The following is a 144179-nucleotide window of genomic DNA, read 5'->3' as shown; positions in this document are numbered from 1 at the left end:
CTCCCCTTTAGGCTTTAGATAGAATATACTCCCTGAAGTTGAACTGAACTCCTGTCTTGAACTTACTTGGGGTTGCAGCTGCTGTTGGGTGTTCAGTACCCCCAGGCTGAGTGGGAGGGTCTGGGTACCAGAAGCCATTCCTGCAGCAGGATTTAGCTGTAGGACAACGGAGGAGATTGTCATTGTGTTGTGTCATGTGTTGCGCATTCAAGAAACTAAAATGTATTTACCAAATGCAAAATATGCTTGAAGGGAGGATTTGCAAGGCACATGTATACACTTACTATTCACACATAAAAACTAGTATGTGATATACTATTGCATTGGGAATTAGATGTAGAGACTTCGGGGACTTACTTAGTCTACTGGTACAACCCTAATGTGCAGGACTAACTTTTCCCATATGAACGCATTTTCTCGAGGATTACTTGGATGATTTTATCCTCACTTTCCCCTTTTGACTATAATAACTATGGTTCATATGATTTTTTGCTAACTTTCTTATAAAGAAATTAATTCCTTCTTAGGTAGTCCCATAAAAATGGTGAGGGTCACAATGAAATATCTAGTCTGAATATGGCCTAAATACTGTATTTAAATTTGACCACCTTAATCAGGAGAGGAATTTATTATGTTTCCTCTCCCAGACAGAGTCAACTATACAGATAGTCCTTGAGAAGGATGAAGATCTTTCTACCCCTTCTGGTTTCCTCTTGTTGGGATGATGATAGTAGTTATAGCGTTTGTGTAGGTGTGTGGACATTGTGAGGCCAGTGAGGAAAATATGTCAGAGGAATGTGCAGAGGACCTTGAAGAAGACATAAGAAGAACTAAAGCAGTAAAGATATGAGAATTTGATTAATTCCCCTAAAAGCCCATTTACTAGGAGGAATTTTTAATGTTATACTGAATAGCATCCCATGCTCTGACTTTTCTGTGTACTTTTTCAACTTATCCACAAAGAATGTGTGTGTGTGTGTGTGTGTGTGTGTGTGTGTGTTTGTGGATATACTCAACATTAGGTATTATATTTAACAGTGGATATTAAAATGATTTAAGGGTACTTACCAGCTGCAGATCTGATGCCAGTGTGAACATCTGTGTCAGTGGTATTAGACTTAAAGAGGGGAAGACCTGTAGGGCATTGAAATTGAGGTAAGAACAGAGCTTGTCTGTTTCCAGCGCGCTGCCAGTGGTGGATATCCTCAAGTACCTATACTCCTGTCACAGATGGATTTAGGATGAAGGTAAATGGAGGTTAAGCTTTGGGACCTCTTATCAGTGTTGGTCTTTTCCGTGGCCCTCAGAGGCATCGTAGCAGTGTGTCGAGATTAAAAATGTGTAATTGGCTCTTATTTCTTATCTCATACACTTTCATATGTAATTTTACATATCTAATTTTGTGTTCTTTTTTTTGTGTGTGTGTGTTCATTTTCTTAAACAGGATCCCTAAATTGTATAAGCTTCAGGTTCCTTAAGGAATGAGATGCTGTCCTGTCTTGAGTGTTTTCTAGTGTCCATAAATTAAAAAAAGCTTCAGACTTTGGTGTTATTGTATTATTTCACAAAGTTTAGGGTAGGTAAGAAGGGATCCTTTAGAGCAGAACAAGGGTTGGAGTGGGAAGAAGGGGGTAGCCAAGAGACAATGTAGATTTCAAAAGTCTTTCAATATGCTTTGAAGAAACAGATTTTATGGTAACATCAGCTCATCAGTAACAAAAGAACTTAAAAAGGTTATAAGGAAATCTGCAGTTATTTATGTAGAAGTATCTTAATCCCTGCTGGCTCTGGCAGCTACCACATATGATTATGTCACAGTATTTCAAGAGCATTGATGACCAAGCTTTGTCTATAGGTGTAGCTATTGCTTTTCAGAGTTTACTATTGGTTGCTAAACCAAATTATTACTGAGACAAAAAGAAAAAGAATGAAGATGTTTTGCTTTTCCTGCTCAAAATTTTCAAAAGGCATGTTGATTCTTTTTTTTCTTCCCAAGAGAAAGTCATCCTCTCTTGTTCAGCCATAAGACTTGGTGTATATCTTGATTTTAAATTTACTAGTCTTGACATGCTCCCTTTGTTGGTCTGCAGATGTTCTCCACTGTAGACGCTTACCTGATTTGGCTGTTGCTGGTTTAGCAGTGTTGCCTGGTGTGGAGTCAGTTTCGTTGGAGGAAGTCCCAAAGCAGGGTTGAGCTGTGCCTGTGATGACAAATATTAGATGAGGCAGGGATGGGTCTGGGGTTTTGTATACATTTATTTCCAGGACCTAAAAAGTTGTCACAAATGCAGAAATGTCTGCTTTTAGGCTTTGTGTGTTTCTGGAGTAGTTTTAATTCCCTGGAAAGTTTCATGTATGACAGGAGACGGGATTGTAGAGTGGAAAAATGCCACAGCAGAGGGGTGTGGTGGGGAGGGGTCTAAGGTGGGGTTGAGCACATGGTGGTAATTCCTAGGCTTCCTTCTCTTTTCTGGAATTGCCTTTCTCCTTTTCTAGGACATGAAAAACATCGTCGGCACATTAGCTCTGTAAGTATTTGCTTTTCCCCCATGCTTGAAGGTAAACTGCCATAACTTCTACTGCATTGTCATGAAGCTTCCTGCTTCTGCCTTCTGCCTGACAAGTCATTTCCTGTAATGGAAATTCAATTTCGTCCCTGGCCTGGGTATTTTCCTAGTGTATTAAAAATAACCTAATTGCAGGTATGAAAATGTCATTGACATCCGTATTATCTAGTTGTACCATTTTGTTTTATAGATGAGGAAACTGAGGTTCACAGAAGCAAAGTGACCTGCCCAAGGTGATATGGTGAGTAGCAGAGCCTGTACCAGAATCCCTGCAGGTTCTCTTAGTCCTCGAATAAATAAATCCTTTTTCATCAGCTTCTCTGCATTCAGGTAGAAGCCTCCTGGCCTGGTCAACTCCAGTTTGCCCTTGCATCCCAGAGGGCAGAGTGGTATGGCCCTCCAGCACTATATCAGCCCTTGAGTGACTTGGCTGTATCGTGAAGCTGCCACTGACTGGTTTCACTATGGACTTTTCCCTTCTGTTGTAAGAGGTAAGATTGGTATTATCTACCCTTAGCGGTCCCTTTAAGGTTTAAGATTATGTATGTATGCTTTTCATTCCCCACAATCTATTGTCAGCATGGCAACCAGAGTGCTCCTTTGAAAACAATAGTCTTGGGATGCCTGGGTGGTTCCGTGGTTTAGTGCCTGCCTTCAGCCCAGGGTGTGATCCTGGAGTCCTGGGATTGAGTCCCACATCAGGTTCCCTGTGTGGAGCCTGCTTCTCCCTCTGCCTGTGTCTCTGCCTCAATCTCTCTCTCTCTCTCTCTCTCTGTGTGTGTGTGTCTCCCACGAATAAATAAATAAAATCTTAAAAAAAAAAAAAAAAAAAAGAAAACAATAGTCTGGTTCTTTCTCTTCTCTGCTCAACCCCTCCATTGACTTCCATTTTCACTTGGAGTAACAGCCAGAGACTCTATGATGGCCTACACAGTCCTCATGCCCTGGACCTCTATTATCTCTCTGACCTTCCATCCCATCCCACTTCCTCTTGCTCACTTTGTCGCTGCCATCAAAGATACTTGCTATCTCTGGGCAGATGGGCTCACTCTTGCCTCAAAACCTCACCTCTGTCTGTTTCCTCTGTCTGGAATATTCTTACCCTAGACATTGGCTCACTCTCTGACCTGCTTCAAGTCTTTGCTTGAGTTTACTTTCTTATTGATCAAAGTCACTTACCCCAGCCACTCTCCTGAATATGCATTCTACTCCATCACCAATGTGTACCCTATTTCCAAGCTTTGGGTCTGCTAAAAATAATCACTAGGCTCTTTTATGTGTCCACATTTAAAATTTGGTTCATTTTTTTATATAAATATGATATATTCAATAAACTCATTTACAAATAATAAAAAATATCTTGTCCATGTGTCCTATTTTTCATTTGATAAATACCACTGCTGTACTTTAAAGGCATGTCAGTATCACACCCTGCATCCCCTGCACCACTAACTTGCCAGCTGCTGTCATATCATTGGTGATTAGCAATCTGCATTAACCTTCACACAACTCCTCAGTCAACCTTGAATGATAGTGGCTGTATGCCTGGAAAGTTTTATTTATCTTGAGTTTTCACAAATTATATGGTAATTTGAATACACTAAAGATACCCTATTTTGAAGAACTTTTTGGTAAATTTGTTTGAAGTGAAAAATCTGTATTTTACAAAAGAATTGCTAATTTAGCTTGTTTCAAAAATAATTTTTTGCAGACAACTTCTTTAAAGAAGGACATTGGTATATTTGGAGTGAAATAAAAGGAGATTGGTTCTATCCCCTCCGCATAAGATACCCTAGTCACCTTCATAGAACTAGTCATAGTTATAATTTATAACATTTATTTAAAAAAATCTTTATTAGTATCTACAGTCGTTGCAAACACCATGAAGGATCATGTCTTTTTTTTTTTTTCTTTTACCCCTCACCATTGTATTTTCAGCAGCTAGTGCAATATTTGGTACATAGAGATTTCAATAAGTATTTGTTGATTGTGTGGATGACTATAGACATGTCAAGAGAGTTCAATTAAGAATGGTCTCTTTGAAAAAAAAAAAAAAAATGGATCCCTGGGTGGCGCAGCAGTTTGGCGCCTGCCTTTGGCCCAGGGCGCGATCCTGGAGACCTAGGATCGAGTCCCATATCGGGCTCCTGGTGCATGGAGCCTGCTTCTCTCTCTCCCTATGTCTCCACCTCTCTCTCTCTCTCTCTCTCTGTGACTATCATAAATTAAAAAAAAAAAAAAATGGTCTCTTTGTGTTCTCCTATTTCATAGAAAATTGCATCTAATTTTTTCTCTATGTCCACACTCAAGCATCTCAAATGGTCAAAGGGAAGTCCATTTAGAGATCCAAACCACCCACATCTGTGTCTATAAAATATTGGAGGACAATTGGAGTATGTATTCGGACACTAGTTCTCCTTTCTTTTAAACACTTATTATATGTGAATATATTTTTTAATGTTCTAAGTAAAAAAAGTTGGCCACTTTGTAATATTCCCCTGGTGTTGTGCACTTTGATCCCCTTTTTCAGAGTTTATATAGTCACACAATTTGGTAATCTTTTTAGAGTTTCTATAGTCTATATGTTTCATGCTTCCAATTAGTAAAATCAAAAAATGTAGTTTACCTCTTTAGTTATGAGAATATAATGGGTTACCAAGAAAGTCTTAAATTCTTTTTGGAAAGTAAAATAATTAGCCACTTTGAGTAGATAAAATTTAAGGCATTCCTTCCCCCTGCCCCTAGTTTCTACCCCACTGTTCTGCCAACATAATTGAAATTCTATCATGTTAGAGTGGATGTTTTTAAAAAATCTAAGTATGTTGAAATATGCACTGCCACCTTATTAGTTTATCATTTTCACCTTGGAAAACAAAAACAGAAAACTAAGGGAATGGGTCACAGGACAGAGCAGTGTTGATGGAGTGCAGGAAGAAAGATAGGTCTACAAGCAGTGGGTGCGGCTGAGGCCAACTGATAATAAAATAGATGGATAGCACTTACCGGTAATGACTGAGTTGATCCTAGAAGATAAAGTAGTAGAATCATAGTCTTCATGTTTCAAAATGCTACCTACAGTAACAAAATAGTGTCAATCTTTCACTCTATTTTTTCCCTTTTCAGAGGAGACATTTTTTAAAAAGTTCTATTTGAAATATGATCAGTTAACATTACCTTTCTCTCCACTTGGCAAAATGTACAGGTGAAATGATATTCAAAGTCCAGTTGATTTCTCCAGTTTCTTGGTGAATAATTTTACCCTTTGATGAGTTGTAAGTTTGTAGAAGGAATTTAAACTCAATTCCAGGAGGCTGGCAACTGAGAGGCCAATCAGGACTTAGCTGTCTGTGAAATCATTTGGTTTCTTTCATTTCCCAACACTTCATTAGGTGAGTTATTAGCTGCAGACATCATATTACCCAATGTCTACCATTTGAATAGAGGGTATTTCAAGAATACATACCTTGTGCAATTAAAAAAAGTGCAGACAATAAAAAATTACAATCCTCTTTCACTTCATCTCCTTCCCAAATGACTTCCCAGATGTATCTGTTTTGTCATGTTTGTATGAACACATAAATCAAACATCAAGATGTGTAGCTTTGTGCATAGTTAAAAATTAGGCCTATTATGCATTGCTTTGCAACTCTATTTACTTGACAAATAATGGACAACTTCATATGTCAGTACATATAGATTTATTTCATTTATTTAATGGTTATGTTATGACACATAACATTTCTTTTTGATGGACATTTAATCCATTCCATTGTATTTTATAATTATAAAAGTGGAATAATGAACATCCTTATAAAACCTGTCTCACAGATGTGCGAGTATTTCTGTAGATTTTATTCCTAGAAGTGCTGAATTAAAGGATATTTATGTTTTTAATTTCAATAGATAAGGTCGATTGCCATCCAGAAATGTTGAATGGTATGCTTTATTTTCAACAAGGAAAAAGATACTGAAACTTGAACAAAACACAAATGCCTCCTGAGGTTTGTGTCATAAAAAAAAAAGAACAACTAAGTGCTCACCATAGGTTTTCAGGGCCCCAGGCTGCACGGGGAGATTTTGAGATATGACATTTCTTTAATGATGTTTCTATGGAGGTTGGTTGGGTCTCTTCAACAACTTCTAAGTACACGTCAATGATGTATTGTGTCATGCCAGGATTTTGCATGGAAGGCCATCTTAAGTTTGGCTTGTTTGGGGGTCTAGAAAGACTATCAATGGAAAATTGTCTGAGACAATGAGACATTCCAGAAAGCTTTTCTGTAACTATTCAGTTCATTTTTGTTATTGTCAGATAGGAAAGGGAATACTGTCTAGGAGGGGAAACACCAAGGTTAGCTAGTATATACTTGGTAAGTGAAGTAATAGGATCATTTACAGGTATGAAGGAGAGTGTGGTTAATTTTGTTGGAGGCAGGAAGGCAGAAAAAGCTTAGCAAGGAGGTGACCCTAAGCTGGAGTTTTGAAGGATTAAAAAAATTCATTAAGAAGGTAAGCAGAGCATCTAGGCAATCCAAGGGTCTAGGTATGGAGGGATGATGTTATTGTTTCAAATCATTGGAACAAAATGGAGTGAAGGTGGAAGTGGAAGGTGGGGTTGGAGAGATACCTAATTCTTTAACTTTCTGTACCATTTTGTTTGTTTTAGTACTCATTTTGGCACTTAATTAGACATTATCTTATAAGACTCCCTTATTATTTCCTGACTGTATGTTTCTTTTGAATTGGATGGAGAGTCCTTAGTGCCTTGTTTTATATTCGTTTGGTGTCTTCTATGTTAATAACATTACAAAGAACCAGATGGTCACCACATGTTCATGAATAAAGGGTAGAGATATATGCCACAGGGAGTTGGAGCAAGGTTGAGGTGAAAGAAAACTTCAGAGAAGAGATGGGGTTTTAAATGGATTTGAAGAAAAAATATAATTGATGAGACAGAGAATAGCCTGGAAAAGGGATGAGATTGGGAGGAGCAGTGGAGCATAAGTGCTAAAGGATGTGAAAGGGAAGCAACTTTATGTTCTCAGAGGCTTTCAATACATTCATTCATTCACTTATTCATTTATCCAATCAACTTGTTCTTCCAACCCATAATTCAGCATAAATTCAGCCTATGTTCTGCTAGCAACGTTTCAGTCCCTGGAAATAAAAGTGAATGGGAGGGGTAAAAATCCATGTCCTCATGAGCTTACATTTTGGTGGAGGTGGTAAAACATTAAATACTCAAGTAGCCTCACTGTGTGGAAAAATTAAATATTCAAGAAGCCCATGACACTAGGGAATCCACTTTCCCTGGACACTATTCTCAATGAATGTGTGGAAAGTGGGGCTTCCTTAAGTTTTTTTTTCTCTTTAGTGGAGGCAGAGTTGACTTTTATGGCACTATTATTTCTGGACTTAGGTGAGGAGACTTGTGCTCTATCTCCAGCCTAAAGTACAGTGCTAGGGAACAGCTCATTGGAACTGAATCACTGAGACTGTCTGGGCTTCAGGTGATTCAAGGAATTGACAGCTCCTATTGCAGACATGCCTCCAGCCCCAAGTGAGAATGGGACACGCCCTAGCTCGAAAACTGAGCTGTGAGACTTGACCAAAATAAACAAGGGAAATTCAGAAGGCTGAGTAATTTTTTAGACAAGAAATTTTAAGTCTGGAATCAGATAACTTACAATAATATAATTATGGAGTTGAGTGTCAAGAAATATGTAGTACAAAAGGGAAAAAATTCCTAAATCATTATAAAACAGAGACATCAGCAAAAACAGTGAGTAATTTATTTTTCTAAAATGACTAAAGATACCAGGATTCATGAAAGTGTTTTATGAACTGCAGATGACATCTTTTAGACCTATAGGTCTAGACATTTCTTGATCTTTCTAATTGGTTTTAGTTTTATTTCTTTAGGTTATGGACTTCTTTGAGAATCTGATTGAATCTGATTGAATCATTATCTTCTCAGAAAAGCGCATATGCTCATGTATCAGAATACTTTAGGGGTTTCATGGGTCTCCTGATAGGTCAGGATAGAGTCTTTGGTTTATTTTATTATTATGATTTTTGAGAGAGAGAGAGAGAATACGGGCAGCATGGGAGGGGCAGTGGGAGAGGGAGAGAGGAAATCTTAAGCAAGCTCCATGCCCAGCCCCACACAGCGTTCGATCTCAAGACCCTGAGATCATGACCTGGGCTGAAATCAAGAGTCAGATGCTTAACTGACTGAGCCACCAAAATGCCCTAAAAATCTCTGGTTTAGAAGAATCTCTGTGGAAATGTCTAGTGATTTGTCATCCTTGAGCTTTTTAGGCTTCCTCAAGACAAGTAATGTACTATCTTCCCAACTCCATCACACCCAATGGTTGTGGGAAGATCTGGAATTACCCTTAACCAAGGTTGTCTCTGTGAATCCCAGCCTAAGACCCTGTTTGACAATGAAAGAGTAAGGCAGACCGGAAACCTTCTCTTTCTCCTTCCATCACTCAATCATTCAACCACAGTGTTAACAGGATTCAAGATGGCTATTAACTGCATCCAGAGCTTGGTGGAATAAATAAAATAAAATTGATTTATTTGATAAATGGAATAAGTGGAAACTGCAGTCAGCATTCCCTGATGCATGGTCATTCCAATGATATTTCTTCAACACAAACCTAAATTGTGCTGGACCAAGCATTGTACTAGGAGCTAGGGCACAAAACTGAGTAAGTCAAAATTCCTGCTTGAATTCTTGTGGGAAATATAGCAAGTGTCTGATCACTGTTCAGTGCGCAGGTGAAATGGAAATATGCACTAAGGGTCAGAAGACATCCCTAGTGTATTTTCATCTTGTTTCTCTCCATTTCTTCCTGCTATTCCCTCTGCTTGGGGTCTCACTTTTAATCTCTGCTGTCAATGTTCTCTTCGGCCTTAAAGATCCTTCCATATGCTACAATTTCCATGAAGTCTTTCTACCTTCCCCTAATTAGGCGTCAGCCTTTACCTTTTCTGAAAACTTCTGGGAATTTGTGACTTTCTTATTTATTTTATTCTACTTTGGCTGATGCTATTGCTATTTGTGCTCATGTTGGGATATTTGATTTCAAAGAAGATTTTGTGTCTTGCTTATTGCAGCACCCAGCAAAGTATCCTGCATGCGGTAGAAAAATTAATCTCCGCTGAATTGAATCAACACTTGCTTGACTTTTAAATTTACAATATTCTTTATAATTGTTGACTAGTTTATACTCTTTCAGAGGAAATTAGGGCATGTGCTTGGAAATATGCAGCAAAGCCACTTTTTTATGGAGTATTTTTGTGAATGTCAGAAGGACAGCTGCTCAATTAAGTTACCTAAAATTCTACTAAATAGAATGTAACTATGTTTTTACTAATCTTTTAAAGTTTTGTTCAGATTAGGCATCAGAAAAATATGTCCAAACTATTTGACAAAGTGGATTCCCCCTTTTCAGAGGTAATAAAGTTCAGTATGTAATATCATTAGAAATGCTGAATATGTTATATCAAATTTCTATATCCTATAAGGTTGAGGTCAATAGATTGTGGTAACATTGTACTCTGTTTATGTAGAAAAATTTCAACTCAACATTAAGAGCACATACTTATGGATTTAAAAAAATAAGCTTGATTATAGATGATTTTCTGAAATGGAAAAGAATGTCCTGCAAATGGCAACAAATGAAGATGCTGAAGGGAGGGATAAGAGATGCAGTACCCATGTCATGGATTAATTCATAATTTCGGTGTTCAGATGATGGTGTGATGATTTAGTTAAGGTTCTGGAAGGGTGTTGGGAATTTATGTAGTTTCAGAATCCATACAATATTGCCAACTGGGTAGTTGCTTTAAGTTTTGTCAAAATAATTAGGAAAATACATAGTTTCAAAGTCAAATGGGAGATTAGTATATGATTTTGTGGTGCCACATGGAGATTCTGTTTTAAAGTTAGATGCAATCACAGGGAGATGTTTTGTTTCAAAGTAATTGTCATAGATGCCAGCTTCTGGGCTGTTGTAGGATGGAGTGGTTTGGTTTATGGTTATAACAGATGTTAGTGTGGGAATGATAGCTGGAGCTCAATTGCACATGTGGTGGTGATGGGAGAAGTTGCTTCCGAAGTAGTGGTAGGAGGAGCAATGAAAGTTTTAGTAGTAGTTTGTGTTTGAGGGTGAGAGCTTGAAAATGAATACATTAGATCTGGGTGTGGGCTTGAATAGAGAATCACAAGGAGGGAAAATTTCATTTTGATAAGGTTGAGTTCGTCCAAGGCCACTGTTGATTTGCAGATTTGGATGGAGTTTGGTGAAATCAGATATATATTTTTTTGAGGTAGCTTTGGACAAGATTGAGATTCATGAGTTTTTAAATGAATAACAGATTTTAGAAAATATTTTGATAGATGAGATTTTGATTGACTACAGGGTTTCATATGAGTGTTTGTAGAACAGTGGCTAACTAAATAGCTGGCATAAGAAGAACTTTGAACAAGACAATTCTCTGCTTAATAGATGTTCTTGGATGACAATAAGGAAGGCTGCACCTGATGAAACAACTGCTTTTGGATGCATTTTAGATGGGTTGGCTCTTTGCTTATTAGGTCTTCTTCACTGGTTTTGTGTACATCCAGGTCTTAACTAAACAGCTGTTTTTGGAGCTGCTATGGACAAGGTAACATTTTTCTAATAAGTTAGTTTTAGATGAATTTGAGAGGCAGCTGTTCTTTGGACGAGTTCTGAATGATACAGCTCTTTATATATTAATTTGTTTCAGATGAGTTGGTTTAAGATAGCTCCTTGCTGAATAACTTCTTTGGGCAAGAAAATCCTTTGCGGGTCAGCTTGTCTAAGATGAATTTGTGTTGTTCCAGGTCTAAACAGCTGCCTTTGGATGAGCTTTGGACAGGAAACTCTTTTCTGACAAGTTGATTTCAGATGAATTTGTGTAGAACTAGATTTTGAATGGCCAACTGTTTGGGGATGAATTTTTGGATGGGGTGGACCTCTGATGATTAGCTGGCCTCGAACAAGTTTGTATAGAGCCAAGTCTTGGCTGACCAACTATTTCTGAATGAGTTTAGGATGGAGCTATTTTATTCTCCTCAGTTGGTTGGGGGGAAAAAAAACACCGAAATTTGATCAGACTTGCATTGAAATGAATTTGGACTGAATGCAGGTGAATTGGATTACGCTCTATGTTTGGTTCTAGCTTTCCTTTGCTGATTGTCGTAGGATTGATTGGAGAGAAGGGTAAACATAAAAAACTGTCACTAAATCTTAGAGGAGAAAAAAGTAAAAAACTGATGGCAGTGTGTTTTATTTGACCCACATTTTACTAGGAGGTCTAAGCTGGCTCTCATCTGTCTATGTAATTTAGTGGTAGGATTTTCTTGATTAAAAACTCCAAATAACTTTTTAAAAGAGATTTTATTTATTTATTCATGAGAGGCACAGAGAGAGGCAGAGACACAGGCAGAGGGAGAAGCAGGCTCCCTGTGGGGACTCGATGTGGGACTCGATCCCAGGACCCCGGGATCATGACCTGAATCGAAGGCAGACGCTCAACCACTGAGCCACCCAGGTGCCCCCTCCAAATAACTGTAATTGTTTTTTTAAATCATCACATGTTGAGGAAGTGCTGAAATGTCAATTGTTCACTTCCTGATCAATTGTTCAGCCTAGATGGTTTATGTTAATTGATTATCGATACGGGATGGGGAGGAATCCCTGGCCATGGGGCTTGCTTTAGTGACAGTTTCACTGTGTGTCCCTATCCCCTTACCTTAAGCCCAAATGTGTTCTGGTCTTATAACTGATTATTTAAAAATCTCTATTAGGTATTTCCTATTTTTCAGACACTGTGCTAGACAGGAATTTTTTTTTTTTTTTGTATATTTTTTTACTGGAGTTCCATTTGCCAACATGCAGCATAACAGCCAGTGCTCATCCTATCAAGTGCCCTCTCAGTGCCTGTCACCTGGTCCCCCTGACCCCCCGCCCGCCTCCCCTTCCGACAGTGAGGATTGAGCTGGTAGATTGTCAGTTTGGTACCTGTCATGTAAAGTGAGACAGATGAGGCCAAAGATTAGGTCGTGCCCCAGGCATCAAGTGTGGACAGAGGTAGAGTACAAGAGATTGGGAGGGAGCAGCTTCTTAGGAGAAAAACTTGGAGAGGATGGTTTTATACAAGGCAAAGTAGGAGAGTTTTGCAAGTGACAAAGTGATCAAAGTGTGGAGAGTGGCTAAGAGGGCATGCACAGCAGTGACGGCAATATGTCCTTTGAAGGCAGCAACAAGTAGGTCAATGGTGAACTGAGGAATTGGAATCATGGGGTGAAAGCTGAGCTGGAGTATGCTGAGAAGAGAGTGGGAGATAACGAGGAGGACACAGGGTGGTGTGATGTTTGTAGACAACTCTGCCTTTTGCGAACTTCCACTGCCAACTGGTGAAGGACGAGGAATAAAGGCTCTGGGAAGGCAGGGTATTTTTGTCTTTAGAGCACGCTTGGAGGAATTGGTTTCTGACTAGGTCATCGGACCAGAAATAAAGGAGAAGATGGGAACAGATATGGGTAGATTTGTAGACAAGGTGGCAGTAAATTGAGGGAATCCATTTGATGGGTCCTGTTTTGCTCTGTGAAATGTAGGCAAGGTCATTTACTAAGAGTTGGGGGAGAAGGGAAAGAGACAGATGTTAGGCTGGAGAGTGCGTACCATGATCGTCCGGAGTGTTAGTGAGCATGCTGACAAGAGACTGGTGGTCCGGGCCATCGGGGCATCGTTCCGCTGTGTGATCCTCTCCAGTGCCCGTCGGCATCTTGGCTCTGGTGGTGTGGTTCACGCGGTGGTGCCTGGCGGGGAGCTGGCATTACTGCAGACGCAGGCCTGTTGCTGAGCAGTCACAGCTTTAGGGCGAGCGGGCGGGAGACTAGCTGGGATCCTCACTTGGGATTCTCCTGCTTCTGATCTCTTCCTCTTCCCTACTCCTTCCAGCTGACAACCTCACCTTCCCGGACTGAAACAACATGGAGAAAATAAAAGCCATTTTGGGGGAACTCTCTTATCTTCTTAACACAGCTGCACCTGGACTCATTTGATTCTTGTTACAATACCCCAGCTAATGGACAACTCCTCTACTTTTGGTTTGGTTTTGTTGCTGTTGTTGTTAGGTTTTTTTTTTTTTTTTTTTTTTTTACTTTCTTAAGGACTTTCCTTTTCCAGCTACCTCTCCATCTCTCTTTCTTGGATCATTTCTATCAGCATACTAACATGGTCCACATTAAGAAATAGCACAATTCTCTTGACTCTACATCTCCATTCAGCTGCTGCCTTATTTCTTGACTGTTTCTCACAGAAATTGTTTACATTGTCTCTGTTACTTCACTTTCCATTTACTCATTTCACAATGGCTTCCATTCCCACACTCCACTGAAACTTCTCTCTCTTCCCAGTGACCCTTATTCTTCTAGTGCTAAGGGGCAGTATTTGGTCTTCATCTTATTCAGCCTTTTGGTGGCATTTGTATCATCAACCATTGCCTCTTTCTTGAAATACTTTCCTTTCCTCTCTTGGCTTTCATGATACCATTCTTCTGGTTTTTCTGCTGTCTCCCTGATTGTTCCTTGTAATTTTCTTTGTTGTCTTTAGAAAAGTTAGAGTGCCTCAAGGCTCAGTGTTAAGCATTCTTCCCTTGCCTTCTCTTTCACTGTCTTCCCTTCACTTCTCTTTTCATCTCTTCCCACCTCCCTCCTCCTGTATTCTCACTCAATTCTATTTCTTTGAATACAATTCAAATGCTGATAACTCTCAATTTTATATTTTTGCTTAGAGTTTTCCTATGAGCACAAACCCTTATACCTAATGGTCTAGATAAGATCTTTACCTGGATATCTATAGTTATCTTGAACATAATGTTTCAAACTGACTACTTGACTGCCCTCTGTTTTCCTCCCAAACTGTTTTTTCCAAATCATTGTCATCTTGGTAAATGCCACCATTACCTACCCAGTTTTCCAGGTCAAATAGCTAGGATTTGTACTTTATTTTACCTACTTTGTTGTGTACCAACAGTACTACTTCAAAAATATATCCCAAATCTCTCGATTTTCCTGTAGTCCTCTTCTTCCCCCTCAGGTCTCATCTAGTTCTATGTTTTACAACCTTGACACCATTGGCGTCATGGATTAGATAATTCTTTTTTGAAGGGACACAATGTTGTCCATTGTAGGATGTTCAGCAGCATCTTTGGCCTCTACCCACTAGATGTCAGTAGCATCCCCTCAGTTGTGAAACAAAAATGTGTCTAGATGTTGCTAAGTGTCTCCTGATGGGGGCATTATTTATTGTACCCAGTTAAGAACTACTGATTTACTCTAAGACACCGTTATCTTTAACATGAATTGATATGGTAACCCCCAAACTAATTTCTTGGTTCTTACCTCTGCCTCCTGGTCTCAGATACCAATATCTGTGCATAGACTACTGCAATAGCTTTTTCACTAACCACTGCTTCCACTTTGATCCCCCTGTTCTTTCTACATGCAGCTACTAGAGAACATGTTGATATTGTCTTGCCCTACTTAAAATCCTTAGCAGACTTTCATTGAATTTTGAGTGAAGTATAAACTTGTTACTATGGTCTATAAAATCTTTTTAAATGTTTAAAATTTTTTAAATTAGAAAAAGTCTTAAAATAATTTAGTTAATTTCATCTATTACTAGTCTTCTTATGGTTCATTATGTCCTTGCCACTTTGAATTCCTTTTTGTTTTCCACAAACATGTCAGAACTTTTGCCTTTGCTTTTCCATCTTCCCGAATCCTTAATCTCTAGATGTTTTCTCGGCTGGTTCCTTTTCAATCTTTACCATTTGGCTTATATTTCTTTTTTTCAGAGAGGCCTTTTTTAGAACACTAATGCCTAAGGAAGCGCTTTCCATCACCTTGCATCACACCACTTTGCTTATTTCCTTCACAGCACTAACCTCCACTTCTAATGACCTTGTACTACTTATTAATGACCTACTACTTACTTGCATATTCCTCTGACTAGAATAGGGTATCAGGATTGGACACATTTGTGTTCAAATCCTGATTTTGGGACTTGCTGGCTGGATTGCCTCGGGCAAATTAAGGAATATTGCTAATCCTTAAATACTTTTTCTATAAAACAAGCATTTTTGTTTTCACCTTATAGAATTGAAAATTTTTATGGCTCTGAATATTTACCATTATTCTTGGTCATAGTAGATATTTAGTATTTATCTTCTGTTTAGGGTCTGAGACCCAAGGCTAAGCAGACAGTGGATTGGCATCTGTGGGAAGGGCATGTTCACTGGGTCCCCTTGCTGCTGTTTTTTTTTTTTTTTTCTTCTTGCTGCTGGTTTTAAGCAATAATAGGTCACTTCTTTATAAGAGTGAAGAGCTCTCTCCCTCCATCCCCTACCACTGCTGCCTCTTCAATTTTTGTTTGCAGATGTCTGTGTTCTAAGCATGTGTGGGTTACAAACTGTCAGCATTACCAGTCAGTTATACTGGGGACTCCTGTATTGCCTGGGGCTCAAAAACTCACTAGAGAACATGCACAGATTAGATGGTAGTTAGATGATACTGGGAGTAGTTTAGCTAACTCCTCTCCAGGTTCCCAACCTTTCTCTCTTGCTGACTAGTAGCAGAAAATTTTGATGTTTCTAATATATTAATATGTAATTTTTCCCTCTCTTTGCTCACATCCCAGTACACAGATTAGCTCTCAATTCTATCTTTGCAAAATCAAGAGTGTTAAAAGAAGCAGCAGTTCCTTCTCTAAAAGGAATGCTACTTCCTCTAAGGATCACACTGTAGCCAGTTGAAAGTAGCATATCTTTCCCCTTCTACATTTGTAATTCAATGAAGAAATAAAATTTATCAATCCGTAATGAATACTGTTCCTGATACATGCCCAACACTAGAGTAAAGTGGAGAAAACGAGAAGAAAAACAGTAAAAAATCCATGTGTTCTCTAGGACTGGTTTGAAAGCTACCTGACAAAGTTGTGGCATTTGTTCAGGATGTTTCTTATTGTCCTTGGTAAAGCTAAAGGACTATTTACCCTCCAATGGTTCCTAGAATTGATCTGTTTGTCTTGGAAGATTATCTGTGACCTTCTGCTTTCACTCTGGAAAAGAGAACCTTGCTCCTAACACAGTTGATCTTCAGAAATCATGTCCGGATAATGTCTTTTTATTTTGTTTAAGCCTCTGCTGATGATATCCACACTCTTTTTCAAAACCACACGCTTCTATGTCTTTGTAGGTGCAACTGTACATTAGTCATACAATTAGCAAATTAAAGAATGAAACGAAAATACATCCTGTGCCACAAGGACTTAAAATATGATGCGGCATGCTGTTTGTTATCACTTCTAAACTGCAGGTTTCTAGTGTTTGTTTGTTTGTTTTTAGATTGCACAGTTTAAAGAGAGACAGCGACTCCTCAAATAAAATAGCAAATAAAGTAAAAGCGAATGAGCCAATAAGCAAACCACCCACCCAAGACCGGAATCTGCACTTCAGAAAGCCTGCCAGCAGAGGATGCCTCTGTCAAGGCTCTGCTTGGTGAGAAGCTGGTGTGCTCTTTTTCTCAAGCCCTGAACACCTCCTGTTCCCTTCTTGTCAATGGTCAGAAATAAAATTCTCTACAAAAAGTGAAATGAAAAGAATAGTGATCAGCCTATTTGTACATAAAAACGATGCTGAAAAGAGTTAACTTTTTAAGGAAAATGTAGTCATCTTTTTACCAATATTCTGTAATGGTTTCTGACCCCGAATCAGGTTTTCTGGAACTTCTTGATTAGAAATGTACTGTATTATTTTTAACCTATCTATTATTTTTTTAAAAAAAGATTTTATCCATTTATTCATGAGAGGCAAAGAGAGAGAGAGAGAGAAAGAGAGAGAGAGGCAGAGACATAGGCAGAGGGAGAAACAGGCTCCACACAGGGAGCCGGATGTGGGTCTCCATCCCGGGACTCCAGGATCACACCCTGGGCTGAAGGCAGATGCTCAGCCACTGAGCCACCCAGGTGTCCCTCTCTATTTTTTAAATCTTAGTAGTTAACAAACTTGATTCTAAAAGCCCAAACCAGATAATTTACCAAAATATCAAGGATAGATTACTCAAACATATTTTAGAATTATTAATTTGTTCAGAGACTTTCTACTGCAAATTACTCTTTGGTTTTAAAGCTCAAAAGCCACAAGAGCAGCCTCTTTAAATTTATTTTTCAGTATCTCGAAACAGGCAAATTTCCTTGTGGGCAGAGCACATAACTTTACATGCCCACTGCAATGTTAGTCTCATGGGAAGTGTGCAATGAACGGATTGTAATATTTTTCATTTTTCAGTCAATAGTTACTCTTCCCACAGGATGCTCAGTAAAGAAGGGATCCATGGTTAGGGTAAGCTCAGGAGTGGCTGCATACTACAAAGCTTCCGGAGGTTCACAGCACTGTGGAGTGTGTCCGAGGCTCCCAGAAGTCCTGTAATAAATGAATATGTCTCCTCTAACATACTTCAAATTTATCTGATTGGAAAATTTATTTTCATGTGACACTTTTCTATGGGGTACTTTTTGAGAAGTACAAAGCACATGATCACTTGAAATTTAGTTTTTTTGTAATCCTGAGTGATTTATTTTTAGCTTAGATTGGCTTTAAAATTTTTTTTTTAATAAATGTGAATCTTATTTTATTTTTTCTTTAAATTCAAGCCAGCATATAGTACATTAGTTTCAAATGTAGTGTTCAATAATTTATCAGTTTATATTGCTTTTTTAAAAAAATATTTTTAAAATTTATTCATGAGAGACACACAGAGAGAGGCAGAGACATAGGCAGAGGGAGAAGCAGGCTCCCTGCAAGGAACCTGATGCAGGACTTGATCTCAGGATCTCAGGATCATGACCTGAGCCAAAGGCAGATGTTCAACCACTGAGCCACCCAGTGGTCCTATGTTGGCTTTTTAGCTTTTTAGGAGGTTTTAGAAATGACTGAAACATGAATTTCACATTTTTAATAAATCACAGTTTTAAGTGTGAGCAAAATCATAGCTCTTTTGTATGTATTATATAAAATATATAGATTGATTTAAACATACTGGATTTTTCCTGAATGTTACTTTTCCTGCATTACATTTTTCTGAAAATAAAACCAACAAATGTCATGAGATACGGATAGAAGGACCCAACAGACACATTGTGTAGTTCAAGCAGTGTTTCTTATAGGAGGAAGTCAGCACAGTCAGGATTGTAAGCAGAGAGGGCAGCAGCTTTCTCTAAGAGAGATATGAACTTGGTTGTCGAGGAAAGATTGCACTGGGAAGAGTTAAACAGGCAGGGAATATTTTATTCAAAAGTATTGCAAGAGGAGGACAGATTGAACTCAACTCCACTGAGACAATGAGTGGGAGGGTTTTTAAGACCTGGGGTGAGCCAGTGGAAAAGTATTGGAGGACATTGAAGCAGGGGAGGATTGGTCAATGTGATTAACCATCTGTATTTGTTCATTGGCATTAGGTAGTTAGACTTGTTAGGTACTTAGGAGGTTGGCTCCTACTTTCCCATAGAGAATTAGGAGATAAGGATACTCTAATTCTGGATAATTACCTTTCAAAGAGATGCTTCCTAGGTCCTAGAGAAAGACATTCCCTGGGTTGTAAAACTGGCAAAAGACCATGAGATAATTTGTCTAGTTTTCAAAGTGGCAGGAAAAGAATTGGCAATTTTAAGTGTAGTAGAGTAAATGCTCCAGGTAGAGGGAGGCCAAAGGCCTGTAGACAGAAAAATCTGTCAAAAGTCTAGTCAAGCTGAGTGGAATGTTAAGGCCATCTTCATCCCCACAGACTTTCACAGCAGGGGCAGAATGTACAGATGATAATATGCTGGTGAGTGGGAATTGTATCCACCTTCTGGGAACTTGTTCATATTTTTCTAAGTCTAGATGTATACACAGATACAAAATGTCGAATTAGTCCTTTATATAGTTAGCATGGATAAATGTGGAGACTGCCTTACCTGGACCAGCATCATCTAAATTAAATGTTCCTTAATGTCACTCTAAAATATAATGCAAAGACCTTCAGTAATAAGTAAACTTTTCATTCATCCACCTCATCCTTCTCAGACTACCGCAGCCTCATCCAAGTTCAATTTAAAAGGTACTTGCTATTGAACTAAACAAGGGTTAATTTTCCAGATGTACCCAGAAGTCATGGATAACAAACTCACTGAGCATCTGAGGATAGGTTCCTCCAACAAAAGGTGAAATAGTAAAGATAATAATATTTACAGGTTTTCTGATATTTTAGTCATCATCATTATTATCATCATAATAATTTTCCTTATCACCATCAAAATATTTATTGACTTATAGTACATAGAACTTCAGGACATGCACAGGATAGACAAAAAAAAAGTGTAAGAATCTAGAGCCTCTAAGGGTGTAGTTTGAGCATAGAATTATCTATATTTCCTGTTCTCTGAGGATGGCTTAGCTAGGTGATTTCTTAATTTCTTTTAAAGAAGTGATCTTTGACAAAGATAGGATAAATGCAGTTTCTTGAACTTCAACTATGAATTTATGATAGCTTCAGAAATTTCTTGGGAGGGATAAAATTAAAACTAGAAGGTTGAATAGATTTTCTGGAAAAATTGAAGCTTAACTTGAGACTTGGTTTTTGTGAATCTACATACAGTTTCTTTTGGTCATAGATGGATGAGCAAAAAATGAATCTCTTTAAAATGCTTTTATTTTAAAATATGTTTTTATTATTAATTTCTCTAACACAAAAATAGTAACTCATAGTAACTACTTTTAAAACAATCTGGATATTAGGGAAGTATATAATGTTGTAGAAAGTTGAAGTCCTCCATAAACACCTCCACTTCTCAGGATATGTTTTTTTAAGTAAGCTTTATGCCCAGCATGGAGCCCAGAGCGGGGCTTGAACTCATAACCCTGAAATCAAGACCTGAGCTGAGATCAAGAGTCAGACAACTGACTGAGCCACCCAGGTGCCTCAGGATATTTTTTAAGAATTTGATATATATTTGTACATATTTTACAATTCTTTGACAATATTAACATTGATATTTTAACAAAATATAAGATTATGGTACACATATTATTTTTAAACTTGCCTTTTTAAATTTTACCATGTCTTGGAAAACTTATTTGAAATAGCTAAAGCCTGACTCTTTCTTTCAGATTATTTTAAATGTATGGCTTTGCATTGATTTCATATTAAAGTCTATAGATAACAGCATTAACACTTTACTTATATATAGCTGAAGGGATCTAAAATTAAATGAACACCTACTGTGTGTCAGTATATTCTAGGATATTTAAGTACTATTATCCTCTTTTTCTGATTTCTGAATCAGAGGAATCAATTTGTCCAAAGTAATTAAATAACTAGTGGGTAATTCCAACCTATTTGACCAGAAAGACTTTAATTTTTCTGCTGCATATTTCAAAGTGGGTTGAATGGGTTGGCTAAACGTAAAGGTAAATATTATTAGAAAAAAGTAACGATGCAAAAGTACAAATAACTATTTTAAGTACAATTTGCTGAAATAGGTAATTCAAATGGTAGGTCATGATCTACTCAAAGTTTTTAAAGTTCTATTTGCTAGATACGCTATCATTTTGCAAAATCCCATATGTTTCTCCTCATGATTTGCCCAGACTCGGTGGGGAAAACACAGTTGATGATAGGGTCTACTATACATATTGCTAATGGCTTTTATTACTAATACTTCTTTCACCCAGTTGAAACTTTGGGGGTTGAGAGAAAATTTTCCTTGCTAAAAATAAGAAATCCTTGACTTAATAACTCTTTTAACAATTTTAGACATTTCCTATTTAAGTACATATTATGAATAGCTTAATTAAGAAGTTCAAGATGATGTGCTGATAATCCCTGTGTAGGTAAGATTTATGGTTACTAATTTGATATAACACAGTAATCTGTTGTCTCCTTAGAGTATCTTTTTTTAGATTTTATTTTTATTTTTTTTTCCTTAGAGTATCTTAACTGTGGGATAGAGGTGTCCCAAATTATAATGGAAATTGAAAACTAAAAAGATGTGCGCAAATACTGATTTTCCTTAACATATAAAGGAAGATCAATCCTTATCTTTGACAAAACAGGTCTAAAGGACTGACAATAAAGAATGTTGGCATTTCAATTATCTTCAGTGAGTATGTTAATACAAAGGTTAGATAAACACCCATGCTTTATAGTAAATGGCTCATTTAGAATTTTCAGTCTTTTCAGTCTATTAACCTTTCAACTGACATTAGTCTTCTTTTGTGTCAGGAAGGAGATCTGAGTTTTATTTGCCCATTTAGTTTCTTTGGGATAGGGCGGAGAAGGTCAAAGACAAAGTGTTCTTGATTTAAATCTTTAAATGTGCCATTTTCTTCTTGCTTTTACAACAGTGACTTAATTTCAAAGTGCACTCACGTGTGACATGTGCTCTTGAACTAGTATGGGTTCTCATCCTTGGGAGCTTTCTGGGTGAAATCTGAGACTGGCCCCCATACATGGAGGGCAAAGAAAAACCAAAGAAAGTCAGGCCACTTCCAGACTGCTGGTGGCAGTGTTCATAAGGGAACTTACATATGGGACTTATCTTGGGTGGCTGAAAGACAAGGATATCACCATGCCAACCTACCTGGATCTTAAAAACTTCTATAGAGATCTTAACTGGGTTTAGCTATGTACACTGTCAAGGTGTTTGCAGCAAGCCATCAGTATCTCAAGGCTGTGTCCTTGAATCAGCTTCAAGTTGGAAAAGTCAAGCAGAAAACACATTTCAAGGACAGGGGAGAGGGTGAAGCGTCTCTAATTGGCCCACGTCCATCTCGTGGGTCAACGAGTTGTCATATCCCCTTGGTAACCTCTTCCAACAAGTAAATTCAACAGTAAATTTGAGTAATCCTAAATATGTATTTTAATGTTCTTTCATCATGGAATTCTGTGATTCTGTGAAATGTATGGATCACATAAAGAGTCCAACATCAACATGAGGCTTTGGCTTTTTGTCTTGCTTATTTGAGGTAGACCTGTTCCTTTGGCCCTGGGTCTGAACCACAGAAGGTGCTGGGTATCTTGATTGAGAACTGAGATAGAGAGAAGGAGACAGTCTTGGCTTCTGGCAGGAAAACGTAATGAAGAAGATGGTGATTCAGAGGGTGTAGAAGGAGTAACAGTGCACATCTTGTTTTCCTAATTTCCTAGTTGTTTCAATATTTTCTCTTGGAGAGTTTATGTACCATTCTATCCCAGGAAGACTGAGAAGAAGGGATGATCAGGTTAGGTATGTATTCATTTGAAAGCTGATTTTTCATTGCCTTAAATAATTTTTGGAGGGGTTTCCCACAAAGCTCATGTTGTTTCTTCATGGATCCATCTATCTACATTCTATCTACCCACAAAAATTTCTTGAGATTCAGCTCTGCTCCACTGGGGATGTAGTAGAGAAGAAAATAACATGTTCTTTGTCCTTGTGGAGGTTATAGACAGGTGAAGGAGACAGACAAAGCAAGTAAACATACCAAAAAATCTACAACTATATTTTTATTATATTAAGAATATATATAATTCTGGTAAGTGCTAGTGAGAAAATAACAGTTACTATGAGAGTAACAATCCCTGTTTTGTTCTGCAAATAATGCTCAAGGAGCTAATCTGTTCTCATGGTTTTATGTACTTTACACAGATTGAATCTCCATTTTCTTTCCTAAAACTTTATCTCTCTTTCCAACTTCAGCTCTTTAGCTTCCCGTGAACATCTCCATTTGGATATACCATCAATACTAAAAATAATTTTGTAAACTCTCCCACAAGTGAGCACTTGTATCCATCAGGGAACTACCATGCATTTGTCGGGTTTACTGAAAGGTGTAGGGTTTTTTTTTTTTTTTTTTTTTTTTTTGTCCTTCTTTCTTCATCTTCAGCTTTGACCTCAGTCTTGCTAATTTCCTCTGACATTTTCCTTGTTCTAGACTTTGTTTTGTGCTTTGGTGCTCTTTCTGCTCTTTTAATCTTACTTTACTTTTCATCTTGTTTGGTTAATACTTTTACTATCATCCCATACTATAGCTTAAAATGCACTCAGGTGGTAGAATTATTAACCCCAAGCCTTATTTTCTCCACATTATTTTCCTGTTTAAAACTATACTTGTTTTTTGACTGATATCCATGGGTCAGCAACATTTGTGGACATATTACCTTTAGTGAAATTAAGCAATAAGCCTGGTACAACCACCAGGTTCAAGTTACAGACACAAGAGAATATCTTGATAGATTTTATTTTTTTAGGTCCTTTATTCTAATGTTTCATCACACTCTGGTTATAATGTATATATGCCTGGAATTTTGTGAATTAGAAAAGGGCATATGCAGTGATGTTGAAGTTTACCTTATGCTTGTGCAGAGTGAGAGTTTTATGTAAAAATACATATACGTAAAAGAAGGTGTTCAGCATGTATAAATAAAAATATAATATTAATGGGCTACAGTTATGTAAGAAGAGAAAAAGGGACAGAAGGGAGGTGATGGACCTTGCTTGGCCCAGCTGGGGAGGTGAATTGATTAAAGGCCAGATATACCAAAGATTATTGAGATTGGTAGTACTGGAGCTGGAAAGATAGAAGATGGTGATTACAGAATAGAAAGCTTGGAATTGGGAATTTGGCAGAGGTCCAGTAATTGATTCCCAGGGTTTAACCATGGGAAAGGGTGGAGGGAAGAATCATTGGATGTGAAGTGAAAGAAGTGAGGCCAGGTTTTAAGCAAATCTCCTATGCGATCGTTGGAGTCCCCAAGCATGAAAAAGCAATGGTGGGGAAAAAGTTAGTGATCTGGGAAGTAAAATGTTCAGTGACTGGAAGAGTGATTGAAGGCAGAACAGGTAACTACAAAAAGGGAGAGTAGTATTTGTAAACTCTGATGACACACACTTTAAGGGAATTATGGGTTTTTGAGGGAAAGAGAATGGAAATAATCTAGGAATGGCTATGAGGTACCCATATATCCTATCTCCAGGTCCTGTGCTTCATGGAGGTATGAGAAAAAAGTAGTCAAGGCTGGGAAGTCTACTTCGAGGAACCTAGTCCCAGTTAGGGAAATAGGATGACAGGAACTTTCTGAATAGAGACTGAAAACCCATGGTATTGTGCTCACAACTGACTTTCACTTGAGTTTAGAGAGCACAGTGGAAAGGTAGAGGCCAACAGGAGGGTGAGAGATCTGGTTTTAATAGGACATATATAGATCCATATGGGGATAAAAGCCCAGATGGTGATCAATAATTTGGGAGTCCTAGACATCTTTCATTGATTGACATAAAAAAGAGAAATACTTCAATCTCTAGAAGGGAAGCAAAATAATTTGCCACTTTAAATGAGCACTATCCAAGAAGAGAACATTTTAAATACAGATAACCCAGAGGAGAGAGACATGTTTTCAAAAATAAAAATGTCTCTCTAATTAGAGGAGAATTTACATGTATTTTTTGAAGAAACTAGGTAAAGATGTCAACAGTGATTTTTTTCAGTGCCTGGTGGTACTTTTGATGTATGTACTGACATTTTAGTCACCTATTTTCAGAAATAAATTCTGTAAAAATTTAGAAAAATTTCTTTTGCTGTACTGTATTTCATCCAGTTTACACAGCATGTGACATAACATGACACAAATCTTTTCCAAAATATTTCACTTTATTGACCTTCCTCAAAAGCAGAATCAACCTAGAGGGCAAATTTGATAGAGTAGAAGTCTCAAAAGTGAAGCTTAAATTCATATAATCTGTATTCTCTAAGTGATATTTTGCTTTAATATCCAATTTTGCATTGAATCTCTGAAAGACACACTAAAGAAAATGATAAAAATCAAGAGCTAATAAGGACTGAAGAGCCTATCTACCTAATCGAACTACCTGACTTTTTGTATGGAGCAAGGTAGCCTGGTTTTCCAAGGTGTGACAGATCAGAATGAATGGGTTCTAAAGAAGCCAACATCAACATTGTCCCACTGCGGGAATAATGCCTGCCAAGTGCTCAGCTAATGTGCAATGAAAAAAGCAGAGAAAGTTCCAATTCATGTCTAGGTGTAAAGAATAACTTCACATGATCTGACAATAACAACCATTTAGTGGTTACTCTAAATGGTTACTCTAAAGTGGTGCCAGGTACCTATGTCAGGTTCATCATTTCTTTTGAATTTCTCAACTATTTTATAAGATAAGGCATTATTATCATTTTAATAGATGAAGAATTTGAAGAGGAATAAGACTCAATACTAATCTGACTGCCACTATACCTTTAAGCAGTTCACAATATTTCCTTTATCCTTTTCTACTAGAGCAAATTAAATTACAATTTTCAAAGAAATCCCTGAAAGTCTACTAATTTCTTTCCCCTCTTCAACCCAATGCTAAGCTTTCAGTCTTAAAGATGATTCTAGAAGTGTTTTTATTTGTACTTTAAATTATCTAATTCTCTGAGGACTTGGTGGACTCAGAGCACTCAGTGGCGGAGGTGGAAAAGGAGGGTAATACTTTAGAATGACTACCTAGGGTGTTCTTTTCTAATGAAATCACAAAATACTTCATAATTTCACTTGCTTCATTTTTATTGTCTTTTTAAATACTATGGAAAATTATTTTAAAGAAAAAGATATAATCATGAAGTTAACAGCAATATACTTTAGAAAACTGGTATTTAGTTGGTGGTAGAGGCAGGTTTTGGAGTGGTATAGGTGGATGCTGTAATTTCAGAATTAGAGACATCAAATTCATCATAGTAATAAGATTCTGTAGTTTCATATATGTAGTTATTATCAGGGTTAGTGCTGCTGTAGGGAAGTTCTGTTGTTTCATATCCTGACTCAGTGGTCATCTTGAGTATGGTATGTATGGTAAAAGGAGTTGTTTGCATGGTGGCAGGAAGAGTAGTGGCAGTAACAAGGGGAGGTGAAATCTCGGTAGTTGGAGCATTAGACGTGGTTGCAGCAGTGAGTGGAATGGTAACTGGAACTTGGGTTTTAGGACTGGAAACTGTGATATCAGAAGGAGTTGTACTTTTGTTTTTTTTTTTTTTTTTTTTTGGAGTTGTACTTTTGAAGATGAGATCAGATGATATTTTGTTTGTGGTTGTAGCTGAGGTTGTGTTGGAGCTGATAGTGTAGTGGGGAGTTGTGGTGGCAATGGCAGCAAACGGAGTTGTGTTTAAGACTTGGGTTCTGGTGCTTACCACTTTGCTAGTTGGTTGCACCTGAGGTTTCAGGCTGGGAATGAAGGGAGATGGATATGGGTTGTCTGGAGAAAGATGTACATGTGGATGATAGTGGTGTGATTCAGGTTTGTTTTGAATGTGTGGCCTAATACAAGGCTTAATTTGTCTGGGTACTTTAATTAGTGGATTTGGTATCTTTTGACCAAGCGGATGTGGGTGTTGTCTTCGATTAGATGACTGTGGACGTCTTCCTTGACTAGATGGTTGCAGACATTTTCTTGGATTGAGCGGCTGTATACGTTTTCTTCCACCAGGTGCTTCTAGATGAGTTTTGGTGTGGCTTGGTATATTTTGGACAAGTGCTTTTGAATTAGGCTTTCTTTGTCTGGTTCTTCTTTTAACAAATTTATTAGGTTGTGGCTTGTTTAGGCTAGCTTTTTGTAGAGTGTGTGAATTAGGATTATGCTTCGTTAGTTGAGGTTTTTGCTGAAGGGCTGTATTTGAAAGAGATTTGAATGGCTTTATCACTTTTTTAACAGATGGATTTGGAGGAGATTGGGATTTTTGAGGCTGTTTCTTAGAGTACCGTAATTGACCAGGATGTAATGAATGGGGTCTATTGTGAATAGTTGACTTGAAATGAGGCCTTTTTTGAATAGAGTTATTTTGGTAAACTTGTGACTGCCTAGACCTACTTTGAGTTTTTGAACTGTTCTCAGTTGGACCTAGTTTTGGTTGGCTAGCTTTATTTGAATGAGTTTGTAGTTTTGCTAGTTTTTTTGGGATAGATGACTTTAAAGGAAGTTGCTTTTTAGGAGGAAGTAACTTTGAATTGGTTGATCTGCTTAGTGACTGGCTAGCTAAGTTTTGGTGATACTGAGGCAAGATGGATCTTGGTGGATTTGAATTTGGAAGAGGCTTGGCTTTAGCAGATTGTGATCGAGCTAGATCTCGACCAGATGAATGCAACTGTCGTCTTTGATTGAATCCATTATTCTTTTCTTGACTCTGACTGGCCTGAAGAAAGACATAGGCAAAATCAATTATACTTAATATCTCTATTGTAAAATATTAAATTCAAAGAATTAATAACATTTGTTCCTAATAGTTATGGTTCTGGCTCATAAAGAGACAAGGCATGCATTTAAAGTGAGAATCTCCTTTATTTTTTTATCTATTTGTGAGACAGACAAGATCTTGTTACTGGTACAAATGAAGATGAAACCTCTGGCCATTCATGCACATTATGTACTCAATGTTGTTTTTCCAGACAATCTTAAAAGATTCCCTCAATTTGAATTAATTTCTCTCTCTTCCATAGAATTTGGTTTCTGTTTCTATAATAGTAATCAGGACCTCATGTTAAAAAATTAAATATTTATCTAAATTATAAACTTCTAAATATTCTACAATAAATTTAAACTTCCTGGAAGAAATAATCATCTTTTTATTTCTCATGTCATCTTAAGTCTATAATTTTTGATACATATCAGACTCTGAATAACTTAGTCTTGAATAAGCTATTCTTTCTTTACTGAAAAAGAAGTTTAATTTAGGATAAATTAATCATATTGCTTAAAAGCAGTACAATAGTCAATAAACTCTTATTTATTATAAGTTTCAGTTAAAGAAGTTGCTGTTGATATATTTGGACCTTGAAAACCGAACTCATATATTATTATAGTCATCTACAATTCTCTATTACAAAGCTTTTTTAAAATTTCATACAATCTTAGTCCAACACATTTGTTAAATAAAATATAATATGAGAAAATTTTTGATTGATTTGAGGATGAAGAGCAAGAATAGTAGATTTTTGTATTAAGGGTTAGTGTTTACATCCCTTTGGATATTGGGTTGAGGATGAAAAGTAAGAATAGAAAATTTTTAAATTAAAGATTCGTGTTTATATTCCTTTGCAAACTCATTAAAAAAATCACCTCAGAGTGACACTAAGCCAAATAGAATTAAATTAAGTTTAGAAAAGAAAGTCATAAGCATCTTTGACTATTTTTAATATCTTTAAAATTTTTCATTAGTTAAGAAAAACTAATGCAAAATTTTAATGTAGTGTCATTCCTATCATGGGTAATTAAGAAATAAATATACTTGGAGGATAAATGAAGAGAAAGGAGGAAGGAAAAGGAAATTTGGGTGAGTCAATCTCATTTTACATGCTTTCTTTGAGTGATCTTTATCAATCATTTGTCAAATATTTAATAAATATCTACTATTACATAGTTGCTAGTGCTAATGATGTATTATTAATGAACAAAAATAAAATAAATTCCTGGCCTATTAGAGTTTATATTTTAGTGGTAGAGACGATAAACAAAATAATTATTTTTTTGTATAATATAAATATAAATGATAATAATAATTATCAATTCTAAGAAATGATAAATGCCATGGTGAAAAATAAAGATGGTAAGGGTGTCCTGAGATGGGGTCATTTCCAATTAAAATTGGGTAGTTGGAAAGGATACATCATTAGTCCTTTGAGCAAAGACTTAAGGGTGGCAAGAGAGCAAGCTATGTAAATTCTTGGCAGAAAGTATTCCAGGGAAAGGGAATAGCAAGTGCAAAAGTAAGAGATGAGGTTAGAGAGGTAATGGGAGATGGGGAAGCTATCATATAGATCTTTGCAGGACACTGTAAATACCTTGGTTTATTCTCATAATGTGGTAGGGAAGTTTGATCAGACCAGTGACATAATGTAACTTGGCTATATTGACCAGAGACTGTGGAGCAAGGATGAAAGCAAGGACACCAGTCAGAAAATGCCTGAAATAGGCCAGGTGTGAGTTTATAGTGGTACAGATCAGGGTGGAGTAGTAGAGGTGGTGAGATGTTGATTCTGGATAACTCCCACAAGATTTTCTGAAAAAGATGAAGGGCACAAAAGAAAAAAAGAGGAATCAAAGATAATTCCATTATTTTTGTTTTCTTTTTAAAAGATTTTATTTATTTAAATAAATAAAATTAAGACACAGAGAGGCAGAGACATAGGCAGAAGAAGAAGCAGGATCCATGCAGGATCCAAGCCCGATGCGGGACTCGATCCCAGGACTCCAGGATCACTCCCTGAGCCAAAGGCAGACGTTCAACCACTGAGCCACCCAGGCATCCCAATTCCATAAATTTTGACCTGTGCAACTGGAAGATGTAGTTAAACATAAATAAACATAGGAAAGATTATAGGAGGGTCTAGATAAAATGGGGAATAGTGAGAAGCTCAGTTTTGGATATAAGTTAAAGAAGCTTATTGGACATCCAAGTATAGGTGCTGAATAGGAGTTTAAATATATAACTTCTGAAATTCATGAAAGAGGTCAGGCTGGGAATTTAAATTTTGGTGTTATCAGCATGTAGATATTATTTAAGACAATGAAAATGGATTTAAATCACTTAGAGGATAATGTAGATAGAAAAGAGGAGAGGTCTAAGGACTGAACTTTAAGGCATTGCAACATTTAAAGGTCAGGCAGATAAGGAGGAACAGGCAAAGGAGAAGGAATGGCCATGAGTAGGAGTAAAGCATGGATACTGGTTTTGTGGAAATGAAGAAAGGGATTCAAGTAGGAGAAAGTGATTAACTTTGCCAAATGCAGCAGTTGGGGTGGTAGAGATAAAGACTGGTTGGAATGAGGGTAAGAGAAAGTTGGAGGAGAAAGAATACCCAGGTGCAGACAATTTTTCACAAGTGGGACAGTAGCTGGGAGAGACATGAGGGGAGTTGGTAGAAGTTTTCTTTGTTTTGTTTTCTTTGTTAAAGTAGAAGAACAAACTTTCATGTTGTTGAGAATAATCTAGTTAAGAGTGAGAAAAGGGAGGAGAGAAGGGGGGTTTTAGAGGTGATGCCCTTCAGTAGACAAAAAGGCATGAGATCTGGTGCATAAGGGAAAGTTTGGCCTTAGCAAGAGTTTGGGCTGCTCAAAATATATAGGTATGGATGAGAGTATATGGTATATCTACATATCTAATGGTGATAGGAACTTGTGAAGGTTCATTTTAAATTGTTTTTATTTTCTTGGTGAAACAGGAATTAACTCATCAGCTGAGAAAGAGGATGGAGGAAGAGGTGTTGGAAGTGTAGAGGAGAGGGAAAGGTGCTAGTTATCTAGAATAGTGAAAAAGTATATGGATAGAAGAAGAAGCAAGGAGGGGTTAATACTGGTAGATCATGAACTCTAATTTGGCTATGGAGAAAAGTGAGGACAAAAGGAAAGTTAGACAACAAAATAGGCTTAGAGGATTTAGTGCACAAAACAGGAGAGGCCTGGAAAGAATGAAGGGTTGGTTGGGTGGATAATAAGATCTTTCTAGATTGTAGGATCAGCAACGGAGGATAGATGTTTGGAAGGATTTTCTATGGGGATATTGAAATTACCAATAATTGAGACAGGAATAACATCAGAGAATGATAATGAGCCAAGAGCTAAAACCCTTGAGGAATGAGGATCAGCAACCTGGGTCAATTGATGACTAAGGCTGGACAGGCTCATGGGTCCTATAATAGGTGATGGGAAATTCAAAGCTAGTAATTTTCAAGAATGTGGGAGGGAAGAGACACCTGGGTGGCTCAGTGGTTGAGCTTCTGTCTTTGGATCAGGTCAGTCATGATCTGGGGCCTTGGGAATGGGTCCTGAGTCGGGATCCCACAGGGAGCTTGCTTCTCCCTCTGCTTATGTCTCTGCTTCTCTGTGTCTCTCATGAATAAATGGATAAAATCTTCAAAGAAAAAGAATGTGGGAGGGAAGAACAGGCTGGAAGCAGTGATCAAAGGCAAGGAGGTCAGCCATCACAACAGGTCTAGTGAAGTGAGGCAGAGGGAAGAAAGCAGTCCCTACTTGAGGAAGCTGCAGGGGAAACCAGGCTCTAAAGGAAGAGCCTGATTGCAGTTAGCATGAAGAAGGATTGGGAACATTTAGGGAAGACATTTGGGATGTAGGGTCTATCAAATTCATAGCTTCTACTATGATTTCTAGCCCATGTGCTACATACAGACTTTCAAACCTGAACCCCCTCAGCAGCTTTCTTCCTGAATTCTGAACTACTGTCAATGTGATGAAATGAGGACAAGTGGAAAAAGAAAAGAAAAACACTTAGATGCTTTTCCCTTAAATAATTCTACTAGAGCATATATATCTAAATGAAATTCTGCTTTAGTCACTTGATACTTTAGATTCTTATTTCAACAGTGCTATTGTTCCAAAGTAATTTTTGTAACCCCCCATTTTTTTTTGCTATTTGTCTTCATAGCTGATTAATTAAGCCCATGCAAAAATCAGTATTTTTTAATCACATATTGATTATGCATCACTTTACCACAGTGTTTAGAGTCAAAGACAAACTATAGTGAAAATTTTAAAAACATAATTGCAAGTCATTGTCCACTACTACAATTGGATAAGGCTGAGGAATCATTGTGATGAACAGGACTTACCGAGAAGCAAATGCTCAGAACCCATAGAATCTGGAATATGATTTTCATGTTTAATTGCTATCCTCTGAAAAAGCCAAAATAATTATTCTGTTACGCACACTGATTCAAGATTGGAGCAAAATTTTTATTTGCTCAACAGGCATAGCTTGGAAAAGTCAATATTTATGATAGGAATGAAACTTTTGATGATGAAGATGAAGAATATTTATAATAAATGCAGAGATCAACTTTTTATTTTCTTTTTTAAAGACTCATGAAATAAGACCTCAAATAATTCAAACATTGATATATTTGGAAAGAGCATTTCTCCTCCTGCAATTAAAGCTTGTCTATAAACTAAAACTCCTTTTATCTTATGAGGATTCCTGACATTTCCAGGCAGATCATAGCTATATATTACACAAACAAGGAAATGCATCATAATTTTCTTATTTGGGTTGAAAATGAAAAATCATACCTAAGGACTGATACTGGATTAAGAATTTTATGCAATTCTTCCTGTGTTCTCTCAGATTAGTTTAGATGTATCATGTACAATTTAGTCTAGCTAACTTTAGATAGAAGAAAGTAGAAATTGAAATGCTCACTCACTATTAAAATTTATTAAAAAAAATAAATAAAATTTATTTATTTATTTATCTATTTATTTAAAATAATTGCTAAGCCCAATGTGGGTCTCAAACTCACAACTTGGAGATCAAGAGTTGCAAGCTCTTTTGACTGAGCCAGCCAGGTGTCCCTGCTTGCGCCTTTTTAAAAGTTAAACACAATGAGGGTGGCTGGATGACTCAGTTTAGTGTTGGATTTTTGATCTCAGTTCAGGTTTGGATCTCACAGTCATGAGTTCAAGCCCTGTGGTGGACTCCATGCTGGACATGGAACCTACTTAAAAGTTAAACACAAGGCACATAAGGTTCTTATATATTTAAGAAATCATTAAAACAAAAGTAAGTTCCTCATAATGGGATACTATGTAAGAAGTACAGAGAGATGGAAGCTGTGAGAAGAGGATAGAGAAGTGTAGGGGAAAATAGAGCAGGGCAGCTGGGTGGCTCAGTAGATTAGGCAGATTAATTAAGGACCTGTCTTTAATTAATTTGTCTTAAGTATGTTTTCAGCTCAGGTCATGATCCCAGGGTCCTGGGATCCAGCCCCACATTGGATTTCCTGCTCAGTGGGAGTCTGCTAATGCTTATCACTCTGCCTGCCTCTCCCCCTGCTTGTGCTCTCTCTCTCTCTCTGTCAAATAAATAAATAAAATCTTTTAAAAAAGGAAAGAAAGCACAGCAGCAGAGGAAGGGGAAAAAATAAAGAGAATTGAAAGAGAAAGCGGTGCATTCAGGAAGGTCTTTTGTTCCTATTGTATGTGTCTCCCTGAGCAATCTCATCCAAGTGGGGGCTTCAGCAGCTCTAGGCCATGGCCTCCCAAATCTCTATCTATGCAACACATCTCTCTCTGAGCTCCAAAACTGTATGTCCTACTTCCACTGGATTTTCCCTTCGCATTTCCAACAGGGACTATCTGCAAAACTAAACTAGTAACGTGTCTCTCTCACCCCGCCTCATGTCCTTCTATAGCCGTTTCTGAATAACATTACCATTCACATACTAATATAAGGAAAAATATGAAAGTCATTTTTGACTCTTCACTTAGCAAAACTCCTCTTCATTTCACATTCCCCTCACACATTTCAGCAGGATTCACCAGTCATAATAGTGACCAAATCTTTTCTATTCAGTTCATTAAGGTTTCCTGATCCTGTCTTTTTGCCTTATTCTATGTCCCCATCTGTAGTTCAGTTTTTCACCATTTCTAAATGTATTATATAATACTTTCCAAACTGAAACTCAACTCTACTTTCCATCCTTCCTTCAACTCCTTTCCCTTTGTAACCAGAATGTCCTTCCAAAAATATGAATGCCTTCATGTTGCTCCTCTGCTTAAAATCCTTTGTTTATTTTCCACAGCTTCAGGACTAAATCCAAACTCTTAAAGTGTGCAAGGTTTTCTGCATTCTGTCTAATGTATTTTTTTAAGCCAGCTATGCCAGCATAAAGGACTGGCAGTTTTCTAAATACACCACGCTCTTGCTGTGTTTGTTGCTCTTACCTGGAACCTGCAATGGCTTCTCTGCCTCCTGTTGCTCCCATGAGTAGATAATTTCTACTCATCTTTTAAAACTTTGCCAGGGCCCCTAAGCCTTCCCATGCCCTCACATTATGCTCAATACAGTCCTATAAACTATACTGTATTATCTACTCTTTTTCCTACACCACCCCTACCTACATCCAGATTATAAGTTTCTTCTTAAGATTGGAACTTAAAACCCCCAAATCTCTGTATTTTTAGTGCCTGGCAAAGTACCTCCCACACTAATAGATGTCTCTCCATGGAGTGTAGGTTGAGAGTGAGAAGGATTGGTAGGTTAGGAAGCAAATATTTTAAATGCTCTTATATTTTTAATTTGAGTAATGTGCACTACTCTTTGAGATAAGGCTCTACTATAGACTAAACCTTAGTTTTTTTGTTTTTATTTTTACACTGTAAGATGGTCATTATTTCATTTTAAAGCTGAGTTTTTTAAAATGAAGTTTTTTTTTTTTTTAAATTGAATCCTAAAGATTTTGCACACAGAAATGACTGAGGTCCTATACATGACTTTCTAACTTCAGATATTTCAATTAGTTCAGTTAGTTAGCTTGAAATAATATTTATTTTTTGAGAGATAATGGCTGCCTGATTATATTTACATAGATGTTTAATTATTGCAAGTGTTTGGTTAAATAATTTAATTTTTTATTTTGTAGGGATAATAAATCATGGAAATAAAAAAATCACAGTAAAAAAACATCTAAAGGAAGAAAGTGTTTTGTTCCTGTTCACTTCATATTTGGCACAGATAAAAAATGCCACAGGATGTATTGGAGGTCTTTCAGTATGACATTTATTTTGACAAACCTAACTTAGTTTGCTTTCTATTACCTGTTCTAGTGAGTACTACAGAAAATTAAGCTATTCTAGGAAGAAAATTTTATTTAAGGGAAAATTGGATGGAAATTTACTGCAAGTCTATTACATGGCAGGATTATGTGGTGCATGAAGAATCCAATAGTGAGCAAAGCAGAATTCTTATATATCTAAGAGAACAAATTAGGGAGCCAAGCAGCAATTAAATAAAGACACAAATAAATACCCAATTAGAAATGGTGATAAGTGCAGTAAAGAATAAGTACAGGTGCTATGAGAAGATATGTAATGGGACAATTCTAATTGAAGAGGGTAAGGAATACAAAGGGAAGACATTTGTAGCGTGAGTAAAGTTAGCTAGATATGGAGTATGGGAAGATGGTTTGAAGCAGACAGACAGCTAAATTTCAAGAAGTCCAGTGTGGCAGGAGGATAGTGGTCAATAGGAGGACTGGTTGAGATAAAGCTAAAGAAATGCCAGCAGTGAGATATAATGCAGGACTTCTTGAACCACAGTAAGGTCTTGGATTTGCATTTCATCTTTGTTTCAAGAGTTGTTCCAAAAGAACTGTTTGACAAAACAACAAAAGCTCTTTTCTCAGCCACATTCAGTTGCTGAAATTTTATATATATTAAAAAAATACTTATATATTTAAGTAATCTCTAGACCTAGCATGGTGCTTGAACTCATGACCCTAAGAGCAAGAGTCACATGAGCCAGCCAGGTGCCCCCAAAACTTTAAATCTTAAAAAAAAAAAATGTCCCACCACCTCTTTTTCTTAGGGCACATTTCAGTTTTTGGATCATTTGCAATTACAATCTTCTGGCATTTCTTATATATACCTTTGATTAAGAATTCTATTATAAACTGAGGAATTTTAGGTACCTTCCAAATAGAATGGATATTTCCAAATATCCACATACTTACCCTGTTAGGAGCTCCTTCTTGTTAGGTTGATTCTTACCAGCTACCGTATATGAGTGTCCTCTTGATGGTAATTAGAAATTAAAAAGAAGATTAAGAAGGAGAATTTGTAGGAAAATATGGGTGATTATACACAATCCCTTTGCTGGATTTCTCTTGGTGATACAAAAAAATTTGATGAACTTATTTCAAGTCTGGTGATCTTTTCTGAAACAATGGGTAGTTGTGAGTAGATATTGGCAGGCATCCTTTTACGTGTATTTTTTTCTTAGGCAAATAGAGATTCATATTCTTCCGGTGAACAGATTGTACATTCAGAGTTCATTTTGAAAAGTCTCTTAACTCTCTTGACTCCCTGGGGTGTGTCTATGGGAGGACCTGTAGGTGATGGAAACTTAGTGTCCTTGCTGTCCTTAAATATTTTATATAGTCTCCACCATGTTTTCTGGAGCAACTAAAATATCAGGAGAATTTAAGATTGTCTATTTTCGGGAAATGACATCTGGGGTTAGAGTTCATTTATATTTAATATTAGCAAGGTAAGCAAACTTAAAAGGAATAATAAATACAAACAGGAGCTACTTACCCAACCTAGATTTCCACCATTGCTCCATGCTAAATTCCAGGGACAGTATAATGTCTTATGCAGTGTGATGCAGTCTTCACTCTCTAATCAAATGTTTGAACACCCAATACTTGTGAAAAATTAAAGTGAAATGAACTGAATGAAATAGGTGGATTGTTTATAATATTATGACATTAAATGACCAAATTTGTGGAGACAGTTATGTGGGAGAGTTAAACTCAGAGAGATGTTACATTAATACAAGTTATTCTGTTTTTTAAAAAAGGTTTTATTTATTTATTTATTTGAGAGAGAGAGAGAGAGAGAGAGAGGGCACTAATGGGGTGGCAGAGGATGGCAGAGGGGCAGAGGGAGAAGGACAAGCAGGATTCCCACTGACCAGGGAGCCTGATGTGGGGCTCCAACCCAGGACCCTGGGATCATGATCCAAGCCAAAGTTGCCACTTAACCAACTGTGGCACTCCCACAAGTTATTTCTTCTAGTTAAAAAAAGTGTGATTCCTAAGTATAACTTTTAGTATATTTTTAAGTTCTTTTTATGTGTTCATTTGGGACTTTAAGGTTTTCTTATTTAGATAAGCATCTTAAATATTGATTAATGCTAAGGCTATGTCAAACGACTGTTGAACTTGGAGGGTGTTAACAAAACTACAGGTTTTGTGCTAAATATAACCTTTATATTGGAATTTCCTTTTTCTTTTCTGTACTACTCCAAACTGTCCTTCATGTTGGAAGTTGCTTTAATACTTGTGTTCAATATTTCATTATTTGTTTCATTCATCTGTGCGCTCAGGGAAGAGAGAAGTTTCTTAAATTAAGCTGAAGGACCTTGGAGAAGTCATGACACTAACTGCATCTCCCAAAAATCTCCAGGGTGGAGTGAGCCCACCTGGCGATATGTGTAAGATGATCAATTAAATGTGGAAAGAAAATTCTAGAACTTTGTCTTTAATTAAAAATTAAAATAAGCATTACTGGTATCTAATATAGGTATTAATTAGGTTCAAATGTCAAACATTCGTATGTCATGTTTCTACTGAGGAACATTGGCTTTTTGTTGGTAGACTACTGAGTTAGTATAATAAGGTGCATGTCACAATGTTTTGCTTAATTTGGTATTATGCTTGGGAAGATATATGTTGAGAAAAGAAGAGAAAAGAAAGGAAATAGAGGGAGAAGTAGGCTCCCTGTGGGGAGCCTGATGCAGGACTCAGTCCCAGGACCCTGGGATCACGACCTGGGCTGAAGGCAGATGCTCAACCACTGAGCCACCCATGTATCCTGTAAAATATGTTTTAGAAATATACCTATAAGTTTTGTTGTCAAAAATTATTTGTGTCTCCTAAATAAGCTCTCATGCTTAAAAAACTTGGAAAATAATACTCTAAACTATTTGAAAACCTTCCAAATGGAGAGTTTCAGTGGGTTAAAAATACAAGACCATCTGATTAGTTTATGAGAAAAACTGATTGATATTAGGAAAAGAGATATGATGAAACACTTATAAGACTTGGTGAATTGAATGGAAAACAGGTGTCATGATTCAACAGTTATAGCCAATCCAAGATGGGCATGATAATTTGATATGTATGGCCCAAATGTTCTGTTTGGATCTACATTTACTTGTGAGGTCATGTTTGCAGCTATGATTGCCTACAAAGCCTATTTTTATTTTTATTTATTTATTTTTAAAGATTTTGTTTAATTATTCATGAGAGGCACAGAGAGAGAGAGGCAGAGACATAGACAGAGGGAGAAGACAAGAGACACATGCAGAGAGAGAAGCTGACTCCCTGCAGAGAGCCTGATGCGGGACTCAATCCCTGAACCAGAATCATGCTCTGAGCCAAAAGAGATGCTCAACCACTGGGCCATCCAGGCATCCCAAAGCCTATTTTTATTTTTATTTTTTTTTCCAAAGCCTATTTTTAAAATAAACTGAACACAAGAAAAATTTTGAATTTCTGTATAGTATTAACTACCTATAAAAACAATAGAGTTAATTTCATTGCTCCCAGTAAAAGAAACTTTTAAAAATTATTAATATATTTACTAAATGTATTTGTTATAACTAACAAATAAAATAAAAATTTAAAGCATGGGGATCCCTGGGTGACTCAGTGGTTTGGCGCCTGCCTTCGGCCCAGGGTGTGATCCTGGAGTCCCGGGATCAAGTCCCACATCAGGCTCCCTGCATGGGGCCTGCTTCTCCCTTTCCCTGTGTCTCTGCCTTTCTCTCTCTCTCTGTGTCTCTCATTAAAAGATAAATAAAATCTGTAAAAAAAGAAAAAAAAGAAAAAAAAACTTAAAGCATTGTTTTTTCCCCCCCATCTTTATCTCATTCCTCTTTCCTATTATCAAAGGAGACTATTACCTTTATCTGACTAGTTTCTGGACTTTTATAATTTAGAATCAGGAGTCCTGTTATGGAGAAATAGACTGGTAGATCAGAGAAACGGGTAAGAGGAACTCAAAATGAAAGGCTGTCTTGATTAATATTTTGGGGAAAGATTCTTCTCCGAGCCAGCTCTGTGCCTGGCACATAATGGGCGCTCAGTACATGTTAGGATGAATGATGACAATTAACTTGCAGATTAAAAACAAAATAAAATGAAGACTTAAAAATTTTCTTTAGCCTAATCGAATTCTAAGAAATTTTGATAAAAATAAAGTCTAGAATTCAATGCTTTGAAAAATGCAGTGCAAAGAACCTAAATAAAAATCTGCTTCTGAGTAGATGTGTGTCAGAATTATCTTGAAAGCATTACGGCACTCTCTTTTTTTCATTAGAAATTCTACTATGCATTATTTTTAATGTTCTTTTTCTTTTTTTTTTTTAAAGATTTTATTTATTTGAGAGGGAGAGAGCATGAGTGTAAACATTGTATATACCTTAAAGAAAATACTTCATTACTAAAAAATGGCAACTATCATCTGAACTTCCAGCGAGTTGTAGCCATGAATCGCAGATCACCAATAGCAAACATAATAATAATGAAAAATTTTGAAATATTGGAAAAATGATCAGAATGTGGCACGGAGACACAAAGCGAGCAATTACTGTTGGAAAAATTGCACTGATAGACTTGCTCCATGCAGGGCTGCCACAAACCTTCAATTCGTAAAAAGCACAGTATCTGCAAAGGGCAATAAAGTGAAGCACAATCAAAGGAGGCACTGCTGTGTTATGTTTTGCTGATGCTTCATAAGCTATTATGCTAAACACTGCTTATGGATTTCACCCATTTGGCTTGTTTTTCTGGCCTTGTACGGCAATATTGAATACTCTCAAATAATGCATAAAACACAGATTACACAATCCTTTTTTATGGGCCCCACATATCTATGTGGTTTGCCTTGAACAACATGAGTTTAAACGATATGGATCCACTATCAGTGGATTTTTCTTTTTAAAAGTACAGTACAGTATGGACCACGTATTTTCTCTCTTTCGTGGTTTTTAAAATAACATTTTCTTCTCTCTAGCTTACCTGATTGTAAGAATACCATATATAGCACATATAGCACACAACTGCATGTTAATTGACAGTTTATGTTATCTGAAAGGCTTCCGGTGACCAGCAGGATTACAGTAATTCAGTTTTGGGGGAGTCAAAAGTTACAGGTAGATTTTCAAATATGAGTGGTTGGTACCTTAACCCTTGTCCAAGGGTCAGCTGTACCTCACTCTATGATTGTTTCATAATTAATATGTGTCTGAGAGGGTGCAATTATATAATTTTAAGACTGTTCCTTTGATTATTACCTTATCAAGGAAAATTGTTTTAGATAAGATCGTTTAGTTTACTGAAAAGTTCGGGTACACTATGACAAACGAAAATATACTTTAGGGATCCCTGGGTGGCGCAGCGGTTTAGCACCTGCCTTTGGCCCAGGGTGTGATCCTGGAGACCCGGGATCTAGTCCCACGTCGGGCTCCCTGCATGGAGCCTGCTTCTCCCTCTGCCTGTGTCTCTGCCTCTCTCTCTCTCTCTCTGTGACTATCATAAATAAATAAAAAAAAAAATTGAAAATATACTTTAATGGCTGCAAATATGTTGGGATTTAATCATCCTGTGAATATTAGGGGTGAGTTGCCTTCTTGTCCAATGCACAGATCTGCACGGAGCAGGCCCTGGTTCTCCACTGCTTGGGATTCAGAGTTCTCCTTTTGCTTCCAGTCTCAGGGGAATGTTTTCTGGTGTGGGGCAAGCTTTTCTCTTTCAAACTCCACTTGCAGTGACTTAGGCTTTTGGAAGTGAGAGCCAGTAGGGCTCACGGACTACTCCTGCCGTCTAGCTACGTACCTTCCTCAGGTGATGGAGCTCACGGCCCGCTACCCGGCTGACCATGCAGCAAGGAAGAGAAGGGAAATATATGGCATCTATGGTGTCCGCCGAGGTGACGCCGTGGCCATCTGGTCTGCGAAGGCTTCTGTCCTGTGCCCGAGGTCTCTGCAGAGAGGCCTGTAAGGCCGGTGCTGTCTACCAGGGGCCCCACCTAAGACCTGTGCAGCATGGCGGTCTCCGGATACTCAGACTTACTTCTGGGTGCATATTTTCTGATATTACTGTAAACTGCATTTTGTTTTGAATCGTGATTCCTTCTCGGTAGCTGCTGCCTCTTTCGGTCGGAGCTGCCGCCGCGGCTGCCTAAGTGCAACGGCGCGCAGCATGGCGCCCAGCCCCACAACCTACAGGACCCCAGTCCTTCCGTTACAACCGGCAGATTGACCGCAAGGCTGTGGGTGCAGCGCCGGCAGCAGCGGGGAAAGATGCGCCGGTCGCTCCCCACAGGAGATTGGCCAGGGGAGCCGCCACCTCCTACGTTTGACCACTAGTAACGAGAACGCATGCGCCACGCCAGCAGCGCCTGTCACGTGACGTGCAAGGCGCGGTACGGCCTCCCTCTGCGCATGCGGGCTAGCGGTGCTGAGCCCCGGCGGGCCCGGTTTGTGAGGAAAGCGCCCAGCTGCGCAGGCTCAGGTGGCGGCGAGTCCCCGGGGGCGACGAGCGTCCGTTTTTGTTGGACTCACGGAAGCAAACTATCTGGAAATGCAGGTGAGTCTTACTCTAGGTACTTGCAGTTTTCCCGTTTTGAATAATTTGCCCATAGTTTAGTGTTCTTTTTTTTTTTTTGAAGATTTTATTTATTCATGAGAGACACACAGAGACCGAGAGGCGGAGACGCAGGCTCCCCTGAGGGAGCCGGGTGTGGGACTCGATCCCAGGACCCCGGGGTCACGCCCTGAGCTGAAGGCGGCGCTGAGCCACTGGGCCACCCGGGCGTCCCTATTTTAGTTTTCCTGTATAAATGATTATGCGATGTGTGAATAAGTTTTAGTTCTGTCCTTCACTGTTTAGGCCTAATTTCCTTTTCTGTTTCGCAGCACTGGCCAGCCCTTCAATGCAATAATAGCACTCTTGCTTAATATCGAAAAACAATTTTTTTTGAAAATATCTTATTTATTTATTTGAGAGAGAGAGTGAGAGAGCGCAAGTTGCGGGGAGGGGGGCGCGGAGGAAAAGGGAGAAGCAGGCTCCCCCTCAGCAAGGAGCCCGCTGAGGGCTTGGTCCCGGGCCCTGGGAACATGACGTCAGCCAAAGCCAAAGGCACATCCTTACCCACGGAGCCCCCCAGGGGTCCCCAGGACACTGAACCTTAAAGTAAGTATATCTAGGGGTGCCTGGGTGGCTCCGTGGGTCAAGTGTCCGACTTGCGATCTCAGCTCAGGTCTTTATCTTAGAGGGACGAGTTCAAGCTTAAGAAAAAATTGGCTTAAAAAAAATGACTTAAAAATTGTGTAGGGATCCCTGGGTGGTGCAGCGGTTTAGCGCCTGCCTTTGGCCCAGGGCGCGATCCTGGAGACCCGGGATCGAATCCCACGTCGGGCTCCCGGTGCATGGAGCCTGCTTCTCCCTCTGCCTGTGTCTCTGCCTCTCTCTCTCTCTGTGACTATCATAAAAAAAAAAAAATAAAAGTTAAAAAAAAAAAAAGAAAAAAAAATTGTGTAATGTTTTTCACTTAGAATGATTCTTTTTTTCTAGATAAAAAGACATCTTATTCAGCTTAAGGAAGTTCCTTTATATCTCTAATTTAATATATTTTTTTTAATTTTTATTTATTTATGATAGTCACACACACACACAGAGAGAGAGAGAGTCAGAAACACAGGCAGAGGAAGAAGCAGGCTCCATGCATTGAGAGCCCGACGTGGGATTCGATCCCGGGTATCCGGGATCGCGCCCTAGGCCAAAGGCAGGCGCCAAACCACTGCACCACCCAGGGATCCCTCTAATTTAATATTAAATTAAAAAAATAAGCTGTGTTGAACTAATTAAATGTTTTTTCCCCTACATCTATGGAAATGTTCAGTTGGTATCTAACATCTCCGATGCATTGAATTACATTCACGATTTTTTTTTTTTCTTTCACATTTAACCATGTTCTTTTTGAAGAGAAACTCAATCTGGTTGGTTGTTTCTTAGGAATTAATATCCTATTGCTCCCCCCTCCCCATCTCTTTATGAGTGAAATAAGCCTGTATTTTTCCTTTCTCTGGTATCACAGTTGAGTTGGGGAGCTTTCCCTCTCTCTATCTTAATGTCTGGAAAAGTTTGTCTAAAATTGGACTAATCCATATACTGACAATTTTGCAGACCTGCTTTTTTTCCAACTGCTTCTCCCTCTGCCTGTGTCTCTGCCTCTCTCTCTGTGTCTCTCATGAATAAATAGATAAAATTAAAAAAAAAACAAATATTGAATCATTCTTTGATATTACTTGAAAGAGCTTGCATTTCACTCACATTGTCAAAAAAAAAAAAAAAAAAAAAAAAAAAGGGGGTGGGCAGCCTGGGTGGCTCAGCGGTTTAGTGCAACCTTCAGCCCAGGGCGTGACCCTGGAGGCCCAGGATCCAACATCTGGGGGCTACTTTTTTCCTTTGAGGAAAGGTGTTTTTTTTTTTTTTTTTTGCTTGTTTCACTGATGGACCTTTATTAAAATTGTACATAGGGATCTCTGGGTGGCGCAGCAGTTTGGCGCCTGCCTTTGGCCCAGGGCACGATTGATCCTGGAGACCCGGGATCGAATCCCACATTGGGCTCCCGGTGCATGGAGCCTGCTTCTCCCTCTGCCTATGTCTCTGCCTCTCTCTCCCTCTCTCTGTGTGACTATCATAAATAATTAAAAATTTATTAAAAAAAATTGTACATAGATGTCATACTTCATTTTTGTTTTTGTTTAAAAAGAACTTCCTCTACTCCTAGTATCAAAATAGTTCTCTTTTTTAAATACCTTGAAAAACAGTAATACAATTATTTTGTTATATATTAAATATCTTCCTAAAATCGCCACCGGTTCTTCTCCATCTCTCTCCTAGATGTTTTACGGTGTTTTTGGCATCTTGAAGGCTTTATCCCAGAGAGGCATTGCAGATTTATGTAATTGTTATGGGACTACTTGAGTTTTTTTCTTTTTGATTAAGTCTGTAAAGATATAATGTAGGTATGTGTCCATTCAGTAAATTTGAAAAAATTGTTGGGCATGTATTTGCTCACGGCATTGTCTTACCTTACTTTTAATTTTCACTTTTAAGGATCACTGGGTGGCTCGGAGGTTTAGCACCTGCCTTTCACCCGGGGTGTGATCCTGGAGACCCAGGATTGAGTCCCACATCGGGCTCCCTGAATGGAGCCTGCTTCTCCCTCTGCCTGTGTCTCTGACTCTCTCTCTCTCTGTGTCTCTCGTGAATAAATCTAAAAAAGTTTTTTTCACTTTTAATATTTACTTTAGGTGTAATTACTCTGCGTTAACTTACAATATTGTTAACTTGTGCCTTTTCTACTCTTGATCTGTCTTACTAAAGATTAGTTTTTTAGTTTTTGCTGAGAACTAACCTTTGGCTTTTAAATCTTCTTTCTTCTCTCCTTGTGTTCTGCTTAATTAATTTTGACTCCTATTTATTGTTTTTTTTTTTTCTATGTTATTTGGGATTATGCTGTTGTTCATTGTATAACTTCTTAAGGATGTTTAAATCGTTCGTTTTAAAAGAGTCTAGGGGCATGTAGGTGGCTCAGTTGGTTAAGTGCCTGCCTTCAGCTCAGGTCATGATCCTGGAGTGCAGGGATTGAGCTGGTATCAGGCTCCCTGCTCAGTGGGGAGTCCGCCTTTCCCTCTCCCTCTGCTCCTCCCCCCACTCCTCCCTTTCCCTCTACCCCTTACCCTGCCTTTGTGCGCATGTGCATGCTCTCTCTCTCTCACTCACTCTCTCAAATAAATCTTAAAAAAAAAAGTATAAACTTTACTACCATATATGGCCATTTTTACTAAATATACCTTATAATATTTCTTGGGTTTTTCTCTATTCTTTAAAAAAATTTTTTTTATTAAAAACCCTTTTTGGCAGTTTTTTGCATGCCAGAACTCTGTGTAACAAAGCCTTTGAGTCTTTGAATTCCTGAGATTGTTGGCCTCATATGCTGATGGCAGTTCAGTTAAATATAAAATTCTGGGTTCTGTTCCATCGGTACTTTGGAAACCACTCCATTGTCATCTTACACCCAGTATTGATAATGAGGAATCTTATGTCAATCTGATTTTTTCTTTCTTTTGAAAGCTTTTAGTTTTCTCTTGCTTTTTAATATTCTCTAATTACACTAAATGTGTTTTAGGGCTTTTTTTCTGTATCATTTCTCTTTTACTTTGAGATTGTTTGTCTTTTTAAAGATTTTTTTAAAAGATTTTTATTCACTGAGAGAAATAGAGAGAGAGAGCACGTGGCTGAGCAGGGTGGGGGCAGAGGGAGAGGTTGAAGCAGACTTCCTGCTGAGCAGGGAGCCCAACACAGGGCTCGATCCAGGACCCCTTGACCCTGGGCCAAGGCAGATGTTGAACCAACTGAGCCACCCAGGGTGGCACTGTTCTTTGCTGTTGGTCATTTCTTTAAAAAGTTTATATAATTTTTAACCTGTTGGTTGAAGTCACAGGAGAATATTTCTTTGGTTGCCTCTTGTAAAATTGGCTGGAATTCTCTCAGGGAGGACACGGGTTGAGGAGAAGGAATGAAATTGTTGAATATGAAAATAGGTTAAGTTTGTGGAAGTCTTACAAAAATTTGGAAACTACAGCCTGTTTAGAACCTAGATTTTGGAGACATGATATATTCAGTACTAAAGACTGCACACTGTACTGTATCAAACTCATAAAACATTTTTAGATAGTAAATATGTACTTCCTTATTTCATCTTCATTTTGTTGAAAGACAACAACAGACTGCAAAAGTTTCTAGGTTCTATTTTATTAGTAAAACTGAAAACATCTAGGGAGTGTGTTCTATTTATATAGATAAGGAATAAATAGGTCACGTGTATGTATCTTAATTCTTCATTTTTTACACAGCACATCTGTACTGTTAAGCCAGGACGACCAGCTCATGTATTTGTGCTAGAAGGTGATAAAAAACAAGAGTCAGTCTAATTTTCAAAGCATTTCAACCCATTCTTTCCTTTTCTCTGAATCTATTCCATTCCAGTTTTTTACCAGGTGCTTTTACCCTGTGCTTCTGCTCTTGTGATTTTGAATGACCTTGGTTTCCCTATCTTCACAACACCACCCGCCTTGCCCCTATATAAGACCGTGGCTTGTGTTCAATTATTTTTTGGGCTCTGAGCTGCTTTGGATGGGACATATCACCCTGGCACCTGAGACCCAACCAACTCTACTTGTCCTGGAGTTTCTCCCTAGGAAGAATGCAGGTATTGGAAATTATATTTCTTCCATATTGACACAAATCAAAGGTGCATGTGTATGCACTCATGAGTGGAGGGGAGGGGCAGAGGGAGAGGAACAAGCAGACTCCATGCTGAGCAGGGAGCCTGATGTGGGGCTTCATCTCAGGACCCTGAGATCATGACCTGCGCCGAAGGCACACTGTTAACCAACTGAACCACTCAAGTGCCCCTCATTGTGGTTTTGATTTGCATTTCCTCATAATCAGTTGTGTTGAGTGACTTTTATATACCTATTGGACATTTGTATGTCTTTTACAGAAAAATGTCTTTTCAGTTATGTCCATTTTTAAATCAGATTTTTTTCTTTATTAATTGTAGGAGTTCTTTATATACTTTGGATATTAACCCCTTATCAGATATGATTTGTAAATATTTTCTCTCGGCCATAGGTCGCCTTTTCATTTTGTTGATGGTTTCATTTTCTGTGTATCTTTTTAGTTTGATGTTGTATCACTTGCTTAGTTTTGCTTTTTATTTTTTTGATATCAAATCCAAAAAGAATTGTTGTCAAGATCAATGTCAAAGATTTTACCCCCATGTCTTCTTCTAGGAGTTTTATGGTTTCAGGTCTTATATGAAAGTCTTTAATACATTTTGAGTTGGTTTTTGTATATGGTGTAAGATAGTGGTGTTTCAGTTTCATTCTTTTGAATATAAATGTCCAGTTCTTCCAACGCCATTTACTGAAAAGACTATCCTTTCCCCTTTGTATATTCTTGGCTTCTTTGTTCTAAGTTAATTGACCAAACATGTGTGTTTATTTCTGGATTCTCTATTTTGTTTCATTGATCTATATGTCTGTTTGTACCATTACCTTTAATTAGTGTAACTTTGTAATATAGTTTGAAATAAAGTGTGATTCCTCTAGCTTTGTTTTACTTTCTCAATGTTGCTTGGCTATTCAGAATCTTTTTTGGCTTCGTACAAATTTAGAATTGTTTTTTCTATTTTTATGAAAAATGCCACTAGAACGTTGACAAAGATTGCATTGAGTATGCAGATTCCTTTGGGTAGGATAGACATCTTAACAATACTAATTTTTCACTTCATGAGCAGGGCATATCTTTTCATTTATTTGTGTCTTCTTCAGTTTCTTTCATCAGTGTCTGACAGTTTTCAGTGTACAGTTCTTTCACCTCCTTGTTAAATTTATTCCTAGGTGATTTATTATTTCTGATGCAATTGTAAATGGAATTGTTTTCTTAATTTCTCTTTCTGATAGTTCCTTTTAAGCTAGTCTGAGATGAAACCGAAGGAACAGAATTAAGTGAAAGGAATAGGGGTCTTTTATTGTCAGTCTGGGAAGCACAGGGCAAACACAGAATTTGGATTGGAAATGTATTTGTAAGTTAAAAATAAGTAAAGATTAAGTTAATCTAAGTAAATTAACCACTTTGTTTAAAGGATTAAAACCCCCCAGTGTTGAGAGATATTGAGTGTCATACCTAAAAAACAGTGTTATTTTTAGCTGGATACTTAGGTGGCTGGGGATGGTTTGGTCATTGGCTAATTGGTGGTAGAGTTGACAAAAAATGCAGACGTTCATTTTCACCCTTCTCAGAATCTAAGTGATAAGGGGCTTGCAGATATACACAGTGAAAACAGATTGCCATGAGAAGTCTTTATTATTTGACAAAAAATCTAAATAAAATCATCAGAGTTCTCAGTAGTAGTAAAACAAAGTAAAAATACCTTCACATCCCAAATTAACATTATCTCTCTATACCAAGTAGATAGTTGTTATTCTCCTATTGACTACAATCAGGGTTTATTTTCAGAGACAGTTTTGCAAACGTAACACCAGGGCAGTAGTTTAGTATGGTTTGCTTTAAAACACATTTATAAATGTATGGCTAAAAGTTTTAGAAAATACTCTGCTGCTGAACACATTTCACATTGAATTAATTGAATTAGTAAGATAAAATTAATTGAATTCATAGTAAAATATTACCACCATGTGAACATACACAAAAAGTTTTTTGTGATTCACAGAGGCTAGAATCAAGTACATTGGATGCAAATTAACTTAGATATAATACAATTAAAATCAACCATAAGTCTAAACAATCATATGTTCTCAAATACATAGTGCCAGGGACCTGGTTTGTGCTTGGCTGCCAGATTTCATTTTCACTAACTTCAAATCTTCACTTCAAATCAACTTTCCCTTCCTTGGTTCACATTTTGTGGAATGGAATTGGATTTAAGGCTTTAGGATGATTGTTTAAAGAATTTTTGTCTCTAACCAGTAATACAATGATTAACCTACAATATAGGTTAATCTATATTTACATGTTTTTGTTTGAGAGACATGATATTATCCCTTTATATTTGTGGGATTAGACAATTCAGGTGAGTTCTTGGTTGAGGGTATAGAATAGTGACCTTATGGTTTCCATCATTTAGGGAAAAATAAATGTTTCCTGATCCATGTAATTTTGTCTGTTTAGTTAATGTCTTTTCCCCCCTCAGAGGGCTGTCTCTATAGGTTCCACAAAGTGATCTATTAAAGTTATGCACTTGTTTTGTGAGATAGAGGTGGTTTTTCTTGTTAATAAGTCATGTGAGGTAAATAGATTCAAAGATTAGTGATAGTGCTTTAAATTTGAAGAATATTGTTATTTCACTTTGAGATTGGTGGCAAAAATAACTCATAACTCATGTCTGACAACAGAACACTTCATAATGTATGATGTACTATTTCTTTGGTGTAATACCAGAAATGTACTTTATTAACTCATAAATATATTGCCAGAATTGAGAATTTGCATTTTGGCTGGAAGGTGAGGTTGTTTGTTCAACAGTAGTAGTTAGAGTAGTGGCCGGAGTAGTAGTTTGGGTGGTGGGTGCAGTTGTAGTTTTGGAAGTTGGAGAAGCAGGAGTGGTTGGGGAAGGATTAGGTGTGGTATTTGGGGCAGTTGTGTGGTCCAGTAGAGGTGAGGAAGGTTGTGGTGCTGGTGTAGTTAGGGAAGATGTAGGTGGGGCAGCTGTGGTGTCTGGCAGGGCGGGGGAAGGTTGTGTTGATGGGGTAGCTGCAGAAGGGCCTGTATTGGTATCTTCTTTTTGAGATATGGTGGAAACATTATTAGTAGAAGTCACACCTGGAGATTTAACAATTTTGTTGGAAGTAGTTATGGGACTCAAAGATGGGATTTGAGTGTTGGCCTCTGAGGTGCTACTAACAACGGTGTTAGTTTTAGTTGGACATTTAGGTGGCTGGGGACGGGTCGGCTTTGGTTTTCTTCTGTTTGGATTTGGACGCTTTGGGTATCTGTGTGGACCAAAAATTAAATGCTTTTGAATTAATATATTCCAGTTAGGGTGAAATTTGAGATGAGTTGGTAATCGGCGGTCTAATGTATATTGTTGGACATTATTCCTTTTGTGATGTATTTTCCCTTGCTTTTTCCAACCTTCACAGAGCTGTAGAAAGAAAGAAAATGCAAGAACTGAAAACACCCATTGATTTATCAAGTAGGGGATTATTGCTGAATGTTGGATGGGCAGTATTTATGGAGCTCTAGGAATGGAAACCAGATAGCGGTGGGTTGAATAATTGTTCTAATTTTACCAAATCTCAAGAACAACTTGCTATTAGAGAGTTTCACTTTGCCAAGTGTTTATTTCCCCGCTAGCTACAATGGATATACTCCTGTGGGTTCAAGTCTAGAGAATCAGCTAGATTGTCCTTTGTGCTTATAGTTTCTTCTATAGTAGAGAATGATCAGGTTACTGCCTGAGGACTGAACAAAAGGGCACCCTGTTTGCTGCACTTTGATCATGAAACTTCAAAGGCATTCGCCTGGGACTAAGGAGTCTTTTCTGAATCACAACTTTCGTATCTGCCATCATCAAAAAACAAAACAACAAAATCCCAAACAACCAATTTAACAAATACACCACTTCCTTTATGACCTCCACATCAAAGAAAACTTAGTTTTTAGTTTTTTTTTTCAGTTGGAAAAAGAACTTTGGCTATTATCTTTTTAAAAAATATTTAACTAATTTATTTAAAGTAAGTTCCACATCCAGCATAGGGCTCGAACTCACAACCCCAAGATCAAGAGTTGCATGCTCTACCAACTAAGCCAGCCAGGCACTCAGCCATTACATTTTAATTATATCATTATAAAAATTATAATTGCAGAAACTAAGGGGTCAGTGAATCCTATGATATTGTAGGAAAATTTTGCATGTTTCTGTCTTTTGTCTGTAGAGGATCTGTAGCTCTCATGATTTCTCAAACATGTTCATATCTGAAAAGAACACTGATTTAGTTCAGCTCCACACCCAGTACTTGATCTTTTTTCCCAGTATACCTGAATGGCTTTCCAGCCTATGCTTCACCACTTTTTCTCGTTCCACACCATAAAGCTTTCTTAAGAGACAGAGTTTGGCACAGGCAAAGGTGACAACTTTTGAGAGATTAGCAGAGTTGTTCAGCTAAAATAAGTTCCTCAGAGACTGATATACCCAGCCTTAAAAATAACTTCGGAAAGCATTAATTGTTTTAAAAATTAAATTATCCAAGACATTTCAATTCATAACTGAGAATGTTCATAAAGTAAAATATTGGCTTTTGATCCACATAACTGGTATTTTTGCATAGCTCTCTTATATAAATGAGAGTCTGCAGCTCTGAACCTAGGATGCTCCTCTGATCATGGAACCTCTCGGGAGATGTACTCTATTATAGGGCAGTAGTTTTCTAATATAAAATAAGGAGGTCACATGTTCAAGCAAACTTTTCCTCAAGATTCAATATGTTATCCAGATAATCACAAAATTGCTTTGATTGAAGCAAGATTGGGGGCCTTGAATTCCACCAGCTCAGTCTCCACTTTTTGGTGTGGTGTTTAAGGATGGTGTGAAGAACTCCCAGATCTTAGAGAATGTTTGAAACACACTACAGGAGATCATCAGGAGAGGTTTGGGTCTGTCCTGCATCTGCCATTAATACTGAGTGACTTTGGGCGAATCACTTAATTTCACTGGATCTCAGTGTACCCATTTATGGAGTCATTAAAATTAAATTAAATTGCAGATCCAGAGGCTGATTGTATGACTTCTATGCTTTGAAATAGTTAATGCTGTTTATTCTGATTAATCAGAATGATTAGCTTCATGAGAGTGGGGATTTTGTTTCGTTAATCTCTGCTCAATACCTAGAAATATGCCTGGCACATACTAGGCACCCACTAGATATTTACTAAATGAACAAATGCGTGAAATTGACAATAAAAGAGCCAAATTCATCACTAAATAAAATCTTAACATTTGTGTTAATTAGGATATGAAAAAGTTTCAGCGAATTTAATTTTTATATGACCAAAATAATATCTGTGATGTTTTGATGAAGACAAATTAAAGTCATATTAACTTTAATGTTAGCACAGAACATGACCAGTTTGACTAGTTTGCTTAAGATATATTGACCAATTATCATCATGATTGGCAGTTGTGGATGGCCCTGACATAACTTTTTTATTAGAATTGGGATTAGGGAATCTTGAGAGGGGGAGGAGTTGAAAATCCCTCAAGGGTTTGAGTTTAGATTGAAGGATAGAAGTACTTATACTAAATATAGTTAAGCCAGGAAGAGCATATTTAAGATATCCTCATTTGCCTGTTCACATCTGTCATTTATTTTTGTAGAAAAAATCATAGCTTTTTGTGCACTTTGTGTCAGGCTCTATTTTAAGTGGTTTACAAATGTAAATTTTCTTAATTCCTTAGCAACACCAGAAAGTAAGTTCTATTATTACCCTCATTATACAGATGAAGAAACCTAATCCCAAAGAGATAAAGTAAATTTTAGGAGAATATGTCTACATTTGTAAATGGAGATTATAACAATTTTACATCATAATTATTACATCTGTACTCTACAATTTTTTTTACAGATTATTTATTTATTTATTCATGAGAGGTAGAGAGAGGCAGAGACACAGGCAGAGGGAGAAGCAGAGGGAGAAGCAGGCTCCACGCAGGGAGCCCGACGTGGGACTCGATCCTGGGTCTCCAGGATCACACCCTGGACTGAAGGCTGTGCTAAACCGCTGAGCCACCTGGTCCGCCCTCCTTTACAATTTTTAAACACATGTGGTTCTTACTTATTCTTTAGCAGCTTTATGAGGCATATACTGTTATTGCTATTTCCCCATAGGGAAATTGGAGCCCTATAGATAGATTACAGCTCAAAGATTCATCTGGATGTTCAGATAATGAGCATAACCCCACATTTTCTTTTTTTAAGATTTTATTTATTCATGATAGTCACAGAGAGAGAGAGAGAGAGAGAGGCAGAGACACAGGCAGAGGGAGAAGCAGGCTCCATGCACCGGGAGCCCGACGTGGGATTCGATCCCGGGTCTCCAGGATCGCGCCCTGGGCCAAAGGCAGGCGCCAAACTGCTGCGCCACCCAGGGATCCCTAACCCCACATTTTCTGAATGCCATTTGTGTGCACTTTGTGCTGTAATCATGGAAATCAACACTAGGGTCCAGGGTAAAGCCCCAAATATTTTTTTTGGTGATAGTGGGGGAATGGATATTATGTGGTAAGTGAGGAATAGGAGAATACCCAAGAGTAATTCTGTCTACCTTAACAGTTCTTCTGCCTTCTATATCTGTTTTTATAGCCATAGTATTCTGAGGCTATTTAGTGGCATTTAGTAAATCTATATTTCACTTCTTGACCCTTTCTTCAAATTTGTCAAAATAAGAGTGAACAAATATATATAGGTATATAGCCTTAGAGGTAAATACGGTTCTTTATTACATCATGTATCCCCTTGAATCACTACTAATTTTAATTTTCCTTTCCCAGTAGACCCTAGATATCTTTTCTTAAAAGACCTTATTTATTTATTTTGACAGAGTATACAAATGGAAGAGGAGCAGAGGGACAGAGGGAGAGGGAGAAGCAAAGCAGGGAGCCCATGAAGGGCTTGATCCTAAGACCCACAACCTGAGCCAAAGGCAGGCACTTAACCAACTGAGCCATCCAAGCGTCCTGGATGGTAAATGTCTTAAAGGTAAAGTCCCATTTTGTAATCTTCTCTTGCTTTTACTGTTCTTTCCTGTCCCTTTTTATGCTTCCTTCATTTTTCTATCCATATCCAAACTTCTTACATGTTTTCTTAAGTTATCTTATAAGGTCCCGTCGCTTCAAATATCTTTAAAATTTAAACTTCACTCTTAAACTTCTTTTTGAACTCCAGACAGTGTATAGTTGCCTCTTGACATCCCCTTGAAGAAGTCTAATAGCCATTTCAAATTTAACACATCTAAAACAAAACTCTTTTGTTCATTTCTTTCTTTGACTACACACCTAAGCAGCATAAGGTATGGTAGACTTAATCAAAGTATGTCTTAAATTCACCCTCATATTTTGTTTTAATTGCTGACATTTAGTAAAAAATACCACTATCTTCTATCTGGGCACTGCCTTAGCTTCTTGCCTGGTTTCTCTACCTTAGTTTTTGTCCCCTGAAATCTATTTTCTTCCCAGGACCCAGAGTCAGGTCCTTCCTCTGTGGACATTCTAGTCATCCTGAGACCTCCTAATAATCTGAAAATAGAATCCATGTTCTACACCAATGAGGCCCTATATGATTGATTTTTCTGTATCTCCATCTTATCACACCCATGATAAAGTTAGTGGTATGGAAATATTGATTAACATAATTGAAATGAATCATTTCCTTTTCCTTTAATTAGCTTTTTCTTATGTTTTACAGAAACCAAAAGATGTTAAGCTTCTCGGAAATAGGAATTACATGTACATGTACTTTTGAAGTCTCAATTAGGTATATATGCACTAAATGTTACTGATGTATAAGAATAACAGTTATTTGGATGAATACTTACTGAGAAGCAAGCAGTCAGTGCACAAATGCATGCCAGCAGTGTCAGAGTCTTCATCTTTTTCTGTTGACTCTTGAGGAAAGCAGAAAGGTTGCTCACTATTAGGATGCTGTGAGAGATGGAATGCGTTTTGATAAATGACTTAGTTTTGTTAGAAGGTACGGTTTCAAAGACAGCGTGGTTTCTAAAAATTATGTATATATTTCCACTCCGTAGTGGTGAGGCAAAATTACTTCAAGCTAAAACGCACTCTTTAAGCAAGAAAGCAATGGAGGAGAGTCAGGAATTCTTCTTCTTCTTCTTCTTCTTTTAACTAGTTTGTAGTAGGGGCATTTTCCACTGATACTAAAGATTGCCTAGGAAGGGCAGGATCTTAGGAAGTTTAATAAGAGAACAAAATAGTTTCCTTCTTATTTCTATTTTAGTTCTAGAAATTTCCCTTTTTGATGAAGCATCGAATAATCTGATATTTATTGAGCAGTAAATGTTTATGATTTTGTAAGTGTTCTATGATGTTCTTTTAAGCAAAGAAAGTGTTCCTTGTCTCTCTGTTATAAGGCTGTTACTTAGGATCAAGAACCTTATCAAATGGACTCTTTCCCAAACTTCATTCTACTGAAGGTTTTTCTATTTGATGCCCCTTTTCTAAATCTCTAAAGGATGGAATTATGTTTTATTCATTATAATATCATCGTAGTCAGTACAGAGTACAGATTTAATCAATTAAAAAGATATTTCCAAAATAATTTTACTTTTAGCTTTAGGTTGTAGCAAGAGAGCATAAGAGAAGGATATGGCCTTCTATTTTTCTTATTTTGATCATGTATACAATATGTACATGTCAGTTTGAGAGGTAAAATCATTATGTAGACAATACTGTTAGGGCAAGTAAATTTGAGTGCACACGTCAATGTGGTGTGCTGTCAGACAGATCAACTACGTCTCACAAGAGAACCCTGCTGTTTATCACACGGGTGTTAGAGTCAGTCATAATTGGTCTAAATCACAGCTCTGCCACTTACTGTGTGACTTTGAGTGAATTGCAAACTTTCATTTTAAGGTTGTACTGAAGATTAACTGGAATGATATATATTGCAGATTATACTGGGCACAATGTCTGATCCATGATAAAGGCTTAGTGGTGGTAATTATTATAGTACTAGTATACCCAGAAGAAAACCATCTGGCCCAATTGGAGAAAGGAATTGTCATTATTATATTATTAGATTCCTAATATCTTGTTGGAGTGTCTTCTCTTTATTTTTGAGATTAAAAAATATTCTCCATTGATGATATTTTCTTCTATTAACATATGAATTGAGTCTGTTATTACACAGTTTAGCAGTTCACAAGAAGAGAGGAGAATAACTATTATAACAACTACTGCTATTACTCAATATATGTATGTAACTTGAAAGCTGCTTAGTTTACATTAGATATATTATTAGTCCCCAACATATCTAAAATATCCATATACCTGGCCAGGTGTGATTCTTTCTTCTTAGGATGTTCGATGCAATTGATGGCCTTCAGCTGATCCTTTTAGGATGGTAACTGGAAGCAAAGGAGGAGAAAGGACAAGAGAATTTTCAGGTTTTATAGCTCTTCAGTTGGGTTTTTTGGAAATAGGAAATTTATTGGATTTAGGATAAGGTCACTTCTGTCAGGGAATTTGATTTCAAAAACAAAGAGAGGATAGTTGTAATTTGCCTAGTTGACAGCAGTCCTTTGTACATCAGTTTCTTCCTGATAAATATGGTAACAATAAGAGCTTCTCAGTGAATAGTTTACCTGATTGATGAGAAATATTATAGTGAATGATGACACCTAAGAAGACTTGGACAACCATGGCCCAGGTCTTTCAAGAAGGAATAGATCTTCCACAGTTTCCTGTTGGCTTCTCAAAGTAAGCAGTGTGATCTTCCTCTGACAGTTTCATGTGATGAAGCACCATTTTTCCTCTGTCAAGAAAGGTGATTTAGCTAAGGTCAGAGGATTAAAAAAATAACATGATGCTAAATACTGGTAAAGAATTGTTTCACATCTGAAAGATAAACATTGACTTCTTTTATATGAGTAGTTATTAATATTTTGGCTTTTTATTTTGAGAAAACTTCAAATATGTAGGAAAGTGCAGACAGTAATATAATGCACAATACACTTGTTCCCTAGATTTCTCAGTTGTTAACCTTTTGCTATAAATGCTTAATTGATTGATTTACTGTAATATTTGAGAAATCATGATAGCTAATTATGAGAACTAATCTCTAAATTTTTCATTAATATTTCTTTAAATAATTAACTTCAAAAAAACCCTTTTATAACACAACAACAGTAACAACTAACGACATTGGTAATTCACACATATAACCTAAAACTCCGTCCATATGCAAATTTCCTGAATTTTGCCAAAAGTAATTTTAGTTGTTTTGTTCTAACCAGGACTCAGATAAGGACCATGCATTACATTTACTTGTTTTACTAGTGTCTTTAATTCTAAAACATTTTCCTCTGTCTCCCATGATATGATCTCTTGAATGATTAGACCAGTTGTCATTATAAGACATTTTTAGAAAGACGCCTAAGAACCATTTTTATAAAGATTTCAGAATTAAATACTTCTACTATATAAAATCATCAAACTGGAATACAATTTTAAAGCTGTGACTGTACTTCTGGCTAGTCAGTTTGTTTTTTCACTTCTGATTCCAGGATAAGGGTAGGTTCAGAAGTAAATTGTTTGGGTATGATTCTTTGCTTCTCCATTTAATAGCAATATAGTATTTGGCAAGGTATCTAATTTCTCTAAGCCTCATTTTCCTATCTACAAAGTAGGAGTGTCATCTAGCAAAATTGCTGTGAGAATAACATTAGATAATTTAAAGAGTCTCACATGGTGCTTTACAATTGTAAGCCTTCAGCTCGATTGCCATCATTGGGGAAGTAGTAGTTTTTGACATGGCATTGAGTTAATGGATATAGATTATAATATCAGTTTCTTTCCCTCCTTTTTGCTAGTAACCAGTGATACGTATTTACCATAATGCTTGCTGTGGTCAAAATTAACTGTGGGGTAGAATTTTTATTGATATGAAGCAAGTTTTTCTGAGTCCATGTCTTTATTAGAACAATTCTCAAACTACCTTAAGTTCTTACTCACTTAGTTGATGACTTGTAATGACCTGATAAGAAATTGATAAGATTTCCAGAAATATTTATTTCCAGTCTTGATTCTCACCTGAAGATTTAGTTTTCTTTAAATATTGGAAAAGCATAAGAATCCAGTGCTGTTTAGCTCTTTTAAAACTTTTAAATAATAATGAGTATAATTTATTCTTTGAACATTCTTGCAGTGTGGGAGCCACTTGCCTGGCATTTTAGGAACTCATAATCATACCATAGCAATTATACCATATCAGTGATACAGTTTTTGGAAATAATGTATGGAAATTACCAACATCTAGTCTAAATCAGCATTATGCCATATTTTAAATTAGTACTGGGTGTTGTGACATGAAACTCAACTGATAGCCCCAAAAGCTTACTGCCCATTGAGTTCTGCTCCTCTGGAGTACAGAATGATAGCTGATTTTCTGCTCCTCACTAAACTACTACCTCTCCCCAAAATGTTTCATTGTCAGAAAGAAAAAAAAAATTCTCACCTGATTCAATCAGTATCAGATGTTGGTTAATAGCAAAGTCCATTAACGTAGTATTCATAGTAGAAGGCTTTTACCAATCTTTTTTCTACCTTGATGCCAACCCCATGGATTTTTCAGATTATTCTATGTTTTTTTATCCTTCTTAGATATAATTAGAATACAGAGAATATCAATTATTTAAATCAGCGGATTAAGATAGCTTTTACTATATCAATGTTATCTTGGGATTTATTTTTGTGGTTTGAAATGTATCTTCTGTTTTTACTAAAGTTGAGAGTTGACTTCCTTTTAGAGTTTTGAGGAGGTCTTTTCAGGTTTACAGAAATAATCTGAAATAACAAGGAAGCAAATTTGGCATTGACACTGGAAAATTGGCCTGGAAAAGTGGTAGAGAGCAACGTTTCAGTTTTGTCTAGTCTTGGCAGGGACTCTATGACCTAGGTCTATACAGGCAAGAGAAAAAGAAAGCATTATTTGCATCTTCTTTAGTTTTTGATTTCCCAGTACAGTCTATATTATCAATCCTAATATCCTAAATGTGTCTGTCCTTTTTGTTTTCAAAGTAATTCCATATACTTCATAACTATCAATGTTTTAGGACAATTATAAGAAGCAAGTATAGTATTCTGGAAATTTGTAGGGCACTCATTTTGCTTAATGTAACTAAGCCAGTGGACCAACAATGGATAATGGTAACATTGAAATCTTAATACTGCTTTCTCTAAGCATGTCTATTACTAGAAGGTTAGATAAATAATTTGTACTTTTCAGTATAATATCTCATTTGGTATTTTCCCTTTCTCTCACTTAAGTTAGCTTGTCAATCTTTTCTTTGTCATGGCTATACCTTTTGTATTAGCTATGTACTTATGGATTTAGTTTTCTAAAACTAACCCTGGAGGTATTTTTTCTTAATTCTTTTTTTGATTTCAAGATTGCATTTTGATTCTTTCTTTCTTGTTTCGATTTAGCAAAACCTAAGGTAAATCATTCCACTAAGACTCTTCCTCATTGAGAGAAATTACAGTTATTTTTGTAATTGCTATACCTGCTTCTGAAGTTTTAAGTCTACTTTAAAGATGGCATTTTATATTGGAGACAGAGACATGGAATAAGAAGGTCTTGGACTGAAAGGGCAAGAAGGGATACATGTCATTCTGTAGTAGAGAGAGGATTGATTAGTGGACGTTTTACAGCAAGAATGGAGAAGGTGATTCTTGGCATCCGTCTGTGATTAGGCCCCACCACCCCCCAAAATAATTTCTCAGATTGACTTGTGTAGTGGATTAACAGCATTTGTATTCATTACCATATCATTTTAGTGCAGATATGTAATAAATAAAACAATAGTTGAGGAAATGACTTTTCTGGTATATTGTTGGATCCTGTGAAGTTTTATAAAGGGTAGAATCTCACTTTCTGAGCACAAGAGGAAGGTCAATTGATGTCTCTGATGAAGATGATTTTTAAAATGTGGTATAGTCTTCTGGGGGATCCCTGGGTGGCTCAGTGGTTTAGGGCCTGCCTTTGGCCCAGGGCACGATCCTGGAGTCCCGGGATCAAGTCCCGCATCGGGCTCCTGGCATGGAGCTTGCTTCTCCCTCTGCCTGTGTCTCTGCCTCTCTCTCTCTCTCTCTGTCTATCATGAATAAATAAATAAACAAATCTTTAAAAAAAAATAAAATGTGGCATAGTCTTCTAAAAAACGTGCTTGAAAAATATTTTTATTTTTAAACATTCCTTCTTTTTCAAGAAGGAATAAAAAATAAAATATAATTAAATACAGTAATTAAGTGTAAAATTAAAAATACATGTAATTAAATATAGTGAGCTGTTTGTAAGTTCAACTTCATATAATATTTAAAAAACCCCAATCCTTTGTTCAAACAATTTCTGAGAAAGATTGTGTTTAAATTCTACTTGATCCAAAAGATAGATTAGGTAAACATTATGAAGGAGATACTCTCAGAACTGATTTCCAATTAAAACAAAATGGAGACATCTAATTAAAGTGATAGTCACTGGGCAAAGTTGCATGGAAATACTGGAAATCCATATTTTTCCTTTTATTTTGCTAACAGTAGGAAAGGAAGCAAAAGATCTTTAAAGAGAATGAATAATAAGCAAAGGTCTAAATGAGTCTATGGAAAAATCATAGAATGAAATGTATATTATAATTTAGGCTTAGTGAAAATAGTAACCAATTTACTACTAAAGCAGGATTTAGTAACCGTAGCATTTAAGTCTTATGTGGCCTGTGTCCTGGTTTTGTGCCAGCAAATGAAGACAGGTTTTTATATATTTAAAAGGATTGAAAAAACAAACAAACAGCAGAAAATACTTAGAAAACCTAAAACATTTGGTATCTGGCTCTTTACAGAAAGAGTTTGCTTATCTCTGCTTTAACTAGTGGAACTTTTAAAAGAAAATTTATTTCACCATGTAATGTTTGGGTTTGCCTAGTTTCAAAAGTCCTTTGAAGGAAAAAAAAAACCCAGGAATATTTTCTGGAAAAGATTGGTATTTTTCTGCAGAGTGATATACTATTGGGCTATTTATTCAATTGTCTGGGCTCTGCCGGCTGACTTCCTAGCTGCGTGACTGTGTTCAGCACAGTCTGAGATTTATTTATTTATTTATTTATTTATTTATTTATTTATTTATTTATTTATTATTCAGCTCTTCTGAGATTTAGTTTCTTCGTTAGTAATGTATGTATGTGATTATGCGATTTACCTCTGGGGTTTTTGTGAATATTGAATGGGATGATGCATGTTACATGCTTAGTAGTATTTGACTCACAAGAAACGCCCAATAAATGTTAACTGTTATTTACTATGAAACTGTTAGATGCTAGCATTCCAGAATTGTTGCACCAAAGAAACAGATTTACAGTGTTATACAGGTAGAGTATTTCATGACATCCTTGTTTCTGCGCAGTGGGGAAATTTATATTCAGTTTGGAACCCATTATATCTCTTCCCACTTAAACTTGTGAAATTGACTCACAACATTGTCACAGGTATAAAGGAAATACTTGCAGTTGGCAGAGACCTTGGCACAAAGCTCAAAGTAGGGATTCATATGCAGAACCACAGCACCAAAAATCTCTACAAAACAAACAAAAGCTGTTTTCAGGTTGAATAAAGTAAAATCACAGATATTCTATAGAGCTTTGCCAAAGAAACTAACCCATTTCATTTATACCCGATAAAGTGAATTTTGAACCACTGTACAAGTAGAAACTGAAGAAAAGCCACATCTCACCCTGGATTGCCTTGAGACAATGAGGTTACAAAGAAATCTTTGTGCTTGTTAGATGTAAAACATGACAGGCTACATAATATCAGGGTGTTAGGATAGGAGAATTATGTACAAGGGCTTGTGTCATTGGAGAATATAACTAGCCCAGTGTTTTAAAGGCAGAACTTTCTAAATGATAGCAACTTAAATATCTTTCATGGACTTTACCAGTATAGTGAGCCCAGTTTCAGAGAACATGATTGAAAGATTTCATATGTCCCACTATATCTCTGAGCATTTCTAGGCATGGTTCACTTAGATGGCTTAATGGTGTGGTGGTCATGTGGAGCAGGAATTTGGATCTGATACATTTACTGATAAGGGCCTTTTGGGGATGGAGCCAGCTGCAGTTTCTTGGAAGTAGTTTGGTGTAGCAGGTAGAAAATGCCATTTAAGGTCATAGACAATAAATGTAAAGTAAGCAGTTTGCACCAAGGATTACAGTCCAGAGGGAGTCTCCTGACAGACAGTTTTGAGACAGCAATATAGGATCTAGAAAGGAATAGATATAACATTTGGCAATGGAGGCCAACAGGAAGGGCAGCAGCAGAGCACTGCATCTTAACTGGTATCCAGCCTAAAGGGCTAGATTTAGGAGTTAGGAGTTTCAAGGATAAGTACCTTTACAAAAGATGAGTTGACTGTTATGTGTGGATTCTTGCTGGATTGCCTCTTCTGTTCCATTGAACTTTATGTCTGTCTTTATAGCAATATCACATCATGTTGATTACTTTAGCTTTATATTGTCTTACATTAGGAAGTATAAGAACTCCTAGTTTTTCTTCCTTTACAGAATTGTTTTGACTATTCTAATTCCTTGACTTTTCCACAGTCATTTTAGAATCAGCTTGTTAGTTTCTACAAAAAAATATATTGAGATTTTGATTAGCATTGCGTTTGGTCTGTAGACCAGTTTGGAGAGAATTGAATCTTAACTACGTTTAAGTCTTACAATCCCTAAGCATAGTATTTGTGTCAACTTGGAGCTTATTTATTTATTTATTAAGGTTTTATTTAAATTTCAGTTAGTGAACATACAGTATTAGTTTTGGGTATGAAATACAGTGATTCAACAGTTCCATACAACACCCAGTGCTCATCATAATAAGTATACTCTTTAATTCCTATCACCTCCAGTGCAAGAGGGTTCCCCATAGCCTTGTCAACACTTGTTACATGTGTTGTTGATTTTAGCCATTCTGAAAGGTGTGAGGTGATATCTCATTGTGGTTTTGATTTGCATTTCTATGATGCTGAGTGATGCTGAGCATCTTTTCATGTGTCTGTTAGCCATCTATGTCTTCTTTGGAAAAATGTCTTTTCATATCTTCTGCCCAATTTTTAACTGGATTATTTGTTTTGTGGATATTCTTTATAAATTCTTTATATATTTTGGATATTAACCTTTTATCAGATAGGTCATTTGCAAATATCTTGTCCCTTTCTGGAGGTTGCCTTTTCATTTTGTTGATTCTTTCCTTTGCTGTGCAGAAGTTTATTATCTGGAATCCCTACAGGTTTTTTTTTTTTTTATTTTTATTTTTTGCTTTTGTTTCCCCTACCTCAGGAGATGTCTCTAGAAGAAAGTTCCATGGCCTATGTCAGAGAAGTTACTGCCTATGTTCTCTTCTAAGATTTTTATGTTTTCAGGTCTCACATTTAGGTCTTTCATCTATTTTGAAATTATTTTTGAGTATGGGATAAGAAAGTGGTCCAGTTTCATTTTTTTTTTTTTTTTTTTTTTTTTTTTGCATGTTGCTGGCCAGTTTTCCTGACACCATGTGATGAAGAGGCTTTTATCCCACTGGATATTCTTTCCTGCTTTGTTGAAGATTAGTTGACCATACAGTTGTGAGTCCATTTCTGGGTTTTCTGTTCTGTTCCCTTGATCTATGTGTCTTGTTTTTGTGCTAGTACTATATTTTTTTGATCACTACAGCTTTGTAATATAACTTACAGGCCGGAATTGTGATGTCTCCGGCTTTGCTTTTCTTTTTCAAGATTGCTTTGACTATTAGGGGTCTTTTGTGTTTCTATACAAATTTTAGGATTAATTGTTCCAGCTCTATGAAAAAATGCTGGTGGTTATTTTGATAAAGATTGCATTAAATGTGTAGATTGCTCTGAGTAGCATAGATATTTTAACAATATTTGTTCTTCCAATCCATCATCATGGAATGTCTATTTCTTTGTGTCCTCTTGAATTTTTTCATAAGCATTTTATAGTTTCCAGAGTACAGATCTTTTTATCTCTTTGCTTAGGTTTATTCCTAAATATCTTAAGGTTTTTGGTGCAGTTTTAAAAGGGATTAATATCTTGATTTCTCTTTCTGCTGCTTCATTATTGGTACATAGAATTGTATCATATTTCTGTACATTATATCTTGAGACTTTACTGAATTTGTATGTCAGTTAGTAGCCGTTTTTTTGTGGAGTCTTTCAGGTGTTCTATATAGAGTATCATGTCATCTGCAAATAGTGAAACTTTGACTTCTTCCTTGCCGATTTAGATGCTTTTATTTATTTTTGTTGTCTGATTGCTGTGGCTGGGACTTCCAGTACTATGTTAAATAATAATGGAGTGGACATACCTGTCTTGTTCCTGACCTTAGGGGAAATCTCTCAGTTTTTCCTGTTGAGGATGATATTAGCTATGGATTTTTAATATAGGCCATGTTGAGGTATATAGCTCCACTAGTCCTTGAAAAAACCTTCAAAGGTTTTTCAAGAACATCAAAGAATGGATGTTGTACTTTGTCAGATACTTTTTCTGTATCTGTTGAGAGGATCGTATGGGTCTTATTCTTTCTTTTATTAATGTGGTGTATCATGTTGATTGATTTGAGAATATTGAACTACTTTTGCATTCCAGGAGTAAATCACACTTGATTGTGGTGAATGATTCTTTTAATGTACTGTTGGTTTCAGTTGGGTAGTATTTTGTTAAGAGTTTTTGCATTCCTGTTCATTAGAGATATTGGCCTATAGTTCTCTTTTTGTAGTGAAGTTTATGGCTTTGGAATCAAAATGCTGGCTTTATAGAATGAATTTGGAAGTCTTTCTTCCATTTCTTTTTTTTTTTTTGTAATAGTTTGAGAAGAATAGTATTAACTCTTCTTTAAATGTTTGGTAGAATTCCCTTGTGAAACCATTTGGCTTCTGGACTTTTGTTTGTTGGGAGATTTTTGATTACTGATTCAATTTCTTTGTTGTTTGTGGGTCTTTTCAAGTTTTCAGTTTCTTCCTATTTCAGTTTTGGTAGTTTATATGCCTCTAAGAATTTATCCATTTATTCCAAATTTCCCAATCTGTTGGCATATATAACTTTTTCATACTATTCTCTTATAATTGTTCGTATTTCTGTGGTATTGGTTGTTAGTTCTCCTCTGTTATTTGTGATTTTATTTATTTGAGTCCTTTTTTGTTTTTGATAAGTCTGACTAATGGTTTATTATTTTATTAATTTTTCATAGAACTAGCACCTGGTTTCATTGATGTGTTCTATTGTTTTTTTTAAATTTTAAATCATTTATTTCTGCTCTCATCTTTATTATTTCTCTTCTGTTGCTCTAGGCTTCATTTATTGTTCTTTTATAGCTCTTTTAAGTGTAAGGTTAGGTTGCTTATTTGAAGTTCTATTGCTTCTTGAGGTTGGTCTGTATTGCTATTTACTTCCCTTCTGTGATCCCTTTTGTTGCATTTCAAATGTTTTGGATTGCCATGTTTTTATTTTTCATTTGTTCCCATGTATTTTTTTAGAATTTCTTCTTTAATTTCCTGGTTGATCCATTCATTTTGTAGGATGTTCTTTAACCTCCATGTATTTGTGGTTTTTCTAAATTTTTTTTCCATGGTTGACTTCAAGTTTTAACTATAAAACTTGGAGTTAGAATATTTGCATGGTATGATCTCTATCTTTTTGTATTTGGTGAGGCCTGATTTGTGACCTAGTGTATAATCTGTTCTGGAGAATGTTCCATATACACTTGAAAATAATATGTGTTCTGCTGCGTTAGGAGGAAAGGTTCTAAATATATCTGTCAAGTCTATTTGGCCCAGTGTGTCATTCAAAGCCATTGTTTCCTTATTGATTTTCTGCTTGATGATTTGTCCATTGATGTAAGTGGAGTATTAAAGTCCCTTATTACTTTCTTATTATCAATGAGTTCTTTCATGTTTGTTATTGATTGCTTTATAGATTTGGGTACTTCCAAGTTGCAGGGAAAAATATTTACAATCGTTAGGTCTTCTTGTTGGGTAAACCCCTTTATTATTATATAATGCCCTTCTTCATCTTCTGTTATAGTCTTTGGTTTAAAATCTAGTTTGCTTGATATAAGTATTGCTATTCTGGCTTTCTTTTGATGTCCTTTTGCATGTTAAATGTTTCTCTGTCTCCTCACTTACAATCTATAGATGTCTTTAGGTCTAAAGTGGATCTCTTGCAGGTAGTATGTAAATGAATCTTATTATTTATCCATTCTGACATACTATGTCTTTTGATTGGAGCCTTTAGTCCATTTACATACAAAGTAATTCTTGATAGATATTTTATTTTATTATTGCCATTTTATTACTTGTTTTGTCATTGTTTCTGGAGATTTTCTCTGTTTCTTTCTTGTCTTTGTCACTTTTGGTCTTTCTTTCCCACTCACAGAGTCCCCTTTAATGCGGGGCTGGTTTAGTGGTTATGAACTCCTTTAGTTTTTGTTTGTCTGGGAAATTCTTTATCTCTCCTTCTATTCTGAATGATAGTCTTGCTGGATAGAGTATTAGTGGCTTCAGATTTTTCTTATTCAGCACTTTGAATATATCATGCCACTTTCTGCTGGCTTGCTAAGTTTCTGTGGACAGATCTCCTGCTAACCTTAGTAGTCTTCCCTGTGCAAGTTAGGCACTTCTTTTGTCTTGCTGCTTTTAGGATTTCTTTCTTCATCTCTGTATTTTTTCTTTTCTCTGTATTTTGCAAATTTCATTACAATGTGTCTTAATGTTGGCCTGCTTTTTTGTTGGTGGGAGTTCTCTCTGCCTCCTGGATTTGGTTGTCTGTTTCCTTCCCCAGATTAGGGAAGTTTTCAGCTGTAATTTCCTCAAATAAACCTTCAAGCCACATTTCTCTCTCTTTTTTCTTCTGGGACTCCTATGATACGAATGTTACTATGTTTGATAAAGTCACTCAGTTCCCTAAGTCTACTTTCATGATCCACAATTTTTTTTCCCCTCTTTTGTTTAGCTTCATTATTTTTCACAATTCTTATCTTTGTATCACTTATTTATTCCTATGCTTCGTCCATCCTTGTGGTTATTCCATCCATTCAGTTTCGAATCTTTGTTATTGTATTTTTCATTTAAGCCTGGTTGGTTTTAAGCTCTCTTTTCTTTGCAGTAAGGGTATCACTGATGTCTCCTATGCTTTTCTCAAGCCAAGCTAATATCCTTTTGATTGCTACTTTAAATTCTAGATCAGGCATATTACTTATATCTGTTTCAGCTGGACCCTGGCTGTGACCTTTACTTGTTCTTTCTTTAGGAATGAATTCCTGTCTTCCCATTTTGTCAAGGTCTGTCTTCTCTTGTGTGTTAGGAAATCTGACTATGTTTCCTGGAGTAATGGTTTTATGAAGAAGAGATTGTATAATGCTCAGGGCCTGGTACTTCAGGAGGTGTTTTTGGTGTGTGCTGCAAGCACTCTGCTGCTGTGTTATGGCTGTCCTGTCCCTCTGGTCAGTCCTCTGCAGTTTCTTCTTGCCTGCAATGGGGAGTGTTTGGATATTGACCAGAGAGTGGCAAATTTTAACTAACTGTGCTCTCGTCTGTTTGTTAAAAGAGATCTGATGCTCTTTCTACTAGAATTGAAGCTTGCAGAACTCTGTGGTTCAGTAGACATGGTGTATGTAGGGGATTGTGCTGGTTTTCTGGGGAAGAGCCCCCTGTACTGATACTTAGGCACCCTTGCCTGAGAAAAGCAGTACCAGCAGAGTGCAGGGGGGCAGGACTTGGTGTAAGCAGGTTATGTAGCCAATGTTGGTGCTGTGCTGTTTACTACAGTTGGTTTATACTGAGGGATGAGGAAGGGAAATTGTGCTAGTCAGCTCCCTTTCCCCTGAAGAGGGGAGTTCATGCTTGCTGCTGTCAGGGAAGCCTTCCTAGAAGAACAAATAATTTCCTCTCATGCGTCCTCTAAGTGTTTTTCAGGTCACTGTTTTCACACTGTGTCCAGATTGTCTTCAGTGATGTGGCATCTTCTCTCCCACTAGTTGTGCAGTTTGTTTTGTCAGTCCTTAGATTGATTTTCTTGGTATTTACCATGTTTGATATTTCTTGTAGTACTGGTTTAGTGGTCACAAACTCCTTTAGTTTTTGTTTGGGAAATTCTTTATCTCTACTTCTATTCTGAATGAGATAGCCTTACTGCATAGAATTTACTTGACTTAAGATTTTTCCTATTCTGCACATTCTGGCTTGCCAAATTTATGTTAAAAAATCTCCTGCTAGTTTTATGGGTTTTCCCTTATAAATTAAGGACTTCTTTTGTCTTGTGGTTTTTTTTATTATTTTTATTAGTCTTGCTGCTTTTAAGATATTTTCTTCATCACTATATTTTTCAGATTTAATTATAATATGTCTTGGTGTTGGCCTGCTTTTGTTGATTTTGATGAGAGTCTTCCTGTGCCTCCTGAATCTGCATATCTATTTCCTTCCCCAGTTTAGAGATGTTTTCAGGTATTATTTCTTCAAATAATTTATCTGCCCCCTTTCTATTCTTCTTTAGGGACTCCTATGATATGAATGTTAGTTACTATGTTTGATGTTGTCACTGAGTTCCCTAAGTCCATTCTCATGTTGCATAGTTCTTTCTCTTTTTCAGCCTTACTACTTTCCTTAGTACTTTCCATTACTTTCCTTATTATTTTCTATTACTTTTCATTACTTTGTTTTTAGGTCAGTAATTTGTGCCTCTGCTTCTTCCAGCCTGCTGTTCATTGCATCTAGCCTGTTTCCAATCTTGTTTATTGCACTCTTCACCTATGATTAATTTTTTTAACTCTCTTATCTCTATGGTAAAATTCTTATCGATGTTTTCTGTTCTTAAGCCCTGTGAGAATCCTTTGATCATTGTTTTAAATTCTTCAACAAGCATTTTGCTTACATCTATTGCACTTAGATCTCTATGGCATTATCTTGTTCTTTCATTTGGGATAAATTCCTCTGTCTTGGCATTTTGTCTAAGACTCTGCCTTCTTCTCTGTGTTAGAAAAATCAGTTGGGTCTCCTGCTTTTGAAAATAATAGCCTTATGAAAAGTGGTCATGTAGTGCCCAGGATCTGGCACTTCAGGGAGTGTTTCTGGTTTGTTCTCTGTGTACTCTGCTGTTGTGTTTTGGCTGCTCTATCCTTCAGGTCATTTGTTTGCAGATGCTCTCCTGTCTGCTATGGGTAGTGTTTGGTCCCTGGCTTTAATATATTTATCTAGCTGTGTTTGAGGGGGTAGACAAGCCTAGGGTCCTCGTACTACTCCACTATCTTAGCTTCTCCCTGTATCTCTTATTAATTTTTATTATATATTTGGGTGCTCCCATGTTGGTTGCGTAAATATTTACAACTTTTATATCTTGTTGGATTGTTCCCTTTATGGTTATATAGTGCCTCTTTTTGTCTCTTGTTGTAGTTTTGGTTTTAAGGTCTAGTTTGTCTGATATTCTGGCTTTCTTTTGACATCCATTTGCTTGATAAATGTTTCTCCATCCCCTCACATCCTAGGCATTAATGTATTTGAATGACAAGCCAGTAGGCCTCTGGCCTTGTATGCAAAATTGGGGACCCTTGCCAAGACACCCAACACCACAAAGGTTTGGAAAGTGCTGGAGACAGCCATTGGTCTGACTCTCACTGTTGGTCAGTGAGCTATGTTGCTGAGAATGCCAAACTCTGTCATGTCTAGTAAAGGTGATATCTACTAGAATTTGGAATGGGATGTCCTCTTGGGGTGGCTGAGTTACTTTATACCTCTGGGTAAAGGGGAATTACTCAATCTTCACTGGGATCCCACTGTCCTACTACAAGCTGTACTTGTTGAAATATACTATACCTAGAATGGAACATGCAGCATTGAGAAAGGGAAGAAGATTGAAGTCTAGATCTGGCATATCCTCATGCTTAATAGTGCTGCCTCCCTTGGCCAGCATGTATTAACTAGGTTAAATTTCTAAAGCTGCCAATCTCCCTGTCCTCAAAGCTAGGTGGGTATTTTTATTTTCTAGCAGTATGGTAATTTGGCTGCTTTCTTACCTCCAGTGGCCTGGAGGATGTTGTAAGCTACATAGAATTCTTTACTAAATTCACCCAGCAAGCCTTAAATGATAGCTGACATAGCCTATCTTTACTGAACACTGAGATGTCTTTAAGGAGAAAAGCAGTAGTAATCCAAAACAGAATGGTCTTGGACATTATTACTGCCTCATAAGAAGGCACTTGTCACCTTTTTCAAACAGAAAATTGTATGTTCATACCTGATGAATGAGTCTGCTAATGTGTCATCTTCTTTAAATCACATGACACCAGTGAATTCCCAAACTGAGGGACTTTTATTTATTTATTTATTTATTTATTTATTTATTTTTTTGAGGGACTTATTAAATCAGTGGTTTGGATCATAAGGCTCTTGGTAGAAAAAATTGTTACTTATTATTGGGAATCATTATCTTAATCTGTATTTCCTCTTGCATATGTCTGTATTATTGCCACCATGCTTCCTACCTCCATGCTAATGAAACCGCTTGCTGACTACTTTGGACACAGTGTGGAAGAGAGCTCTGTGGAAGGTTATAAAAATAGGTCAGGAGGGCTGTAGTGTTGGAGGAAGTCATGAGGAGGACATGATTTCTGGTTGTCCTGTGAGTGGACCTGTGAAATCAAGCTCATCAACCCTTCTGTCCTTGCAATGTACATTCCTCCTCACCCCCATCATTTGCACTTATGGGAGCCATTTTCAAGGATGCAGCCTTGAGAGAACAATGTGTTGTTGAGAACTTCTCAATTGAATATAAGACAAGCCTTGTACATAAGTTTCCCTTGTTTCTTAAAACTGTTACCTACCAGTCTGGAATGGTCTTCCTCTCTCTTCCATCTCTCCTTGTCCTGTGTTACCAGGGACCAGTTTGTGAACCAATAGTATTATGTTAGATATGGCTGTTTTGTTTGCCAGTACTCATTATTAGTTTGAGGACATTCTCTTCTACTCTTGTCATGAAGGGATGTTGAATTATTTTGAATTACGGTTTTTCTTTATTCACTGAGATGACCATATGGTTTCATTTTAATCTTTCCATATGGTGAATTACATTAGTTGATTTTGAATGTTACATTGACATTTTATTCCTGGGATGAACCTCACTAGGTCATGACATATCATCTTCCTTGTATATTGTTTGATTTGACCTGTGTTCACAAAGGAAAATGGCCTGTAGCTTTTTTTTATTATAATGTCTTGTCTGGTTTTGGTATCAGGGCAATGTTGGCATTCTAAAATGAATTAGGATATATTATCTCCTCTTCTATTTTCAGGAAGGCTTCGTATAGATTTGGTATTATTTCTGGGACACCTGGGTGGCTTAGTTGGTTAGGTGTCTTACTCTTGATTTCAGCTCAGGTTATGATCTCAGTGTTGTGAAATCAAGCCCCACATCAGGCTCCATGCTGGGCTTGATGTCTGCTTAAGAGTCTCTCTCTCTCTCTCTCTCTGCCCCTCCCTGCTGCTTGCTCTCTCTTTCTCTCTCTCTCAAAAAAAGAATTGGTATTCTTATTTACATATTTTGTAGAACTTCTCTGTGAAGCCATCTGTGCTTGTAGTTTGCCTGTGGGAAAATATTTAAATAACAAATTCAATTTCTTTAATACATATAGCTCTATTCAGTTTATCTGTTTCTTCCCGTGTGAGCTTTGGTAGTTTGTGTCATTTGAGGAAATTGTTATATTCCATCTAAGTTATTGTCAAAAGTTATTGTCAAAAGTTGATCATAATATTCCTTATTAGTCATTTAATGTTTGATGAATTTGTAGTGTTTTTCTCCTCTCTGATTTTGGTAATATGTGTCTTCTCTTTTTTATCTGATCAGATTGACTAATGGTTCAGTAATTTTATTCATCTTCTCAAAGAAGTAGATTTTGGTCTAATAGATTTTCTTTATTTTTGCCTTTTTTTTGCTCTCATTTGTATTATTTTCTTTCTTCAGACCATTTTAGGTTTAATATGTCCTTCTTCTAATGTGAACTGGTGCAGCCACTCTGGAAAACTGTGTGGAGGTTCCTCAAAGAGTTAAAAATAGACCTGCCCTACGACCCAGCAATTGCACTATTGGGGATTTACCCCAAAGATACAGATGCAGTGAAACGCCGGGACACCTGCACCCCGATGTTTATAGCAGCAATGGCCATGATAGCCAAACTGTGGAAGGAGCCTCGGTGTCCTTCGAAAGATGAGTGGATAAAGAAGATGTGGTTTATGTATACAATGGAATATTACTCAGCTATTAGAAATGACAAATACCCACCATTTGCTTCAACGTGGATGGAACTGGAGGGTATTATGCTGAGTGAAGTAAGTCAGTCGGAGAAGGACAAACATTATATGTTCTCATTCATTTGGGGAATATAAATAATAGTGAAAGGGAATAGAAGGGAAGGGAGAAGAAATGTGTGGGAAATATCAGAAAGGGAGACAGAACGTAAAGACTGCTAACTCTGGGAAACGAACTAGGGGTGGTAGAAGGGGAGGAGGGCGGGGGGTGGGAGTGAATGGGTGACGGGCACTGGGGGTTATTCTGTATGTTAGTAAATTGAACACCAATAAAAAATTAAAAAAAAAATATGTCCTTCTTCTGGTTTCCTAAAATGAAGCTGATATCTTTGATTTGAGACCTTTCTTCTTTGCTGATATAAGCATTTCCTAATATGAAATTTCCTTAAGCATTGCTTTAGCTACATCCCACAAATTTAACATGTGTTGTGTTTTTATTTTCATTTAGTTCAAGATATTTTTAACTTTTTTCTTTGATTTATTCTTTAATTGGTGGGTAATTTAAAAGAATGTTATTTAATTTCTAATTTTTAGGAGATTTTTCATCTATCTTGCTATTATTTAATTTTAGCTTAATTTTTTTGTGGTTAGAGAAGACCACTTATATGGTATCAAATCTCATAAGTTTAGTATATTGAGACTTTAAAAATTTTTTCATGATTGGGGCACCTAGGTGGCTCAGTTGCTAGGGTGTCTGACTCTTAATTTCAGCTCAGATTGTGACGTTGGGGTTGTGAGATTGAGCCCATGTCAGGCTCACACACTGGGCATAGAGCCTGCTTGGGATTCTCTCTCTCCTTGACTCTGCTCCCTCCCCCACAAAAAAGGAAAACTTTTCATGATCTGTCCTGGTGACTGCTCCACATTCCTTTGAAAAGAATTTGTATTCTGATGTTTGATGGAGTTTTTTTATAAAGGTCCATTAGGTCAGATTGATTTATAGCATTGTCCAGAATGAATCTTTTTGATTGCATGAACTGCTTGAATTTAGTCTGCTAAATTGCGCAAGGATGACTTGTAGTTACATCTTCTCTGGGGTTATTATTATTATTTTTTTAATTCTTTCTTCAGCATCAAGGTCTATTTTCTTGCAGTTCCTGGTAGTGATGGTGGATGAAATAGGGTATTTCTGGTTTATCTTATTTGAGGATATAGTATATTGAAAGCAAAAACAACTAGAGTGTTTTCTCTTCTACAACTTTACTACCCCAAATCTAGAAGACATTCATGTAGAATGAAAATTGACAATCAAGTTTTTGAGGTTTGCCAAATTCCCTTTGGGACAAATCATCCTCACCCTTTTACCTATACCTCTCTGAGTTCCCATTAGACAAACCACCACTGTTTGACTATCTAGTCAGCTATATTTTGGAAATAACAATCCTACGTAAGCAATTAATGATTAGAGTTGATGTGAAGAGGAAGTAAATTTCTATTTAATTAGCTTAGAACCCTTAAACAACAGTAAAACTTACAAATAACCTAGTCAACTAAGTGTTTTATTTACAAAGAATTAAGTTATTTAAAATTCAAAATCACGGAATAAATTTAGTTAGTAACTAAAACTAGATTAGAACCCTGATACACTGATTCCCAGTTTACTCTGTTATTTCCTCTGTCATGCTGCCACCTATTAAATTGCTCTGATAAAAAAATAGGAAAGTAACAAAGCAAGCAAATTAAAAAGATTTGATTAGTGAATGAAGTTTAAGGATTCTCTGAAAATTTTACTTTCTTCTTTTGTTTCTGTTCCACTCATTGGTTCAAATTTATTTTTTCTTTATTTAAATTCAGTTTGCCAACATATAGTATAACACCCAGTGCTCATCACATCATGTGGCCTCCTTAATGCTCATCACCCAGTTATCCCTCCCCCACCCACTTCCTCTTCAGCAATCCTCAGTTTGTTTACTAGAGTTAACAGTCACCCATAGTTTGTTTTCCTCTCTAATTATTTTCCCATTTCGTACCCCCTCCTTCCCTTATGGCCCATTGCACTATTTCTTATATTCCACATATTGAGTAAAACCATATGATAATTGTCTTTCTCTGGAATGATTTATTTCACTCAGCATAATACCCTCCAGTTCCATCCATGCCGATGTATGTAGTAGGTATTCATCCTTCCTGATGTCTTCCTAATACTCCATTGTTTATATGTGTGTGTGTGTATTGAGATGGATATATATCTCACATCTTGTTTATCCATTCATCTGTTGAAGGACATCAAGGCTCCTCCATAGTTTGGCTATTGTGGACATTGCTGCTATGAACGTTGGGGTGCAAGTGCCCCTTTGTTTGATTACATTTGTATCTTTGGGATAAATACCCAGTAGTGCAATTGCTGGGTTTTAGGGTAGCTCTATTTTTAACTTTTTGAGGAACCTCCATACTGTTTTCCAGAGTGGTTGTACCAGTTTGCATTCCCATCAACAGTATATGAGGGTTCCCCTTTCTCTACAACCTTGCCAACATTTGTTGTTTCCTGTCTTGTTAATTTTAGCCATTCTCACTGGTGTGAGATGGTATCTCATTGTGGTTTTGATTTGTATTTCCCTGATGACAGGTTAATGAGGAACATTTTTTCATGTGCCTGTTGGCCATGTGTAGGTCTTTGCAGAAATGTCTGTTCATGTCTTTTGCCCACTTATTGACTGGATTAGTTTGGTTTTTGGGTGTTGAGTTTGATAAGTTCTTTATAGATCTTGGCTACTAGCCCTTTATCTGATATGTCATTTACAGATATCTTCTTCCATTCTGTAGGTTGTCTTTTAGTTTTGTTAACTATTTCCTTTGCTGTGCAGAGGTTTTTTATCTTGATTAAGTCCCAATTGTTCGTTTTTGCTTTTGTTTCCCTTATCTTTAGAGATGTGTCTTACAGGAAGTTGCTGTGGCCGAGGTAAAAAAAAAGTGCTGCCTGTGTTCTGTTCTGTGATTTTGATGGATTCCTCTCACATTTAGATCTTTCATCCGCTTTGAGTTTATCTTTGTGTATGGTGTCAGAGAATGGTCTAGTTTCATTCTTGGGCACGTGGCTGTCCAATTTTCCCAATACCATTTATTGAGGAGACTGTCCTTTTTCTGTTGGATATTCTTTCCTACTTTGTCCAAGATGAGTTGACCATAGGGTTGAGGGTTCATTTCTGGGTTCTCCATTCTGTTCCATTGATCTGTGTATCTGTTTTTGTGCCAGTACCATGTTGTCTTGATGATCACAGCTTTGTAATACAACTTGAAGTCAGGCATTGTGATGCTCCCAAGCTTTGATTTTTCTTTTACAACATTCATCTGGCTATTTGGTTTCATACAAATCTTAGGGTTATTTATTCCAACTCTGTGAAAAGTGTCCATGGTATTTTGATGGGGATTGCATTGAATGTGTAGATTGTTCTGGGTGGCATAGCCATTTTCACAATATTTATTCTTCCAATGCATGAGCATGGAATGTTTTTCCATCTTTTTGTGTCTTCCTCAATTTCTTTCATAAGTGTTTTGTAGTTTTTAGAATACAGATCCTTTACCTCTTTGTTTAGGTTTATTCCGAGGTCTCTTATGCTTTTGGTGCAGTTATAAATGGGATTGATTCCTTAATTTCTCTTTCTTCAGTCTCATTTTAACATATAGAAATGTAGTTGATTTCTGTCCATTGATTTTGTATCCTGCCAAATTGCTATATGAGTTCTAGCAATTTTGTGATTGAGTGTTTTGTGTTCTCCACATAAAATATCATGTCATCTGTGAAGAGGGAGAGTTTGACTCCTTCTTGCCAATTTGAATGCCTCTTATTTCTTATTGTTGTGTGATTGCTGAGGTTAGGACTTCTAGTACTATGTTGAACAAAAGTGATGAGAGGGCATCCTTGTCATTTCCTGACCTTATGGGAAAAGCTTTCAGTTTTTTCCTATTGAGAATGATATTTGCTGTAGGCTTTTTGTAGATAGCTTTTATGATATGGAGGTATGTTCCTTCTATCCTAACACTTTGAAGAGTTTTAATCAAGAAAGGATGCTATATTTTGTCAAATGCTTTTTCTGCATCAATTGAGAGGATCATATGGTTCTTGTCTTTTATTAATATGATCTGTCACATTGATTTGTGTGTGTTGAATCATGCTTGCATCCCAGGAATAAATCCCAGTTGGTCATGGTGAATAATCCTCTTAATGCACTTTTGGATCCTATTGACTAGTATTTTGGTGAGAATTTTTGGATCCATGTTCATCAGAGATAATGGTCTGTAATTCTCCTTTTTGATGAGGTCTTTGTCTGGTTTTGGGATCAAGGTAATGCCTTATAGAAAGAGTTTGGAAGTTTTCCTTCCATTTCTTTTTTAAATTATTTTTTAATTTAAATTAATTTTGCCAACATACAGTATTGGAAGGAAACTTCCATTTGTATCTTTTGAAACAGCTTCAGTAGGTTAGATATTATTTCTTCTTTCAGTGTTTGGTAGATTTCCCCTGCGAAGCCATCTGGCCCTGGACACTTGTTTCTTGGAGGTTTTTAATGACTGCTTCAGTTTCCTTGCTGGTTATTGGTCTGTTCAGGTTTTCTTTTTCTTCCTGTTTCAATTTTGGAAGTTTATAAGTTTCCAGGAACACATCCATTTCTTTCAGATTGCCTAATTTGTTGGCATATAGTTACTCATAATACATTCTTAAAATAGTTTGTATTTTTTTGGTGTTGGTTGTGATCTCTCCTCTTTCATTCAAGATTTTACTAATTTGAGTCTTTTTTCTTTTTAATGAATATGTCTAGCGTTTTACCTATCTTATTAATTCTTTCAAAGAAACAGCTCCTGGTTTGGTTGTTCCTGTCTACTGTTCTTCTGGTTTCCATTTCATTGAATTCTACTCTAATCTTTATTATTTTTTATCTCCTGTTTGGTGTAGGCTTTATTTGCTCTTCTTTCTCCAGCTCTTTTAGGTGTAAGGTTAGCTTGTGTATTTGAGATTTTTCTAATTTTTTGAGAGAGTCTTGTATTGTAATGTACTTCCCTCTTAGGACTGCCTTTGCTGTATCCCAAAGGTTTTGAACAGTTGTACTTTCATTTTCATTAGTTTGCATGAATTTTTTTTTGCATGAATATTTTTAATTCTCTAATTTCTGGGTTGACCCATTCATTCGTCAGTAAGTTGCTCTTTAACCTCTATGTATTTGCCTTCTTTCCAAATTTGTTCTTGTGATTGAATTCAAGTTTCAAAGCATTGTGGTCTGAAAATATGGAGGAAATGATCCCAATCTTTTGGTATCAATTGAGACCCGATTTGTGACCCAGTTTGTGGTCTATTTTTTTTAAAGATTTTATTTATTTATCCATGAGATACAGAGAGAGAGGCAGAGACATAGGCAGAGAGAGAAGCAGGCTCCTCACAGGGAGCCCAATGCAGACTCAATCCCAGAACCCCAGGATCGGGCCAAGAGCCTAAGACAGATGCTTAACCACTAAGCCACCCAGGCATCCCAGTATGTGTTCTATTCTGGAGAAAGTTCAATATGCAGTTGAGAAGAGTATGTATTCGGTTGCATTAGGATGGAATGTCCAGTATATATCAGTGAAGTCCATCTAGTCCAGTGTGTCATTCAAAGCCCTTGTTTCTTTGTTGATTTTCTCTTTAGATGATCTGTCCCTTGCTGAGAGTGGAGTGTTGAAGTCTCCAACTATTAATATATTATTATTATTATTATTATTACCCATGTGTTTCTTTACTTTGGTTATTAATTGGTTGATACATTTGGCTGCTCCCCCATTAGGGGCATAAATATTCATAATTGTTAGATCTTCTTGTTGGATAGACCCTTTAAGTATAATATAGTGCCCCTCTTCATCTTTATTACAGTCTTTGGTTTCAACTTTAATTTATCTAATATGAGGATTGCTACCCCAGCTTTCTTTTGAGGTCCATCTGCATGGTAGATGGTTCTCTGTACCCTCATTTTCAGTCTGAAGGTAACTTTAGGTCTAAAATGAGTCTCTGGTAAACAGCAAATGGATGAGTCTTGCTTTTTTATCCAGTCTGATCCCTGTGTCTTTTGACTGGAGCATTTAGCCCATTCACATTCAGAGTAACTCTGAAAGATATGAATTTAGTGCCATTGTATTTCTTGTATAGTCCCTGTTTCTGCAGATTTTCTCTGTTTCTGTGGAGTCCCTCCTCACTTACATGATCCCCCCCTTAATATTTCTTACAGGGCTGGTTTGGTGATCACATATTCTTTCAGTTTCTATCTTGGAAGCTCTTTATCTCTCCTTTTATTCTGAATGACAACCTTGCTGGATAAAGTATTCTTGGCTGCATTTTTCTCTCATTTAGTACCCTGAATACATCATGCTAGCCCTTTCTTGTCTGCCAGGTCCCTGTAGATAGGTCTGCTGTTAATCTAATATTTCTCCTCCTGTATGCTAGGAATCTCTTGTCTTGAACTGCTTTCTGATTTTCTCTTTATCTCTGGTATTTACAAGCTTCACTATTATATGTCAGGATGTTGATCTGCTTTTGTTGATATTGGAAGGGCTCCTTGTTATCTCTTGGATTTGAATGCCTCTTTTCTTCCTCAGATTAGGGAAGTTCTCAGCTATGATTTGATCAAATATACCTTCTTTTCCTCTCTCTTTGTGCCCTCAGTAATTCCAATAATACAGATTTTTTTTTCAAACTATCACTTATTTCTTGGAGCCTTTCCTTGTGGGCTCTTAGTTGTTTTTCTCTCTTTTTTCTCAGCTTCCTTTCTTAACTATCAGCTTGTCTTTAGTGTCACTTGTTCATTTTTTTGCCTCATTTATCCTAGCTGTTAGAGCGTCCAGTTTAGACTGCATTTCAGTTAGAGTATTTTCAATTCAGCCTAATTAGTTCTCATTTCTGCACTAAGATTCTGTAATCCTTTAAGCTTTTTTCAAGCCCAACTAGTAACTGTATAATTGTAATCCTGAACTACATCTCTGACATTTTACTTAAATCCATATCTATTGGATATGTGGCAGAGAGTATTAGCTCTGGTTCTTTCTTTTGTGGTGAAATTGTCCTTCTAGTCATTTTATTCAGTGTAGAATGGCTGTTTGAGTGAGAAGAATAAAAAATATCAACCATGACCCAAGCAAAATATACACTAGACAATTGTGAAGAGGTCAGGGACTAGAAAATAAAAGAAAAAAGACAAAGAAAAAAAACAAAAAAAGAGAAACAAAAAAAGAGGGGCAAAAGGAGGGGGGGGTGGAGACAAAATATAATCTCACAGAGTGGACAAAACAAGGGTATCTACTTGTTCCTGAGTATATTTCAGTCTGTGTTAGAAGATACTAAATTCCAAAATTATAAAGAAAGCAAAAAAAAAAATATATATATATACAAAACCAAAATTGAATACAGTGAAAGGAAGCCAAAAATGAATAATACATCTGTAACATGTAATTATAAAATATGAAAGTTAAAAAAGAAAAGACTTAAAAAGGAGTTGATAAAATAAGAAACTAGTTGAGGTGGGGAAAAAAAGAAAAATATAAATAGGAAAATTTTAAACTTAAAGATAAATGAATCATAAAAGAAAACCTCAAGTTCTGTATACTTTTCCCATGGTCCTAGAGCTTTCCAGTCCTGTTTGGACAGTAAACTTGCTGTTCCCCTGTTCTTCCAGCTGTTCTTGGGGAGGGGCCTGCTGCACTGATTCCCAGGTGTCTGTGTCTGGGCGGAGTTTCACTGCCCCTTTCCAAGGCGGTGGGCTCAGTGTAAGCTTTTGTTCCCTGAAGGCTTTCTGTGCCTTATTTGAGGGTGAAAAAAAATGGTTTCATCCTGATCCTTGGAGCTGAGAGATTATAGTATGTGCCAAACTCTACAAACTCCTGTGGAGCCCACTTAGATCCTTACTCTGAGGGAGGGAGGGGCACTGATTTGTGTAATTTGTAGTGTTCCAGCAGGGAGAGCTTTTGCCCGCTCTGCTCTTCCTGCTGGAAGCAGACGCTTGCCCCACTTCTGTCCATTGCAGGGCCCTGGCACAGAGAGCATTCACCCGGTGGAGTACACACCTGCTCCGCCTCTCCCAGATGAAAGCAGAGAGTTGCTGCGTTCCAGACGTTGTAGGGACCCAACACAGAGAGCAGTTAGTTGATCCAGCTGTGGTTTGTGGTTTATGGCAAAACAAGCTGAGCCTCCTCCAGGGCTCACTGACGTAACCCGTTTCCTGGCTCCAATGTTTAGGACTTTGGCAGCTCAGGCACCCCTGTTCTTTCTGTGGCTCCGAGAATATTGAGACCCCACTATCCCACTTGTGATTGTGCCCTACTTCATCACTGAGCACCTTTCAGGCAGGGAAGACTCTCATAAGAACAGATTTCTGAATGTTCTGATTTTGAGCTCCAGGGCTATATCATTTTCTCATAGCCAGTTTATAAAGTCTCACTCTCCCCACCATTTATCTCCCAATATATCCCCTCCATTTCTCTTCTCTGCACTCTTATCGTACAAGAAGTGGTCACTTTTCTATTTGTAGAGTTCCAGCCATTCTTTCCTTACATCTCAGGTTGAATTCCTAGGTGTTCAGGATGGTTTGATTGTTATCTAGATAAATTGGGGGGACCAGATGAAATGAGGACCCCTACTCTTCCGCCATTTTGCCCACAATCCACCACATTTCACTTTTTCACCATTAATTCAAATTTAAACATTATGATAAAAATAAAACCAACAACTAGTATTGGCTAATAATTGCTATTTAATACTTAAAATAATGTTCAAGTTTAATAGTTTAGGTAATTATGAGCAAAGCTTAATATGTTTTTTTAAGAACAATGGCCAGTTTTATTTATTTACTTTAAGCTAGTGATTTATCTTTCATTTAAGAAGGATCACTTCTAGCCAGGAGACTAGCTAATTGTTCAAAATCATAGCAATTAATAGAAGTGTTCAAAACCACAGTTGTTAAAGTAATCTTATCAATTAGAGAAATCTCCCAAAGCCGATGTTCAGTTTCCTCTTGTCCAGCGTTCCTTCCTTGTTTGAATACCACTATGTTTAATTTAGCTTGCAGTCATAGAGTTTGGCACTGTGGCACTATATTTATACTGCTGCTTGTGCCTAAGTTTGCAATGGAAAAAAAAAAAAAACTGTGTAGGCTCTCTATCTTGCACAGTAGACTTTGGAGAGTGAGTGTTCCTGGTATTCTTGGTCTCATGGTTCTGTGATCCCAGAGAGAAAAAGAGGCTCCTCAGAGCCTTTTTTTTTTATTTTTTTTTATTTATGATAGTTAGAGAGAGAGAGAGAGGCAGAGACACAGGCAGAGGGAGAAGCAGGCTCCATGCACCGGGAGCCCGATGTGGGATTCGATCCCGGGTCTCCAGGATCACGCCCCTGGGCCAAAGGCAGGCGCCAAACCGCTGCGCCACCCAGGGATCCCACCTCAGAACCTTTTTGATATCACATTGGTGTGACATGGGGAAATTTCCAAGGTGGCTCTGGGAGCTTCACTGTACTTGGTATTTTAATGTATATAGAAAAGCCTTCACATTGGTGGACAGGTGGACAATATAAGTGTAGGGCTATTTCCCCCTCAGTTTTATCTAGCTTCTCCTGCCTAGTGCAAGGTTCAGCCTAAATATCACTCTTTAGAGAAGCCTTCTCTCATAGCTCCAGACTGGGTTAAGTTCACTTTTGCCATGCTTTCATAGACTATCACAATGTACCTAAAACTTTGTATAATTCTTTGCTTCCTGGATGACTTCCTGACTGGATCACAAGCTCCAAAGGAGCAGGGCCATATCTGCCTGATTAACCTCTGTGTCTTTAGCACCTAGCAAAATCTGGCAGGCAGCAGGTGAGCAGCCATCATCTAGTAGGTAAACTATGTGAGCTCTAGCCTTGCCCACTCTGGGCTAAGCTTTGGGAGCCTACATTTAGAGAAGAGCTAGAGTTTGTTTGCTTGTTTTAATTTTAGCACTACCGAGGCAAAATTGACGTATATAATTGTAAGAAATTTAAAGTGTACATCATGGTGATTTGATACACCTATACAGTTTGAAAGAATTTCCCTCATGAATACATGCATCATCTCATATATTTATCTTTTTTTGTGCAGTCATTTAGGATCTACTCTTTTAGCAAATTTTAATTATATAATATAGTGTTATCAACTAAATCACCATATTATATATTAGATCTTTAGACCTTAGACCTTATTGTTGTAACTGAAAGTTTGGACTCTTTTACTAACCTCTCCCTATTTCCCCCACCAGCCTCTGGAAGCCACTTTTTCTACCCTCTATTTCTGAGTTTAACTATTTTTTTCTTTAGATTCCACATTAAGTGCTATTATGTAGTATTTGTCTTTCTTTAGCTTTCTTTCTTTCTTTCTTTCTTTCTTTCTTTCTTTCTTTCTTTCATTCAGATTTTATGTATTTATTTGAGAGAGAGAGCATGAACATGAGTAGAGGGCAGAGTTGGAGGGAGAGGGAGAAAGACTTCCCACTGAGCAGGGAACTCACAGCAGGGCTCGATCCAGGACCCTAAGATCATGATCTGAACTGAAGGCAGATGCTTAACTAACTGAGCCACCCAGGCACCCTTCTCTGGCTTATTTCACTTACCATAATGTTCTCCAAATTCATCTATGTTGTCACAAACGAAAGGATTTCCTCTTTTTAAATTGGGTAATATTCTTTTGTGTATGTGTGTACACACATTCTCTCTCTCTCTCTCCCTCTCTCTCGCACACACACACACAGACACACCCCTTATATTTCTTGATTCATTCATACATTGTCAGACAGGTTGTTTCTATTCCTTAGCTAATGTGAATAATGCTGCAGTGAACATGGGAGTGCAGATATCTCTTCACAATAATGGTTTTGATTCCTTTGGATATGTACCCAGAAGTGGGAATGCTAGATTGTATGGTAGTTATATTTTTAATATTTTGAGTACTTTTTTCCATAGTGGCTATTCCAATTTACGTTCCCACCCTGTGCACTAGGGTTTCCTTTTCTCCATATCCTTGCCAACACTTGTTATCTCTTATCTCTTTTATGAAAACCTAATAAGGATAAGGTGATATCTCATTTTGGTTTAGATTTGCATTTCCCACCAAAGAAACAAACAATCCAATCATGAATGGGCAAAAGACATGAACAGAAATCTCACAGAGGAAGACATAGACATGGCCAACATGCATATGAGAAAATGCTCTGCATCACTTGCCATCAGGGAAATACAAATCCAAACCACAATGAGATACCACCTCACACCAGCTAGAATGGGGCAAATTAACAAGGCAGGAAACAAATGTTGGAGAGGATGCGGAGAAAAGGGAACCCTCTTGCACTGTTGGTGGGAATGTGAACTGGTGCAGCCACTCTGGAAAACTGTGTGGAGGTTCCTCAAAGAGTTAAAAATAGACCTGCCCTACGACCCAGCAACTGCACTGTTGGGGATTTACCCCAAAGATACAAATGCAATGAAACGCCGGGACACCTGCACCCCGATGTTTCTAGCAGCAATGGCCACGATAGCCAAACTGTGGAAGGAGCCTCGGTGTCCATCAAAAGATGAATGATAAAGAAGATGTGGTTTATGTATACAATGGAATATTCCTCAGCTATTAGAAATGACAAATACCCACCATTTGCTTCGACGTGGATGGACCTGGAGGGTATTATGCTGAGTGAAGTAAGTCAGTCGGAGAAGGACAAACATTATATGTTCTCATTCATTTGGGGAATATAAATAATAGTGAAAGGGAATATAAGGGAAGGGAGAAGAAATGTGCGGGAAATATCAGAAAGGGAGACAGAACATAAAGACTGCTAACTCGGGATCCCTGGGTGGCGCAGCGGTTTGGCGCCTGCCTTTGGCCCAGGGCGCGATCTTGGAGACCCGGGATCGAATCCCACATCGGGCTCCCGGTGCATGGAGCCTTCTTCTCCCTCTGCCTGTGTCTCTGCCTCTCTCTCTCTCTCTGTAACTATCATAAATAAATAAAAATTAAATTAAAAAAAAAGATTTGCATTTCCCTGATGATTAGTGATGTAGAGTATCTTTTCATGTGTCTGTTGGCCATTTGCATATCTTCTTTAGAAAAATACTCAATTCCTCTACCTATTTTTAAATTGGACTGTTTTCTGTTTTTTTTTTTTTTTTTGCTAGAGTTGTATGAGTTTCTTGTGTATGTTGGATATTAACCCCTTATCAAATATATGATTTTCAAATGTTTTTTCTCCTCTTTAGGTTGCCTTTTTATTTTGTGATTATTTCTTTTGCTGAACAGAAGCTTTTTAGTTTGTTGTAGTCTTATTTATTTTTGCTAATAATGTTTAAGGCTAGATTTTTCTTTGATAAGCAGCTTTCAAAGTGTTCAACTCTTCCTAACTTTCTAGATACTTTATAAGTAATTTTGATTTTTTTTTTTTTGTCCCAGGGGTTGAGAGTATTTCTTAATTTCTAGTAGATCATGTTTGTTTGTTTGTTTTTCCCCTGAACTCACTCGCTGTATTGGTTTACTTGCCCTGGCTAGGCATGGGAAGAGGCCCTTGGCTTTTACAGGATTAATTGGAGTCCAGGCACCATTTACAGCCAAAGACAACTAATTGTGAGACAAAGAAGCTGTTAGGATTGGAAGAATAGTTGAAAATTCTGCACTGAAAATGTTGAAATTGGAATCCAGGTCAAAATAGGTTTGATGGTTACAGTGCTAGGTCAGTCCCAGAGAAGAATGGAATCAGGTTTGTTTAGGCAAGATCTGGAGACGTGACAGCAAGGTAAGGAGAATAACCTTGCCAGTTCACACTCAAAGACTAGAAACTAGAATGAAAAGGAGAGGTAATCAACAGGGGAAAGGTTATTTTCAAAAAACTAAATTCCCAACACGTTAATGGATTTTGTAGCTTGTGACCCATGCTCATTGGATGATTCATTAGTCTAGCTCAAATGTAACTCTTAAGGCAGTGTTTTTCAAACTATGTTTTGTGGCACATTAGTGGTGAGTGACTAGCATTAAAATATTAAAAATGGTGTGTATATGATATGAGATGTATTTCATGGTGCATCAAAGATGAAACAGGGGATCCCTGGGTGGCGCAGCGGTTTAGCGCCTGCCTTTGGCCCAGGGCGCGATCCTGGAGACCCAGGATTGAGTCCCACGTCGGGCTCCCAGTGCATGGAGCCTGCTTCTCCCTCTGCCTGTGTCTCTGCCTCTCTCTCTCTCTCTCTCTGTGACTATCATAAATAAATACAAATTAAAAAAAAGGGATCCCTGGGTGGCGCAGCGGTTTGGCGCCTGCCTTTGGCCCGGGGCACGATCCTGGAGACCCGGGATCGAATCCCACGTCTGGCTCCCGGTGCATGGAGCCTGCTTCTCCCTCTGCCTGTGTCTCTGCCCCTCTCTCTCTCTCTCTCTCTCTGTGACTATCATAAATAAATAAAAATTAAAAAAAAAATTAAAAAAAGGGTATTATGCTGAGTGAAGTAAGTCAGTCGGAGAAGGACAAACATTATATGTTCTCATTCATTTGGGGAATATAAATAATAGTGAAAGGGAAAATAAGGGAAGGGAGAAGAAATGGGTGGGAAATATCAGAAAGGGAGACAGAACGTAAAGACTCCTAACTCTGGGAAACGAACTAGGGGTGGTAGAAGGGGAGGAGGGCGGGGGGTGGGAGTGAATGGGTGACGGGCACTGGGTGTTATTCTGTATGTTAGTAAATTGAACACCAATAAAAAAAAAAAAAAGATGAAACAGAAGAGTTTGAAGAAAATTATATGAATGTGAGAACAGAAAAGAGCATCATTTAAAAATTAGTATCTTTTCCCATATAACATATTTTAAACATATATATGACTGTAACTAAATAAATAAGTAGAATGTGATCATCTAATTTACATCTTTAGAAGTTTATTTGAGTTTACAAATTCAGAAGCTTTTTGGCTGTCCTCTCACTTGAAAAATGTAGGAAATGTGTTATATTTAGGTTACTATATTCAGGCATATATTCTAGTCAAATATCTGTCCAGACTGAGGAGTTACAAGGTTTAAAGAAAGTATTAGAGGTGCATCTGAGGTTTTTATGTGTGGCTAGATCTAATCACTGCATTTAATTTATCATACATATCCTTTTAATCAAAATGGAGGGGCTCTAAGATTCTTTTATGTACAACAAATGGAAAAAATGGTCATTTAAAACTTTTATTAGAGAAAATAAAAAAAGAGGGGTTTTTTTTTTTTTTTTTGGTTGTAGCTTTCCTATCAGTGTCAGGCATTTACTTCTGTTTGGTAATGCTAACATACATTGTTTATTTAACAAGACCTTTATTATGCTTAACTAATAAAGAGCTTAAAGGGCTTTGAAGTAAATTTTTAGTGCTTGCTGCTATTATGTATAATCTGTGAAAGATACACAATCATAGTCTTTGGGAGTCAATTTTATTTTTAAAGATTTTATTTATTTATTCATGAGAGACAGAAAGGCAGAGACATAGGTGGAGGGAGAAGCAGGCTCCCTGTGAGGAGCCCAATGCAGGGCTGGATCCCAGGACCCTGAGATCATGCCCTGGCTTGAGCCTAAGGCAAATGCTCAACCACTGAGCCACACAGGCATCCCATTTTGGGAGTGAATTTATAATTGTTTTTTCATACTCTCCTTGATAACTCTTTAAGCAAATGCCATGAATAAAATTTCAGTGCTTCCCAGCAGATAAAAGAAAAGGTGATTTTTTCTTATTATAAGTATTAGGTATTACATAGTGGGTATTTTTGGTGCTTTTGATATGATTGGATTAAAAATGATTGGCTTTCATAAGAATTCTTAGAAATACATTTGTAGGGTAAAGAATAATATATACTCCATATTAAATTTTCTCATGTATAATTCATTTAATTCCTTTTAGCGTTATATTGTCACCTTGTAAAAGGTTACCTTTAACCATTTCATAATTTTGATTAATGAATGACTGATCTGTGCTTGGTGCACCTCAAAACTACAAATTATCTTTTAAAATTTATCTTTTCAGAGTCTAAGTATTACTAGCGAGAAAATGAAAATGTCAACAATATATTTTCAGTTTTCTCACATTAGTTTTAATCTTAATTAAATTTTTATTGCTTCTAGCTTATTCTTCCTGGAGAACATCTTAATCTTATCACTCAAATGAGCCCTGGGTAACAGCAGCTATGTGCATGTTTATGGCCAGTCTCATGTGAATGAGAGCTCAGATTGTTTGCATTTTATATTTCCTGTGGTCTCTATTGATTTTCAAACAGTGATGATGCTGGATCCTTTTAATTCACTTATAATTGTTTTTGCACCTTCACGGATAAAGACTCTGTTTAAAAAAATTATTAGAGAGAGAGAGAGCATGAGCAGGGGGGTGGGGCAGAGGGAGAAGCAGACTCCCCACTGAGCAGGAAGCCTGATGAGGGGCTCCATCCTGGGACTTTAGGATCATGACCTGAGTCAAAGGCAGACACCTAACTGACTGAGCCACCCAGGCACCCCAGATAAAGACTCTTTTAACTTAGGATCTCTTTGTGATACTAATAACTGGTAAGTAATTACTTATTAACTTTTCTTTATAAATTGACTTGCTTGCAGTTTGATTACTTTAAAATTGTTTATATTTCTTAAAGATTTACATTTGTGTATTTGTGGGTATCTATCAAGTCCAGAATGCATTTGTAGAATTCATTGGGTGATATGGAGAATTGGATAGGTTTAGGGAGAGGTGTTGGATAGGATTTTTCTGTATAGGAATTTCTTTGGTCAAATATGATTCCATTCTGTCTCAGTCCTGAAGTATCTAGATCTCATCCGCCAAAACAAACACCATTAATGTTTAGGTATAATTTCCTTAAATCTTTCTTTTGGGTATAGATTTGAGAAAAAAGTCATCATGATTTGTACTATTTAAAGCTAAGTCTTAATTTCATAGGCAATAGAAAATTTCACTGAAATGAAATACACTTATGCAATTTAAACTTCCTTTAAATATTAAGAATAGAAATGAACATTTTTTTAGCTAGAAGAAAATTTAGTATGTTTGAAAGAGTAGTAGGGCTAAGATTTTGGTCTCAGGTTAAATTTGGTTCAGAAATTCAATCCATGTAAATCGTGCTTGATGGTAGTGGGGCAGTAAATGATGATTCAGTTTGAGTCTGACTTTCTGTAAAATCATCTGATGTGGGTTCGTCTGTGTTATTCTTAGTAGTGCCATCATCACCATCAGGTATAGTTTCATAAAATGTGCTAGGGGTAAGTGTTGAAGTGTCATCATCTGTGATGTCAGTACTGGTTGTCATAGTAGTTGGAGTTGCAGTGTCAGGAGTGGCAGTATCATCAGGTATGGAAGAATCAGATGTAGTAGTGAGCAAAGGAGTCTTGGGGATGTCAGAAATGATCTCTTTGGTGGAAACAGGTGTGTTGGATGCATCAGTTGAAGTGATGTAGGGTGCTGCTGTGGTTGCAGCTGTAGTGACAACAGGCATGGTGGGTGTTGATGAGACACTAAAGAAAGGAGTGGTTGAAGTGCTAGACATGGTGGTCAGGAGAACTGAAGTCATTGTGGTGGTAGGTATGGTGCTAATAATAGCAGACCTGGTAGTGAGACCAGGCATGGCAGTGGTAGCCTGTGTGCCTGTAGAAGTAGCCGGAGTGGTTGTAGAGGCTAATGTGGTAGGATTGGCTGTAGTAACTATGGTCCTGTGAGTGGCCATGTGTATAGTGCTTACAGTTGTTGGGGAAGATTCCCACCTCTGTGAGGTGCTGGGAAGAGCAGAAGTACTAATGATGGTAGTAGGTAATGAGGAGGAGACCACTGTGGAGGTGATGGGCTCAGTGGTAGTCAACGTGGAGGTGGCTGTGGGGAGGGTGGTAGAGGCAGGTGTGATGGTGGCTGCAGTGGTGGTGTCAGCCTGAGTGGTAGTTGAGGAGTATTTGATTGTAGTGGCAGGGATGGAGCTCATAGCAGAGGAGATAGAGAGCAGGGCTGTGCTGGTGGGTGGCTGTGTGGAAGTAGAAGGGGCAGGTGTGCTTGTAACAGGTGTCATAGTGGCAGCAGACGAGGAACTGACTTCAACTGTGGAGGTGGCAACATTTGTGACAGGGGTGGTTGTAGTAGTGGGTGTGGTAGGGACAGATGTGGCAGCGGAACTGGTAGAGACAGACTGTGTGGTGGTTAAGGGAGGAGAAGTAGTTGAGCTGGCTGGAGCTGTGCTAGTGGCTGCAGTGGATGAGCTGGTAGGAAGAGCTGTGTTAGTGGTACTCCGTGAGGTGCTGGGAAGAGCAGAAGCACTAGTGATGGTAGTAGGTGGGGAGGAGACCACTGTGGAGGTGACGGGCTCAGTGGTAGTCAACGTGGAGGTGGCTGTCGGGAGGGTGGTAGAGGCAGGTGTGATGGTGGCTGCAGTGGTTGAGCTGGTAGGAGGAGCTGTGTTAGTGGCACTTTGTGAGGTGCTGGGAAGAGCAGAAGTACTAGTGATGGTAGTAGGTGATGAGGAGGAGACCACAGTGGAGGTGATGGGCTCAGTGGTAGTCAATGTGGAGGTGGCTATGGGGAGGGTGGTAGAGGCAGGTGTGATGGTGGCTGCAGTGGTGGTGTCAGGCTGAGTGGTGGGAGAAGGAGCAGAAGTTGTCATGGTAGTAAATGATGTGCTGGTGGCAGCAGAGGATAGTGTCCTGACTGTGGTAGATGAGACGGGAGTGGTTGTGTTAGGAGGGGGTGTGCTGGAGGCGGCAGGGGAAGTGGAGGTGGAAGCTGATGTGGTAAAGGGAGCAGAGGTAGTTGTGGTGGAAATCAATGTGGAAGCATCGGTGCTAGCACCCTTTGTGGTCACGGCCAGAATGCTGGTGGCCACGGATGTGGTACTTATGGATGTTGCTGGAGGTGTTCCAACTGTGGTGGAAGAAGCCAGCTTATTAGTGACCCCAGCTACTGTTGTGGTCAGAGATGCAGTGGTTGTTGCAGGAGCAAATGTGGCTGTGGCAGCTGGGGTGGTGTCAGAAGTAGTAGCGACAGACTGTATAGTGGAAGAGGGAAAAGAAATGTTTGTGGCAGCAGGTGAGCTGGAGTGATCATCAGTGGTAGTGTTGGGCTCTGAGGTGGTAGAAGGAGCTGGAGAGGTTGTGGCAGAGGCAGCAGTGGTAGTGTCAAGGTCATAGTCGGTAGTGGTGTCATCAAGTATGCCAGAGCTCAGTGTTGTCGTATCATCTGTGGTGAGCAGGGTGCTTGGTACAATGGCAGTAGGAGAGGTTGTGGTGTCTCCTATGGTAGTAGAGTGAGGAGCAGAGGAGTCAGATGAAGTAGTGGAAATAGCACCCATAGTGATTTCAGCAGTGGTCGCAGTGGCTGTTGATGAACCGAGGGCAGGAGATGTGATGGAAGCTGGCCGAGTGCTAGAAGACATGGAGTAAGCTGATAAAGTGCTGGTGGCAGCAGAAGTGGAGGCACCTGGGGTGGAAGGAGCGGGAGTGGGGGCTGGAGAAGTGATAGCGGCAGCCTGAGGGGAAGCGTCAAGAATAGCAGTGGTTGTGTTGGCAAGGGAGGTGCTGGGTCCAGTGGAGGAGATGGGGAGGAGGGCTATACCTGTGGCCCTGTGTGTGGTGCTAAGAGGAGCAGACACGTGTGTGGCAGCTTGTGTGGTGACAGAAGCAGCAGAGGAAGGAGTGACTGTGGAAGAAACTGTGGTAGGAGCCTCTGTGGTCAGAGGAGGCACGTTAGTGGTAGTAGAGGTGATACTTGTGGATGCTGCTGCTCCAAGTGAGGTCGATGAAGCTGATTGGCTAGTGACACCAGAGATAGAGGTGGCAGTGGCTGTGGTTGGAAGTACAGCTTTGGAGGTGGCAGCTTGAATGGTGCCGGAAGGAGTGGAAATATTTGAGGCAGCAGGCAGGGTGGTAACAAGATCTGTGTTAGTAGTAGAGGTGGTTTTAGGAAGAGCAGTAGGAACAGCTATAGTGGCAGCAGGTGTGGCCAAGGGAATGTCTTTGGAGGTGGAGGGCTGTGTGGTGGCAGGTGATGTATAGGAAGCAGCAGAGGTGAAGTCAGGAGGCTCAGGCTGATAATCAAGTGTGGTGTCATCAGATGTGCTAGAGTAAGGTGTTGATGTCTCACCTGCAGTGATCTGGGTTGTGTCGGTGAGTGGAGCTGCAGCGTCTGTTCTGGTAGTCGAACGCAACATATCAGGAGTAGTGGTAGTGGTGGACGTAAGATTCGTGGTTGTTTCAGGGGTGATCACTGTGTATTTTGTTGTGCCTAGAGCAGCAGGTGCGGTGGACTGAGCACCCGTGGTTTTAGAAAGAGAAGCAGTAGTTTCCATGGGCGCTGTGGCTGTAGTGTCAGAGGTAGTGTCACTAACTTCTAAACCCGTAGACATAGATGTGGCGGTCAGTGCAGACGTAGAAATAGATGTAATGTCAGCAGGGGTGCTGGTGAAAACCTGTGCTGTGGTCATGGGAACTGTAGTGTCCTCAGCAGTGGATGTGGGATTGGTGGCAGCAGCCGTGGGGGAGAGAGACGATTTGGTGATGGAGGTAGAAGAAGCTGAAGAAGGAAGGGCAGAGGGAGCAGGAGTGGTTAAAGCAACAGATGTGGTAGAGATACCTACTTTGTTGGGAACACCCTTTGTGGTGAGAGGGGGCAAAGTAGCTTTGGGAGCAGATGTAGTAGGGGCAGCTGTGGTGGCAGCAGACGTGTGTCTTGGTGATGCTGTCGAGAGAGAAACTGTGGTTGTGGCTGGCATCTTTGTAGTATTTGCGGCTCTTAAGGTGCTTCCTGCCAGAGTTGTAGCAGGGACCGAGGACAGTGTGGCTGTACTGGCAGGTGAAACAGTGGTAGTAGCAGGTGGAGTGGTGGTTAATAAAGATGGAGAAACTGATTTTGTGAGAGGAGATGTAGTTTCTGCCACAATTGTTGAGAAATTAGAAGCAGGAGTTCTTCTGGTGATGGATATTGAGCTGGTAGGTTTGTTGACTTTGGTGGTAGTAGGAAGGGATTTAGTGGTTTTCACCACGGATTTGGTCATTTGGGCAGGTTTTATAGTAGTAGGGCCAGTGGAAGAGAAACTAGGAATTTCAGTTGGTTTGAGTAATACAGTGGCAGATGAACTGGTGTCAGCTACAGTGTTAATGATGGTAGTAGGTTTGGTGGTAGGTGCCCCAGGCTTGGGAGAGGTGGTCAATTTGGTAGTGAAAATCACAGGTTTTAAAGTTGTAGTGGATTTGATTGTGAAGGCAGCAGGCGTAGAGTTCGCGATGGATTTGGTGGAGGAGATAACTTTGGTTGTGGTAGTAGGTGTAGTGATAGTTGTAGAAGGTTCATTAGTGCTGGAAGATTTGTTGGTAGGAACTGCTGACTTTGCAGTTGTGGAGGATTTGGGAGTATTAACCACAGGTTTGGTGGAAACAGTGGATTTTGCGGCTGTGGTTGTTGGATTAGAAGTTGAGGAAGATTTGGTGGTAGATGCCAGTGAGTTTGTGGTGGGCTTTCTGCTAGTTGATCCAGATGAAATGGCTGCAGAGGCTTTGGTGGTCACTAAAAATGGTCCCGAGGATACAGTTTTAGAAGTTTTTGGATTGAGATTTGTTGTCAACTTTCCAGGTTGTGTGGTAGGAAGTATCCCTGGATGATGCTGCTGAAATCCAGGTTTAGGTTTCAGTGCTGGCTTTTGACAAGTTCTGTGTGGGTGAAGTTGGTGCTTTTTACCTAGTTGCTTTCCACAATGTATGTGTGAGGCAGGGTGTTGGATGGGTTTATACAGATGAATATAAAGTGGGTTAGGATAGGGCACCTTTGGTCTAGGTATTGGTTGACCAGGGAGATGAAATTGAGGGACTGGGTGGGGAGGTCTTGAATAATAGGGTGGATTCTTTGCTTTCCTGCTTTTCTTCTGCTTGGTTGCTTTTGCCTCCGGTTTTCTTTGGCCAGATTGTTTTCTTATTGGTTTACTCAAATAATGCCCTAAGGGCCCAGTCTGATGATGTTTGAGAATATTTGGACAAGTTTTTACTTGACTCTTTTGTTGCCTTATGGTTGGATTTTTATGGAGTTTTGCTTGGCTGAATATTTTCTTGATACTTAATGGTTGTGGTTTGGTTTGACCATGACCTTTCCTTGGACCATTTGAAATTGAAGGTCGTTTGGGTACTTTTGGCTTTTGTTGAAATTTTGTCCCACAGGAAGGTTTAGGTTTCCTTGATAACTTTTTAGTAGTTTTGCCTGGCTGATATTTGATAATTCTAGGTTTTTTAAGAGCTGATGAGTTCCTGTGATTTGAAAGTTGGTAGCTATTTTGTTGCATAGGAAATATTTGAAGAGGTCTTGATTGGCCTGATGGACAATGTCTACACACTGGTCTCTGTTGGCCAGATTGTTTTTTCACTTTTTTGGTTCTTTTTGATCTGTTTGCAACAGGTTTCGAGTTTCCAGATTCTTTAGTAGAATTTAGATGATACTTCCTTTGGTTAATTTTCTTTTGTTCAGAAGTCTTTGTTGGACTAATTCGTTGTTTCTTGATTGCATTATTATGAAGCTTTGATAGTGTATATATTTTATGTGAACCTATTGCTTGTGGTTTAGGTTGGTGCTGGCCATTTCGTTTACCAACTAAAACTACAGGTGAATTAGATTTTTTTGGATTTTGCTCAACTTTGGTTATAAAGTGAGGCTTAGGTTTTCTTGGAGATTTTTTAACCATTTTTCCTTGCTGAGATTTGGGTTTGTTAATTTTGAGGGGAGCTGTTGAATTCATTTGATTTGGGAGATGGTTGACATTTTGTTTGTAATTTTTTTGACCAGGCTTGGGTTGACCAGGTTGATCATGTCTGGGTCCAGTTGGATCAGGTTTATTTGGACCAGTTTTCTGCTTTACCTTCTTACTTCTGTTGTATTTTAGAAGTTTTGATTTACCAGATGTTTTCCGTGGACCTAATCTTTGTTGCCTTGTTTGACGTTGACTATATTTTTTACCAGTTGAAGTTGCGGATAACTTAGTCAAATCTGAGTTCTGTTGATTATTTACCCTGGAAAGAGATTTAGATTTCCTTGGTAATATTTTAGTTTTGAGTATATGAGATTTGGTATTGCTAGATCTTTTGTGAGCTGTTATATTTATGTTATTTTGGAGTTGGTGGCTTTTTTGATGGGCAGATTTTTGACTAGCTTTTGGTTGGCTAATTTGATGGTTTTTAGTCCCACTTAGGTGATTTCTCTTTATAACACGCTGTTCTTTTTTGCGTTTATTTTGATTTTGTTCAGATATTTTTGACTGAGATTTTGGTTGGCTAGGTATTCTTGGTTTACTTAATAAGTTTAGCTTAGTTTTGGGCTTCATGTTTTTTTGATATGAAGGAATTTTGGATTTATCTAATTTTAAATGAGTGTAGGTATCCATGAGAAGTTTATTACTTTTAATTAACTTTTGGGCACGTTTATTTACATCAAATTTGATAGTTCTAGATCTTGTTTTAACTGGAAAATTCAGGTAATTTGAGGGTTTTCGGCTAATTTGCTGTACAGCAGAGCTTTGACTAGATTTTATCTTTGGAGATCTCTTTGGACCAGCGGGATTTAAATAGGCTCGAGAGCCTCCAAGTCTTTGTTGCGCAGATGGATTTAGCTGAGTGGGAATCCTACCACTTTTCCTTAAGAAAAGTATTTGCTGAGGTGAAGATGATGCTTGTGCAGATGGATTCATTTGTAGTCTATTTTTCAGCCTATTTTGTCTCTCTTGTGTTGTACTTGTCTACAGGAAAAAAAAAAAAAAGGAAAAGCATTTAGTATAAATTAACCCTCATTTAAAATTTCATGGATTCAAAATCTTGAGTAAGCTTTTTTTATGCATTGGTAAAATTCTGTTGTTATTGAATGATAGGGAAAACTCTTCTCTGAGACAGCTGCTGTATTGGGAATAGAACTTTGGTTTAGGAGTACCCTTCGAATATCACATGGTGGCTGCTGTCCCAGAGTCACAGAACCTGCCAAATCTTGTATCCCTGACTGATGCTATGGAGTTAGAATGTGAAGCTCTGAGTCTTCTATTAGACTGCAATTCTTCCAACTCATAGAGGGGCTAAAGCAAATTATATTCAGAGCCATTAGTTAAGGGACTTGTGTGTTTTAGGTACTCAGTATCTACTTACTAGAGAATATATAAATAGAAATATGCTTTATATATTTATAAAATATATTTATATAAAGAGCCTCTATTGTACAATAGCTGTCCAAATAATTTTTCTCTACTACTTCCTCTTTAATCTTTCTTGGCACATCCTTTAGACAACTTGGTAATTTATCTTCATAGAAACTTCCTCTAATCTTTGCAGTTTGCTACATTCCCGTCCTCTAAATCAACAGTTTTTGCTGAATTAATATTTTTGAATTTTCTTAGAGTACTGAATTGATTATTTTACCTCTTTATGATTTGATTCAAGTCTGTAATTTGAACTTTTAAAAGATTAAAAATTTTTTTTAAAGGTTTTATTTATTTGACAGAAAGAGAGAAAAAGACAGAGAACAAGCAGGGGGAGCAGCCGAGGGAGAGAGAGAAGTAGGCTTCCCACTGAGTAGGGAGCTCAATAAGGGGCTCAATCCCAGGACCCTGGGATCATGGCCTGTGCTGAAGGCAGATACTTAACTGACTTAGCCACCCAGGTGCCCCTATAATTTAAACTTATAAATTCTGCATTATGTTTGCTTAATTTTTGACCTGATTTACTAGTTCTGTATGTTTTGGTAATTCTCTGGGTTTGAAAACCCTTGGTTCACATCTTTGCTTGTCAGAAATCCTACACATCCTTTGATACTATAGGTACTACCTGCTGCTTCTTGCTGAAAGTGATTTCTGGTTCTGAGGGTGGCATCTCTTCTATTTTGCATTGACATGCAATTATGTATTTGTATATATCATTTTTTACCACACTAAAGTGTAATCCCTTGCTACCAGAAATTATACACTATCTATTGTTTCTTTGCTAATGAAGGTGTCTTTTATAAAAAAGGCCACAAAAATATTCATTCATTGAAAAAGTTTTTGACAGTTTGCGATCATAGTCATCTTAAGACTTCTCTTCTTCAGCCTAAATATCATTTGTTTCCTTCCATTCCATTGCCGTATGAAAAAATTTTCAAATCATTCACCTGGTTGAATTTTTTCTGTTGAACAATTACAGTTTTTTCAGTGTCCTCCATTAATATGTTCCTGGATTTTATTAAATTTATTTTTATATTGAAACTAGTGTTTACTGAGTATTTATTATAAACCAGGATCATTTCTTTGCACTTTCTATTATCAAATCATCTTTTAATATCACAGCCCGGTGAGGTGGGTGTGTTCTAATTAGTGTAGGCCTCAGCTGCCCTGTTGGTGCACTCAGTTCACTTCACTTGTTTGAATAACTGCCTACACTACTGACTAATATTGACTAGTGACTAAAGTGATTTGTAGTCAACTTTAAGTTCCTATGTATTTTTAAAAAATTGATGTTAGTTTATTATGTTTCTTATATTCTTTTCAAGTTGGTTTTGAAAAATTGAAATAAAGAACAATTTATTACTGGGTGATACAATATTATATATGTTAATGTGTGAAAACACAGACTTTGGAATCACATGGACCTGTTTCAGTATTCTGGTTTTGACACTGACCAGCTCTGCAACCTTGGGAAACGTTTTTTTTTTTTTTTTAAACAGTCTGTGGTTTGGTTTATAATATATACATTGTGAAATTATAGTAATTTATCTATTTTTAAGGTTCTTGTAAAAAGTGAAATAAACATTTAAATAGTTAATATATATTAGGCATGCAATAAGAGTCCACAAAAGCTGGCTGCTATTATTAATTTCTTTTTGGTAAATTTCATACTGCCAACTCTGAACCAGTTTTTCAAGCCTCTGCAGATGTGGCAACACATGGTCTGAGGAGAGGTGGTAAGTAGTGAGTAAGTGTAAAAATGTGAAATGCTAGGGAAATTACTGGGGTTGGTGCCTATTCCAAGTGTCCCTAGAATTTTCTTTGAATATTACTATCTTGACATAGACACATTGCAACGTAATCATTATTACTGTTCCTTTCTTTATCACTAGAGGTTGGGTACCTTTGGGTTCTGGTGGCTATTTTATTTATAGTGTATGTATTGTAGGAGACACTGTATTAGGGTGGCAAGAAAGGGAAATTACAGAAATAAAGGACAACTATTGTGAACTAAATACTGAGTGGTAAGATGAGTAGACAAAAGAGCTAATTATTTTTGACAGACAAAATAAGTAAATATTTTACAGAAAATAAAACACTTGATATTTTGAAAGAATTGTGGGAACAAATACATTTTTTGAATGATTATTCCGCCCTGACATAAAACATATTATGAAATGACAATTGTGTCAAAATGGACTTAGTTTAAGAAAAGATAGCAAGAAAAACCAGCTTATTGGAAATTAAGTACGAGTAAAGAAGGATATTGATACTAAGAATTTGGAAAACAAGTTGTCACTCCCTTGGTTTTGTAGCTTCAATTCACATTCTGCATGATGTAAGAAACTTTAAGATAAGAACTTAGAGTGATTTCAGACCTAGCTGTTTGTCCAGGCACCTAACAGAAGCAAATGTAGATTTTCTTTCTGAAGGAACTCACCTTTATTCCAGGTCTCAAAGAATGAGAAGCCTATATTCAAATATAATTGACTTCACATGGAAATAAAGCACATCAATAATAATCAGCAGAAACAATAAACAGCTGAATTATACCTTCAAAGGACCCCAAATAATGGAATTATCAGACAAAAATTTAAAGATATATTTTGAAAACATGTACAGGAACAAAATACCATGAAAATAAGGTAAATTTTAAAAGAAGAAAAGTGAAAGGAAAGGAAAAAAGAAACCCAGTGATTGAACCAAGAACTCATTTAAATATATCCATACTTAACTACAGATTAGGTGCAACTCATGAGAAAAATGGGAATATGAAGAAGTTATCCAGAATGCAACACAGAGAGCAAATAAATGGACAACATAAAAAGTGTTAAAATGGAAGATGGAGTGACAAGGACTAGGCTAACATAACTTTCTTGGAATGGGATAGAGGTATTATTTCAGAGATAACATCTGGGAATTTTCTAGAACTACTAAAAGATACCAACCCATAGATTTAAGAAGCCTGATACCAAATAAATAAATACACAAAATGAAATCTTTCTATATACATTATAGTGGAACTGTAGAATATCAAAAACTAAAGAGAAAATCATAAAAATAACCAGAAAATGATAAAAGATAGAGTCCCTTAAGAATGAAGCTGAATTATCCATTTGTTTCCATTAACAAGAGACATTAATGCTTTGCTAAAGTAAAAGTCTCATCCTAAAATTCTATGCCTTATGATTATATTGGGCAAAGAAAGTGGTGGACACCTGGTAAATCTAGTTAAATGTTGCCTGTGTGCATGGTATAGTGACTTTGGATCTCTTCTCTTTTCCTTCTATGCACATTCCCTGGGTGGGCATTCCATTCTGCCAGATAATGACAAATCCCTAGTGTCCTCTACTTTTCTGTAAAGTTAATTCTTGCCCTGTTTTCTTTCCTAAGAAACTACCAAACCTCTTCTATTCTTATTCTCACCTGGTAGATAACCTTGCTCCTTCTTTCCTAAGAAAACTGAACAGAGGAGAACTTCTTCAAACTTCCACAACATCTACCCTCCTACTGACATTTTCACCCATCTACTGTCATCTTCCCACTTGTCACCAAAGATGTAAATCTGCTCTATGTAAACCTGCTCTAATTCACTTGTGCTCTAAAACCTACTCCCTATTTCCTACTCAAGGATGTTACTCTTGCAGTTATCCTCCATCAATATTTTGCTCCTCCAAAAATATTTCTATCAGTATAAAAACATATTTCTTTTTTGGAAAATAATATTGTGTTTTTAAATTTTAATTATTTTTTAATAGATTTCTTTATTGAAGAGGGAGAGAGAGGTTGAGAGAGAGAGAGAAAGGGAATATGAGCAGGGTGAGGGGAGACAGGAGGGAGAGGGAGAAGCAGACTTCCCTGAGCAGGGAGCCGGATGCAGAGCTCTATCCCAGAACCTCGGGATCATGACCTGAGCCAAAGACAGATGCTTAACCTACTGAGCCGACCAGACTGTGTGTGTTTTTTTTTTTTTTAGTTTAATTCCTATAATATAGTTAAAAAACTGTATTAGTTTCAGGTATATAATATAGTGCTTCAACAGTTCCATATATCACCCAGCGCTCATCATGGCAAGTGTACTCTTTAATCCCCATCACCTATTTCACCCATTCCCTTACTTACTCCCCTTTGGTAATCATCAATTTGTTTTCTATAGTAAAAACATATTTTTTGACTTACTTTCCCCACCAGCTATAACACATTCCTTTGCGAAAAACACCTGGAAAGAGTTAACTATTCTTACTCCAAATGTACTTCTCTTCTCTCTTAAACTCCCTTCAGTCTTTTCTTCAGTCTTTTATCCTTACTCTTTCACAGAAGTCTTTGTTCGCAAGATAACCAATAATCTCTATGTAGCTAAATCCAGTGGTCAATTCATAGTCTTCATTTTACTTGATCTGTTATCAGCATTTGACACAGCTAATCACTCCTTTCTGGAATAGTTTTTTTTTTTTTTTTAAGTTGGCTTCATAAATACTAGCACTCAAATTTCCTCAGGCATGGTTCTTTCTCTCTGATGTCTTAGTTTTGTAAGGCCTACGGTTCATTCTTGGGCGCTCTTGTCTTCTCTATCTGTACTCCCTTGGTTATCTCATTTAATCTCATACCATACAAATTTATAACATCCTCTTGATCTTTCCCTTGAACTCAGAATCTTCCATCCAACTGCTTCCTTGAAATCTCTACTTGAATTGTTTAGATCTTATTTATTTTTTAAAAAGATTTATTTGAGAGACAGTGTGGGTGAGCATGGGAAGGGACAAAGGGAGAGAGAAATGCATCAGACTCCTTGCTGAGTTTGAAGCCTGACATGGTGCTCGATCCCACAATCCTAAGATCATGACCTGAGCAGAAACCAAGAGTTAGACACTCAACTGCCTGTGCCACCGAGGGGCTCCTCTAATTGAATTATTTAATAACAATTTCATAATTATTACATCAAAACTGAAATTCTGACCTCCAGGACTTCTGCAAGTTTCTGGGAAAAGCTTCCCCTTTCTAAGTTGATGGCAGCTTCTACCTTCTAGTTGTTTAGGATAAGACTTTGGAGTCAAATTTGACTTTTCTCTCATGCCTCCCACCTTGTCCATCTTGTTGGCTGTACTTCAAAATATAACCAGAATATGATGACTTCTGATCCTCTCTACTACTACCACTGTGCCCTAAGCCATCAGTATTTTTTACTGCAGTAACTGCCTAGTTTAGTCCTCTCACTTCTAATCATATATTCCTGCAGTTAATTCTCAACATAGTAACTAATCTGCTGAAAACATAGATCAATACAAAATGTAGGTTATTCTCAACACAGCATCTGGTATGTTGCACCAGACACAAAGATAAACTCAAAATGGATGAAGGATCTAAATGTGAGACAAGATTCCACCAAAATCCTAGAGGCGAACACAGGCAACACCCTTTTTGAACTCGGCCACGCAACTTCTTGCAAGATACATCCACGAAGGCAAAAGAAAAAAAAGCAAAAATGAACTATTGGGACTTCATCAAGATAAGAAGCTTTTGCACAGCAAAGGATACAGTCAACAAAACTCAAAGACAACCTACAGAATGGGAGAAGACATTTGCAAATGACGTATCAGATAAAGGGCTAGTTTCCAAGATCTATAAAGAACTTATTAAACTCAACACCAAAGAAACAATCCAATCATGAATTGGGCAAAAGACATAAACAGAAATCTCACAGAGGAAGACATAGACATGGCCAACATGCACATGAGAAAATGCTCTGCATCACTTGCCATCAGGGAAATACAAATCAAAACCACAATGAGATCCCACCTCACACCAGTGAGAATGGGGAAAATTAACAAGGCAGGAAACAACAAATGTTGGAGAGGATGCGGAGAAAGGGGAACCCTCTTGCACTGTTGGTGGGAATGTGAACTGGTGCAGCCACTCTGGAAAACTCAAAGAGTTAAAAATAGACCTGCCCTACGACCCAGCAATTGCACTGCTGGGGATTTATCTCAAAGATACAGATGCAATGAAACGCCGGGACACCTGCACCCTGATGTTTGTAGCAACAATGTCCACAATAGCTAAACTGTGGAAGGAGCCTCGGTGTCCATGGAAAGATGAATGGATAAAGAAGATGTGGTCTATGCATACAATGGAATATTCCTCAGCCATTAGAAACGACAAATACCCACCATTTGCTTTGACGTGGATGGAACTGGAGGGTATTATGCTGAGTGAAATAAGTCAATCGGAGAAGGACAAAAATTATATGGTCTCATTCATTTGGGGAATATAAAAAATAGTGAAAGGGAATAAAGGGGAAAGGAGAAAAAATGAGTGGGAAATATCAGAAAGGGAGACAGAACATGAAAGACTCCTAACTCTGGGAAACGAACTAGGGGTGGTGGAAGGGGAGGTGGGCGGGGGTTGGCGGGCACTGAGGGGGGCACTTGATGGGGTGAGCACTGGGTGTTATTCTGTATGTTGACAAATTGAACACCAATAAAAGATAAATTTATTAAAAAAAACCCCCATAAACCAGGGCAGCCCCGATGGCTCAGCAGTTTAGCACTGCCTTCAGCCCAGGGCGTGATCCTGGAGACCCGGGATCGAGTCCCACGTTGGGGTCCCTGCATGGAGCCTACTTTTCCCTCCGCCTGTGTCTCTGCCTCTCTCTTTCTATGTCTCTCTTGAATAAATAAATAAAATCTTTAAAAAAACCCATAAACCAGATCATGTCATACCTTCACTTAACACCCTCCAGTGTCTGTTCATTTCACTGAGTAAAAAACTTTTTTCTATGACCTCTAAGGCATTATATGATCTAGCTTCTGTTACCTTTATGATATAATCTCAAACTAATTTTTCTCTCAACTCAACTTCAGTCATGTGGGCCTCCTTATTGTTCCTTGAAAATATCAGGCACGCTTTCACTTGTTCCCTCAGCTATTTCCTTTACAGTCATGTTTTCAGTCATCTTTTCAGAGGTGCTCCCTGGCTATCCAATAAAAAAATTTAGCCTGATTCCCCTGTATATCACCTTTCCTTGCTTAATTTTTTTCCTTAACATTTATTACCACTGCTTATTTATTTATTGTTTATTTTGCTTATTACTGTATTCCAGTGTCTAGAATAGTATGTAGTACTTGGTAGATGCTCAATAATTATTTGTTGTTGAATTAATGGTTTTTACAGTTGTTTATTTCACCCTCCAAATGGAAAAATATAGTTGCTTAGTAATATAAAAAATTCAGATTACAGGGGTGCCTGGGTGGCTCAGTGGTTGAGCGTCTGCCTTTGGCTCAGGGCATGATCCCCATCTGGGGATCAACTACCACATGGGGCTCCCTGTGTGGAGCCTGCTTCTCCCTCTGTTTATGTCTCTGCTTCTCTCTGTGTCTCTCAGGAATAAATAAATAAAATCTTAAAAAAAATTCAGATTACATATTAATGGCTTTAAGGTGCATATTAATGTCTTTAAACCATATATGAAAGCAGAATAGACTTGGTGGTACTTACTGAGAAGCAGGTTGTGAGTGCCAAGAGGCCCAGTGTCAAGTAGAGCCCTTTCATCCTTCCCATCTGCTCCCTGAAAGAACAAGAATTGGCTCATTCTTAGTTGTCTAGACAGCAACTATATAATAGATTTATTTAATTTTGTATTAAGTTATGATTGCCTCTACTACTGTAGTATAAGAGTTAGTATGATTAAAGCAGATATTTCATTGTACTGGGAATTCACTTTATGAAGTCATGGGATGTGAGAGTTAAAGGATTTGAGAGCTGATGATGATTTCTGACCCATTAGTGCAGTATGTCTTGAGAACATAGTCTCCAGTCTCAAAAACAGGTCCACCATTTACTGAGTAACTACCATTTACTGAACTGTTTTGAGAAATGGGCTCATGTTTTATTCGCATTGGTTACTTAATTCTAGAAACAACTTTAGGAAGTAGGTAAAATTATCTTCATTTATAAATAGAAATACTAAGAAAAAGTTTAAGCAACTTGTTTGCCGGTAAGTGACAAAGCTAGGATTTGAAAACATGATTTTCTAACTGCAAAACATCTATTATATTATTGCAGACAATCTAAAAATAATGTATTTTTTTCCCAAAAACTTCTCAAGAAAGAAAACTTTTTTTGTGGCAGGGAGCATCTCTTCCCTAATATAGTCTTATTTTTTGTTAGTTCTATGTGCTGCTCTCTGGGAAATTAATTAAACCATGGAACAAGAATAATGGAGTAAGCGAATTACATAGTTGATATTTAAAAAATTTTACTCTTTCCGTACTATGATAGATGCTGTAGTTAAATTTCTGAGTAGAAATAATATGAACAATATTCTGCTATTATGTTAAGACAAACATTCAATTAATTTAAACCTATGATTAAATGAGTCAAGTTACTTGACATCAAAAGTTTGGAAGAAGAGTCTAGAAATACCCGTTAGATAGGACTTGCTCTTCTAAATAGGGCTTAATGAATTCTTTATCATATCCTACCACATATACCAGATATTCCAAATATGTAAAAACGGCATCATTGGCTACAGTTTCATTAAAGGCATATCAGAAATTCATTCCGGGGTGCCTGGGTGACTCAGTTGGTTAAGTGTCTGCCTTTGGCTTAAATTGTGATCCCAGGGTCTTGGGATGGAGCCCTGCATTGGGCTCCCTGCTCAGTGGGGAGCCTGCTTCTCCCTCTGCCCCGACCCCTGCTCATTCTTGCATGCTCTCTCTCTCCTTTCTCTGAAATAAACAATTAAAATCTTTAAAGAAAAGAGAAATTCATCCTATGCCTGGAATTTTTTTTTATTGACTTGAAAAATCCTAAATTAAAAGAACTGACTCTGAGTCTTTTCAAAAGCCTCTATTGACAATTACTAGTACTTACTCTTGCAGTATCTTTTGTTCCCGATGTGGTCAAATTACTCCTGTCAGTGACTGTGTTTGAACATCTTCATGATCTAGGAATAAGTGAAGACTAAGGAATCGAGTAAGAAGAACCAGTGAGGCAATTGTGGTTTTTATAACCTGTTGTTTCCCTATTCCATTCTTCTTAGGGATAGGAAATATTTTGATGGAAGAGAAGGTCATGACTGGATTGAAGGGTTCTGCTTGAACAAAAGAATAGGTGGTTGTCATTTACTGTGTTTGACAGTTGTCCTTTGGCTTCCTTCCTGATGAACAGTTATGTTGTGGTTCATGGTGCCAGGTTTTCCAAGTGCCAACTTAGATTTTCAGGAGGTTTTGGTAATCTATGTGCCTGAAGGGTTGCAAAACACCAAGTTTCTATAATTCTGAAGAAAGCCTATGGTCTTTTTTTTAAGATTTTATTTATTTATTCATGAGAATACACAGAGAGGAGAGAGAGAGGCAGAGACACAGGCAGGGGGAGAAGCAGGCTCCCTGCAGGGAGCTTGATGTGGGACTCGATCCCGGGTCTCCAGGATCACAACCTGGGCTGAAGGCGGTGCTAAACGGCTGAGCCACCCAGGCTCCCGCCTATGGTCTTAAAAAAAAAAAAAAAAAAAAAGCCTGTTATAATCATGCTCATTTTATCCAAGATAAAATGTATAAATTGGAAAAGAACGTAAAAAGGATTGAAGGCATGACAGTGGTATTATAAAATATTAATGATAGGAGCTTATTTTATTTATTCTGTAAATCCCAGTACATTGTTTTATTTTGCATATACTCAGTATATCTTTTATTATAGTAATGTACACATCTGTCTGACTTGGGGATGTGCTTGAGGACTTGTTCTCCTTTGTATTGGCCACAGCTTCTAGCATAGAATATTGTGCAAATCAGGCACTTAAGATCTGCTTGCTGAGCCTGATTTTATTATATCTTACAGAGAATATAATTTATTTTAGAAATGTAAAATATAACTTCAGGCAGTATTGATTGGGTCACATTCTGCACCCCCTCCCTATATTTCAAAGATAAGTAGAGGAATACTTGGAATATTAGATGTACAATTAAAATAAAAGTTATTCATAGCTTTTATACCTATCATTCACTTCACTCTTGGAGGTCTGTCATTTTTCTTTTTCTCCTGCATCTGACATAATATATGACTACTTATCCATCAAAATGAGACTTCTCAAGTTGTATTTATGAAGCCATCCTTAATGAAATTCCTTCATGAAGCCATATTTGATGAGATTACCAGCATTGTAGACCTTTTCTTCTTCTTTCATCTCTTTGAACTTTGATTATTGTTTAGTACCCCATAATTTAGTTTTAGATATTTGATGATGCCTTCAACTTATCTTCTGTTCAGCTGGAGACATTGGTGTTGTAATCAGAGTTCCTAATAGAATTGCTTAATTGCTCCAGGATATTATTTAACACAAGAAAATCTGGCTTTATTATATCTTCAAAATGTTTTGGGGGTGACAAAACTTACTCATGCAACAAGCATTTTCTGACATTTTCATAGGTCATTGACCTTGGGTATATGTCATATTTTCTCTAAGCATGCTATCTGATGGGATTTCTTTGACTTTGTTCTCTCTCTTGTGATTTAAAGTTTCATTTAAAGAGATCTTTCATACAATCTCTTTTACACATTGTTATGTAATCTTTTAAGTATTCTCCCAGGATCCCCTTTTAAAATTAAGCTTAATCTATCTTCTCATAATATTCTCTCTTTTATTTAAAAATATTCTTACCCACTGATGACACTCATCAGTTTGCTTTTAGTAATTTACATTTGTCTGCTACTTAGTTTTGTGGCAGACTTGGTATCTTTTTCATCTTTGTATCTTCTGTAGTACTATAGCACTTTGCATAGAACTTTATTGTACAGTGTAGATGTTCTACATGTTAGATGGAGTGATGCTAAATAGAATCCAATATATATAATAGCTCACACTTAACAGAAAATTATTTATTTACTTTAAGATTGCTGTTCTAGGTCAGTGGGCAGCTTTATTTCATGTGGTGATTCAGGAACTCTGGCTTATTTCATTTTGTAGTCCCACCATCTGCTAGCCTCCCATCAACACCTTTATCCAGCTGATGAAAGAGAAATGGAGGAGGAAAGAGTAGACAGACCTTTAAGAGCCTTGGCCTGGAAGTGACTACCTTACTTCTACTCATATTCCATGTGGTGGCACTCAGTCATATGACCAATTAATAACAGGGGATAATGAGATATGTCTAGCTGTGCCCAGGGATAAGAGGAAGCAGTTATTTATTTATTTATTTATTTATTTATTTATGAAGAGCTAGCAATGTCTTCTACATTTGCTGAATTAAAATTTTATTTTATCAGACCAAAACCTAGTAGATTAAAGTAATGGAAAAATATTACTTGTATTTATGAAATGTATACTTTGTTTCTGTTCTAAGAATTGGATTGTATCAGTCAATATGAGAAAGAAATCCCACATACAAATGGCCAACAGATACATGAAAAAATGCTCAACAGGGAACTACAAATCAAACTACCATAAGATCCCACCTCACCCGAGTCAGATGGCTAAAATTAAGTCCCAAAACAACAAATGTTGGTGAGGAGAAAAGGGAGCCCTCTTACACTGTTGGTGAATGCAAGTTGGTACAGCTACTCTGGAAAACAAAATTTGAGGGAGCACCTGCACCCCAATGTTTATAGCAGCAATGTCCACCATAGCTAAACTATGGCAAGAGCAGAAATGTCCATTGATGGATGAATGGATAAAGAGAATGTGAGATATATATATATATATATATATATGCGCAGTGGAATATTACTCAGCCATCAGAAAGGATGAATACTTACCATTTACATTGATGTGGATGGAACTGGAGAGTATTATGCTGAGTGAAGAAATCAATCAGAGAAAGACAGTTGTTATATGGTTTCACTTATATGTGGAATATAAGAAGCAGCGCAGAGGATCATAGGGGAAGGGAGGGAAAACAGAATTGAAAGAAATCAGAGAGGGAGACAAATAATGAGAGACTCTTTATTTTTGTTTTTAAAGATTTTATTTATTTATTCATGAGGCAGAAGGAGAAGCAGGCTCCATGCAGGGAGCTGGATGTGGGACTCGATCCTGGGTCTGCAGGATCACACCCTGGGCTGAAGGCGGTGCTAAACTGCTGAGCCATCAGGGTTGCCCAAGACTCTTTAACGTAGGAAACAAACTGAGGGTTGCTGGAGGGGTGGTGAGTGGGGGGGATGGGGTAACATGATGGGCATTAAGGAGGGCACATGATGTAATGAGCACTGGGTGTTTATATGCAGCTGTTAAATTATTGAACTCTGCATCTGGAGCTAATGGTGTAGTATATGTTGGCTAATTGAATTTAAATAAAAAAAGAAGGAAAAAAGAAAACCCCTGCTTCACAGAGATTTCCTTCTAGGTTGTGTGTGTGTGATATTAAATTTATGTAATAAAAGGAATACCTTGTGTGGAAAAAACATAGTTGGGTAATATTATCAAAGAAGTTGTGGTATACGTGTATACAATGGTATATATACCATATACCACTTCTGATAGTCAGAAGTGCTAGTGGAGGGGACACTGTAATTTTAAACATATGATCATCATCTATACTCTATGCAGAGTGCTGACAATGCTGTCTTCATCTTGTTCATGTCTGTACAGTGACCTCCCTCAGGGCTACATGTTCCAGGCCCCTTGATGGTTAGTGCATGCCCTGGCTGGAATTCAGGAAAATGTGTTCTGAGCTTTCCTCTGGTGCACAGATAAGCATCACTTTAGATAACTACTTACTAACCTCACCACAATGCTCTTCACTCTATAAGGTAGGCTCTGGACTTTGCAGAGAATAGCTGTGTAGCACTTGTAATGTCCACCTGACTCCCTGTCAGTAAGTTATCCTAAATAAAACTGTGTGAATGGTCTGGAGTGCTTGCTTTGTTTTTCTGTCTCAAAATGCCTTCTCAATCTGAAGGACACTTTACTGTCCCTCCTCCACCTTCTAATAGCCCTGTTGAGAAAAATGCCAGTTAATTAAAATGTGAAGGTGAGGGGATGAATTCTGTGGTTTCTGGAAGAATATTTCTGGCAGAGAAAACTGCAAGTGTAGCAACCCTGAGACAGAAGTGTGCCTAGTTTGGTTGGGACCAGCAAAGGGGGCCAGTAAGGCTTAGGGGACCAATGAATAGGGAAGAAGCAGAAAGAGATGATGATATAGAGCAAACAGGGCCCAGATCCCATAGAGCCTAACATTTTACTGGATGAGGCAGGAGTCACTGAAAAATTTGAGTGGAGCATTGATATGATTTGACTCCCGCTTTAAAAGGATAACTGTGGTTATGATACTGCGAGGACCACAGGAAAGAGGCAAAAATGGAAGCAGGGAGACCAGTAATATGCATTATCAGGGGCAGAGATGCTGAGGTGGACAAGGGTGGATGCAGTGTGGCAAGAGAGGTTAGATTCTAGACTTACTTGAGAACCAACAAAGTTTGCTGATAGATTGGATGAGGCCTTTGAGAGAAGAGTCATAATTTTTTATTTGATGTATCAGAAATTTTTTTTTTTACTTGAAGGAAACACTTTATTTTTTCCAGCTTTATTGAGCTATAACCACCGTATAAGTTTAAGGTGCACCTTGTGTTGTTTTGATGTAATATGATTGCCACTGTCCTGTTAGCTAACATCTCTATCACTTTGTATAATTACTTTTTTGTGATGAGAACATTTAAGATCTTCTCTTTTAGCAATTTTCAGTCTATAATACAGTATTATTAACTATTATTACAAGGTGCATTAGGTCCTCAGAACCTGTTTATCTTTTATTTTATTTTTTTAAAATTTTTATTTATTTATGATAGTCACAGAGAGAGAGAGAGAGGCAGAGAGACAGGCAGAGGGAGAAGCGGGCTCCATGCACCGGGAGCCCGACATGGGACTCGATCTTGGGTCTCCAGGATCGCGCCCTGGGCCAAAGGCAGGCACCAAACCGCTGCACCACCCAGGGATCCCCCTGTTTATCTTTTAATTGGGAGTTTGTACTCTGACCAACATCTGCATTTCCCCAGTCCCTCGTAATCACTGTTTTATTGTTTCTGAGTTCAGCTTTTATATATTCCACGATATATATAAAATTTGTCTTTCTCTGTTCTCAAATTTCTTTTAGTCACTCTTATAGTCTAAACATAGAATTTCTTGTTCTTTTATATTCAACCTTTTGGTGTCACTTTGTTTAGGATTGTGAATCTTGGAGAGAACACATAAATGGATAATTTTTTAATTTATCCTTTTGAAAACTATGAAAATCCCAAGTTAAATATGGAAGTTGAACACATTTATATTAGTTGTGACTAGTTAAACTTAACCTTTTTTATGTTTTATACTTACCTTAATTAAAAAAACTCATTAATATGGTTATATTGGTTATAATCTCTTGGTTTATTCTTTTTCCTTCAAGAACTTTTAAAATTACAGATTAATTTTATAGTTTTAACTAATTAACCTTACATTTTTAATAAACATGTTTAAACTTAGATTTTCTGTGAAATCCTGAAGTTTACCACTGGCTGTATTTTCCATATGAATGGATAAGATTTCCTTTTTGGCTCCTCACTGGATCTTTCCTTCAATGCCAAATTCTATTTTGATGGAAATTGAAATTTTATTTCTAGTTTTGTTATAATTACTGTTATACATCAGTAATCAGTTAGAATACACTTAACCAACTGAGCCACCCAGTGCCTCCTAATATCTATTTTAGTTGTCATAGGAGATCCTGTTTGTCCCAGAATAATTATAGCTATAAAAGAATAGTATAAAAAGTAATTCTTATGAGACATGGTTATTAGAATTGTAGAAGAAATATGTAATACTCAGTAAAGTATATGAAATACAAAAGAATATTTGAACCCTTTTAATGTTAGGAAGTACGATTATGACGATGTTTACATATTTATAGTGGAAGTAATACTACTACATTTTTGGTAAACTGGCTATAGTTAAAATTTTTGTTTTATAAATTTGATATTTTGTGTTTTATAAAAATGTTATATTAATGGAAAATGGATATATAGCTAAGTCACATAAGATTTAACAAATATCTATCATCATATTTAAGTGTAATTATATACTTAGTTAAGAATGAAATGTAAATGGTTTGTGTGAATTTTCTAAAGGTTGGCTGGTCTAAATAATCTCTTTAGATTATTTTTAAAAATCAGAATGATTAAAATATTTCCCATTGAATTAAGAACCTTAGAAGTATACATTGCTATCATTGGAAAGGGTTTGGGAGGTAAGATCTCACCTTCTACCCGGGATAATAGCATCTGCAGCTGCTCTAGTTGTTTTACAGAAAAGTCACCACTTATCAGACTCTTACTCCCCAGTGAGTCTGTTCTGTCTGCAAATAACTTCACTGAATCATGATGAGTCATAAATCAGGCTGATGTTAGGATCTTCACACTACAAAGAGGAAAAGCTTTAATTGCCTTACCCGAAACCATACGCCTGTAAAGTGAATGAATAAGTATTTGAATCCATGACTATTCAACTCTGAATTTCATGGTTTAATTCAAATATAATGGTAGATCAGGAAAATAAGTTTTTGTTCAGGAGTTTACACAATCCAAAGAAGAAAGTCTTTTATAAGAATATATTTTTCATATATTCTTGGTTTTATTGTTTGTAAGACCTTATGTGGGACAAGACTATTTTTTCCTATGAGATCAAGGATTTTTTTGTTCTTTTTTCTCCTCTTTTGAAATTATTCTTAGCCAAATACAGATAACCTAGATGTAACCATTATTTTCTGAAAGATAACAGCCAACTCCACATACAATGAGTTATATTAGAACTAATGTTTACTTAGATAATAAATGTTACAAATGCTACAACTATTTGCCTGGAGAAGGTTATGGAGGGAAATCAGGGGATGGTCAATAAGTTAGGTTTCATGTAGATTTCACTAATAGAAGTCTTATGAAACCTCATGAATTTTTTTGTTATACTCTTAAATAACTACTTTGAAGATTAGAAAAATAACATTAATGATCCTATCTTTATCTAAAAGAGCATTTAGAAATGATTTTCTAATCAGTAAATTTTCACATTAATTGCCAGAAATGCAGTGTTTAAGGATATAATCTTGAGTCTATATTTAAAAGTCTTCATTTGTGAATTCCCAAGTACCTACCCTTGAAGGAGTCTTTCTTGCAGATCTGTTAAAAGCACCTGGCAGTTGAATTTTTTCTTTTCTTTTCTTTTTTAAATTGAAGTACAGATGACACACAATGTTATATTAGTTGTAGATGTACAGCTTAGTGATTACATGGACAAATATACAGTGGAACAGAATAATGTTTTTTGTCCTGTAGGATGCCAAAGTGAAGACCCCTTTGGCTAAGGTTTTGGCTGCCCAGAATGAGAATGCTGAGAGCATAGTGGGAGAGGTCTGTGATTATGTTTTGATGGTTTGCTTTTCTTTTGAACCCCTGTATTTGGCTTAAGTTTTTAGCATCTAGGTTGTGTTTGGTCAAATCGGCCTATTTTCCTTGACTAGTTTGTTTTTTGACAGTTTTTGTGTGACTGTGTTTTTACTTTGTGATTTTTTTTTATTTTTTTTTTTTAAGATTTTATTTATTTATTCATAGAGATGCAGAGAGAGAGAGAGAGAGAGAGAGAGGCAGAGACACAGGCAGAGGGAGAAGCAGGCTCCATGCAGGGAGCCCCGATGTGGGACTCGATCCAGGGTCTCCAGGATCATGCCCTGGGCTGCAGGTGGCGCTAAACCGCTGAGCCACCAGGGCTGCCCTGTGATTTTTTTTTAAGTGGGCTCCACACCCAGCTTGGAGCCCACTGCAGGGCCTGAACTCACTACTCTGAAGTCAATACCTGAGCCAAGATCAAGAGTTGGGTGCTCAACTAAACTGAGCCACCCAGGCACCCCTACTTTATGATTTTTTGAGTGAAATTTGGCCACGAGTTTTCTATTGACCTAATGCTTATAGCTTGATTTGAGTTGGTCCATTTCTTTTACTTGTTTAAGTTGATTGCGGTTTGGATTGTTTGCAGTTTTGTTGAACACAGAGTTATGAGTCAGATTTTGGGTGGCTAGTTTGTTTTAATTTAGCATTATTTAAAAGCTTCTTTGGTTAGCTTGCTGTGAGATTAGAGATGTTATTTTGTTGATTTTTTTTTCCTTTTGGCTGTGACTTCATGAAGTTTTGATCATCCTGATGCATTTGGCTGACCTAATATTGGCAGTTTAATTTGGTGTTGACCATTTCTTTTATTAGAGGAAGGAATTTGGGGTCCATTTAAGTTTTACAGAATGTTGTTCCTAGGGTAAGAGTTAGATTTTTTTCCTAAAATTTTAGCAGGTTTAATTGACTGAAATTTAGAAGTGCTAGACCTTGATTTATGTAGTAAATTCATGTGGTTTTAGGGTTTTTGAACACTTTGTGGATCAGGTAAATTTGATCAGATTTTTTTGGTTGTTTTTGAAGCAAAAGTTTTAAAATAGTTTTGGGGTACTCCAGAACTTTGTTTATTGAACGGAATAGAATTAAATAAATAGAATCTGATGAGTCTTACCTGAGGAAAAGGAAATGATGACATGGAGCTGTTAGTCCACAGAGGAAAGTGTCTTAACTGGGCTCTGTCCTCTTCTGTCTTCTGTGAACTGCTAGCCTGAAGAAAAGGACAGGGGAAATTCATTAGATATGTTTAATGCTGGTTTGTTTTTAAAGATATTTATAACATTCTTATTTACCATTTTACTATTTGCAAAATGTTAATGAGCATGTATGTATTCCGGACTTGTTGGAATTTATGTAGGGAGAAATAAAATAGACTAGAGGTTAAAAGCACAGTCTCTGGAAACAAACTACCTGTCTCTGAACTTCAACTGTGCTATTTACTACCTTTGTGGCTTTGGGCAAGTAACTTGATTTATCCTTTTGGCATCTCATTTCCTCAAATTACAGATATATATTTTTTTTTTTTAAAGAGAAAGTGTGATGTTTGATGTCTGGAAATCGGCTGTTTAAGGAAAATCCCTGGAGAGAAGGGAGTTCAGCTGATTTAGACATCCATATAGTATAATTATTTGAAAAAAGGATGTTTAGATGCTGGGGTCAGTGGAATGAAGGAATTAGATGCTGACCTTGCAGGATATGTCTCTAAGCATGCTACACATATGCCACATTTTTACAATAGAGAGCAATTAAGACTCATTCAAAATCAAGAACTTGATTCTCTTTTTCCCCTGTAATTAGCTAAATGCTTCTGTTTATAGTATAATTTGAAAGACAGAAATATCTGTCTACCTGTCCTTCTATCTAGTTCAGGCTTCCCAGATTCATGCCTTTAGGAAGTCACCATCTCCAGGATATTATCTCCTAGTATATCTCCCTTTGTCTGAATTTATACTGTTTATGTAGGGCTAAGCAATATTTACTTCTGTTTTTCTTTATTGCATTTTGTTTTTCCACTGGTATCATGTGTCTTAGACTTATTTCTCATTCTAGGAAAGAGTATCTGCATGAAATTGTTTTTTTTCTTCCAAAAAGAACTCTATACAATTTGACCAAACCTGGGTATCGAAACTTTCAAAGTTAGCGTTTTGAATTGGAGTTTTCTTTTGTACCTCATAGATGTATCTTGCAAGAAGTTGCTGTGGCCAAGTTCAAATAGGGTGTTGCCTGTGTTCTCCTCTAGGATTTTGATGGATTCTTGTCTCACATTTAGATCTTTCATCCATTTTGAGTTTGTATATGGTGTAAGACAGTGGTCTAGTTTCATCTTCTGCACGTGACTGTCCAATTTTCCCAGCACCATTTATTGAAGAGATTGTCCTATTTCCAGTGGATAGTCTTTCCTGCTTTGTGAAATATTAGTTGACCATAGAGCTGAGGGCCCATTGCTGGGTTCTCTATTCTGTTCCATTGATGTATGTGTCTGTTTTTGTGCCAGTACCTCTTAACTAAGACAAATGATCTATTTGTTAAAATTCATATAAATAAAAAAGATTTTTATGATCTAATTGCTTGGTGATGTAGGGAGGTGAGAACTTTTATGTTACCAATAGATTTTTCTGGGACTAAGAAAGATACCATAAAATTAATTCTGTCTTTAAGCTAATGTCCTTAGAAGTGTACATTAGAAGAAGTTAGAGAAACAATTTGTACTTAGCAGTAAAAGGCTCATTTGATATTTTAATCCCTTCTCTTTCAATTAACGTCACAGACAGCTAATACTACCTATGTCCATGAGGAGTGGGAACCTTTGAATTGCCATATTTCAAGGATGAATTGGGCAATTATTTTTTTTTACTTTCTAGAATGCTTTATTCTTTGGAACATGACAGATGTCTGAAATTATTATAGTGGTTTCTTTCTTGTTCCTGGATCAGCAGGCCTTTTGCATACTGACCTTCAAGGCTCATAAAGTATTGTTGCTTAGTTGAAGTTGTTTCCTGTTTTACCAGAAGCATCTCATTACAATGAGAGCTGGTCTTTGTTGTGTTCTATGGCAGCATCTTACTCATTTTCTAGCTGAGGGACAGAAAGCCTTTCAGGTTGTCCTGTACCTCTTGGCTTTTCAACATATTTACTCTTTTGGTATATAGAGTGTGTTTTTCTAGACTTTGGATCGATCACTCCATGTTTCGGAGAAGGACCTGACTGCTTCATCTTTCCTTTCAGGAATTGTTTATGTTGGTTGAATAATAGAGATTAGTTCCTTGTCCCTAGACAACTGAGAGTCCAAGACTAGGGCTTGGGACAGTAGAGAAGAGTACCTAACAGCAGTGATCTCAACTGGACCAGGTGATTACATCAGTATGTGTCCAAGGAAATATATTTCCTCTTCCGTAGAGCACTCAGAGACAAAGAGAGAGCCCAGATATATTCTTTCTCTCCATCGGTTTTAGTGTGTGATATCAAAAGTCAACAATAGTGTAAGAATTGAGATAGTGGTAGTCATTATCTGGTTATTAATTGAGAATATCAAGGCGACCAAATATAGTTGTGTAAGTTCACTGTTTGAAGATGCCCAGAAATAGAGGGGAAAGCTAAAATCTACCTTTACCTGCTTAACAAGCCATGAACCCTGGCATAAAGTTATGTTCAACTGGTAGAAGGGCCAGTAGTTTCGTATTTTCACAGAGTTGCTTTATGATTGGCAATTTTGAACAATATTGATGAGGTTTAAGTCTAAACTCTTAAATAAAGGTTAGCTGTCTATCTGGGATTTGCTTTATGTTTACTTCAAAGCAGTGTTTGGAAGGTGGGAATAATTTTGGTCTAGCATTTAATGTGGTCTCCCAGTAGTGGGGGTGACTTTATTACATTCCCATATTTTCTTGCTAGTCATTCATGTAAGTAGCATACACAGTTGTAAGATGTGTATCTCAGAGATTTGATGTATGGTTTCTGTACACATTGAGTCCTCTTATTCCATAGGGCTTTTCCAGTGAAGTAAAACCCATGGATGATGTTTTAAGCTCTAATTATTCCTTAAAGTAAGATTGAAATTATTTTTTCCTTGAATGACTATAAAGTAATTATGACTTAGCTATACTCCTTGATCTCTTGGCATCAACACATTTGTTGCATAGGTTTGTGCCATATTTTAGATTTCCTTTAAGTTCTGTCTTACTCTTCCTTGTTATGTGCCCTTCATATCCTGACATGATGAGTCATGGAAAGAAATCACTCACCAGATACACCACAAGATTAAAAAAAAAAACAGGCCAGATCATGAAGTAAGGATCACAGTTGCGTTTGGATCAGTTGACAATATGAAGTCAGAAAGAGAGCAGGATCCAGTACACAGACATCAAATTGAATAGTACTAACCAGAAAACTTGAATCAGATTGATCAGGAAAAGCCAGAAACGTGAAGAAGCAGTCAGATTTATTTATATATATATATATTTATTTATTATTATTATTTTTTCTGGAGTCAGATTTACATCTACCAAATGGGATTCTCGTAGTTTAACATAGTGGAAAATGGCTTTAGTATTAGTGATATTTCTGGTGTTATGCAAGTCAGAACAACGTCTATTATGGATGATTTTATATTTTGAGAAATAATACAATAATGAATCTTTCCATTGTTTACATTATGTGGAAGGAATACCTGTCTAATGACATAAGCTTTCTCTAAGGAACAACTCATTTTATGACTCAGATTTATTCTTGAAAAGTTTATGTGAGTTGAATTTTTTGTAAATTAAGTTTATTTCAGAATATTTATACTTTTAAGGAAGTACATAAAAACTCTTAAGACTGTTTAATATTCCTTTTTAAAAATATTTTATTTGTTCATGAGAGACACACACAGAGAGGCAGAGACACAGGCAAAGTGAGAAGCAGGCTCCCTCCAGGGAGCCTGATGTGGGACTTGATCCCAGGACCCCAGGATCATGACCTGAGTCAAAGGCAGATACTCAACCAGTGAGCCACCCAGGCAACCCCCCTGCTTAATATTCTTTTGAAAATATGAATTTTGTGCATCATTGCTCAAAAATCAGAGTGGATGTTTTAGAAAGAGAATTATATAAGTACACACAAAAATGGATTTAGTATGAAACTTGTAAAAGTTTCACTTTTACAGGCTTTTCCTCATTCCATAGGAATGACCCCCATCCCTTTTCTACCCTGTCAGTTGGTTTGGTTGTGGACACTGTTGACACCACACAGACCAGGCAGATATGAAAAGGTTTATTCTTCACAGACTGGGGAGATCAGTGCAGGTGCAGGCTTGTCCAGGCGGCTTGAAGGAAGCTCAGATACTTTTTTTAACTTTAGTGTTCTGCTTAGATCAGAGTTGGTTACATTGAAATAAATGAGGTTCATTTCTACTAAAAGCTCAGATCAGTTTGGAAAATATAATTTCTCAATTTTCAACCAAACATGGATATGAGGCTATCCAAGAAACTTAAAAATTTTACTGCTTGATGTAGTTGGTTTGGAAGTTGGAAGTTTCTTGCAGGGAGTGTTGATTATAATTTCAGTAGTAGCTGTGGTAGATGCTATGGTGGTGGTTGCTGCTGATGTGGAGGTGGGTTCTATTGCTGAAGAGATAGGTATGGTTGAGAAACCTGTGGCTTCTGTCATGGTGACGGTGGGTTCTGTGGCAGTGATGGTAGGTACTGGTGTAGTGGTAGGTTCTGTGGAAGTGATAGTAGCTGGCTATTATAGTGGGTTCTGTAGAAGTGATGGTGGCTCTATTGTAGTAGTTTCCACAGAAGTAGTCATGACTGCTGTTGTACTGGTGGCTTCTATAGTAGTAGTGATTGCTGTGATGGTAGATTTTGTGAAAGTGGTAGTGGTTTCTGTTGTGGTGGCAGGTTCTGAAGTGGCAATTTTGGTTGTAGTGATTGGATTTAGGGTTAGGGAAGAAACAGTGTATAGGATATACAGAATTTGGGAAGACCTATTAATAGGTCTTGGAGGGTAAGATCTTGGTTGGAAAGTTGGATTCAGATTGCCTGGAAAGGATTGAGGTTGTCTCATAGGTCCCAATGTAGGGACTGATATGGAATGTGTACTGAATCAGAGGAAGGAGTTGGAGGTGGATAAGGAGGAGGAGTAGGAGGACTATGATGATGCTGAGGAGGAACATGCCCTGGTAGACCAAAAAAAGGAAATTATAGAATGTGCCTTTGTGTACTGAAAGGAAGAGGTAGTAGAACACACCTTGGTGGAATGAAAGGAAAAGGAGTAGGTGATAGAATAATAAGTCCATAGAGAGGAGGGAGGCCTAGTGGAACCTGTCTTTGCTTATAGATCAGAGGAGATGGTGACTGATGGCCAGGAAGATATGGTTCTCTTGGAACTCTTTGACTTTAAGTGGGCTGGAGAGGTAAGAAAAACAAACAGAAACAAAAAAAGTTTTCTAAATTTGATTAAAGTTCAAACACTAATGAATATACTTTTATTTTTTATCATTTATTTTTTTGTTTTCAAATGAAGGTAAATGCTCCAGTGGAACCAACCAGAAAATGCTTTCTTATTCTCCATTACCTTTTTAGGGACTAAGGGAAACAGATTTAAGACATGAACACTTCTGTACATGAATCTGAAATCTAGTAGGAGCTATAATCCTTCAACTACAATATGGGATGATACAGTAAAAAGTCTGTGGGAAGTAGAATAGTGCATTAAGACCCTGGAGTCTATGGCTAAAGCCAGTCCTTCCACTGTTGCAGGCTAAGGTGCTTATACTCCCTCTCATACTCTTAAACTCTCTTATACTCTCAGCAGAGAGAGAGTTTCTTTATTTCATTCATTTTTTTTAAAAAAAGATTTTTATTTATTTATTTGACAGAGAGAGAGAGAGAGAGAGAGAGCATAAGCAAGGGGGAGCAGCAGATGGAGAAACAGGTAGGAGCTCAGTGTGAGGCTTGATCTCAGACCCCAGGATAATAACCTGAGCCAAAGGCAAACATTTAGCCAACTGAACCATCCAGGTGCCTCTGTTTCCTCATTTCAAAAATGGTTCTAGAAAAAGTTCCTACCTTATGTAGTGGTTGATAGGATTTTATGTAATCTATATATAGTGTTCAGACACAGTAAATTATGGTAAGTACTCTATAAATTTGAGCTATTTTGCACTGTGTTTAACAGGTATTGTGGTTTATAGATCTGGTAACAGTTTAAGAATTAGCTGATAAATAGAACAATTCTAGATGCAATAGCAATTTGGAGAAAAGATTTAATTTTGGCAAAAAAGGATTAAAGATTACTTTGTGGAAAAGATAGCATTTGAAATGAGCATAATGGAGTTGAAATGGGGAATTAAATAATGGAGTTGAAATGGGGAATTAAAATTAAAAGAACATGAATAAATGAACAGGGTCAGGAAAATACAAGTCCCTTTCTTGAGGCAGAAGACCAGTTTGTCTGGAACAGAAGTTTCAGGAAGGTGAAAGACTCTGTTAACTCTCTTGCAACCTTCAGCTCCCTGCCTCTGTGTCTTTCTGATATGCTACCCTAGGAAACATCAAGCTTTGGGATCAACTCTTTACAAACTACCTTGTCTACAAAAAAAAAATAAAAATAAAAAAAAAAAAACCAAACAAAAAACAAAACACACACACACAAACAAAAACAAAACAAAACAACAACAAAAAACTACCTTGTCTATTTCAACTTGGAGGCTGGTGAACATTGAATACCACAAATCCCTAAATATTAGACACACTGGAGATTCACAGGGTCTGCCCTAATCTGGCTCCTCAGCGATGCTAATCTATTCTCCCCTTTCTCCCACAAAGCTATCTTCTCAGCATTTACATTTATTTTTTATCCCTCTTGCCTCCCACCCCCCAATAGAAGATGATCTTGCCTTCTATTTCACAAAAATGAAGAACTTTACTTTTCTGCCCACACCCATAAAATTCACTTATATCCAGCTCTTTCCTTGTCCTGTTTATGACCAACCTCTTCACCTATAGTTTATATCCATCTCCTATCCCTCCCCAGGGCATTTTCTCTGCTAATCATCACCTTTCATTTTTCATTTCAACCTCTTTTCAATCCCTGGCTGTGTTCTTTCAGTCTGTAGTCCCAACTTACACCTCATATATTAAAGAATCCCATTTTCAACCTCATGTACCTCTGTTGCTATCATCACTAGCTTATCTTTTTCATTCCTAGTCAGATATTGGGGAAGGCTAGACTGGATTTTCTCTCTCTACTCTTTATTTGCTATTTATTCTGGTTTCTATCTTCAACATGTAACTGAATCTCTTTTACAGAGATCAGTGATGACTCAGAAGTCTTAAGTCATTTCAGAAGGAGCTATAACTGTATTTTTGTCACATGACTAATTTCTCTCCAGCTACATTTATTTGGATTATTAAAAGATTATTGAAACCAGGATCTTCCAAGCCACTTGCTATCCAGGATCCTTTGACCTACTGCCAAGTTAAGAAAAATAAACGATCTTAATAAAATTCTGTTTCTTTATAACTTGAACTAGGAAATACTGAAGTTTCCTAGTTAGAAAGTGGTAATTAAACTGTGAATAATGTGAAGATGAAAGGACCCAGATAGAAAGGGAGGTGTTAATAAGAGCCACACACAAGCTAAACTAGGAGCATGCAAACTATGAGTAAAGAGAGCAGTGCAGAGAGAAGTAGGGATGCCAAGAGAAGTAGAGCCTGGGTCTTAGGGCCACTGGGGTTTGTATTTCAGTTCTAATTTGCATTTATTCTTGCTTTGGCTTCCTTTTTCTTGAGATATCTTGAGTGGATCCCTGTTATTTGCAACCAAACAAAAAAAGACTGTGATACCCTCCATTCTCATCTCTTGTCACTCTGTATGTGTCTTTGCTTTGATTATATAGAACTATTCTTGGTTTTTCAACATAAGGAGCTGTTTCCTGTCCTTGTGCTTTTGTCCAGGTGTTTCTTCTAGCTGAGAATGCTTCACTCCTTCCCTACCTAATTTCTATCCCCCAGGAAAGTTCATTGCCTTTTTTCAAAATGTTTAAGTAGTTTCTCTCCACTCCCTGTACTTTAATTTGAAAATTCAAAGAACTGTACGGCAAATGCCTTTATACAATATGCAAACAACCAAATTTTTGTTTGTGAAGCTTTGCCAAAGCATATTTCATCATTATCTTGTCCCAGTTATCTTGTCCCAGTTAGATTCTTAACTAACTGTCATCCAGGTGCCCTGATTTTTATAATATTATTGACTATATTGCCTATGCTGTACCTTTATTTATTTTATAACTGGATATTTGTACTTATTAATTACCTTCACCTATTTCATCCATCCTCCCTTTCTCCCACCTCCCCTCTGACAACCACCAGTTTGTTGTCTGTATTTAAGAGTTTGTTTTTTTGTTTGTTTATTTGGATTTCATATAAGTGAAGTCATATAGTATTTGTCTTTCTTTGACTTATTTCATTTAGCATAATATCCTTTAGGTCCATCCATGTTGTTCCAAGTGGCAGGATCTCATTCTTTGTTATGGATGAGTAATATTTGAATACATATACACGCACTCTCTCACCCCACATCTTCTTTATCCGTTCATCTATCAATGGATACTTGAATTGCTTTCATATCTTGACTATTGTAGATAATGCTACAGTAAACATAGGAGTGCATATATCTTTTCAAATAAGTCTTTTCATTTTCTTCGGGTAAATGGTAGTGAAATTACTGGATCACATAATATTTATATTTTTAATTTTTGAGGAACCTCAGTACTGTTTTCCATAGCAGTTGCACTAACTTACATTCCCACTAACAGTGCATGAGGGTTTCCTTTTCTCCACATTCTTGCCAATGTTTGTCTTTTTTTTTTTTAATGTTTGTCTTTTTGATACTAGCTATTCTGCTTTGTGTGAAGTGATATCTCATTGTAGTTTTAATTTGCATCTCCCCAATAATGAGTGATGTTGAGCATCTTTCAGAGTCTGTCGGCCATCTGTATGTCTTCTTTGGAGAAATGTTCATGTCTTCTGCCCATTTTAAATTGGATTACTTTATTTTATTATTTTTTTGGTGTTGAGTTATACTCCTTTATTGGATATATTTTGCAAATATCTTCTTCCATTCAGTAGTTGCCTTTTGGTTTTGTTGATGGTTTCCTTTGCTTTCCTTCTTAATTTGGTATCCTCTCCAAAGTTTATTTTTGTTTTTCTTTCTCTTAGTTGAGGAGACATATCCATAAGTATGTTGCTAAGACTGATGTCCAAGACATCACATTTACAGGTGAGATGTTACCATAGTTTAGATTGGCATAGTAAACCCATAAAAATATCCCTCTAGCCTCAGCCTCCAAGGCCCACTAACTGTATCAAATTCCCCTGCAATCAATAAAGAATTAAGGCTTCTCTGAACTTTAGTTTTTCAATCATATTCAGACTTGTTTCTCATGACCATGTATATCTCAGGTTCAAAGTTGGACATAGAAGCATAAAATTCACCAAATCTCTACCAAGCTTTTACCAAGTATGTTGTGTTTTTACATGTATTGTATGCTTTCTAAGGGAATGCTAAGTACACTTACTTGGTGAAGAACATTTTGTTGTGGGAGTTTGAACATTATGGTCTGAACCTGAGACCATTGTTGCTAATAGAGCCCAGTAGATGTTGTAGCCCCTTTGTTACAGTATCAGTCATGATCCCATCAAGAGATACAGATAACACCAGTTATTTTTAATAAAGAGAATTTATTATCAAATATCTTTAACTAGGCATTACAAGTTATTAACCTGGTAATTGAATAGATAAAGTGAGAACACTAAGGTGCCATGGAGATAGAAAGAAGCTAGTACTCCTAAGGCTAAGGGAAGAAAGATAATGTTTGGAGTTATAAAAACTTAGAAGCTTGCAGGAGAGGTCTCAGGATATGAAACACAAATGCAAATGCAAAGATCCTAAAAGAACATACAGGAAAGAGTTATGGCTGGATTTAGAAGTGACAGATCACTTTCTGCTCCCATCTCATGGCCTGAAATTTAGGCGCATGGTCACACCTCATTGAAAGAGGATTGGGAGATATAATCTAGCTGTATGTCCAGAAAGAAAAGGGAAGTGGATTTTCCTATGACACCGTAGAGTTTCTGCTATAATCTGAATTGACATTTAAACTCCTCTGCTCACTTTAAGAGTTCTCTAAGAGATTTGACATTCCCTCAAGATGACTCTTTTGAATAAATGTTTCCATAAAAGCCCCTTTGATCAATATTTGTGCAGAATTTTCCTGGATATTTGTGAATTTCTTAAGCCCACTGTTTAATGATATGATTCTTCAAGAGCAACTTGGGACAGTTGGACAGATAGGAAATATTCTAAAGACCTGACCATCTTTATGTTGCTACATCCATATTGTTTGTAATTGGCAGTGTTGAATGACATCACAGTAGAACATAAGCCATTTGGAGAGGCACCTTCAGAAGGTGACTATTATGAAGTAAACATTATCCAGCATTACTGTCAGTAAATGAAATAAGGAGTACTTAACAAGGAACCAAAGTGAGATTATTTTTTTATCCTTGTAAGTAGATTTAGCAAGGGTCCTGTGTACTCAGGATAACAAGAATGGTTTTATACACGGTGTTTTCCTTATGTTATTATATCTTTTTGGCTTGAGGTTTAATTCTGTTTTCATTTACAAAATTTTTGAGATTTTAATTTGCATGTTTGTAAAGATGAGTGATTTATACTTTTGCTCTTGGGCTGCTTACAATACAGAGGAGAGAGTGTAGGTAAAATGGACTTACTGTAGTAAATGGCAGGATTATGTAGCCTATCCAGACAGCATATGTTTTTGAGCTTCTGCAGAAGTTTCATTGACCTAGGAGTGGGAGCAGAGAAAGTGGACAGTGGGAGTTAGTGATAACAAAAGATAAAGATGGAAATGTTAGAAATTGTAAGCATTGTGTAAAGAATATGGATCTACTTGAGTTGGAATCCTGACTTTGCCACTAATGAGATGTTTGTTCTTAGCCAAGTTATTTTAGCTCTTTGAGCCTCATCTCAAGAAGGAAAATATAAAACCTGTATTGTAGAGCAGTACACACACACACACACACACACACACACGTAGTTGAATCTTGAACAACATGGATTTGAACTGAACAGATACACTTTTACATAAATTATTTATAGTACAGTACTGTAACTATACTTCCCTTATTATTTCCTTAATAGCATTTTCTTTTGTCTAGCTTACTTTATAAGAATATAATATATAATACATATAAAATATATATTAATTGTTTATATTATTGGTAAGGTTTCTAGTCAACAGTTGAATATTAGTAGTTAAGTTTTTGGGGAGTCAAAAGTTATATGTAGATTTTAGACTATGTGGGGCTTGGTGCCCTTAACTCTCATGTTGTTCAAGGGTCAACTTTTTATACTTAATCTATTTTAATCTGTCTTTTGGTATATGTATTTTGCAGTAAATTTCAAACATGTAAAAGGTTTATAATACTTGGTAGTTAGTATTAAGTGTTGTAGTCAATTTATTAGTAACTCAAAAATATTCACTGATGTCTCTATAATTTTTTCAACATTAAGATCCAGGCAGAAAATGGATATAAGTAAATTCCAAATGGCAATCATACACTGAAAAATCAGGAGGACATAAATTGATACTGTGATATTTATAGTGATATTGAAGAAGATATTCAGTAGAGGGAAAGGAAGGGAAATTTAGAAAGACAGGAAAATGGGCCAAAGAGGAGGTTCTAAAGTCCCAGATTTGAAATAAAGGAATTTTATTTGTATCTGAGAGAATGATTTTCTGGTGATGGGCTAAAGAGATTGTATCAGCCTTTCACTGTGTCAAGTCTCTATTATGAGCAAGTGTTCTTCTATCTTGGGGTTTTCCCTTGCATCATAAACTAACCAAACCTGGCTTCTTCCTCACAATAGCCTATAGAAATGCTCTTTATCCCACTCACTATAAACTATATGTCTCCAGAAAATTTTGCTTTCTGTCTTCAGCCATATCCAGATCCTTTCACTACTGTCCTTATTTAATGATTCTTTAAAATCCTCTTTTACCAATACAATATTAGATAGATAGTGGTCTGCTATCTATTGACTGTATCCCCTATTCCTTGTTTCCTGTCTTTCGTGTTGGTGAAGGTTCTGTTCAAGAAAATAAACCATTCTTTCACATAGAAAGGGAGTCCGTACAGATAGCTATGTTTTAGTAAGCATTGGAAAGAGTGATTGAAGCAGTGACAGTTACGGGGCTTCCACTGTCTATTGACCCGAAGACTGTAGGGTTATAGTTGTGATTCAGAGAGCACAAAGATGCACCTGCTGCTACCATTATAGCTCAATTGCTTTATACCCATGAGGCAACACCCAGACACTTCTAACAGCTTTGCTCTTGCTTGCCAGTAATCCTACCAGCAAAAAGATGGCTTTTGTCCTATTTCTGTCTTCTAAATGTCATGTAAATGTTTCCCAATGGATTGAATCCAATCACATTCAGAATAGCAGCTGTGTCTTGGAAATCTAATTTTTAGTTTTTTCCTCTTCTGATACATAAAAGGTTACATATAAATTTCTGGGAATTGAAGACAAGCAGCAATAAAGTATATTGAATACACTCCTCATGTCTTTGTAGATTTTGTTGTTGTTGTCCAGCTTTGGTCCATTTTTATAATCTTTTTCTTGTATACCCTCATGGACCATGTCCATACTCAGTGCTCGGAAACCTTGATTTGACTTGATGGCCCACTGAAATAAAATATAGATGATAAGTTCAATAACTGGTTCAGCAAATGATTTCTTAAAAGGCACTATAGTGCCCCTTTCAGTGCTCATGTACCCCTCCTCATGCAGAAACAGTTTAAAGTCAGTTCTGGGTTCTGTGATCTGGTAGATATTTCAGTCTACATTGGCTGTTGAGACTTCCAAAATTTGGGTATGCCTATATAAGAAAGAAGGGAACTGCCAGAAAGTCACTTATTCCACATTTTCTTCATTTCTGTGTATTGATTTATTTGCTTGTTCACACATTTGATAATAATACAAAGTAGGAGTATACTTAGCCAAGTCTGAGCTGTCATTATATCCAATTTGTAAACTTGCATCAGCCTTTGTGGTATAACTTAGCTTATATATAACCAAATTCCTTGAATAGCTCCTCTTCTCCAGCTATCTTTCTGCCATTCTTCCCTGGCAATACGGGGATCCTGGTTGAATTCAGTCCTCTCATTTATTCTGCTCTTGCCTACATCATGTCTGCTCAGTATCTCTACTTAGAAATTGTTATAGGTCGATTTCTACGGATGTGCCCCTAAAGATTAGTATTTAATCAAATACTAATGTAGATACTGCTGCAAAAGGACTTTTTAGATGTTATTGAGATACAGATCTTTATAGAGAGCTTATCCTGGAACATTTTGGTAGGCTCAATCTAATCATGTGAGCTCTTAAAAGTATATATATTTCTCTGAGTATGGTCAGAGATGTGGAGAAGAGTGAGGCAGAAGAGATGTATAGGAGAGATTAATGAACCTTGGAACATTCTTCTCTAGAGTCTCCAAAAAGGAATGCAGCTCTGCCAATAACCTTGACTTCAGACTTGTGAGACTCCAAGCAGAGAAAGTAGTTGAGCCCTGCTATTTCATGGACTTCTGGTTCATAGAAATGTAAGATTATGCATTCGTATTAAGATGCTAAATTTGTGGTAATAGTGTTATTCCAGTAATATAAAATCATACAGAATTTAAAGATGTCAAATTTAACATATTCAGTGCAGAAGTATGATATTCCAAGCCTTTACCGTGTTGAGTCTTCTCCACTCTTACCTCTCTCACTAAATGACACCATTATTCACATGCTTGCTTGGGCCCAGAATATAATTATTTCTAGATTATTACTTTTCCTTTAAAACCCAGGTCCAGATTAAGTACTTTGAATATTTTTAAGCTGTTTCTATGTCTGACCATTAACCTGTTTCTATATCTGCCCGCTTCTTCTCTTCTCTATTTAATCAAACTTGATTCCACTCTAGTCAAGCCCCCACCTTTGATTCCAGGATTCTTTAAATAGCCTCTATTCTTGTTCGCTCTATGGTGTGGTACTCATAGAGCAGCCAGAGGGATAAAGTTTTGAAAATGTTAATTAGATAATGTTATTCTTTTATTTAAAGCTCTAATGACCTCAGATACATTTAGAATAAAATTTAAATCCTAGGTCATTTATGATGTAGTCTGTCTCTGCCTTCTTGGTATTTTTTCACTTCAACTCTCCTCCTTTCTCACTAAGTGTGAGTCACATTGACATTCTCCTGGTGCTCTTGCAAAAAGCATTCACTGCTATTTCAGACCTTTCTATGGTGGATCCTTTCTCCCTTCAATACTCTTTTTTTTAGATCTCTGAAAACTTTACTTCTTAACACTCTTCAAGCCTTTGTTTAAATACTGCTTTATCAGAGAGGTTCTTTCTTATTATCTCAACGTTTTATTTGTTATAAAACAAATCTCTCTTTACCTTTCTCTTTATTTTTCAGAGCACTTCTCTCTTCTTACATATATGTGTGTTAACTTTTTTTTTTGGTCATACTACAGTGGAAGCTCCATGAAGGTAGTGACTTTGACTGCCTTCCTTATTGCTAATTCCTCAACTACTGAAACATATTCTGTATCATAGTAGATTCTCAACAACTATCTATGGGATTAAAGATAACATTAAACACATATAAACAAATTTATGCTTACATTAGATATCTTTGAGAAATTTTGATTCATGTGTCTGGTGACCATGTGAGTAGTTGTGGCCTGGATGGAAAATGGAGTTTTATACTTTAACAGTCAAAAATGTATGAAAGATACAGCTCTCAGGATATAATAAGGCCATTTCCAAAATACTTTTTAAAATCTTTCTTCTTTCTTTTCTTTCTTTTCTTTCTTTTCTTCTTTCTTCTTTCTTTCTTTTTCTTCGAGTTCAATTTGCCAACATATAACACTCGGTGCTTATCCCACCAAGTGCCCCCCTCCCCAGTTACCTCAACCCCCAGCCCACCTCCTTTTCCACTACCCCTTGTTCTTTACTTTTGATTAAAACCTTAATGGTTGGAAGCAAAGGAAGCTTTTTGGAGTCTCAGCCATCAGCCTTTTATTATTAATGTCTGAAATCATCATCTATCTCTTCCTTAGCTTGGAAAATGAGTTTTCATGTCAAATTCCAAGACTTGTGCCCCATATTTAATTTAAATTTTTTTGATTTACTAGAGAGACATTTCTATTCTGGAATTGAGTGGATTAATATGAAAGCTTTTTTATAATTAATGATCAGGTGGTACTTAGGAATATTTCAGGGGAATGCTGTGGGGAGACCTAAGATTATTTAATTTAAATATCTATTAACATATTATTTTGTGTTTGGTAGTTGTATGGTGGATTGTGGTCAAGGGGGCCTATTTTCCAGTTCTATCACCCTAAGTATAAGTCTAGATATCTTGCTGTATTTTTCCCTAATTATGTGCTTCACTTCATGTTATAAGGCCAGGCTTCTGGCAGCACTAATTTTCACTGGGGTGGAAAACGGGGGGATAAACTGTTGGCACTCATGATAACACTGGTGGTTTCATATTATGGCCCAACTTTTTATTTTCACTTTGTTGTCATATTTGTGTGGATTGTTTTGTAGTTTCTTTTTAAAATTATTCATCCCCAAATCTCAGAGCTTATGGAATATCTCATTTTCATCCAAAAAATGAAATAATTTTATCTAAAAAGTTCTGCTGACTTGTCTTTTGGGCAGTTGAAGCGATGGTTGTCTTCTGGGCAGTCGAAGCGATGGTTGTCTTCTGGGCAGTCGAAGCGATGGTTGTCTTCTGGGCAGTTGAAGCAGTGGTTGTCTTCTGGGCAGTTGAAGCAGTGGTTGTCTTCTGGGCAGTTGAAGCAGTGGTTGTCTTCTGGGCAGTCGAAGCAGTGGTTGTCTTTTGGGCAGTCGAAGCAGTGGTTGTGGGGATGGTGGAGTCTGTTTGGGTGGTAGTGGCATCTATTGTGGTTGTAATGGAGCCTGTTGTAGTTTGTATTTGGGGTACAGGAATAAAGGGAATATGTGGGATGAATGGAGATCCAGGCAGATAAGGCCTTGGTTGGAAAGGTAGATATGAATAACCTGGGCCATAAGGTGGAGGAGGAGGTGGAATTCTTCCGGGGCCATAAGGTAAAGGAGGGGGTGGAATTCTTCCCGTGCCATAAGGTGGAGGAGGGGGTGGAATTCTTCCAGGGCCATAAGGTGGAGGAGGGGGTGGAATTCTTCCAGGGCCATAAGGTAAAGGAGGGGGTGGAATTCTTCCAGGGCCATAAGGTGGAGGAGGGGGTGGAATTCTTCCAGGGCCATAAGGTGGAGGAGGGGGTGGAACAAATCCTAGACCAAAAGGAGGAGGAGGCGGCAGTGGCCTAGAAGGATATCGTCTCCTGGGACCACTGTGACTCTCAGTGGGCTGTGGGAAAACAGAAGTGAACAGTTTTTAATCGGGTATTTCAACGTCAAGCGAATGTCTACTGTCTGTGGCAGGCAGAATGCTAAGGCTGCTCCCAGGATTTCCGCTCCCTACTGGCATATACTGGCATGACCACACTGGGTGAGTTTTTTGAAATAGGTTCTACAGGTCAGACACAGATGTCAGAGAGATTTGAAGCTGCAGCATGTGCTCTTCTATTAGCTTTAAAGCAAAGAAACGTGGAGAAGACTACATGGAAGTAAATGGTAGTTGAGTAGCTGGAGCTAGGAGTGGCCCCATGCTTACAGCCCGCATTTAGAAAGTGGAGACCCCAGTCCTTTAAACAAGGGGCTGAATTCTGCCAACAGCCATGCAAATTTGAAAAGAAAACCCTAAGCTGCAGGAAAGAATATAGTTCTGACAGTACCTTTTTAGCCCTTTGGGACCCTGAACAGAGAATCCAACCAAGCCAAGGCCAGAGTCTGACCAAAGAAACTGTGAGATAATAAATGAATTTTTTAAAGCTACTAGTTTGTGGTAATTTGTTATATAGCAATAGAAAACTATTATATATGTATCTAAGTTCTTCAATACAGAATTTTAGACTGTGTAAAAGTAAGAGTTTCTCTTTCACCCTCTAAATGCTTAGGCTCTCAAATGAAAGCCGAGATAGTATTGATGGGAAAAAAAATTGTAGGTAAAATCCTATTCTGTGCTTTTGGTAGAGCCTGTCATTGGAATTAATTCCAAATGGGGAAACTATCTCTTATATCTTATTCAAGAGTTCAGGATTGTTTCAGGCTTTGAGCACAAAAACTGTGAAACATGTTATTGAGCATCTATTTTGTGCCGTACACCAAAGTAGGAGCTGTGGGCATGCAAAAATGCTTCTTGTGAGTCTATAGACTAAGTAGCTACAGTACAAGGCAGTACAAAATGGCCCAAACAGAAGCAGAATGATATCCCCTAGAGCTTAATGCCTCTGCTATTTAGAGACTGTGTGATGTGGAATCCTTTTTGAGACTTTCTTCATCTGAAAAATGATGTTCATATAAGTACCTACCTTTTTTTTTTTTTTTAAAGAAATGGTAGTCATGTTTATTTCTGGGTGTTAAGATTAAGTATAATTTTAATTTTGTTTCAGTGACTTTGTAAAGTTTTGAAACCTTTTTATAGTTTATAATAAGAATCCCCCCTACCCCTGGTTTTTAATGAAGAAAATTCCAAAGATGCAGTACCCCACCCCTGCTGCCTGAAAGTTTGAGACAATTTTGAGGTTGTCTGAGATTTCAGGTGGGTCAGGTGTCTCAGATTCGAGTCAGATTTATTGTAAAACACTACCTATAAAGTGCTTAGGGTACTGGTTAGCTCAGATATTGTGCTCAATAAATGTTATATGCTACTATTTGTTATGTTAACACCTAGTATAGTGGTTACAATTTTTGAAAAGTGGATTTTAGAAATGAAAATAGTTGGAAAATAGTGAAGGAAACAAATACATTAGAAATTTAGAGTGATTATTTTTGGATAGAGGAAAGACTAAGGATCATGTAATTGGGAAGACAGACTTTGTAAGGAAGCTGAAATAAGGTAGAACAGGGAGAAGAATGGGGGTAAACTAAGCCAGTGCTGTAGGGTATGAAAGCACAAGTCCTGCTCTGCTGAGGGTTTATTCAGGACACATGTCTGCGTTTCTTTCTTGCTGTCCCCCATCTTTTATTTGTTCATTTGGCACTTTGCCCTTGCAAAACCTAAACCTTAAACATTTTCTAAATCATCTGTCTCCCCGATTCCTAATTCCAGGTTTTTGAACAATGGCGGCAGATATACCATCACAAACTTATGGTCCCTTAGCACTGCCCTGCAATCTTTTCAAGTGTCTTAAGGTTGACTAACCCTTATTCTGCAGAGGCCTATAATTTTCCACATTTATGCCAATTTTATTAGAGTTCTCTGCCTCTAAAAAGAAAAAAAAAAAAAGGTTCTCTACCTGCTGCTGAGCCCTCAGCCACCCCACCAGTATAACTTTCCTCCTACTCCAAAACAATGCAAGCAGTTAGAAACAAACTTCACTACTTTACTGGCCACACACCAAAGTCATTAAAAATCTACATATTTCCTTTTCTTTTAGAACTATTCCCTCAGAGCTCTGTCACTTTTCCCTTTCCCCTTGCACTTCAATATTTGGCTTTTAACTGGCTTGTTTTCTTTAGAAAACAATCATTTATGTTCAATTTACTTTTTAAAAAAGATTCCACTTTCAACCGGGAATTCCTGTGTTGCTATCACTCTCTTTTCACCACTTTCCTTTATAGCAAAGCTATGTATTGGCAGCTAATTTCCTGTATTACTTGGTTTATGAACAATCCAGCTAAGACATAGATACCTTGAACCTAAATTTATTTATATTTTAATAAGATTAATAATAGTTACTTTATTAGATTTGTTTTGAGGATTAAGTGGGTTAATGTCTACAAAGCATTTGGAAAATTACCTATAACAGAATGAAGACTCAATGTTCTACTTACCCTCTCGTATACAAATGATATTCTATTCTACCCTTGTGTTTTTCTATATTTCAGTAGTTATTAATCATCGTGAATCTCATACAATTAAGTTGGTGAAAAGCCTATTTCTATTTAAACTGCTTATGCTGTGGGAGTGAGGAGACATCTTGATGACCTGTGTGGCTCCCTTTCTTCTCCCTTTCAGAATGGGGCAAGGAGAAGATCAGCAGGTCTGTTAGATCAGGAAAGAACAGACTGATACTAGAGCTGAGCCCCAAAGACAACCTCATCCTTTTGAGGATAACTTTTATCTGATTAAGGAAATTTCCTTGAATCCTGTTTGCTAAGAGAGTTTTAAAAAAATGAACCTTAAATTTTATTAAAAAGTTTTTATATAATAAAAATAAACTGCTTATGCTAAATTTCTTATATTATTGGAACTCTAAGGTTTATTTTTCAAAAAACCCCAAACAAACATTGTTTAGATAATCAAAGCCTGATCCTTTAAAGTGTTTCTTTTATATACTGAGACATATATTGAAAATCAGCTTTAAGATTGCATCAGTAAGACATAACCTTTTAAATATATTTAATTGGTTTATCAAAAATTATGTCACATTTATAATGCATGTAGAAGTAATGTGGTCAAGCTCAGACTGCCTGAATGATCTATTTAATTACCTGCTTTTATTCAAGTTTCTGAGAGTAGATGGGAGAAGAAGCACTGTTTCATGTTTCAGAATGATATAAATTTACATTGCCTGTTTTGTAGGAGTTGTAGTCTTCTGAAAAAATGTTTTTTCCCTTCCATTTGATTTTTGATTTTTAATAGATTTTACAATTCCTTGGTAGAAATAACAGGGGTAGATTAATTTCAGTTTGAGAAGAGATTAATTCCATAGTTATTTTGAAATTATCATTCTAATGCTTAAAAAAAGCCCAGAAACCTGTGGCTTTTTTTTTTTTTTTTTAAACCTGTGGCTTTTTAAAATCTCTTGCAACTTTGAATATTTAGGAGCTTTTGTGTTGCTTAACTCAATCCTTTATACATTATAGGTGTTAATATAAATGTCCGTAACTCCTGAGTCCATGGCAAAATGCATATTCCCTCCTCTAAGACACCCTTATTCATTCTGGGTTGAGGCCCAGAGTACTATATTTGAATAAGTGAGTTGGGCTACTTTGATGTAGGTGATACATGAACCCTATGTGGAGAAAAACTTTATTTTGAGTATCTCACTTTATAGATAAGGAAAAAGTCCTAGTGAAATTAAAAAAACATATTCAAGGATATTCATATAGTGTCTTTAAGTATATTGGATCAAAAATTTGAAATAAACTTGTCTACTTGTGAAATTATTAATATATGAGTACCTACATCTATACATGTCTGTATAATGCAGTCTGATATCATGGATCTAAATTGTCCAGTGCCTCAGTCGGTTAAGTGTCCAACTCTTGATTTTGACTCAGGTCATGATCTCAGGGTTATGAGATGGAACCCTGCTCAGCATTAAATCTGCTTGAGATTCTCCCTCTCCCTCTCCCTCTCCCTTTGCCCTTTTCCCCACTCATTCTCTTTCTCTGTAAATAAATAATAAATAAATATTAATAAAAATGTCCAGTATGGTAGCTCTAAGCCATGTGTGCCTATTTAAATTAAATTAGACTTTAAATTTAAAGCACTAGAACTGTGTTTCATCAATGATTGATGCTACTAATATATAAGAAAGGGTAACATTAAAACATGTAAAAAGAAATCTGAATTAAAATTTGTGAGAAAAAATGTGAAAACATGATTGATGAGACTTACCAAGAAACATGTTGCAAGAGCCAAAAGGCCCACGATCAGGCATAGTGGTTTCATTCTTACTATTACCCCTGAAAGTAAGCACAATGAATGGCTGATCAGCATTCCTTTAAAGAAAAAAAAATATTATTTGGAATGTATTCCAACTCTGTTTATGACCTAGTACAGGAGTAGTACTGTAGCATTTTAAGAAATTTGCCTAGTGTTATTTTGGAGCAATATTGGTAGGCTTATAACATTTAACTATAAAATGGTGGAATTAGTTTTCACTTTTGACTTGTAAATGAACACTGGAGGTAATGTCAAAAGGTTGTTCTTAAAGTGTTTTACTCAATGGAAGCTTTGATGACTAAAGTTTTTGCTTTCAGAAGTAACCACTTTGAAATGGTACCTTTTTGTATTTGAACATCTTGGTATTATTACATAGTGGTTGCATTATTTTATAGATTTCTGCAGGCTTATGTTTGAGATATTGATGTTTTAACTAGATCATATGTTTTTAATTTAATTTCTTGGGGCATCTCAAAAATAAGGAAAGGAAAAGAACCACCCGGTTGGATGTAGTTTAAAGAAAAATTATCACATAATATATATCCTAGTTTTAACAATAATCCAAGTTATTTTAGTCTATGATGAGCAGTTTCTAATTCTAAAAATTCATATATGATACATCAAAGATCAGGGAAGAGAAAAGAGAGGTGTCTAAGTATTTTACTCTCAATAGGTCTTAAATTTACAATATATTTCAAGTATATGCTAGCCTGAGTTCTGGGAAAGTGACTCAATGCACCTTTATGCAGACTGGTTTTCTGACAAGTTCTGACCATTGGTTAAATGTATTGGTTGAACAGTCCTAATCTTGAAAGAATCCTAGGGACAAAATTTCAGTGAATATTTTATTAAATGTGCATATGGTCATTTCTTTAAGCATCCCTTTTCCTATGACACATTTTTATAAAAAGTTAAAAAGCAAAACCAATAATAAAAATATATTGTAGAATATAGTTCTTTCAGAGTTATATCTGTGTTGGTATTCCAGCCAATATGAAGTTCAAAAGCATTAAGGTACATCATAGGGAAAAGTAATTGGATGGATTTATTGTTCCAAGTGCCCAGCATTTACTCTGACATACAGAATTTCCTAAAATTTCTTAAAATTCAATGCATATTATGACTTACCAAATTTCCTGTAAGGTATATATTATTCCTTTGGTGAAAATGAATGTTCTATAAAAAGCCCATTAAGATGGCATCTCTGAAAGTCTGAGAACAATTTGATGTTCAGAGTAAGAGTTCTTCAGTTCATATTCCATGTACCTACCGTTGTGTGAGAGAATTCTTGGGGCTGATTATTCCACTGGTCACAATGACTCCTGCCAATTAGGTGACAAATGCAGGAGGGAGCAAGAAATCTCAACTCTTATATATACTGGAGTGGATTTCTGTGATAATAAAGGTAAGACTAAGTTGGAAGATAAAATAACTTGTGGGTTGATGTTCTTTAAACAAAAGATGGGAAAGTTGTTGTTGCCAGTTTTGCAATCTTTTTTCTGCATGTTTTTTTTTCATTTCGGAGGAGCTTTGACCCATTCAATATTTGGTGTTTTCTGAGGAAACATATCACACAAAGAGTCATAATGTCTTTTTGTCTTAATAAAATAACCTAGAGCTTGTGGTGCACCATTGCCTCTGTTTTAAAAAACAAGCATAAGCTGTTTTATTTCAAGTAATTTTAATGGGTCAGTTTTTGTTATGTGTTACTATCACCATATTTCCAATTTTATCTAAAAGCTAGCTGCATTATGTGGGAAATTTAAAAAATCACATTGTTTTAAAATTGAACTCAGTAAAAAGTCTAGAGACTTTGTTGGGAAAAACCTAGAATTATTATTTTTCTATTTCTTTTTATATTATTTAATAAATTTTTAAAAGGACATTTCATCTAAGTAGATAATTTTTTTGCTGTAAGGTTGTTCATAATATCCTTTATTAAAATTCCAATTAGTTAATGTATAGTGTAATATCACTTTAAGGTGTAGAATTCAGTGATTCATCATGTATATACAACATCCACAAGTACCCTCCTTAATACCCATCACCCATTTAGCCCATTTCCCACCCACCTCTCTCTCAGTTTGTTCTCCGTAGTTAAGAGTCTTTTATGGTTTGCTTCTCTTTCTCTTTTTCCCTTCTCTTTTTTTCCTCTCCCTCCATGTTCATCTCTTTTATTTCTTAAATTTCACATATAAGTGAAATCATGTGGTATTTGTCTTTCTCTGACTGACTTGTTTCACTTATCATAATATACTCTAGCTCCATCCATGTCGTGGCAAATAACACACCTAGAATTAAAATTAGAGGCCATTACTAAATAGATGTTGCTAAATATCACATACTTAGTATTGTGGCCAGTTATGTACAGGGTACGTCAAATATATTGCTTGATTGTTTGGACCACTGTGCTATATCTTGTGGGTTTCATGTTTCTATTTTCTCTTTCAACTGAAATAATGAGATTGTATTACTCCTTTATACTTGGGCATTTTCACATATCTGGTCCTATATATTATTTCTTCCATTTATAGAACATTGGCTTAGTTTAGTAAATGTTTTTGAAAGATGAGAAAAATGAATTCCAGGGTAAAGATTTGATCTGAGATTTGAAAATAGCAAGAAAAAAAATATCTAGTGGTAGCCAAGATTCATGCAGTTTTTCAGCCTTAACTGTGTCTGTAATTATTGCAAGATATTTATTTGAAAGATCCTTAAATGGACATTTTTAAGGATGTTTCCTTTGCTAATGAAGAATTTAAACAGTAGTCTGATACTGTATTTTAAAGTTACATTGGTGGGGCACTTGGGTGGCTCAGTCAAACATCTGCCTTTGGCTCAGGTTACGATCATAGGGTCCTGGGATTGGGCCCCACATTGGGCTCCCCACTTGTTAGGGAATCTGCTTCTCCCTCTGCCTCCCCCCCCCCCCACTTGTGCTCTCTCACTGAAAAAAATAAATAAAATCTTAAAAAAATTAATTTACATTGGTGCTTGCTATTAACTTGAGAAATTTAATTTAACAAAAAATATGGTGACATGTTAAAGTTTTTGATTGTTGGGAAATTAAACAGATATTTTTATTTTGAGGTGGTTATTTACATTAAAGCTACAGCTTTGGGCAACCTTTTCAGGACTTGTACTATCACTTTACGATCATTCAGTAAATTTTGTAAAAAAAAAAAAATCCACAGCTTTATATTATTTATAAACTCAGGCTTTAAGAAAAATTTTTCATATTTTAGGTCATAATGCAATTTGTCCTTTTTTTTAATAAATTGTTACATGATAATATTATGGCTCTTATTTGTTAAGCCTTTACCATAGAGCATATGACAGGATGAAATGAGTTGTCATCATCTTTGTTTTACACATGGATGCTAATGAATCAACCTCTGCTCACTTCAGGTCTGAATACTGAGTTAACCAGTATTCAATGTTGCCTTCCAAATCTAAATAACCTTCATATACATAACTAACATTATATGTTATAGTATGCTGCAGAGATTAATCAAGGGAAATTATGGTCAGGTCATTTTACTTCAAAGCCCAATACCAGATTTACTTGCTGGATAATATTGGACAAGTTATTTTACCTCATCGTGCCTCAATTCCTTAATTTGTAAGATGTGAATATTTCTAATTTTCATGTCACAGAGTTTAGTTATTCCTTTATTATTCCTTTATTAATTCATCTACTCATTCAACATTTATTGAATACCTGTTGGGTGTAAGACATAATGCTAGTTGTTAAAGTCACGGAATATTTAAATGTTTAGTGTTTTAAAAATCTTTAGGGAGTCAAAAAATCTCTTTGAAGTCATAGATGGTGTAGGAACAAAGAAGCCCCACTTTGAGAGTTGATCTTAGTTATAAGTTTTTGTGCTTAATTTCATGGTCTTAAAATTTTTTTTGTACTAGATAGGTAGATTTTATTTCACACATCAAATAATTTTTAAAATGTATATATTGTTGAAGATAATTGACATATAGCCTTGTATTAGCTTCAAATGCACAACAGAATGATTCAGGATAATTTTTTTTGGATTTTTTTTATTGGGGTTCGATTTGCCAACATATAGTATAACACCCAGTGCTCATCCCATCAAGTGCCCCCCTCAATGCCCGTCACCCAGTCACCCCATCCCCCCACCAACCTCCCCTTCCACTACCCGTTTGTTTCCCAGAGTTAAGGGTCTCTCATGTTCTGTCATCCTCACTGATTTTTCCCACTCATTTTCTCTCCTTTCCCCTTTATTCTCTTTCACTATTTTTTATATTCCCCAAATGAATGCGACCATATAATGTTTGTCCTTCTCCGATTGACTAACTTCACTCAGCATAATACCCTCCAGTTCCATCCATGTTGAAGCAAATGGTGGGTATTTGTCGCTTCTAATGGCTGAGGAATATTCCATTGTATACATAGACCACAGCTTCTTTATCCATTCATCTTTTGATGGACACCGAGGCTCCTTCCACAGTTTGGCTATTGTGGACATTGCTGCTATAAACATTGGGGTGCAAGTGTCCTGCCGTTTCACAGCATCTGTATATTTGGGGTAAATCCCCAGCAGTGCAATTGCTGGGTCATAGGGCAGATCTATTTTTAACTCTTTGAGGAACCTCCACACAGTTTTCCAGAGTGGCTGTACCAGTTCGCATTCCCACCAACAGTGTAAGAGGGTTCCCCTTTCTCCGCATCCTTGCGAACATTTGTGGTTTCTTGTCTTGTTAATTTTCCCCATTCTCACTGGTGTGAGGTGGGATCTCATTGTGGTTTTGATTTGTATTTCCCTGATGGCAAGTGATGTGGAGCATTTTCTCATGTGCATGTTGGCCACGTCTATGTCTTCCTCTGTGAGATTTCTGTTCATGTCTTTTGCCCATTTCATGATTGGATTGTTTCTTGGGTGTCGAGTTTAATAAGTTCTTTATAGATCTTGGATACTAGCCCTTTATTTGATATGTCATTTGCAAATATCTTCTCCCATTCTGTAGGTTGTCTTTTAGTTTTGTTGACTGTTTCTTTTGCTGTGCAGAAGCTTCTTATCTTGATGAAGTCCCAGTAGTTCATGTTTGCTTTTGTTTCCCTTGCCTTCATAGATGTATCTTGCAAGAAGTTACATACTGTGGCCAAGTTCAAAAGGGGTGTTGCCTGTGTTCTCCTCTAGGATTTTGATGGATTCTTGTCTCACATTTAGATCTTTCATCCATTTTGAATTTATCTTTGTGTATGGTGCAAGAGAGTGGTCTAGTTTCATTCTTCTGCATGTGGATGTCCAATTTTCCCAGCACCATTTATTGAAGAGACTGTCCTTTTTCCAGTGGGTAATCTTTCCTGCTTTGTCGAATATTAGTTGACTATAGAGTTGAGGGTCCATTTCTTGCAGAGCTGGATTGGTAGTCACATATTCTTTCAGTTTCTGCCTATCTTGGAAGCTCTTTATCTCTCCTTCTATTCTGAAGGAGAGCCTTGCTGGATAAAGTATTCTTGGCTGCATCTCATTTAGGACCCTGAATATATCCTGCCAGCCCTTTCTGGCCTGCCAGGTTTCTGTGGAGAGGTCTGCTGTTAATCTAGTATTTCTCCCTATATAAGTTAGGGATCTCTTATCTCTTGCTGCTTTAAGGATTTTCTATTTATCTTTGGAAGTTGCAAGTTTCACTATTAAATGTCGAGGTGTTGAATGGTTTTTATTGATTTTAGGGGGGGACCTCTCTATCTCCTGGATCTGAATGCCTGTTTCCCTCCCCAAATTAGGGAAGTTCTAAGCTATGATTTGTTCAAATATGCTTTCTGTCCCTCTGTCCCTCTCAGCACCCTCTGGAACCCCAAATAAACATAGACTTTTCCTTCTGAGGCTGTCATTTATTTCCCTTAACCTTTCCTCATGATCTTTTAATTGTTTTTCTTTTTTTTCCTCAGCTTCCTTCCTTGCCATCAACTTGTCTTCTGTCACTCTTTCTTCTATCTCATTAACCCTCATCATTAGGACCTCCAGTTTGGATTGCATCTCATTTAATTGATTTTTAATATTGGGCTGATTAGATCTAAATTCTGCAGTCATGAAGTCTCTTGATTCCTTTATGCTTTTTTCCAGAGCCACCAGTAGCTTTATAATTGTGTGTCTGAATTGGCTTTCTGACATTGAATTGTAATCCAGATTCTGTAAATCTGTGGGAGAGAGGACTGTTTCTGATTCTTTCTTTTGTGGTGAGTTCTTCCTTCTAGTCATTTTGCCCAATGCAGAGAGGCTAAAAACGAGTTGTACTGGAAAAAGGAAAAAAAAAAAAGAAAAAAAGAAAAAAGAAAAAAAAAAAAAAAGGAGGGGTATCTTCTGGTTCTATATACTGTAAATCCCTCGACTTCCCCTGGAGCTTCCTAGTGCTCCTTGGTCCAGAACTTGCTCTTCCCCTGTCCTTCCAGCAGGTCTTCTGGGGGAGGGGCCTGCTGTGCTGGTTTTCAGGTGTGTGCACCTGGGGGAGCTGCCCCACCCCCCCACCCCCCGCCGGGTGCCGGGCTCAGTGGTAGGTGTTCACCCCGTGAGGCCCCTGTTCCCTGGAGGCCCCGCCCCCCCAGGCACAGGGTGACCCCAGAAGGGACACCACCACCAGCGGCGGCCAGGTCCCCAGCCCTGGAGTCAGCTCCCCAGGAACCACCACAGTCTCCCGGTCCGCAGGGGCCTGGGTGCTCCAGGGGCAGGGGGCGCTGCCCTGCACAGCTGGGGGCCCCGGGGCAGGAGCGTCCTCGCTGTCCTGGGCCCTCCCCGCCTCCGCCTGTCCCGGGGGGAGCAGGAGCCCGGCCGTGTCCCGGCGCCCTGGGGTCGGGGCCTGTGCCGCTGGTATCATGCTCCCCGGGCCGCGGCTCCCGAAGGCAGCAGGTGCAGCCCCCCCCCCAAGCCCCGCCCGACCCCGGCTTCTCCCCGAGGCCCCCCCGGAGCCCCCGCCCGACCCCCGGCTCCTCCCCGAGGCCCCCCCGAGCCCCCCCCGACCCCCGGCTTCTCCCCGAGGCCCCCCCCAGCCCCCCCGACCCCCGGCTTCTCCCCGAGGCCCCCCGGAGCCCCCCCACCCCTGGCTTCTCCCCGAGGCCCCCCCCAACCCCCCCCGACCCCCGGCTTCTCCCCGAGGCCCCCCCAGCCCCCCCCCGACCCCCGGCTTCTCCCCGAGGCCCCCCGAGCCCCCACCCGACCCCGGCTTCTCCCCGAGGCCCCCCCCAACCCCCCCCGACCCCCGGCTTCTCCCCGAGGCCCCCCCGGAGCCCCCGCCCGACCCCCGCCTCCTCCCCGAGGCCCCCCCGACCCCCGGCTTCTCCCCGAGGCCCCCCCGAGCCCCCCCCGACCCCCGGCTTCTCCCCGAGGCCCCCCCAGCCCCCCCCGACCCCCGGCTTCTCCCCGAGGCCCCCTGGAGCCCCCCCCGACCCCCGGCTTCTCCCCGAGGCCCCCCAGCCCCCGCCCTCTCCCACTCGGCCGCGGGGTGCAGCCTCTCCCCGGGCCCCCTCCTCCGTGAGTGACCCTGGGAGCCTGGAGGCCCCGCGGCCCCTCCCGGTCCTGCCCGAGGTCCCTGCGAGCGCTTCTCCGCGGAGGAATCGGGGGTCGGTGAGGTTCCCGCTGCTCCGGGCGGGGCTCCCCTGTCCCGGGGGCTCTCCTGGGGCCTCAGCCCGGCTTCCCGCGGCCCCTCCCCCACTGGATTCTTTTTTTACTTTTTTTTATTTTTATTTTTCCGCCTTCTTACCTGTTAGAAGTGGAAACCCCTCTCTCTGTAGTGTTCCAGCTGTTCTCTCTGTAAATCTCAGGTCGGATTTGTAGGTGTTCAGGATGGTTTGAAAGTTATCTAGGTGAGTTCATGGGGCCAGGTGAGGTGAGGACCCCACTCCTCCACTATCTTGCCCCACCCCCTGTCTTAAAAATTCTGACATAATTATGTGTAATAAAATGTATTACTGGTATGCTAACCTTAGGCCCTTGTTAGTTACTGAACAATTATAATGCCCAAATAGTGAAGATGATTCATCTCTAAATTAGCATAGAAAGTTCAATAAACTACTTTCTTGTCTGACAATAATTCAGTTTGTCAAAAGATAAGTATCTCTTCTTTATTATTTGGATGCCAATATATTTAATAGCCAAGTGTTTCAAATGCATGTGTGATCTACCTTGTAATGGATCATTGGCTCTGGAGTACTTAGGATGAACATTGGCAAAACTGAAAGATGATTTCCGAATGGGTTATGAGCAACAGAAAATTAGAGCAACATAAGCCAACAAAAGCACACATCTGTTAATAAATAGGAAAAATCACTCAAGTTAATCTGCAGTGAATTAATGGCTTTAATCCTGAATGAATACTTTTCTAGAACATTACCTTAAAAAATCAAGTTTCTGGTCACAGAAAACTCAAGGAGACAGTGGAGTTAACCTATTGTTAGTTCAGAGACTTATGTGACAGGAAGAAAATATTTTCCTGATGTAATTAAATTTAGCAGAATTAAACCCAGTCATACAGCAACATATTTGAAGTCCGCTGTCCTGTTTTGCAGCCTTAGTAATAACTCTTTTCTTTGGACCCGTGGAAAACATATGAATGCTTCTCTTAGATTATTTAGAAGTAGATGATTTGGCTTCTGGGTTAACAACATTTTAAATATGTGTCATGCTATTGAACTTACAGATTGCTTAAAAAATTTTGTGTGGAAGTATTTGTTGTGTAGGGTTGTTAATGATACTGTTAGGTCCCAAGAGAAAACTTACTCTATTGAATTGAAAAAGTCAAGCACAATGAGGTAGGATTAATAATAGACTTTTGCAGATTGCAGAAAAGCTGTAACTGACTCTACAGCATAGATTCTGCATCAGACTCAGGCCAGAAAGTTGGTTACAAATTTTTCCCTGCACTTTCAAGCAGCCAGAGTTAAAAGAAAAATTCAATCAGATAAAAAATGCACAATATCATAAGATAAAATCACAGTGATTGCTTAAGAGAAGTATCTTTCCTTCCTGTTAAGTGCCATGAGAAAATTTCTCATTCATTTTCAAGCAGAGAACACATTCTACAGTAAATATGAATGTGACCTTCACAGTTTAACCAGAATGTCTCCATTATGTGACTGTAAATACGTATATAGTTGCCCTTTAATCAGATTTTTGCTAGATTGATAACTTCAATTACGTAATCAGATAAATTTTGTTATCCTGACAAGATCTCTATTAGAGATATTAGGATATCTCCTGGCTTTATCTTAATTTCTAAATTATATTTCCTTTTTTCATATTTTATTTTTCTAAATATGGTTGTATGCATGTTTTCTCTGTAAACTAGATCAAATACTTTAAAAATTTAAACCATAAATACATTTGTTAGTTAATAAATCATGTTATATTTATTTTTCACTTAATATGGAAAATAAGGTTAAGACATGGGAAAAAATTAACACCTTAACTTTTAAAGATTTCTTTATTTTTATTTAGAGAGAGAGGGAGCAAGTGATCAGGGGTAGGGGGCTGAGGGAGAGAATCTCAAGCAGTCTCCATGCCCAACGCAGAGCCCAACACAGGACTCAGTTCCATGACCCTGAGGGCATGACATGAGCCAGAATCAAGAGTCAGATGGTCAACTGACTCAGCCACCTAGGCGCCCCTACATCTTCTAAAACTTAATGATCTTAAAACTTAAAACTTCTTAAAACTTCTTAAGTCTTCTAAAACATAATGAAGATTTACATGTCATAGCCTAAAAGCTAGTACAAATACCTTAAATAACAACTTCATATTTTGAGGGGAAATAGCATCTTGTTCTCTGAGATGGAATTCGAAAGACCTCAGTCCCAGAATTGATATTGCCACCTGTGAACCTTGGGAAAGTTCAAGGGCTTATTTTTTTCCTTTGTAAAATGATAAAATCAAATTGTTGTCTCCATTACAGGCATATGTAACTTTTGAGGGGCCTACTGCTTATGTAATTTTGGAAGCTGACTTTAAGAAAAAGAATATGAAATTATAATTAGAAAATACCTGCAGCTACTCCAAGGTCATCTTATAGGAAGAAATATGGATACACAATGGTCGGAGCCATTCAAAGTCCACCTATATGAGGGGAGGTGTGTGTGCCCAAGAGGAATTTGGAATAGTAAGAGAAGACAGTGTTAACTGATGGTAATTTAAGTGTCTTACTCCTGCAAATTTGATAAAATTGTATGACCTTTGAACACATTGTGTTAGCTGTTTGAAGGCCAGTTTCAGTAGCTTTCCCATTAATCTCCTTCTGGAAGTCTTCACGGTCCCACACATTTGTTCTAAATCTTGATTTGCATGATAAGTACGTAGGAGGTAGTGATAACTAAAAATACAGGGATGCCCCCTGAAACATACAGGGACTCAGTGGCTGAGGTTATGATTTATTAGGTTTGGGGTGGGTCCTAGGAAACTGCAGTGTTAGTAGATAACCATAGATAATTCCAACACAAATGTTTCATAAATTATACTGTGAGCAACTAAAGGCTGGAAATAGACAATTCCATTTTTACTGGAAACTATTATTGGGAGCAACTAATACTTTGGGAAAAAGATAAGGAAAGGCTATTAATGATTAGATGTGAAGGCCAGAAGGCCATCCTTACACTGTGTAAAGATACTTCAGTCTCCTGTGGTTAGAAGGCAGAAATATTTGAGGACCACACTCAGGACTCAATTATTAGAATAACAGAGGTCCAGAGAAAGTTGAACCCTCAACTTAGGCATATACGTAGTATCTAGTTTAGGGCATTGATTAGGGAAGAATGGGCCCAGGAGATATAGACTGATTTTT

General features: G+C 37.5%; 5 protein-coding genes and 1 long non-coding RNA gene across 19 annotated transcripts in view; 1 reads left to right on the top strand and 5 right to left on the bottom strand.

Annotated features, from left to right (window-relative positions):
* AMTN (amelotin) overlaps nt 1-3098 on the bottom strand; it is an 11833-nt gene extending 8735 nt beyond the window's left edge. Inside the window, exons 1-4 of the mRNA XM_072773914.1 lie at nt 2829-3098; nt 2115-2201; nt 1069-1134; nt 67-156 (exon numbers count right to left, since the gene is read on the bottom strand). Of these exons, the coding sequence (XP_072630015.1) occupies nt 67-156; nt 1069-1134; nt 2115-2201; nt 2829-2879 (294 nt within the window). The 5' untranslated portion in view covers nt 2880-3098. The remainder of the gene's footprint in view (nt 1-66; nt 157-1068; nt 1135-2114; nt 2202-2828) is intronic.
* Nucleotides 3099-26339: 23241 nt separating this feature from the next.
* On the bottom strand, nt 26340-36510 carry LOC140603571 (uncharacterized). Its single transcript, XM_072773935.1, has 3 exons — nt 36196-36510; nt 32299-32362; nt 26340-27869 (listed from the first exon to the last, which is right to left on the bottom strand). The coding sequence occupies exons 2-3, from the start codon at nt 32344-32346 to the stop codon at nt 26340-26342; spliced, it is 1578 nt and encodes a 525-aa protein (XP_072630036.1). The 5' UTR covers nt 32347-32362; nt 36196-36510.
* Nucleotides 36511-41701: 5191 nt separating this feature from the next.
* On the top strand, nt 41702-72149 carry LOC140604183 (uncharacterized). 4 transcript variants are annotated; one of them, XR_012007206.1, is made up of 5 exons: nt 41702-41838; nt 46309-46531; nt 53446-53603; nt 63167-63251; nt 71632-72149. It is a non-coding gene; the product is annotated as an uncharacterized lncRNA (long non-coding RNA). The 4 variants fall into 4 exon arrangements; XR_012007207.1 differs by lacking the exon at nt 63167-63251 and adding an exon at nt 54309-54377; XR_012007204.1 differs by lacking the exon at nt 63167-63251.
* Nucleotides 48174-56070, bottom strand: MUC7 (mucin 7, secreted). 2 transcript variants are annotated; one of them, XM_072775309.1, is made up of 3 exons: nt 55913-56070; nt 54439-54544; nt 48174-49990 (listed from the first exon to the last, which is right to left on the bottom strand). In XM_072775309.1, the coding sequence occupies exons 2-3, from the start codon at nt 54490-54492 to the stop codon at nt 49265-49267; spliced, it is 780 nt and encodes a 259-aa protein (XP_072631410.1). In that variant the 5' UTR covers nt 54493-54544; nt 55913-56070; the 3' UTR covers nt 48174-49264. The 2 variants fall into 2 exon arrangements, with proteins under 2 accessions (XP_072631410.1, XP_072631412.1); XM_072775311.1 differs by having other exon boundaries at nt 54439-54507; nt 55913-56063.
* LOC140604181 (uncharacterized) lies at nt 56353-134744 on the bottom strand. 9 transcript variants are annotated; one of them, XR_012007200.1, is made up of 6 exons: nt 134505-134640; nt 133329-133432; nt 132197-132359; nt 123307-123380; nt 112644-112739; nt 56353-56396 (listed from the first exon to the last, which is right to left on the bottom strand). XR_012007200.1 is itself a non-coding variant. In XM_072775308.1 (3 exons), exons 2-3 carry the CDS (start codon nt 133380-133382, stop codon nt 128259-128261), a joined length of 804 nt encoding a protein of 267 aa, XP_072631409.1. In that variant the 5' UTR covers nt 133383-133396; nt 134647-134744; the 3' UTR covers nt 127579-128258. The 9 variants fall into 9 exon arrangements, 3 of the variants coding, with proteins under 3 accessions (XP_072631409.1, XP_072631407.1, XP_072631408.1); XR_012007199.1 differs by lacking the exon at nt 132197-132359; XR_012007201.1 differs by lacking the exons at nt 56353-56396; nt 112644-112739 and adding an exon at nt 116638-117915.
* On the bottom strand, nt 86373-110449 carry LOC140604179 (uncharacterized). Of its 2 annotated transcripts, XM_072775303.1 has the most exons (3): nt 110356-110449; nt 102626-102695; nt 86373-94684 (listed from the first exon to the last, which is right to left on the bottom strand). In XM_072775303.1, exons 2-3 carry the CDS (start codon nt 102686-102688, stop codon nt 88043-88045), a joined length of 6705 nt encoding a protein of 2234 aa, XP_072631404.1. In that variant the 5' UTR covers nt 102689-102695; nt 110356-110449; the 3' UTR covers nt 86373-88042. The 2 variants fall into 2 exon arrangements, 1 of the variants encoding a protein (XP_072631404.1); XR_012007197.1 differs by lacking the exons at nt 86373-94684; nt 110356-110449 and adding an exon at nt 104003-104197.
* Nucleotides 134745-144179: the final 9435 nt, after the last annotated feature.

Source organism: Canis lupus, chromosome 14, assembly GCF_048164855.1.
Source record: "Canis lupus baileyi chromosome 14, mCanLup2.hap1, whole genome shotgun sequence".
NCBI classification, from domain to species: domain Eukaryota; kingdom Metazoa; phylum Chordata; class Mammalia; order Carnivora; family Canidae; genus Canis; species Canis lupus.
This window is presented reverse-complemented; position numbering and strand designations above follow the sequence as displayed.

Bases quoted from the DNA above. Each gene is read 5' to 3' on its own strand.
- LOC140604181 (XM_072775306.1), bottom strand. From the start codon at position 133,430: ATGCTGATCAGCCATTCATTGTGCTTACTTTCAGGGGTAATAGTAAGA. The intron at 129,009-133,328 runs GTAAGTCTCATC...GTTTTCCCACAG, and splicing joins CTCTTGCAACATGTTTCTTG to CCCACTGAGAGTCACAGTGG.
- LOC140604179 (XM_072775303.1), bottom strand. From the start codon at position 102,688: ATGGGAAGGATGAAAGGGCTCTACTTGACACTGGGCCTCTTGGCACTC. The intron at 94,685-102,625 runs GTAAGTACCACC...TTTTTCCTGTAG, and splicing joins CACTCACAACCTGCTTCTCA to ACAAGTACAACACAAGAGAG.
- LOC140603571 (XM_072773935.1), bottom strand. From the start codon at position 32,346: ATGAAAATCATATTCCAGATTCTATGGGTTCTGAGCATTTGCTTCTCG. The intron at 27,870-32,298 runs GTAAGTCCTGTT...GTCTTTCTTCAG, and splicing joins TTCTGAGCATTTGCTTCTCG to GCCAGTCAGAGTCAAGAAAA.
- MUC7 (XM_072775309.1), bottom strand. From the start codon at position 54,492: ATGAAGACTCTGACACTGCTGGCATGCATTTGTGCACTGACTGCTTGC. The intron at 49,991-54,438 runs GTAAGTATTCAT...TTCTTTCTACAG, and splicing joins CACTGACTGCTTGCTTCTCA to CTCTGTGAAGGTTGGAAAAA.